Source organism: Electrona antarctica (assembly GCF_951216825.1).
Source record: "Electrona antarctica genome assembly, chromosome: 21".
Lineage (NCBI taxonomy): Eukaryota > Metazoa > Chordata > Actinopteri > Myctophiformes > Myctophidae > Electrona > Electrona antarctica.
The window spans coordinates 11,219,548-11,341,443 of NC_136802.1; the positions used below are offsets into that span (position 1 = coordinate 11,219,548).

The 121,896-nt window shown below is 44.0% G+C and overlaps 3 protein-coding genes across 6 annotated transcripts in view; 1 reads left to right on the forward strand and 2 right to left on the reverse strand.

The window, feature by feature from the left end:
• Positions 1-8,063, forward strand: part of LOC306913608 (uncharacterized protein) — an 8,065-nt gene extending 2 nt beyond the window's left edge. Inside the window, exons 1-3 of one of the 2 annotated variants that reach the window (XM_079490381.1) lie at positions 1-1,078; positions 2,027-2,231; positions 4,225-8,063. The exon at positions 1-1,078 is cut by the window's left edge and continues 2 nt beyond it. In XM_079490381.1, the coding sequence (XP_079346507.1) occupies positions 936-1,078; positions 2,027-2,231; positions 4,225-4,668 (792 nt within the window). In that variant the 5' untranslated portion in view covers positions 1-935 and the 3' untranslated portion in view covers positions 4,669-8,063. Of the gene's footprint in view, positions 2,232-4,166 lie in introns of both variants that reach the window. The other variant, XR_013788578.1, reaches the window with a different exon arrangement.
• Positions 8,064-33,020: 24,957 nt separating this feature from the next.
• Positions 33,021-106,550, reverse strand: LOC306914190 (mitogen-activated protein kinase kinase kinase 11). Of its 3 annotated transcripts, XR_013788664.1 has the most exons (12): positions 104,352-106,550; positions 75,831-76,011; positions 71,151-71,299; positions 64,950-65,128; positions 63,969-64,221; positions 54,285-54,401; positions 49,438-49,612; positions 49,096-49,211; positions 47,456-48,163; positions 39,610-41,983; positions 38,071-39,547; positions 33,021-37,999 (listed from the first exon to the last, which is right to left on the reverse strand). XR_013788664.1 is itself a non-coding variant. In XM_079491165.1 (10 exons), the coding sequence occupies exons 1-10, from the start codon at positions 105,136-105,138 to the stop codon at positions 41,331-41,333; spliced, it is 3,318 nt and encodes a 1,105-aa protein (XP_079347291.1). In that variant the 5' UTR covers positions 105,139-106,550; the 3' UTR covers positions 33,021-41,330. The 3 variants fall into 3 exon arrangements, 1 of the variants encoding a protein (XP_079347291.1); XR_013788665.1 differs by having other exon boundaries at positions 38,071-41,983; XM_079491165.1 differs by having other exon boundaries at positions 33,021-41,983.
• Positions 106,551-112,333: 5,783 nt separating this feature from the next.
• drap1 (DR1-associated protein 1 (negative cofactor 2 alpha)) lies at positions 112,334-119,280 on the reverse strand. The gene is made up of 7 exons (XM_079491099.1): positions 119,028-119,280; positions 118,363-118,435; positions 117,465-117,558; positions 116,677-116,805; positions 115,679-115,769; positions 115,247-115,332; positions 112,334-114,226 (listed from the first exon to the last, which is right to left on the reverse strand). The coding sequence occupies exons 1-7, from the start codon at positions 119,067-119,069 to the stop codon at positions 113,998-114,000; spliced, it is 744 nt and encodes a 247-aa protein (XP_079347225.1). The 5' UTR covers positions 119,070-119,280; the 3' UTR covers positions 112,334-113,997.
• Between the last annotated feature and the right edge of the window lie 2,616 nt (positions 119,281-121,896).

Sequence of the window (121,896 nt, forward strand, 5' to 3'; positions counted from 1 at the left end):
TTTTATTACTGACAAACAGCCAATCTACGATCCCACTTGGTAACAATTGGTGGCAGTGGTGGAATTGTAAAGCCTCCCAGGAGGAATTGTCAGTAGAAAACCTAAAATGGCTGGACGAGGGTGCAGTAGCAAACAATTAAGACCTACCCGGAAAAACCCAGGGCTGATGGCAGAAGAGCCTGAGGAGCCTGAGGAGGAGCTAGAGGAGGAGCTGGTGGTTGAGGCGAGTGGGGGAGGGCCCACGGCATCAGATGGATCCCAATTAGCGGCGGACCAGCAGCTGGTGCCACACCCAGGTCCTTCAGTAAAGCCAAAGGGGCCACCTGAGAAAAACCTTCCAACTAAGTTAAGTACTCCTACTTCACAAGAGGGCCTTCCTTTTGGGCAACAATTTATGAATGAAATGAGAGAATTCATGTATAAGCAACAAAGAAATGAGAAAAAGTTGTTTGATGGGCTTGAGATCTGAAATTTGTTGTTTATCAACCCACTATGCAAATTGCTAGGCCCAAATCTATATATGCAACCTCAGTTCTTGTTAATGGGCAGGTTGCTAATGCACTGTTGGATACCGGTAGCTCCCAGACACTGGTGAAGGCAAAGTTTGTAAATAATGAGTCTTTAAACTTTGATAACCTAGTAGGTTTGGGGTGTGTTCATGGGGAAGAACAAATGTATCCTACTGCTGTTGTGAATATTGGGGTGGAGGGCCAAGCATACATGATGCTGGTGGGGGTGGTTGATCAACTGGCTTATGATGTCATTTTGGGGGAGGATCTACCAATTCTAACTAACCTTGTTCAGGCTGTGTCAAAGTCATGTGCTGTGGTTACTAGGTCTCAGGCCAAGGGTTTGCAACCCCTTCCTGATATACATCAAAGTATGTTTGAGGGTGGTACAAAGGTTAGGAAGGATAAAAAGCAGCGCCGCCAAGCATGTGGGGAAGGCCAGGGTGCAGGATCCAGTCCCGGTTGCGCCAGATCCTGACACCACTCTGCTGGACCCACAGTGGCAAGTCCCTGACAACTTTAAAGAGCTACAGAGAGCAGATCCTTTGCTTCAACCTTTGTTTGATAAGGTATGTGAAGTAGATGGTGAACCTGTTAAAGCAGCTAATCTCATTGGTGATAAATACATTCTCAAAAATGACCTGTTGTACAATGCAAACAGTGAGGTACCTAGGTTGGTTGTTCCTAAATTGTTCCATCAGTTAATTCTAAATTTGGGACACCACGTTCCATGGGCGGGACATCTAGGCCAACAGAAAAGCTATGACAGAATCAGTCGCAGGTTCTATTGGCCTAGACTTTACCAGGATGTTCAGGAGTACTGTAGGACATGTGCAGAGTGTCAAAAAGTAGCTCCAATCCGGAAATCAGATCGAGGACCGTTGCAGCCTTTACCAATAATTGGCACACCATTTGAGCGTATTGGTATGGACATAATTGGTCCACTGGTGAAAAGCAGTTCTGGGCATCGATTCGCTCTCGTAATCTGTGATTATGCAACAAGATACCCAGAAGTTTATCCATTACGCTCTATCCAAGTCAAACACATAGTCCGGTGTCTAATTGATCTGATTTCCAGAGTGGGTGTTCCGGTGGAAATTTTAAGTGATCAGGGTGCCAACTTCATGTCAAAGCTGATGAAAACATTGTACAAGCAGCTGGGCATCAAGGGCATTAGAACTACACCTTATCATCCTGAAACTGATGGGCTGGTTGAACGCTTTAATGGTACACTCAAAAGCATGCTGAAAAGGTTTGTGGATGAGACGGGTAGGGATTGGGATAAATGGATTCCATTCCTGCTTTTTGCATACAGAGAGGTTCCACAAGCCTCAACTGGTTTTTCCCCTTTTGAGTTGGTTTATGGCAGGCAGGTTAGGGGGCCCCTGGAAACCTGGGCAGAAGGTATTGTTACTGCTCCCATCCGGTACATCTAAGTTACTTGCTAAATGGCAGGGCCCTTATGTTGTGTCTAGAAAAGTTGGACCAGTAACTTATGAAATCCTGTGCCCTGAAAGGAGACGCCAGAAGCAGATTCTGCATGTCAACCTGCTGAGAGAATTCAAGGAGAGGGCTGTGGCCCCAGCTGCAAAACCAGTGATGATGGTGCAGGTAGCAGAGGATGGAGATGATGAGAGTGACATGGAACCAGTTGGACCACAAGGGGGTGCCATCGAGCCTCCTGAACATCTGAGTGAGGAGCAAAAACAACAACTGGCCCAGGTACAGAAGTCATGTTGAACAACATTACTCTGACAGAGGCTGCTCTGTCACATTATGTCATTTTTATGGTTTTATTACTGACAAACAGCCGATCTACGATCCCACTTGGTAACACACTGTTACACGCACTATCAATTATTACTGTCACAATCACTTTGTAATGCTACTGATGTTTGTGTGCAACATTTGAGCTGACAGGCCTTTTTTATGTCAATCAATAAAGTCACCTTAATTCAAGTGATAGATTATATACAGGGGCATGCCATGTGGTCTACCTGCACAGCCTTTGTGATCTACTGGTAGATCACGATGTACCTTTTGGGCTAGCCGCAATTTGCAACTCTAGATTTGTTTACAATGGGATGAATCTAGAGTTGCAATACCCTCCATTGACTCCCCACTCATCCAATTTGGTTTGTGATCTGCTTGTCTGTGAGTTAACTCACAAAAATTGCAGCTGTAGTCCAAGCTTGAATTATCCTCTTTCAATCTGCCGAGCTTGGTTTTCATAAATATCCCCTGTATACATGTTATGAGCTACTTTCTGTCAAGAAATTATGTGCAGGTGATTCTTTTTCTAAGTGCTAGAGTTTGGAAGCACTCGTCATAAGTCACTGAACGGCCCAACATACCACCTGTTTCGAATTTGCACATAATGCAGGAGGCAGCAGCGCGACCCGTTAACAAAAACGAGTGGATGGATTCTATTAGTATTGGGTATGCTAAATAACATATTAAAATGTGGGTGAAAATAACTTCTGGAAAGGCATCATTTTCAAGATGGTGTCCACGGTGGCCTCGGTGAGCTTAAAATGCCTATAAACTGGGATTTAATACATAAAGAAATCATAACAATTATGCACTTGGTGACAAGTTTTTGTTTTTTGGCATGGTGTTAGGTATGGGCATAAGGTTTTCAAAAACCATCGCAAGCGAGTTGGGCTCGCCCCCTAGTGGTCCGTTTGCAATGAATCCAATGTTAAATAGGCCAGCATTGGATTCATTGCAAACAGACCACTATGGGGCGAGCCCAACTAGTTTGCAATGGTTTTTTAAAACATTATGCCCATACCTAACATCGTGCCAAATATCTAAAACCTGTCACCAAGTGCATAATTGTTATGATTTGTTATGTATTAAATCCCAGTTTATAGGCATTTTAGGCTCACTGAGGCCACCGTGGACGCAATCTTGAAAATGATGCCTTTCCAGAAGTTTTTTTTCCCCTACATTTTTAATGTTATTTAGCATAGCCAATACTAATAGAATCCATTGAATATTTTCTTTTATCCATATTATGGTTTTTAACCATATACTGGCCCATTTAATATTAGATTCATTGCAAACGGACCACTAGGGGACGAGCCCAACTCGTTGGCGATGGTTTTTCAAAACCTTATGCCCATCCTTAACACCATGCCAAAATTCAAGAACTTGTCATCAAGTGCACGATTATAACGAATTGGGACCCAGCTATGAAGGTCATTTACTAGTCTTATGAAGGTCATCTATACTGGGCAAGGTCATTTATACTGGTGAAGGTCATTTATACTGGTGACGGTCATTTACTAGTCTTATGAAGGTAATTTATACTGGTCAAGGTCATTTAAACTGGTGAAGGTAATTTACTAGTCTTATGAAGGTCATTTTTCTGTTCAAGGTCATTGAGGGGCGCGCGTTAGTGCGTGATTCTTCATCATTCTTGAGGATTTGAAAGAAAGGTGAAAATCTAAAGGCTATATAGTCCATTGCCTCGGAGGGCATACTATAGTATGTAGTTTTTCACCATTTCGGAGGATTTGTAAGAAAGGTGAAAATCTAAAGGCTATAGTCCATGGTCTCGGAGGGCATACAATAGTGTGCCACTTTTTGCATGATTTTTGAGGATTTGAAGATTGAGATCTGAAATTTGTTGTTTATCACAAACCCAAACAGGAACGGGGGACTGATGACCCAGCTGGTCACCAGAGTCCCTATGATCTGCCCACTGCAGCTCAACAACACCAGCAGCCCAGCCGATGGACAACGCCGACACATGCTCAACCGGAGCAGCAGCCCATCCGCCGGTACGACGGGGCCCGGATTCCAGAATTCAGTGAAGGAGAAGACGTGGAAAGCTTCTTCATCCGCTTCGAGCGCATCGCCCGGACACGGGGGTGGAATCATGACGAGTGGGCTGCTCGTGTGGTCACCCTTCTCACCGGTAAAGCGTTGGAGGCCTATGCCAGCATGGACGAGCAGCGTTCTCACCTATTCCGACATCAAAGCTGCTGTCCTTGCCAAGTACAATGTGACCGAAGAGACCTACCGCCAACGTTTCAGATCTACTAGTACACCAGCAGGAGAGTCGACCAGGGAAGGTCATCTATACTGGGCAAGGACATTTATACTGGTGAAGGTCATTTATACTGGTGAAGGTCATTTACTAGTCTTATGAAGGTAATTTATACTGGTCAAGGTCATTTAAACTGGTGAAGGTAATTTACTAGTCTTATGAAGGTAATTTTTACTGGTCAAGGTCATTGAGGGGCGCGCTTTAGTGCGCGATTCTTCATCATTCTTGAGGATTTGAAAGAAAGGTGAAAATCACTGAAAATCTAAAGGCTATATAGTCCATTGCCTCGGAGGGCATACTATAGTATGTAGTTTTTCACCATTTCGGAGGATTTGAAAGAAAGGTGAAAATCTAAAGGCTATAGTCCATGGTCTCGGAGGGCATACAAGTGTGCCACTTTTTGCATGATTTTTGAGGATTTGAAAAAGGTGAAAAGCGAAAGGCTGTAGTCCATGGTCTCGGAGGGCTTACTATAGTATGTCGTGTTTCACCATTTCGAAGGTCATTTATACTGGTGATAGCTTGGTCCCAATTCGTCCAAAAGCAACAAGATCGTGCACTTAATGACAAGTGTTTGATTTTTCGTATGGTGTTATATGGTTATATACCATAATGCCCATCCCTAACACCATGCCAAAATTGAAGAACTTGTCATGAAGTGCACGATTATAACTAATTGGGACCCACGAATTGGGACCCAGCTATGAAGGTCATTTACTAGTCTTACTAGTCTTACTGTATGTCGTGTTTCACCATTTCGAAGGTCATTTATACTGGTGATAGCTTGGTCCCAATTCGTCCAAAAGCAACAAGATCGTGCACTTAATGACAAGTGTTTGATTTTTCGTATGGTGTTATATGGTTATATACCATAATGCCCATCCCTAACACCATGCCAAAATTGAACTTGTCATGAAGTGCACGATTATAACTAATTGGGACCCACGAATTGGGACCCAGCTATGAAGGTCATTTACTAGTCTTACTGTATGTCGTGTTTCACCATTTCGAAGGTCATTTATACTGGTGATAGCTTGGTCCCAATTCGTCCAAAAGCAACAAGATCGTGCACTTAATGACAAGTGTTTGATTTTCATACTGGATGTTATATGGTTATATACCATAATGCCCATCCCTAACTCCATGCCAAAATTGAAGAACTTGTCATGAAGTGCACGATTATAACTAATTGGGACCCACGAATTGGGACCCAGCTATGAAGGTCATTTACTAGTCTTACTGTATGTCGTGTTTCACCATTTCGAAGGTCATTTATACTGGTGATAGCTTGGTCCCAATTCGTCCAAAAGCAACAAGATCGTGCACTTAATGACAAGTGTTTGATTTTCATACTGGATGTTATATGGTTATATACCATAATGCCCATCCCTAACTCCATGCCAAAATTGAAGAACTTGTCATGAAGTGCACGATTATAACTAATTGGGACCCACGAATTGGGACCCAGCTATGAAGGTCATTTACTAGTCTTACTGTATGTCGTGTTTCTCCATTTCGAAGGTCATTTATACTGGTGATAGCTTGGTCCCAATTCGTCCAAAAGCAACAAGATCGTGCACTTAATGACAAGTGTTTGATTTTCATACTGGATGTTATATGGTTATATACCATAATGCCCATCCCTAACTCCATGCCAAAATTGAAGAACTTGTCATGAAGTGCACGATTATAACTAATTGGGACCCACGAATTGGGACCCAGCTATGAAGGTCATTTACTAGTCTTACTGTATGTCGTGTTTCACCATTTCGAAGGTCATTTATACTGGTGATAGCTTGGTCCCAATTCGTCCAAAAGCAACAAGATCGTGCACTTAATGACAAGTGTTTGATTTTCATACTGGATGTTATATGGTTATATACCATAATGCCCATCCCTAACTCCATGCCAAAATTGAAGAACTTGTCATGAAGTGCACGATTATAACTAATTGGGACCCACGAATTGGGACCCAGCTATGAAGGTCATTTACTAGTCTTACTGTATGTCGTGTTTCACCATTTCGAAGGTCATTTATACTGGTGATAGCTTGGTCCCAATTCGTCCAAAAGCAACAAGATCGTGCACTTAATGACAAGTGTTTGATTTTCATACTGGATGTTATATGGTTATATACCATAATGCCCATCCCTAACTCCATGCCAAAATTGAAGAACTTGTCATGAAGTGCACGATTATAACTAATTGGGACCCACGAATTGGGACCCAGCTATGAAGGTCATTTACTAGTCTTACTGTATGTCGTGTTTCACCATTTCGAAGGTCATTTATACTGGTGATAGCTTGGTCCCAATTCGTCCAAAAGCAACAAGATCGTGCACTTAATGACAAGTGTTTGATTTTCATACTGGATGTTATATGGTTATATACCATAATGCCCATCCCTAACTCCATGCCAAAATTGAAGAACTTGTCATGAAGTGCACGATTATAACTAATTGGGACCCACGAATTGGGACCCAGCTATGAAGGTCATTTACTAGTCTTACTGTATGTCGTGTTTCACCATTTCGAAGGTCATTTATACTGGTGATAGCTTGGTCCCAATTCGTCCAAAAGCAACAAGATCGTGCACTTAATGACAAGTGTTTGATTTTCATACTGGATGTTATATACCATAATGCCCATCCCTAACTCCATGCCAAAATTGAAGAACTTGTCATGAAGTGCACGATTATAACTAATTGGGACCCACGAATTGGGACCCAGCTATGAAGGTCATTTACTAGTCTTACTGTATGTCGTGTTTCACCATTTCGAAGGTCATTTATACTGGTGATAGCTTGGTCCCAATTCGTCCAAAAGCAACAAGATCGTGCACTTAATGACAAGTGTTTGATTTTCATACTGGATGTTATATGGTTATATACCATAATGCCCATCCCTAACTCCATGCCAAAATTGAAGAACTTGTCATGAAGTGCACGATTATAACTAATTGGGACCCACGAATTGGGACCCAGCTATGAAGGTCATTTACTAGTCTTACTGTATGTCGTGTTTCACCATTTCGAAGGTCATTTATACTGGTGATAGCTTGGTCCCAATTCGTCCAAAAGCAACAAGATCGTGCACTTAATGACAAGTGTTTGATTTTCATACTGGATGTTATATGGTTATATACCATAATGCCCATCCCTAACTCCATGCCAAAATTGAAGAACTTGTCATGAAGTGCACGATTATAACTAATTGGGACCCACGAATTGGGACCCAGCTATGAAGGTCATTTACTAGTCTTACTGTATGTCGTGTTTCACCATTTCGAAGGTCATTTATACTGGTGATAGCTTGGTCCCAATTCGTCCAAAAGCAACAAGATCGTGCACTTAATGACAAGTGTTTGATTTTCATACTGGATGTTATATGGTTATATACCATAATGCCCATCCCTAACTCCATGCCAAAATTGAAGAACTTGTCATGAAGTGCACGATTATAACTAATTGGGACCCACGAATTGGGACCCAGCTATGAAGGTCATTTACTAGTCTTATGAACGTTTTAAATAAATACTTTCTGAAGTCTATGAGGAAAATGAACAGGATTCCATTTTAAGTATAATCTCAAACACTACTTTAACAATTTCTGATATACAAATAAAAGCCTTTTGTACCATTTGTATAAATAAAACTTGTTATGCTCGTACCATACTTCTGTATCCTGTCCAATTTTTTTTTTTAGTGGGGGTTACAATAAACTGGTGGATTTATTTTTTTGTTGCATGTCATAGATCACTTTGACATTCCAAAGGAAACGTTTTAATGCTTTGTCTGTCTTGGTGAATATAGTGGATTTGTTTTTAGATCAATCAGGGATTTGTTAATGCTGTACTGGGCTGACTGTTACTGTACATGGGGCTGAAAGCTGCATAGCAACAGACGACTAATGACTCATAGTGTTTACTATAGACCCTACCAATGTGATTTTATATGTATTTGACTGAGTTTAAATGTCTGAAAATAGCTGATCAACAATTGCTCGTAGATTGGCTAGTTTCAAATAGCCGATGACCCCAGTCTGAGACTCGCTGTGCTATTGTTACTATAGGTCAGTCAGTAAACCCTGAAGTTGGTGCTTTCATGAAAGTAAGGATAGCTCTCAATCCATTGATTCACAATACCAGAATGCACTTTTAATTATATTACATGAAGCAGACAGCCCTGTGATTAAACCTTTAATTATATTACATGAAGTAGACAGCCCTGTGATTAAACCTTGAATTATAATAATGCATGAAGCAGACAGCCCTGTGATTACACCTTTAATTATAACGCATGAAGCAGAAAGCCCTGTGATTAAACCTTTAATTATAATACATGAAGCAGACAGCCCTGTGATTAAACCTTTAATTATAATACATGAAGCAGACAGCCCTGTGATTAAACCTTTAATTATAATACATGAAGCAGACAGCCCTGTGATTAAACCTTTAATTATATTACATGAAGCAGACAGCCCTGTGATTAAACCTTTAATTATAATACATGAAGCAGACAGCCCTGTGATTAAACCTTTAATACATGAAGCAGACAGCCCTGTGATTAAACCTTTAATACATGAAGCAGACAGCCCTGTGATTAAACCTTTAATACATGAAGCAGACAGCCCTGTGATTAAACCTTTAATTATAATACATGAAGCAGACAGCCCTGTGATTAAACCTTTAATTATAATACATGAAGCAGACAGCCCTGTGATTAAACCTTGAATTATAATACATGAAGCAGACAGCCCTGTGATTAAACCTTTAATTATATTACATGAAGCAGACAGCCCTGTGATTAAACCTTGAATTATAATACATGAAGCAGACAGCCCTGTGAATAAACCTTTAATACATGAAGCAGACAGCCCTGTGATTAAACCTTTAATTATAATACATGAAGCAGACAGCCCTGTGAATAAACCTTTAATACATGAAGCAGACAGCCCTGTGATTAAACCTTCAGCATTACACTGCAACCACACTGTGGCTACCTTTTTATTCACAATGCAAAGTATATCAATGCAAATATATCATGGTGTAGTCTAGCTCTGGTCCATAGCTCTAATATATCATGGTGTAGTCTAGCTCTGGGGCGGACGTAGAATACGCACATCAACAGGCTGGGTGCTGGGCTAAAGAAACTTCAGTAGGTATTGGATGGAGCCCGCACACCATGGGTATGATCTTCATCAGGTCATGTGAACATACACAAAAGTTTGTACTTTTATACTCAGGGAGTGCCCCCATTAACCAATCAGAACACCACATTTTGGTGCCCCTAGCTCTGGTCCATAGCTCTAATACATCATGGTGTAGTCTAGCTCTGGTCCATAGCTCTAATATATCATGGTGTAGTCTAGCTCTGGTCCATAGCTCTAATATATCATGGTGTAGTCTAGCTCTGGTCCATAGCTCTAATGCCCATTAGAGCTATGGACAAAAATACCTTTTTCATGAATTGAAATTTAGCGGTTAGAGGTTGGGACAGCCACCTTCCAATAGGAAGTGACATATGGATGTTTTTTAATTTTATATTATCGCAATAGAGCACCGAAGTCCTGACGTCACTGTCAGTAGAGGGCGCCAGTCCACAGGTTCGTGTACTTTTTATTTGCATTGAAATAGCCATAGGGGGATTTTAGATCTCTTCATATAAGAACCGTGTTGGAAGTTATGATCTGAATTGTATATATATTTTATTATTGATGGACTCTTATTGTGAAGTAACAAACCCCAGACCGGAAGTGCTTGTTAACTGATCTGTATATAACCAGGTGTGAATAAACTTGCTCAGTGACGTGTGTCGTACTGAGATCCAGCAACACTACGCTGATGCCTCCTGGTGTATTGTTTATTTACTTGAGTATTATTCCGCCGTCTATTTCTTCACTTCTTATATTTCTGGTACAACACGCTAAGACAGCTGTGAAACTCAACATGAATCCCTTTTCACTCATAGAAGCATCGACTGAAGGTGTACAAATATACCCAAAGAGTAACACAATAATTAGAAACGAGTCAAACAACCCATAGACTACATTTCCGGGTAGGCGGTGGTTGCAGCTGCCCGTCGCACAACAGAAACTGACATGTTAATTAAGTTTTTTTTTTTTTTAAATTGTATTGATATGTAATGTTTCGTGGTTAGTACGAGTCGAGTCACCGCCAGCTGAGCTTACGTCAACGAGGAATCTCAGCAACGCAATGTGTTGACAGCTGGGCGTGACGTATATTAGCAGCGACATTGCTTTCATATGTAGTTTCAAGGCTTTTGCGGCCAAAGTAATTCCATTTTCTCCAGAAACTGGCTGTATCAAATATGAATGGACATCATTAACGACGCACAGCCACCCCCCTGACAGAAAGGCCGGGATGATCGGTTTATTTTTCAAACACCGTTCTTATATGAAGAGATCTATATATATATATATATATATATATATATATATATATATATATATATATATATATATATATATATATAAAATTCCCTTTTCTTTTAGTGTGTGTGTGTGTGTGTGTGTGTGTGTGTGTGTGTGTGTGTGTGTGAGCATCTTACTAGTGTGTGTGTGTGTGTGTGTGTCTTATAGTTTTATTTTTCAAATGGCCGAAATGTATGAAGTGGTTATAATGTATGTTTTTTAATCAAAGCAACTAAAGTTTTCGAAACTGGAAATACTCAAGTATAAATACGTCAACATTGTACTTAAGTACAGTACTTAAGTAAATGTACTTAGTTACTTTACACCACTGGACGCATGCATGCACAAGTGTATACAGAACACCTTCCAGGTTTTTTTTCTTTCTTTTTCCTTTTCTTTTTAAACAAACCTGCGCCATCCGACCAAACTATTTTTTGCCCAGTTGCTATGGTAACCCGCTTCTCGTCATCACCACTTGTAGGCTATGTGGTGTGGTGTCTATGCGCATGTGGCCATGCATGTGCCTGTGTGTGCCTGTGTGTGTGTGTGTGCGTGTGTGCGCGTGGTGAAGTCGATGTCAAGGCTTGCAGAGAACTGCATTGTCTGGACCACAAAGCCCTTCCCCGCGGCCCGTGGCTCTCGCTCTGAAAGCAGTGAATGACTCCCAGACAGAAAAAGGAAAATGTAGCTGCTCCGCAGCAATGGGGCAGGGAAGGGCATTTTGAGGAGGCAAAAAGGGGGGAGGAGGAGGAGGAGGAAGAAGAAAAATAGCAATAGGAAGACGACAATATAGCTGCAAGCAGCGATAAGGCGGGACCAAGCAGGAAGGCAATAAGCAATAACAACAATAAGTCATAGAAACATTGCCAGTTTCAATTGCGGGGTTGCAGCCTTGCAGGGTTCTTGAAGACTCATACACTGAGTTGGCAGTGCCCAGATTTTTTAACCCACAAACTTGTGGTAACGGGGACACGGGGAGAACATGCAAACTCCACACAGAAAGGCCCTTTCGCCAAAGTTTTAAACTTTGAACTACTGCTGTAGCACCACCACCATCAGGACAATTAGCCCACAACGCTAGTTGATTGAGTTGACCGTTTTTATTTTATTTTCATGCATAGATTTCCTGATTAGATAAAAGAAGACGAAGAATCACAAACACAATGGGGACTGGCTCGCAGCAGCGTGGCTGCAATGACGTGAGAGAAGGCAATGATGTACGTGTTCCTTTCCTCATGTCATTAGTTACTCACAACTCAAGCTTTTCCACCGCCTCAGTTATGTGGAACAAATTAAGGACTCGGAAACATTAGTTGCTCATTAAGGTTGTGCGGGTGGCGTTTGGGGGGGGGGGGGCCTTAGGCCTCCATTATATGGCATTCTAATTAAACCGCCCAGCCAACTTCACTGCCTTGCACCTCTTGCCCAAACAACATGTTCAGCTCTGCGGCTGAGCTAATGAGGGTCTTTCTTTCTTGCATGAATGTGTGTATTTCTTCCATGTTTGTGTGTGACTTCTTCTCACTATGCAGTCCTATCTATTCCTAATGCGTGTCTTCTTCTCACTATGCAGTCCTATCTATTCCTAATGCGTGTCTTCTCCTCACTATGCAGTCCTATCTATATTCCTAATGCGTGTCGGGATAATTGCTTTTCTTGCTGGAAACCAGTAGGGGTGGGACGATTCACTTTACAGTTGGGTGCCACCGATATTGTCCCTTATCATTTGACCCATTTAGGCCTGACCTCAAAATTTTAAAAAATCCTTCTAAATCCTCCAGTTTTCTGAAATAAATATTTTCACGATTTTTCAAAAATAGCAGACCTACAGCGCGCTATGAGCTTGTAGATCTGCTATTTTTCAATAGCTAAATTATAACATGTTTAAAACACCAAGAGGGGTTCCCGCCCAAAATGGGTTAACTGTCCTTTTGCGCAGATCACGCAAACCTCAGCAAAAAGAAAAGGACAATATCGATGGGCTCCAACTGTATGTTACAATTCAATACGATCGATACCTACCCTAGTTCAAAAATCCTATAGGATTTTAAAAAATCCTATTAGAATCCTTTTTTGACTATAGGGTAGGGTGCTCCGGTGCTGATTCGATTTACATTGCAATTCTTCGATTCAACCATTGTTTCGATATTATGAAGTGACTTTGATTTATATATTTTAAAACAATTATAAACAATATAAACCTTCCACATGACGTCACTGCTTAAAGCAAACATTCAAAGTCCATATAGCCTTGGCTGCAACATGATGGCATATTGCACATCCTTGTACACTGCTCATTTGTGGTGTCGATTCGTGGTAGCCATTATGTTTGTAAGAGTCGGGGCACCAACTTGCCCTGAAGTCTTAAGAAACCTGATGTATACATTTATGTGTAGAGCAACTGAGTCAGATAATGACATAATTACTGCTTTGACAAACCCTGTATACAGCTTGTATAGATTCTCTTCCAAACTGTGGAAGCATTGGCGGACTTGTCTGCATGTTTTTATTTTCTGTGTTTTATACTGTGATGTATGTATTTTATCTGTGATATGGATCTCCCTGGGTCTGAAATAAAGTATTGATTGATTGATTGACATGACGTCATTTCTGAAAGCCAGACATTGGAGGGGCTGCGCCCCTCAAAAATCACACCCAGTGTGAAGTGAGCAGTGCCTTGGAGTCAAGCACATGTTGTTGCTTTAAGCACCGGGGTTGTAATTATGGTAACGGGTCAGGTGGGCACAAAACCATCTGGGCACTAAGAACAGTGGGTTAACTATCACTTATCAACAATTATGGTAACAGGTCAGGGGGGCACAAAACCATCTGGGCACTAAGAACAGTGGGTTAACTATCACTTATCAACAATTATGGTAACAGGTCAGGTGGGCACAAAACCATCTGGGCACTAAGAACAGTGGGTTAACTATCACTTATCAACAATTATGGTAACAGGTCAGGGGGGCACAAAACCATCTGGGCACTAAGAACAGTGGGTTAACTATCACTTATCAACAATTATGGTAACAGGTCAGGGGGGCACAAAACCATCTGGGCACTAAGAACAGTGGGTTAACTATCACTTATCAACAATTATGGTAACAGGTCAGGGGGGCACAAAACCATCTGGGCACTAAGAACAGTGGGTTAACTATCACTTATCAACAACAAAGCAGCTTGCCATGTGAAGTTAAAAATCACACCCGTGTGAAGTAAGTGGTGCAACTCTGTGTGACGGTCCCCGGGGGGTCCCCGGAACTTCCAGACCCACAGGAACGTGCCCAGGGTGCCGGCCCGGTTCCAGCGAGCCGTCCTGCGTCCGAAACGGTTGAAAAATGACAGAGTTACCATGTGGGGGTCCCCAGGGGGGTCCCTCTACTGTACTGACTGTACTGTACTGTCACACCCAAAATCATATACAGTTTATATAAATAAATAAATAAATGTGTGTGTGTGTGTGTGTGTGTGTGTGTGTGTGTCTATTTTCGTGCTCGGACCCAGCCAGGGACGCAGCCAGGGACCCAGCCAGGGACAGACACACATAGCTCCGTAATGAAGTGTCACACTCGTGTGAAGTGAGGGGCATTCTTATCGGGGACTGCAGACCTCCCGTTAGTCTGACCAGTGCTGCGGGTTACAAATCACCCGTGCTGCGGGTTACAAATCACCCTTCCTGTGAGGTTATAGGGTTTGGGATAATGGTCGAACCAACGTACACTATAGTGGAGTTCTGTCTTCATGTTTCATTTAAATAGGAAATAAAGGAAAATTAGATTATTAAAACAAAAAAGAAGCGTCCAAAAATAATTTTCATAATCCTTAATTTATATTTATGTTCGAAAAAGGAGTAGGAAGAAGTTTATTGAAAAACGTATCGAGTCCTACCCCTTGAATTAAATGTCATTATCAACTCATTATATGATCTGTCAACAAGATATGTTGTGTGGGAAAAGCCTCGGCACTTGGAAAGGGCTGTAATGGTGTAAAAATGTAATTACGTTTGAAAATAGTGGACTCCAGAAGAAGCTTGTCTTCGATGTGATCTTTGCCAAATAAATAACACTTTTGGCTCTTATTATGATTATTTGTGGTGTGTGAGTTCTTTATAAATAACAAAAACTATCTGTGGGTGGCATTGCTGACACAGACGACAAAATATTAGAGGTTTAAGTTTAGTTTTTTTTGTTAGGCTGATGAATACTAAAACACATACACACACACAATGTCTTCACTTGGTAAATAAAGGAAATTAATTTGAATTGCAGCAGTTTCAGTCAAGAGCCTTCTTCGGGACAATTTAGGCATTTAGCATTTAGCAGACGGGAGTAAGATGTAATAAGATGCCAGAAGAAGGTAGCCTACTTGAAACACCACTTAAGCCCCATATAATGTTCCTTTTTCTTTGACAAGCTGACTAGTTCTGTAAAGTAACTTTACGTACATTTACTCAGGGACGTCACTGACAATTTGGTTGCCTTACACCTAGAGATGTCCCGATACTGTATCGGTATCGGCCCTTATTTGTCATATCAGGTCATATCGGTATCGGCGAATATGCCAGTCTAACCACCGACCCAACACAGGGTTAAGGGGTTGACACTATGGCAGGTAAATAAAAATGTTGGGGCATGTGGAGTTTGCTTTCGAGTTGCACAATATGAGCGAGGAGTCTGCTATAAACACAACACAAGATATATAGCTAGATAACTAAAAACACAACACGAGATCACAACACTGGTATCGGTATTCAGTATCGGTATTGGCTAACACAGAATTTATGGTATCGGGATCGGGAACGAAAAAAGTGTATCGGGCCATCCCTACAAAGTTACACCTCATCCACACTGCCAGCGATGCGAGCGAGAATACATGATTCTCATTAGAATACATGTTTTTCAATGAGGCTGTGCTGACCTAACGCGAGCGACAACATGCCGTGCAGCGATGTCGCCCACTGTCTCCTCCTATATTCACTCACAGAGTCTCTATTTGAGCGTGGTTTCACCACGCCCCCAAACACTTTTATTGGTTGAGATCTGAACGCTACTATTTATTGGTTATTTGATTGGTTCAGGCTACGTCACAACGCAATGGCCGACGTTCCATATCAGGACAGTTATTCGCTCTATGTTGCCGTCGGAACGGATCGCTCCTTGCCTGTGTAGATGCGGTGCTACTCGCATATTATTTGTGGTGCCTCCCTCGGCGTGTTGCCCTTCTCGCAGTGCGTATTGATATAAATATTTGGATGACCCTATAAGGATCATAAAAAACCTTGAACGATTACTATTGCAATTTATTTTGGGTCATGCCCCCTTTTTGAGTGGTGCAAACCACTCCAATAACCAGCTTTGACTGTATACGTGTTAGGCTTGGGCAATATACCGATATTACCGTTTACCGCGATATTTTAAATCAATACCGGTAATATCGCAGAGTATATAAATAATACCGAATACCGGTAATATCGCGGAGTATATAAAACAGCACTCAATAATACCGAATACCGTCATAATACTAATATCGTGGGGAAATTTTGACTGGAGAGGAGAGGAGAGGGGAGGGGAGGGGAGGGGAAATTTTGACTGGAGAGGAGAGGAGAGGAGAGGGGAGGGGAGTGGAGGGGAGGGGACATTTTGACTGGAGAGGAGAGGAGAGGAGAGGGGATATCTCAGTGTGATATATTAATGTTTTATTAATAAAACCGATAATACCGATTATCGCGATATTATTCACGTTATCAATATCGCCCAAGCCTAATACGTGTTTGTATACGTGTTTGTGTCTGTGTATGTGTGTACCTGTACGTGGGGCCCAAAAGAATGAGCATGGTTACTATGGTCACTGACATTACATCAGACCACAGCTGATCAGGCTATATAAGACCTTGCACCACTCAGTTCACACGGGTGTGATTGTTTTTGCTTAGATTGACTGGCCTATAGTACCTTCTGCTACTCTTTACACCCATGTCCATCCTCCAAAACCTAGCTGCCCTTTTTCACCCATGTCTATCCTCCAAAACCTAGCTGCCCTTTTTTATTTCCTGAAAAACAAACAAATGATGGATCTTGCACACAAAAACAAATTTCACCCACTTCTTTACACCTGTTAGGGACCATGAAATAGATTCTGATTTTCGCAGACATCGCTCTTGTAACCTTGAAGATCATCTATTTTTGGCGCGCGATGGCATCATATATACAAGAACGTATAAATCAGGCTATTTGTAAGAGCAGCAATGAAAATAAACCAACCGGTTAAATGGCATTAGAATCTATAATGCCATTTAACTGTTGGTGGGTTCAGTTTACAAAATCTAATGATTAGATGGTGGCGGGTCAGCTGCAGAAGTCAACCACGGATAAGCCAGCAACTCAGCCAATGTATCTGTCTGTTAACCACAAAAGCTGTGAGCTTGTAGATCTGCTATTTCTAGCGAAGACATTTGGTGTATATAGGCCTAGAGGGCAAAAAGAACAGCTGCAAGTCGGTTCCGTTTCTCTAAGAATCGAGGATTTGAATGGTTAATCAATGGCGCTCCTGGACGGTACTCAGTCAGTCATTTGGATAAGAAATGAGGCACGGCGAAGAAAACCAATCTGTCATCATTTCCCAGCACCTGCGACAGACAGGGAGCTATGAATGGCTCTTAACTCTTAAGAAGGCCATTTATTAAGGCTGTAAGGATAACAGCTCATCATGCAGCCCACTGTATGCCCTCAGTCCCTCTTAAGGCTGTATAAGGGAATCATTTTCAACCAGTGGTCCGGGGACCACCAGTGGTACCAGTACCACGTCATTACTGCATGGAATAGTGGACATATTCTTTAGTTTTGGGTCTGCAAGGCTAAAATGTCATCAAATGGTGCATGGTCCGTGGCTCAAATGCAGAATAAATAATGGGCCTTGGTGTGAAGAGGGTCGGAAACCACTGCTGTATAAGGATAACGGCTCAGCCTACTGTATATATGCGCTCAGTCCCTCATAAAAGCGCTCAATTGCACTGGCGGTGATCATGAATCAAGACACACAGTGTCTTGTTGAGTCCCATGGGGGTGGCGGTGGGGGGGGGGTGCTATGTACGCTGGCCCCTCCACAACAGCTGGCGCAGTCAGTGCTGCATGGAATGGAGGATGATATCTCAATGTTCCTGCAGTCATTTAGGTTTATATTTCCCTTCTTTATTGTATAGCAGAGACACAGAGGAGTTATTTGGACTTGGATCTTTATTATTTCGTGCACTCGATCGGCCACTGCACGGGAAGATTCATTTTCATCTAATCTCTTTTGCTGCATCCTCCCTGCCCTGCCGTCCTCGGCCGTTCCATCTGCCTTGTGCGATTTAATTTGGGTCGGCCCGCTCCAATTTGACTTGACTACGTTTTTAATGAAACTTGACTCTGCTACCTTGGTCTCTTTTGTTAACTGTCAAGGCACAAGCAATTCTTTTCGTTGCATTTGCATGTTTCATTTCCTGTGCCTTTAGGCCTATACCCGGTGTCGTCTTTTCCAATTTGGTGTAGAGTTCCGTCTCGCTGTGAGTTAACTTTGTTTTTTTATTTCACATTCTAATTGCAAGCGGCTGTTGTCCTTTTTGTGTGGTCTCTCGCTCTGTGCCAAAGGCAGTACGTGTACTAGCTAGTATATTGGTTGACATTTCCAACGGAAATTATCCCATTGTGTTCAGGACATCACAAGCTAAATAAAAGGAGAGGTAAACATATAGCTGCTGCATAAACCCATTTTGGTTTGTTTGTCTGGTTGGCTGGTTGTTTGTTTCAACAAAGCACAGGGGAAAACAGCGCCCCCTGAAGTCACAGATAACAGAACTGAATGCTTTGAAGCCCATTTTCTCTGCTTGCTCTTTTTTCCACTACTCTTGCAAGACATTTTTCTATAAGCCATATCTCCAAAACCGGTGGGTCAAACTGAACAACCAATATGTCAATTTGAAGTTATGATTCCCTGCTTTCACACGACATGAAAAAACGAAAATGTAAAAATAAAATCAACGACTTGGCCTCGGTCAGAAATGGTCACATATGGTTGCCCCACGCATGATATGTTTGTTGCTGCCCCACCCCATCGTTATTTGATAACTATAATGTTGGCAGTGCCGAATCAACCCTTCCGAGGGCACTGGCCCTATATTCGGCAGCTTGAAGGCCTGGTTTTGGAAACTGCAGTATCAAAAACAACATGTTATGCATTGCTGTATCGCCTTCTGCAACGCTGTCAATAAAGACGATGCATGCTCTCTTATCTGCTTCCTGTAGTTGACGATCAGCTCCTTGGTCTTCTTGACCATAGATATTAAAAAATAGATGCCGTTCGTTGGAGCGATGTGTGTTGACGGAGGGGCGGAAGAATTTACACAGGGAGAGGAAGTACGCCGGAAGTGTGGAAGGCACGTTACGTCACGCTGCCACTCAAGTGATTACTGGCCAATCACAGCGCATCTTTTCCGGGACTTACAGACCCGAACATGCGCTCTGTGGCGCACGCTCATGCTTCCGCGGGGCTTCGCAAGGAATCTCGGGAAAGTTTTGCCCTCCCTTGAGCACATACGCGTCCAGAGCCGGAAAGGGCGTCTATGTTCCCGACTACCACTACCAGTGATCTGACCTCGTCTCGGCCGGGCAGTGGCATGTATACGTTGGATCCGTATCGTATCACAAAAGGCAGCTGGGGTCGATCTTTTTTTGTGACCAAAGTCATTTAGTTTCAATGCAATGCATTTCATACACAAGGCAATTCACAGAGCTCTGCATGCATAATGCATAAAGACAAAACCATTTAAATGCATTTTAAAATAAACAACATTGATACAAAAATAAGGTAACACTACTACAACAAATCATTTTTTTTAATATATTCATTATGTTAATGATAAGGAGCAAGGAGCAAAGACTTATTTGGCATAGTATTAGGCCTACTATAATTCTGCCTAGATTTCCATAATGGCCTTTTGCCTGCAATTTCCATGTTCACAGTCTGTCAGTGAAACACCATGGCTGTGTGTGTGTGTGTGTGTGTGTGTGTGTGTGTGTGTGTGTGTGTGTGTGTGTGTGTGTGTGTGTGTGTGTGTGTGTGTGTGTGTGTGTGTGCAGCTTTCTATAGTGATTTTCTCTCTTTAAAAAAATCATTAGGCTACACTGACGTGCCATTTCAGATATAGCAAAATTGGCTTGTAGGCTGTTTAGCAAAAAGAGCAAATAACACAAGCTTGAAATGAGCATGTCGTCTGTTGATACAGTATGTTCTTGATATGCGAGATCTGGTGTACTGTACACACATGAACGTCTCTCAATAAGAACATGTCATGCAGAAAAGTCTCATGTGATACTGAGGCTGCATGCCCAGGGAACAGCAGCTGACACACTGCCCTCTGGTGGCCTTATCATATCAAACAGCTTGTGTAGATCTAATCTAAGGAATGGCCTACCCGCCTACAGTGTTGATTTTGTCGACTAATACTATATATGACGGATAAAAATGCCGACTACCTTTTTTCACTGACAAACTAAATGAAAACTGACTGAAAAAGGACTAAAACTAAGACTAAATAATAATATTGACAATTTCGTCAACAAATAAAAACTAGACAAAAATGTTAGGAAGGGACTATAGTGGACAAGATATCCAGTATAAGTAAAAGACACAAGTCATTAAGGCCAAAATACATTCACCTAGACCAGGGGTTCTCAACGTTTTTGGCCGGGGACCCCCGGAAATGCTTTGGCAATGTCTCGGGACCCCCGCCCCGCCCCCTCCCGCCCCCCAATATAAATTGACTGCTACAATAACCTTAAACCATTTTGGGCGGGAACCCCTTTTGGTGTTTTAAGCATTGTTATAATTTAGCTATTGAAAAATAGCAGATCTACAAGCTCATAGCGCGCCACCGAGTGGCGCGCTACGAGCTTGTAGGTCTGCTATTTTTGAAAAATCGTGAAAATAAAATTTAAAAAAAAATCTTTTTTTAAAAAAAATAATTTGGGGACCCCCTAAAATAATTTGGCGACCCCCCGAGGGGTCGCGACCCACGGGTTGAGAACCCCTGACCTAGACCAGTGGTTCTCAAACATTTTGAAGTCAATTATATTTGTTTGGCTGCCGACCCCTGCATGGTTCAATAGCCTATGTGTTGAACCATGCAAGCAACGATTTGAGTAAAAATGTTCAAAAGTATGTGTCATCTATCTACAGTAAACAACAAGCCCTGCATGGATTAATAATGAAGTCACATTGCTACACATAGGAAGAAAGATTGTGTTGACAAAGAGGAGCAGTACAAAATTCATACTGTGAAAAAAGGAAGGGCTGCCCAGAGTTAAGCTAGGAAATCCAGTGCAGAGATAGTTCACAAGGAGCCACAGAAGTCAGGAGGCTATACTAATTATCTCTCCCCGGACCCCCCCCCATTCATTCATTCATTCATTCATTCATTCATTCGCTAATAGTTAATTTTTCTATAATAGTCTGTTTCTCGTTTTCTTATAAAATAATTTTGACGCCACAAAGCAGAATCAAACAGGCATGTGTACACCCAGACACACGCGCCAAGAAAGAGCCTACGTTCCCAAAGTGGGGTCCGGGGACCCCCAGGGGTCCTTGAGGGAGTTCCAGGGGGTCCCCAGCTAAATGATAGTTTGGAACCAAATGGACCCTTATATGGGTCTGTAACTCTGAGAGCGTACAAACGCTCTCAGAGTTAAATTAACATTGATTTTACACCATAAATTGGGGTCCCAGAGATCATAGAGATGCCATTAAATGGGGGGTCCGTAACCTATTGCATGTCAAACTCGGGGTCCTTGAAATGAAATGGGTTGAGAATCATCATGCTAGAGCCATAACAATCTTCTCTTATGGGGGTCCCTGGGATATCTCTTCAAATGGGGGTCTAATGAGCTTTTGGGGGAGAATTTGGGGGTCCTTGACATGAAAAAGTTTGGGAACCACTGGCCTAGCGCTGCTTTTTAAACAGCTGGTGGATGGAAATGATGCTCTCGCGCGGCTGCAACTTGACGCGTCGGCAAAGCGTTGCAGCGACATTTCCATCCACCAGCTGTTTAAAAACCAGTAGACGCCTGCTTTTTTTTAGGCGCTTTCTTGCCGCGTATATGTCTGGGTATACACTCACTGTAAGTGATGCAATCTCAGGTGTGTTTATACTGTGCGACGTGGATTGGCTGAGACCAGGAACGCAGGTGTAGTTGATAAGCCGAGTGATCGAGAGAAGCAGAGGGTGGTCTCTCTCTACTCCTGAACCTACGTTGAACACATGTGCTACATTTAACCCAGATCTCACAGACAGCTTTAACTCCCCTGTAGCCAGGTACCATAGGGGGCGGTATAGGCGCTGGGTGCCAGACAAATTAAAGAAAAAGTCAAAGACGGACAAGCTCTTTTTGTTTCCGTTTGCACCGGAAGTAGAAGTCGGCCATTTCTGATTCCAACACTGATCTGGAGTCAGATTGATCGTGCGATCATATTTTTTGTCATAACTAAGTCAAATTAAGTTCTAATCAAGCCCCGAATGTCACATTTTGAGAAGATTATGAGCCATAATGCAAATACAGACGACGTGCGTGCGTGCACTTGGGGATTTTGGTCGTTTTGACGTGGTTGCATTCGTTCACTAGCAAAAAAAATGCCCTTTTTAACGCAGATTAAACTAAACTCGGCCATACGTTTTAGGCACCGCGGACAAAGGTAAGTTTAAGCCATCTTAAACGGCTATGGCACTCAACCTGTATTGGCCACTAACTAACATCATCAACTGTGCCGGCTTGTTTCAGTTGTTGTTGCAATCCAAGAGCAAAGAAAATAATATCTGTATTAACCTCTATATCATTTTGAATTAACCCTACATAATTTTCTGTACGAAGAATAGAAAAAAATAGCAGTTCTAAAGCTCCCAACGCACTAACTAACGCACTACATCACGGGGTTGAATTGTGATCTTGTAGAACTGCTCATTTAGAATTTTTCTTTTGAAGAGAAAAACAAGTTTCTTTCTTAATTCCTATGGGATAAAATCCATCGTTTATTGTATACTAGACCATGAAGTAACAAACAAAAGGTAAGACTGATTAAAAGTCAGCGCCCAGCTTCAGTTAGTAATGTACAAACTGTGGCGGAAAGTAACTACCGTAAGTACATTGACTTAAGTAGCCTACTGTTTTGAGGTATTTGCACTTTACTTGAGTATGTCAAATTTTCAGTACTTTTACTTCTACTCCACTACATTTCAGAGGCAAATATTGTTATTCCACTACAATTATTTGAAATCTTTAGTTAATATAGTTACTTTGTAGATTTTGATTATTAATACAAAACATACATTAACCACTTCCCTATACATTTTGGCCATTTCAAAATAGACAACGCATTGTTAGTTTGTAGATCTTCTATTTTCAATAGATTTTTTATGCATTTGACAACTTGAATTGGGACATTCTGCATAATGAGTAGCCTACTTTTACATTTTGGTACTTTAAGTACATTTTGATTCCAATACTTTTGTACTTTTACTCGAGTACATTTTGAATTCCGGACTTTTACTTGTAACAAAGTATTGCTATATTGCAGTATTGATACTTTTACTTGCAGTATTGATACTTTTTTCCACCACTGTATAACAAAACCACAAGCCAAGCTAAAACATCTGTAGTGCATAGTTATGGACACAGACCTGAATTTGAACAGCCACATTAAACACAATTACAAAGTCAGCCTACTATCACCTTAATCAGGACTTGTGTCTCAACAGGACTTAGAAAGATTTACGGTGTCTTTACAGGTTTGCCTTAAAAAAACAGATCAGACGACTGCTGTTTATTCAGAATGCTGTTGCTCGTCCTTTCTGATAGAAAAACGTGGAGCAGTTCTTAGATCTTGCACCCTGTATGTCAAATAATTGATTTCAAAATACTACTGTTGGTCTATGAAGCAGCATTGCAAAAAAATAATTCTGATACTGCGCGATATCATGAACAATCCATTCCAAACCCCTCATGTCAGTGGTTCTCAAAGTGGGTTTACATGTTTACTGTATAGAATATACAGTACCATTTGTTTTCCCCACCCTAAATACAAAGGGAAGACATCATTGCACATAACAACCACACTAATGGGTCTAATGAAGTAGTCACCTCATAAACACAATGAAAAACTGGAAAAAAGACAAAAATAATGGCACTAACGGGTGGAGTACTTAGTTCAGACTATAGTCATTGGTCCGACAAACGACAACCTAATGCTCAGTCATTACATGTGGTCCCCCATCATAATATCATCCCCTCCCCTAATCCCTCCCCCTTTATCATACGACAGCTGTGGGTGCGGCTTCAGTTCAGGTGGAACACCACCCATCATCACCCACCAGGCAAACCAGGCATACTTAATGAACTGGTGGGTGTGTCCACAAAAAAAACATCATTTTAACAAATACTGTACACTTTTTTGAGAAACGTCTTCCTCCTTATATAATAATACCTATAATGATCATGTTTTAGGGTGGGGGGAAAAATCACGGCACTCCATCTTTAAGTATGTTAGTTAGATATCATATTGTTTAGACATGTGCTATGTCCTGTCCCTGTCTCTGTATAAGGATGAGCTGTGCACGGCTATATCTGAAAGATGGTATGCCAGCAGTCTCAGGAAAGTGAGTCACCCGTGTGTGTGCGCGCGCGTGCGTGCGTGCGTGTGTGTGTGTGTGTGTGTGTGACAATCTGCATGAGATGGAGGGAAAGAGGAAAAGAGACTGGTATCTCAACCCATACACACATGACATGACCATCGCCCATAACATGTCATTGTCAAAACCAGCAATAGATGCTGTAGGCTAGTGACTGAATCTTTCACTCTTGGAAGTTCTACATATTTGTATACTTTGGCGGGTTTTGGGGTATGTTGTCACATTTATAAATGTATATTTTGAGGTTAATTTAATGTCAAATGAAACCGAAAACAGTTAATAATAATATGCATATACTTCTGGATAGAAAGTACACCATTTGCTTACATCAAACTGTTACAGCAATTGCTTGGAAACACACACACACACACTGATAGATAAATTCTGACATGTTGTTTACACGTCATGTCAAGTTGGCCATTCCATCATATTATGTTGGTCAACACAGATAGAACTTGGGCCCAGACCGTGTTCCATATAGGTCATATTTGGTCATCCTGTCCTTTTATCATCATTTTACTCATAGCCTACTGCCTGTTTACACAGGGTGGTTCATCTTATCCTTTATATTATTTTATCATACTTATATTATGGATTTCCTGACGCCACATTCAGATTTAATATCTTGTTGACTCCTTATTCGGTCTCCATACTGTCTGTCCCCAGGCAAGTTAACTAGCATACTGAGAGGTCTATTTTGATTTGAGACTACATGCATTTGACCTTGATGCCTAGTGAGAAAGTAGATAGCCAGGCATTTCTCTGTCGAAGAGTTCACGGCAGGGAAAGAATGTTATCTTCAGGTTGCCATAGCAACGCCAGCCTCTGTGCTTTCCCGGTCTATGGCTATCAATGACGGAACCAAGGAAGATGTCACGATACCAGTCTCATCATCCATGTGCTGGTCCAATGAGTGCTCGACAACGAGCACCACCGTGGGACATTGCGGAAATGAACTATTTACCAGCCAATGAACATTTTATCAACAACTGACGTCAGATGCACTATTAATGCCTGGGACATACTGTGAAGAGGGGTTCAGGTTCAGTTCGGATCCATATTGGAACAATTGAATACTCTAAATTATAGTGATGTATTGTACTATTATTATTATTATCTGAACCATGTAGCACATTCTCTATGTAAATTGACTTTATTACCTACTAAAAATTACAGTTAAAACCTTAAACTTCCTCTCAGAACTTTATTTCGTCTGTCTCCAATTCGTTTTTAAGGTATCCTTCTATTTTTTATGGTAGAGTGACTGTCATTCAAGATTTAAAGGGCTACTCACTCATTTTTAAGGTAAATACAGCACGGTATTTGGTCTCCCTGCTGGGTTATTGAAGATATATATATTTACAGTCCTTTCTAATTAGCATTACAGAATAGATATAATTTATTTTTATCCATTAATACGATCCTTGGGGTCGCCGGAATTTTATTTCCATCACACACACACACACACACACACACACACACACACACACGCTCAGCTTGGGTGTGGTCAACCAAATCCCCTTCCATTGGGTGAAAAACACAGCAAAGTCCAACTCACAGTTCAGCGCCATGCAGTGCCGACGAGGCACAGCAGCGTGTGATCTCAGAGACGAACCAGATGGCAGTGCAGTGGACGAGGACGGATGGACACTTAAGGCTCTTCCACATGACTAGATCTCTGACTTTTTCTGAGCACAAATGCACTTGCACACCAGACACCACATTCCTGCTAATCAGCATTGATTATAATCAGGCGTGGTGTCAGTGTCCACTAGTGGTAGTGTTCATCAGGCAGCTCTCTCATTATACCCAGGTGTTCTTTCAGCACTCTCTCCCTTTCTCCTCTCCCCACTTGACCATTCTTCAAATCAGAAAGCAATGTTCCCAGTAAAAGATGGAGTGCCGTGATGTTCGTACCTTTTCTGTTTTATATGTGTCTATGGATTACAGACCCCCAGGTGTGGTTAAGCGTTATTCATAGTCTAATATTTTCGGTGGTGAGGTGACCACCGAACTACAACATGACGTCACTGAGCCGCGGTGAAGAGCAAACCACCGCTCTCCCCAACCCTTCTCTCTGTTTTTACTCACCACCGCTCCACGTTATTACAGCTCCGGTGGTCACCTCACCACCGAAAATCCAGACTATGAATAGGCCTTTAGAATATCGAAATATGTCTTCCCTGTGTATTTTTGGATTCTCAAAAGGCCCAGCCGAGGCCCAGGTCAAAAGGCCCAATCGAAATGACAGCGATAGTGACACAATATCATCCCCTCCCCTAACCCCTACCCCTTTATCATGCAACAACAGCTGTGAGTGCGGCTTCAGTTCAGGTGGATAAAAAAAACATCACTAGCCGATCTACAAGCTCACAACACTGTGTTGTGATCACGATAGTTGTTATCTGTGGAACCGAGTCCACTCCAACTAAAATGTTAAGCCTATTCAAGTCCAAGTAAGTGCAGGTTGGGGGGCTCCCCACCTTAACAGTTTACACCCTTGGTGTAGACTAGACTAGAGCATTGCGTTTCAGATACTGAAAATAGTAATGGACTCCATGTTATACTGCATTTATATAGCGCTTTTATCCAAGGTGCTTTTTACATTACAATGTACTTCACATTCTCACCCATGCATACACCGATCGCAGAGGAAACCATGCAAGGCACCAACCTGCACATCGGGAGCAATTAGGTGTTCAGAGTCTTGCTCAAGGACACTTCGACACTTTAGTCAGGAGGAGTCAGGTAATCAAACCTGGAACCTTCGGATTCCAAGGATGGACGCTCTCACTCTCACTATGTGAATATTTGTGAATATATCCACGTATTGTGAATTAATTATGTCAGATCCTCTGTCCTGCCATATTTGGGCAAGGCATCAATATGACGTTATCAACCATGGATCCACTGGGAGCCACGCCATTATTAAGATGTTTATTTCATGATGGGTTAATGCAGACTCTGCTTGCAGGGATTCATTAATGGCTACCATGAAATAACAGACCTTAAACAACAAGATTAATCACAATAAACATGCAAAACATTCCCTAACTCCAATAACACGCATAATTAATACAACAATAAAATAAGAACGGGTGCATATTCATTCCGAGTCCTGCTGGGAAGCAAGGCCTTCAAAGCTACAGTATTACTTCTTAAAGCTACTCCCCCCCCACTTTAAGTGAAGAACGGTGCCAAAGCTCTTTAGAAAGATACAGAATAACAGTTTAATTGAATCCTAATATCAAAGAGAACTCAGTTTTTGTCTTCTTTTTACTTTCCTTATTCCCCCCCACCCCAAATAGAGATCGTTTCACTTCAAAGGCGAAATCACCATGAGTTAATAAGAGCGAGAGACTAGAGAATGTGCAGCGACAAAGAGAAATTAAATTATTAATGGTGATAGTGTTGGTGGATTCTCTTCTGGGAGAAGGACTCAGACAGACAAGTTGGATGGCAGAGATGTGTGATGCGACTCAAAATATATCGTGTTCAGCTCTAAACGATTCTGAAAATGATCCATTTTTGAGTGTCACACTCAGGACTGGAGGAACACGTTTGGTTTAGGGGAGATCTTTGTACTGGTTCTGTTTTGTGTGTCTATGGAGTTAACATTACTAATAGACCCCCAGGTGTGGTTAATTGTTGATAATAATGTCTTCCCTGTGCATTTTTGGTTTCTTCCTGAAAGCTGAAAGCCTTTGAGTCAAAGGGCCCAAAACAAATCTTCCTCCTAGTATAATCAATAATTTCAATGTTTGACCAAATTAACTTGTTATATTTGTGTTGCTTTGATGTTGTTATACTATGCTATTTGTGTTGCTTGTATCTTTGTAGCCTACGCTTGTTTTTTATGATCTTGTACAGCACTTTGGTTGACCTTCTGGTCTTTGTAAATGTGCTCTAGAAATAAAGTTTGATTTGATTTAGTATAATCAATCATAGTACCTGCTTTTATCACAGCACTCCATCTTTAAGTTAATTAGGGTTAAAATGGCCCAACCCTCTGGGCCCCCACCCCCTTATATGCTCGACCAATTGTCATACTAATGTGTGGGCGTGAAGTCTGCGCACGTGCATGGTGTGTGTGTGTGTGTGTGCATTAGTGGGGCATCTGCTAACGATGTAAAAAAAGATAAAAGATGTCCAGCTCGGAATCATTAGTGTGTCTTGGAAGGGGCTCTCTCTGTCCGTAGCAACGGAGTCTTTAGAGACTCGGGTACGTTACGTACAGGGCGGCAGATCGAGGTCACAGCTAGACGGAGCTCTCTCTCTCCCTCCCTCTCTTGGTCACGTCCTCGCTGCATCCCCCATTCTCTGTGTAGTTCACTTTGACTGACAGGCCTGATGAGAAGGCAGAGTTGTAAAAGTGCTGCGGCTTCGATTCCTCATTCTGAAAAAAGTATATACACTCGTTAGAGAGATCATGTGCAGCTACACCTCCAAATATCATCTCTGTTGTTGGGCGGAAAACCTCAACACTGACTTTTCAGGATTCAAATTTAAAAAAAAGTGGCAAAAGTAGCAGATCTACAAGCTGGGAACGTGCATGGCACTGCTACTTTTGATGCCTGCGAGTGCCGTTGTATGATCAATTAGTTGTAAAACACGAAACGTTAAAATATGGAGACTTCTGAGTTTCTGTTCATTGTGTCCAACAGAAGTGGAGTTTTAGTATAGGCCACTTCGTCCACCACTGCAGCCGGGTTTTCCATGCGGCCGTGCGTGCCCACATTTTCATATGCGTGACATCTTCATCTCCAGGGTTGGCACTTTGAAGGAATTTCCTGTAATTTAGTCACTTAATCCCTTGGATTAAAACTTTTTTTTTAATCCAATCTTTAATACATTTGGATTACTGCAAAATAAGAATCCCAATAACATGCAGTCAGTTGCAACCCAACCTCCACAATCTCGGCACACATTCGGTAAAAAAATATATTTAGTTTTCCTTGTGCTTCAGTGATTTGGAAAAATACCCGGTCCACCCGGTAACAAGATGTGCACATGCACACGCTCTACAGTGGGGGAAGTACAACAATCCAACAGCATGTGCACCAAGGCCCGCCCCACTCGATCATGATTGGAGGAAGGCCCCTCTCATCCTGATTGGATGAAGGCTTTGCCACCCAAAGCCCAAAACGAAACTAGGGTTTTTTGACCCCAGTGGCTCACTGGGGACAGGGAGGAACTCCTTATATGGTCAGCACACTTTATAGTAGGGAGGATTATCCGAAAAATAAGTGATATTTGAATTAAGTGAAATCACTGAATATACCTTTAAGGCACCATCACGTCCTTTTTTGTGTAGAAACAGGAACTTCCTCCCGGGTGCTTCTGTGTTCATTCCTTTCCTACAAACAACACTACACGTGGTGGTACCAAGAAATTAGTTAAAAATGCAACCCTGAAGGACATAGGCTAATAGGACGTGACATGACATACTGTACCTGTTCAGAACTTGTCAATGGTGGCTAAAAGAAAAGCCATCACGAGGAGATGGTTGAAAACACATCCTCCTAGAGAGGAATTAACACTGGATGGAAATTATTGAAGAAATATATCTAATGGGAAATAAAAATGACCTATAATTTGAGGACCAAGGCGGATTAATTTGGAAAAACGTAGGGGGGGGAATGGCATTTGTACAAGAGAAAATAGTGTACAGTACGTCCCCCTTTTAGTGCTTTGTTTCTTTGTTGATTTCTTTTCTGTAATGTTGTCTTTTAAATAAAAAATTAAACAGTTAAAATAAAATCGCGCAACAACAAGCAGCACAAACCCCCCCGGTGATGTAGAATGTCACGCCGCATGGCGAGGCCGCCTGTCATTTGAATGTGCTCATTATGTAGCTAAATGTCTTCACCTGGTGATAGACAGCTATTCTTGTCAGGGTCTGCGTCATAAAGGTGATGATTCAGGCGTACTGAAGAAGCACTCACTTTGACAGATTAGTGTGTGCGCGTGCGTGTGTGACGTGTGTCAGGCAGACTTTCTGCATGAACCTGTCATGCATCCGTCTCGCAGACCTCAGAACAACGAACTAGTCAGGAAAAAAGACACGAAAGCACGATGGGATGGGCCATGCTAATAACTGTTTGTTGCTGCGCTAGTTCCTCTGTCAAATATATTTCATTGAAGAGGGGGAAAAAATATATGAAAAGGTGTTTTATATCAAGCAGTGGTGGGAAAAAGTACTATATTTCTTTACTTAAGTATAGGTATACCAATAGTCGGAGCAGCAGGGGCGGTATTGCAGTCGCTGTATCGCACTGTTGTGACGAAACGAGAGCTGAGCCAGAAGGCAAAGCTCTCTGTCTACCGAGCAATCTTCGTTCCTACTCTCACCTATGGTCATTCCGTTCATTTGATTTTGAGCATCTGTCGATTTTTCCCGATCCGATATTTATATTTTATAGAACACGTTTGAAAATGACGTGATCGGCCCCGATTTCCGATTAACCGATCCGATCGGGACAACCCTAGTCATGACCCAAAGAATAAGGTTGCGAATACAAGAGGACAAAATGAGTTTTCTTCAACGTGTGGCTGGCAATCTCCCTTAGACATAGGGTGAGAAGTTCAGTCACGCGAGAGAGACTCAGAGTAGTCGCTGCTTCTTCGCCTGGAAAGGAGCCAGCTTAGGTGTTTCGGGCATCTGGTTAGGATGCCTCTCGGGCGCCTCCCTAGGGAGGTCCTCGACGCACGTCCCACTGGTAGGAGACCCCGGGGCAGACCAAGGCGCAGTTGGAGGGATTACATCGACTCACTGGCCTTGGAACGCCTCGGGATCCACCAGGAGGAAGTCACTAATGTTGCTCTGTAGAGGGAAGTCTGGACTGGAGCTCCCTGGTGGAGCTGTTGCCCCCACGACCCGACTATGGATAAGTGGTTGAAGATGAATGAATGGAAAAACACTGTTACAAGTAAAAGTCTGGTCATCATAATGTACATAAAACAGCCTATACAAAAAGTACTCATTATGCAGAATTATTGTTTAAAGAGTTATAATGTATAAAATGTATTAAAAGCTTTCGAAAATAGCAGATCTACAAGCTCACATGGCGTCACTTTGCAGTCAAATTATTGAAAATAGTTAAAGGACCACTTCACCACTTTTCAACCTATCTTCATATAATAGGTCCTCACTAATAATCATGATAAAACGGCACAATTATTTTCCTACTCAGTCTGTGTCTCATAGGAGGGCTGTGGGCAGTTCAGAAATCCGTCCACCACCATCAATGAGGAATCCAAGCTAATAGAAATTGCATGCTTTCTAGTCCTGAAAAGTTGCAATGCAAAAATGGAAGCAGTCGTTCTCACGATAATACAAATCTAAACATTTTTTTAAAAATCTTGTTTAAAAAAAAATATGCCCAACGATGTCACTGGTGGACAGGTTTCTGAACTGCCCACAGCCCTCCTATGAGACACAGACTGAGTCGAAAGCAATTGTGCCATTTTATCATGATTATTAGTGAGGACCTATTATATGAAGATAGGTTGAAAAGTGGTGAAGTGGTCCTTTAATACTCCAGTGAAGTAAAAGTAACTCAAAATGTGAGTACAAGTACAGTACTTAAGTAAATGTGGTTGGTTGCTTTCCTCCACTGATATCACGTAATCATAATAAAAAATATGTTCCCTTTCAAGAATCATGAAATAGGACTCAAGTGGTGGGTAGAACCAGGGCCCAGGGGAGTACAGTCTGTATGGTTATCAATATAATAAGGTCACAAATCAATGTTGGCTGCTGAAGGGGAAAGAGAGAGAGAAAAAAAAGAAATACACATTCCCATACGTCAGTACAACGTGTTATATTTTTATTTGGTCTCATCTCTTTCTTTTTATTTATTCATTTTTTTTTGTTTTTGCTTTTTCCTTTATATATATATTTTTTTCTCCACAGGTTAAAACCCATTATAATAGTCAAGAAGAAAAAAAACAAAACAACAAACACATATTCACATACTGTATGGAGACTGACATTAATGCTCTTCGACACACACACGCACGCACGCACACACGCACGCACGCACGCACGCACGCACGCACGCACAATAGAAACAATTGATTAGGCCCAGCCCAGTGCGAGATTTCACAAAGAACGACGACGGCAAAGGGGATTTTTTTTTGAAAGCCTGACGAAACTGGCAAACCCCAAACCTCTCACGAGCAGAGGCAAATCTGAGGAGCTCTGTAAAAAAAGCGGGCGCCAGGGGAATGCAACAATGAACGCAGCATTACATAACCTAGCTTGTAATACAACAAAATACACACAAAGACACAAAGAAATCTGGCACTCTTTTTTTTTTTCTTTTTTTTTAAAAGCAAATATTCTACAGAGACAGCGAGGAGGTCAGCCGTGTCCTCTGTCTGTCTTCAAGCGACAACAAAGACCTCGTCGTCGCTGAGCTGCAGATAGCAGTTTTTATGCACGTGAAAAATAAAATAAGTATGGGTGCCCCTTAAGGGACCATGAATCTGTTTTGGGATTTTTGCTCCAATGCACGCACAAAGAGAACAATCTTTCAAGCTCCACCAGGCAATTGTCTTTTATATGTTCTGCTACACACAAAATACTGGGGTTAGTTTAAGAATAGACGTCGCTTTTGATCTTTCTGGAATTTGTCAAAATTTGAGCGTTGGAATGTAAAAAAAAATAATATTAATAATCCTCCAGTGAAGCACCCATACTTTTCATCTTTAAATACTCCAGTGAAGACCTAAAAAATAAAATAAAAACAAGCATTTTCTTTTTTTTTTGCTGAAAACTATACAGAGCAACCAATACATCATCTTAAAGTAGACTGTGTCTGTGGCGGCCATCCTTAAAATAAATGCTTCTGGTCCAGTGTGTCAAAAAAAGAAAAGATGGCCATTTATAAATAGAGTCTCATCCACACATTATGTTCCCCGTATAGGAATGTCCATAGGTGGTTGCGGTAGAGGAGGCAGTCACAGAAAGAAGCCTTTTCTTTTTTCTTTTTTTACAGTACTGCGATGATGCTGTGATTCGAAAAGATTTATATACCACTAAAAAGTGCATGGTTGGATCACTGGATCATTTGGAAGTCGAGTCGAGTCCCCTGAAATATTGATAAATCCAAAACGTAAAAAAAACATCATGCACTTTGGACTCGGAACAGTCTCATTGCCTTATAGAACCAGGATGGAGATGTTCTTCATAGGCCTTGAAGCATGAATGTAAACGTGTCTAACCGTTTGATTGTTTCTGCAAACACCGTTGACCTTGTACTAGATGACAGCTCTATACATGTCATTTTGAAAGCATTACGTTCGACCCTCATCGACTCAACATGGCTATTGGCTCAAGTCAATACACGCCTCCTCCCAGCCAGGGGCACACGTACTTCCTCACCTCGTTGGAAACAATATAGACAGAATGGACCCCCTATATTCCAAAGAAGATCACAAAGTAAATTGACAGTCGATATAGCCAGATGGAACGACAACAGTAGTGGGCGGCAGGCGGTTTGTTTTTGTGCTGTGGAGTGGAGCGGAGCGGGGAGCATTTTCGACCGCGGGACTTAATAACCACATAGATAAAAATCAACGCTTATTTGTGTGCAGCAGCGTGCGCCGGGCCATCTCCGAGAGCCCCGGCGCCGTTGTCTTGGAAACCAATCGTCCCTCCATTCACGGTTCTAATTCATTCAATTTGAGCTGTAAACGTTATCATAGGAGGGACAACAGCAGATGGTGACCTTGGATACACAGAGTAAAATGAATGAAGAATAATAATCGCACTCGGCAAACCCACACGGCCCTTTTAGCCTATGGTGGCTTAATTCTATCCCGTTTCTCTTCAGTGGGCCCAATTCAAATCAAAGGACAGGAAAAGTGTGTATTTTAACATGGTCAAAGAAGAAATAGTGTTGTGTACTGTCTGTGTGGGCTGACTGTGGCTGGCTGCGAGTGGACCAGTGTTGATTCCGTCAACTAATACTATGACGAAAAATGTCCGTCGACTACCTTTTTTTTCACTGACGAAAACTAAATGAAAACTAAGCTATGACGACTAAAACTAACTATTGACAATTTCGTCAACAAATACAAACTAGACTAAAAGGTTAGGAAGGGTCTAGTGGACAAGAGATCCAGAATATGATATTTTACACTTGGTTTGCATGCTGAAATGCATGTTGAATCTACAAGCTCACAACGCGTCGCAGCGTAAGTGTAAAATCAGCCATTACGACGGCATCAAGGCCCACCAAAATACATTTTAGTCAGCAGAAGACAAGCGAGGAGTGCAGGAGATGACAAAGGTTAGATGCTGAGATCCCAAGCCGTCAATGAGATGTATAAATTCGACTGTGTCTAAAGCTATTCTGCCTATCCTTGTTGAAATCCTCGCTGATTCCGTCAGTAACCGTGAAGGAGAGCGAGAGTGCGCCTCGACTTTACTGAAGGCTGCAGCAATTTTCGGGGAATAAAGTTGAAACTATTAAGTAGCAACAGAAATGCTAGCAGTGCTTGACCTCCAGGTGCTGCTTGAAGTCTCGGCACACAGCGCTGTGACCAAAGTCTTAACGGATGTCTTTGCACAGGTTTTAACCTGGAAAAGTGCGACGTCTGGCACTATATCCACACAGGAGCCTCCTTGCCTCACACACAAAGGCTGCATAATACCCAGCGGGACACCACTAGTCCCTTTCTCTTCTTCCCATCCGTTTTAATGACTGTCTCCACCACCATCATCATCACTGCCCAGATCCTCGTCTAATCGCTTCCAGGTTTGCATAATGTTACGGGAAAGGAGATGTGCAGAGGGCTTCCTAACCATAGCTCTGTTAGATCCCTGGATCTAACGGGGCGACACGGTTCAATAGCACACCGTTCTCTGTGTACCAACCAGCCCCATTAGTATTTCATGAATGTAACGTATTGATCTTCGCAAGGTAATCCTCTCTAACCCTTCTCAAGCTCTCCGAAAAATCTAATCGTTTCTTGCTTCTCATCATTTCCTACAAAGCCCCTCTCTCTCCCCGGGTAGCACCTGAGAGAATAGGCAGCGCTGGCAAAATATTGTCTCTAACTGGCAACCGCAGCCAGCTCGTGGTCGGGACAATGATGGGCATTGGCAATGATGGGCCGGAGAGGTTGCTGTCCACAAACGACTTGCAGCAAAATGAGAAAATATAGCACGCTGCTTCAACACAAAGCAACAACTTCAGCCTGATTTGTGTCACACATCACACAGCATCTCTCGACTTTTCCCCACAGAAACTATGTGGTACCGTGCGAGAGAAGGACAGCGAGCACTCTAAGGTCACGGTGATATTTCTTAGATTAAATACCACTGCTTTGGCAAGGGGATCGAGCTATGAGATGCGCTGCATGAGCATTACGTGTAGTGATAAGAAGAAAACTATACCAGAATATAAGAGAGACGTCTCCACTTGGCCGACACCTGACACAGTCAGTCGGCTCTGACAGCGACGGTCTGTCACAGAGAGCCTTCAATCACAGAGCTTCCACTTCCGCAGACATAATAACAGCTATTCGAGCCAAATGCCGATCAGGAGGAGGAGGATGGCTTTTCTTGTGGCTTTCTCTCCGTTGACACCGAGGGGAAGATGCAATAACTCACTCGTCTCCGCCGCGGCCCACACCGCGGGCCAGCGCTGACGGGAAGTGGGTGAAATGAGAGAGCATTACAACAAACACAGAGAGAGATGGATTCAATGTCACCTCCTGGTTTTTTTTTACATCCCGGTAAAAAACAAACACACGCACAGTGCTAAGATCCAGAAGAAGAGAAGAGTGCAGGATGGCTGGCCCCACTGCCCAATATTAAAAAAAACAAATCACACCTGTGTGAACTGAGCGGTGCAACTATTGTTATAGTTACTGTACTGTACTGTTACCGTGTGGGGGTCCCCGGAACATCCAGACACCCCCCAGGAACGTGCCATGGGGGCGGCCCGGTTCCAGCAAGCCTTCCCGTGTCCGAAACGGTCGAGAAATGACAGAGTTGCCGTGTTGCAGCTTTCCGTGCTCGGACAGACACGTACAGGGACACGTACGGTCGGGGACCCACATAGCTGCGTAATGGAAAAATAATACTTAAAACATAATAGTCTGTGGGCTTTAGAAATATTTAACCGATGAAAAGTATTAACAAGAGCGTGTGACTAATGACAAATACCAAGTTGGAATACAGGTTGTTTTTTTCCCCCATTTCTTGAAAAGTAATAGCTTTCGTTTCGACATACCAGGTTTCTGCCCTACAGCGACGACAACATATAGACAACATATGGTGTTTCTATGAGCATCAAACACATGGCCTATTCCTCTGCTTCCTCGCCCAATGAGCATCAAACACATGGCCTATTCCTCTGCTTCCTCGCCCAATGAGCATCAAACACATGGCCTATTCCCCTGCTTCCTCGCCCAATGAGCATCAAACACATGGCCTATTCCCCTGCTTCCTCGCCCAATGAGCATCAAACACATGGCCTATTCCCCTGCTTCCTCGCCCAATGAGCATCAAACACATGGCCTATTCCCCTGCTTCCTCGCCCAATGAGCATCAAACACATGGCCTATTCCCCTGCTTCCTCGCCCAATGAGCATCAAACACATGGCCTATTCCCCTGCTTCCTCGCCCAATGAGCATCAAACACATGGCCTATTCCCCTGCTTCCTCGCCCAATGAGCATCAAACACATGGCCTATTCCCCTGCTTCCTCGCCCAATGAGCATCAAACACATGGCCTATTCCCCTGCTTCCTCGCCCAATGAGCATCAAACACATGGCCTATTCCCCTGCTTCCTCGCCCAAATGAGCATCAAACACATGGCCTATTCCCCTGCTTCCTCGCCCAATGAGCATCAAACACATGGCCTATTCCCCTGCTTCCTCGCCCAATGAGCATCAAACACATGGCCTATTCCCCTGCTTCCTCGCCCAATGAGCATCAAACACATGGGCTATTCTCCTGCTTCCTCGCCCAATGAGCATCAAACACACGGCCTATTCCCCTGCTTCCTCGCCCCCAGTCGCCCACCAACAGTGAATAGACACGTTCAAGCATACCTCGTTCTGACACACTTCCCGCCTGGACCACCACAAGGTCAATAACACGACACAAGTTCAAAGAGAAACCAACTTGGATGCATCTGGAAAAAAAAACACCCTTAACCCATTTAGGCCTGACGTCGAAATAAAAAAAAGTCTCCTGAAAGAATATATATATTTTCAAATATTTGTGCCGCATTTTCACGATTTTTCAAAAATAGCAGACCTACAAGCTCGTAGCGCGCCACTCGGTGGCGCGCTATGAGCTTGTAGATCTGCTATTTTTAAATAGCTAAAGTATAACATAATGCTTAGTTAAAACGCCAAAAGGGGTTCCCGTCCAGAACGGGTTAAGGTAAATCGAATATGTACTGTAGTTCAAAAGAACTTCGTTTTTCTATAATATTTGTTATTATTATTCAGGGAGAAGCCAAATGGAACACTCAGCAGTGTCAAGGGCAGATTTGCACTTTGCAAACTTTGAAATTGTGCGAGGGAAAGGAAGGGTGAAATGAAAAGCGAAACCTCTCTCTGAACAGTGGCGCGCGTGTGTGTGAGTCCGTGCGTGCGTGTGCATGTGTGTGTGCGTGTGTGTGCGTGTGTCTCCACCCGAGGGGGAGAGGCAGAGAAATCTTACTGGTGGAGATTTTGTTTGGTCAGCAGCACAGTCGAGTAGCCGTTAGGCGAGGCACAGAAAAGAAAAAGGACCTCGTCTCTTTGGCTTGAGAAAAGAAAAGGAGAGCAAAAAGAAACAGTACTGAAACATTTATAGGAATGGAGGGTATTTTATGCACCAGGAGAGGACTTACTGTATTTGCTAAAGAAAAATCCACAGCTATAATTGGACATGTTAAAAACACAAGATTGCATGATGTGAATACCTGATGTGAAATACAGGGTTAAGGCTTTTCTTTTTTTTTTCCTGTGATGTGATGTGATGTGATGTCGGGGGTGAAATAATTAGCCAAATATCTGGATCGTTCAGTAATGCACTGCGCTCTTATCACACGGTTTATTATCATTATCGGGAGCCTGTGCCATTCCGTCTGTAGGATTATTAGGCTAATCAGAAAGCTCGTCCCTCCTTGGAGAGGTTTACGCCATTCATCGGAACAAAGCTCTCATTGTCTTCCAAATGACATGGCTTTCACGAAGGAGCCCAATCAGTAATTGAACCTTCGCTCCTAGCATGCTAATAAGAGAGACGCCGCAAATGCGCGAGGAGGGAGCCAGCAGCACTGGCGTCTGGCTGCCTCTTCTATCGGTGTCCTCTTCGATGCCCGAGCGCTTGACCCGAACCAATCGGTTCATTAATGGATAAACTAGCGTGGCGCTGACCAGAGAGAGACAACCGCCGGGCCGCCTTGAATGATGGTCAGAGTGGGAGAGTGGAGGAGGTTAAGGAGCCCTTCAGCAGTGACCAGCGAGCTCTCACACAGCGTGTGGGGTCTACTTCACGGAGACAGTTCAAATTTAGTGTCATAGAACATAACATACATGGGCCACTGGCGGCCCCCACCGTCACTTAATGCGGCCCTCAGGTTGATATCGGAATGCTGACATATTATTGATTTCAGTTGTTACAATTCCAAACATGCATGACTTGCTGTAATTACTATTATTATTTATATAAATTAGTAGCTTATTGACTAGTATTATAATTTGATTTTTTTTATGTCCAATGTACTTGTATTTAGTTCAGAAAGTTAGCATAACTACAATTAAAGGCATTTGAAAGGATTTCAATTAAATAATTATAGCAAAAATAGCTGATCTACAAGCTCAAAACGCGTCGCAGTGCGACACGTTTTGAGCTTGTAGACCAGCACATTTTTGCTACGACAGTAATATGCAATTCCAATGTGGCCCACTGGAGTGAGTGTGGAAATATAGTGGCCCTCTCCATCGTCAAAGTTGCCCAACCCTGTGATAGAACACAATAGCGTGTGGGGTCTACTTCATCATTACATGGGGACAGATCAGATTTAGTGTCATAGAAAAGCAAAACTAAGATTTTGAATGCTAATTTCCTGTGTGACAACCCGCCGCCCATTTGGTGCTGTGGCCCGCGAGCAGGTAAAAATAAATACCAAGAATGATTTACAAATGCTAATTAATTGACACGGGCCTGTTAAGTGTTAACTCTCTAAAAAAGGGCCTCTCTTTGGCACACAAGGGGAACGAACGTACAGGGCCGCCCGCCCGCCCCCTCTCACTTCCTGGCTGCTGGTGACTCCAGCCAATTGAATCAGCCCAGCAGCGCATGGAATGTGTCCCCAGGAATGTGTTTGGAATGTTATCTGGTCCCAAGCAGGAATGTCCTGGGTCACTGTTCGTAGTTGAGATTCTGCACGCAGTGTGGAATTCCAGAGGAAATGATAATGGTCTAAATAACTGTTCTGTTACAGGGAAGTGTTTCTCCCACATTGCGACATGGAAGCAACCGTTTAAAAAAAGCGAGACAAAGTAGTACGCCCTCCTAGCAGTCGAGTCAGTCAGGTCAACAGAACACAGCCACGCACACACACACACACATATTTGTCTTGCACAGCAATGTTAAGCTCCTTTTGCACATTTAAGCCAATTTCATAGCATCATCCCTGCGCACCAGGTCAACCGTTTAAGGAAAATAACCTTTAAAAAAAAGGAGAAGGAAAAAAGATTAAAAACACTTCACAAAATAAGGCACTCCAAATCTCCATTTGCCCCCCGGGTGGCTTTCAGAGTCTGCATAGAAACGGGAGAGGCAGATAAAGCCGTGCAAGTCGCCATATCCACCTCTGCATTGTCCCCATGCTTCAAAGGTACGGGGGAGATGAAAGAGGCTGATTTAAGCACTGTGATAGAGAGTCTGAGGAGATGGGTCTATGCTGATCTGAATCTTTAGAGAGAAAAATCAAACGGGTGCCAGACAGACACTCCACTTCTCAGGCAACCTATCTATCCCACAATCCGATGAATGAACCACCGATGGATGGCCTTTGAGTGGCTTGCTTGCTTCCCACGAGGCAAAAAACATCCCTCGGCGGGGGAAATCAGTGGCTGTGCTGCATACGGCATTGTAGTTTGTTTTGATCGATTTAAAAAAATGGATTCCAAGTGCTTTTGTTTCAAGACATTGGACAGAGTAGTACATGACAGTTTCCTGGACTGCATTGGTGTGGTTAAGAAAGGGGGGCCGAGTCACACCGAGTCCGTTTGATTAGAACTGTCACCGAATACGGTTGCCTGGTCCCCTTTGGCCGTGACTCACATGGGCCTTGATTCTTCTGCACCCGAGTACACATCATTCAACTTTATTCAATGCTTTCACATTGCATCGATCCGTATCCGAGTACACTTCAATCGGTCCCGAGACTATACCTCCATGTGGTCCCGGGAACGGTTGGGGTGATCCGCTCCGGGGAACGGTACGCAGCATTCACACTGGCCACAACATCTGCCAAGTGGTCCCGAGTGCGCATCCGGGACCATAGTGTGTGAATCCCCCCCAAAGCCTTCCTGACGAAGAGACCAGAGCCATACGTCCATATGCGCCCGGCCCGGGGCAGGGGGGGTGGGTCATCAGAACCGGTCGTCTCGGAGTTGCGTCGGGGACTTGAAAGGCTTGAGCCCCAGTGTCCTGCGCGGGCGCACCTTCTCTTTGGTGCCGCCGCCGTCCGCCACAAGGGGCTTATTGGCACCGCAGGCCAACGCCGCCCACCCCAGGTCGATGAGGGGCGAGTCGGCCGGGTTGAGGGGCTTCACGCGGAGCGTGGGCAGCGTGGGCGAGCCGTTGGCGGAGGCTGGCGCCGAGCGCGACGACGTGATCGGGAACGGCGCAAAGAACGGGTCGAAGGGCGAGGGAGGGTCCTCCGGGGCATGGCCGCCGCCCGCCGTCGAGGAGGGGGGGTCGGCCCGCAGGGAGAACGGGTCGCAGTCGGGCGAGGGGAACGGGTCACAGTTGGTGAAGGGGTTGGTGGGCGAGGGCTGGTAGCCCAGCGGGTGGCTCTCGGGGTGGCGCCGGGGGCTCCGGTTCCCTCCCCCCGCCGTCGAGATGAAGCTCCAGGGGTCGATGCGGTGGCGGACGGGGGAGGGGCGCGGCCGGGGGATGACGTTGACCTCCAGACGGCGGGTTTTGGGGCTCCAGAGCCGAGGGTCCGGGTAGAGGGAGAAGGAGGGCGTCGGAGGCTTGTCATCCGCGTCCAACGTGTCCTGGCACAAAGGCAGGTCCAGAACTAGAAAGAGGAACAATAGACAAAACAAAAGGAAATTAATTTAAAAGGCAATCTTCACTACTTGTTTTCAACCTCATACACGTGTATATCCAATAATACTCTCACTATAGAACCTTTCCGTCTAGTAGTTGCTCTACATCAGAATACCCTGACACCAAAATAAATGCACGTACCAGACAGTGGCCTTGTGGTTAGAATGTCCGCCCTGAAACTGGGAGGTCGGGGATAGATCCACGGCCGGGTCATACCAAAGACTGTAAAAATGGGACCCAATGCATCCCTGCTTGGCTCTCAGCATCAATGGGCAGCACAGCTGCGGCTCATCGCTCCAAGAGAGGTGTCAAAATGACAAATCGTACGACTTTGACTTTGTACGTTGTTTACTATGGCTGTAGACTAGACGTGTCAAAAGTTTGTTGATGCGACGTCTTTCAGAGCGTGCTACTATTTTGGAGCAATGTAACAACACTGCACAGCTAGTATTGTAACTGCAGTCTTTTTGTCTAAATAGTATATAACCCATTTTGGGCGGGAACCCCTTTTGGTGTTAGCATTATGTTATGCTTTAGCTATTTAAAAATAGCAGATCTACAAAGTTAGCAAAGCAAAGTTACTATATTTACCCAGGGTAACTGGACTAAGCATCAGATACTTGTTTACAGCTAGGCCCTGCTCATAGAACATTTCATGATAGTGGTTCAATGCCTTGCTCAAGGGCACTTCAGCGGTGGTAATTTGAACGTGCCGGTCCGGGGATACGAACTGGCGACCTTCCGGTATCAAGACCGCTCCGCAAACCGTTCGGCCACCGCTGCCACATAAAGCTCATAGCTTTGAAAAATCAAAGAACGACTGACATAGAAACATAGCTTTTTCAGAAAACTGTCAGGATGTGGAAGACATTTTTTGAATCTGATCTCAGGTCAAAATGGGTTAAATACAATGCCCAAATTGTAGACATTGGTGCTTGAATTTAGAAACAACAGAAATCTAGTTCTTCTGATATTGGCACAAAATCTGCAAGCAGAGAGATTTGTTGTTGTTGTCGTTGCTTATATATCATGCTGTATGCGTGCATACTGCACACTCAAAAACAAGCACAATGTCCTTTGTAGCTCATTTGGCACAAAAGTGCTTTTTGGATTTCATTTAACTCAATGTCATGGCCATCATCAGGAAGTGTATGGGTCACAGGAGTTTACCCAAACAACACAATTAACCAGAATATATCCCAATGGCGTGTTGGATAAAAACTTACCTGAGGAGCCAGAAAGTGATCTTTTTTGGTTAAAACAAAAAGTATTTGGTTAAAAGGTTAGTAATCATTGCTGTTGAAAAGTGTTTGTTCAGTAACAGTCTCCCTGTCTCTCCAGCTCTTTAACAGGGGAAAAAAACAGAACAAAGAAAAAGAAAAACATTTTCAGGTACTGTAGGTGACAAAATGTCAGCCAATCAGGAGAAAGTAACCATACCGTATATCAGCTTAATTCTTATAGTGTTCCAGTTCCAATTTTTGTCTGCTCATTTCTTTGTGTCATCATTTCATTTACAATTCCACTTGTTTAATCTGTATCCTGACTGCGTTATCTATCCTGATTGGATACAAATGATATCCCAGTTTCAGTTCCAGTTTCAGTTTCAGAAAATGCATTTTCTGTTTCATAAAAAGCTGGAGAGACATGGAGACTCCTATTAATGCAACAGACACTCTAGCAATGAGTACTAGCACAATATCGAGCTTCATAACACTTAATTTAACTAAAGAAAATCACTTACACTACCTTTAACCTAAAAAAAAAGTACACAACGAGTTGATATAGTCATACGAAAACACAGTTTCAAAAGGGGAGATGGTTACACTGCACTATTACAATCCTGAAAACTCCTCAAGACCGCTAAAAAACATTCAGCTACCACCAGTGACCAGTCACACGAGAGAAGTCTATAAAACCCAACAATGTTACCCATCAAATCCTCTTCCAAATCACTGGCAACCTCGTGGCAGCTTTTTCTATCGATGCCTATGGAGTACATCATTACAATCATAAAGGAGCTAACATGATACGATGTTTAGCAAATAACGCTGTTTTTATGTCTAGCTTCCTGCGTAATCGTAAGTAATGAATGCATGCTGTTTGCCAGATTCAGATTGCTGTCGCCCGAAAAGTCAAAATGAGTTCCATTTAGTAACTGGAGGTGGATGGGGGGAGGGGGGGCAGCCTCTGTGGAGAATCCGAGGCTTTGTGACTCAAAAGGACAAGATATGGAGTGTGAAATGGAACCATAGGGCATTTTTATAGCACTCTTTAAGTCCGCCCACTCTTTAACAGCCACTTCGCAGTCATTACAATCTCTGAACTGTGTCACTGTCGCCTTAAAGGCAAGTAAAAAAAAAAAAGAAGCATATTGTGAGGTGGGTGTCAAACGCTATGTGGAAAATAAAATGACACCACTGAGTGTGTGCACATGTTATTCTGGTATAGAACTGTATAGTGATTAGATTAATATAAACAAAAGTGTAAAGCTGTATCCACGGGGATAGAACAAACATTTCTTAAGCCAGCCACAGGTGTGTAGGAGCAGGCAAAACAAAATGCTATGGAAGTCATTCTTGAGACATCCTGTTATGCTGTTTTTTTGTGGGTTCTTTTTTTCTTGTTGTTTATTTATCCTTATAGAGCACCGAAGTCTGACGTGGGCACCAACACACGGGTTCATGTATTTTTTTACTTGCATTGAAATCTCCATAGGGCGATTTTAGGTCGCTTCATATAAGAACTGTGTTTGAAAAATAAACCGATCATCCCAGCCTTTCTGTCAGGGGAGTGGCTGTGTGTCGTTAATGACGTCCATTCATATTTGATACAGCCAGTTTCTGGAGAAAATGGAATTAATGTGGCCGCAAAAGCCTTGAAACTACATGAAGGCAATGTCGCTGCTAATAAACGTCACGCCCAGCTGTCAACACATTGCGTTCCTGAGATTCCTCGTTGACGTAAGCTCAGCTGGTGGTGACTCGACTCGTACTAACCACGAAACATTAAATATCAATAAAATAAAAATAAAAATAAACGTAATTAACATCCAGTTTCTGTTGTGCGACGGGCAGATGCAGCCACCCCCCCTACCCGGAAATGTAGTCTCTGGGTTGTTTGACTCGTTTCTAACGCTTATTTTGTTACTCTTTGGGTATATTTGTACATTTCCACCTTCAGTCGATGCTTCATATCCATATGAGTGAAAAGGCCGGGGTGATCGGTTTATTTTTCAAACACAGTCCTTATATGAGGCGATCTAAAATCCCCCTATGGAGATTACAATGCAAATAAAAAGTACATGAACCTGTGGACTGACACCCTCTACTGACAGTGACGTCAGGACTTCGGTGCTCTATTACACAGCTTGGTTGAATGCTTGATTCTGATTGGTCATTTGCTGAATTCAGCGGTGTGTTATTTCTTGATAATGACCGCGTGGCTCTATACTAGCGGACTGCTGTAAATGGTGCATTTATATAGCGAATTTATCCAAGGCGCTTTACATAGATTGTGCATTACATTCACCCATTCACACACACACATTCATACACCGATGACCATGCATGGCACCAACCTGCACATAGGGAGCAATTAGGGGTTCAGAGTCTTGCTCAAGGACACTGACACAAACTCAGGGGGAGCCCGGGTTCGAACTGGGAACCCATCCGGCCGCTCTACCCCTGAGCCACAGCCACCGTTGTTCAAAAGATTGGAAAGTGAAAGTGGATAACTGTGGGGTTTTTTTATCAATATTTAACCAATATAAAGTATTTACAAGAGCTTGTGACTAAATAATAAATACACTGGATCCAGTCGGAGCAAAAGGTTATTTTTTCATTTACTGAAAAAGTAACGATTTTTGGAACATTCAAGGTTTCTTTCCTTCTTTTTCTTCATGTTTTTATACATTTTATCTCATGATTTTGTAACCCAATTTTTCACCCAGTGTCAATTATATAACGTAATCCCGGGGCGCTACATTCCCGCCAACCTGGGGAGAGCAACGGACTGAACTCATGCTTCCTTCTATGCATGAGGAGTCCAAGCCGCTTCTTATTCCCTGACAAGGGGGAGTTTCCCCGGAAGGACGTAGCGCGTTATTGCAACCAGTTCCTTTCTCCTCCATCAGGCGCCACGGCTGGCCAGGGGGAGACCAGGATTACTGGAACATACAAGGTTTCTGACCTTGTACATCTGCTATTCACAACATTTATCTGTGGAACCATTCTGTTGCTTGTCTGGGTGGGGGGGTCCCCACTTCAAATATGATTACTTTGGGGGGGGTCACAGCCTGAAAAGGCTCCTAAAAATGCTAACCTTATATTAAACACACATAGATACGGAAGCTGCTGGTTATTATTCATAATGAATTATGTCTTGTTTTCTCTCTCACACTTGCATCACTCCATCCCTTGGCTCTACCTTCTGCCGTGCAATCCAATCCAATCTGCCAGGGACAAACGCTATGCTGCTGGAGCACGCTTTTGCAATGCAAATATAGCGTAATATGAATTTCATTGCGGAGGGGCGATGACTCATGCTCGTGCTCTGTTGCAAGTAATGTCGCGGATAGAATCCCAGAGAATAAATCTAACCGATGAATGAAATATGGATGCAGACAACAAAGATTATAGAGGTAGTGTTTAGTACCTCTACAGCCTCTTACAGGCTAGTAAGATCATTGGAGACAAACAATTGCAACTTCAGGGACATACATGCAGTATACAACCGCTCCATAACCAAAAACTAGGCAATTCAGATTTACAATGATTCCACCCACCATCTTCGCCCTGAATTTGACCTGTTACCATCAGGCAGGAGGCAAAGAAAGAAGGGTTATAAATTATAACTAAGACATCGTTTGTGCCTACAGTATACTGCAGTGGACATTTTAAATAAGATGTTTAAATAGTTCCACCACCTAATCCTTCCTAATGCATTTTATATTGTGTCAGGGAATAGAGGCGAGCCGAGTGCTGCTGAGATTTCAAAAGAAGTGTGAAAACTCCAGTCTTTGATAGCGAGGTGCTCGAAGTTAGAACATCTTGTATATGGAGAAGGGAGGTCCCAACGGCACAAGCTTCAAGCACACTCTCGCAATAATACATTTAAAAAGCCTTTATTGCTTGACAGGGCTATACATTTGAAAACAATTAAAAGCCACCAAACGCCGACCGGTTTCAACAGTCACGTCTTCTTCATGATGATGATAGCCACACCCTGAAGAAGACGTGACTGTCGAAACCAGTCGGCGTTTGGTGGCTTTTAATTGTTTTATAAATATCCGTATTTTATATTATATTTGAATGCATTGTGTATTTTATGTAATGTTTTTAACTGTTGTAAACTGACTGCCAGTGTGCCAAAGACACAGTTCCATTTCATGTCAAATGTAATGGACAATAAAGCTTTCTCTGTCTTTATCTTTACCCACCTAGCTGAGAGGGGTGCAGGCCCTGGGACGATGACCTCCTCCGCTTGTCGGCGCCGTGGTCCCACGAGGCCTCGCACCTGCCCAGCTCCCCGTTGGCGGGCTGGGGGGACGCAGCAGGGGCCACGGCCCAGACCCCCGGGCTGACCGGCTGCTCCGGAGGCCGCCTGGGGCTCTGGGGACTGTGTGACGTCGTCCGTCGGCCTCCGCTCCTCTCTCGGGGGTTGGGGGGAGGCGGCGTCAGGGGCAGAGGCTTCACCTCCGGAGGTCGCTGGAGGAGGAGGCTCGAGTCCGACGATGGCGGCAGCGACTCCGACACGGACGACAGGACGATGAGGTCGTCCACCACCGCCGGGTCCGAGGAGGCCAGGCGGCGGGGAGACCCGCAGGGCGGCGTTGGCGGTGTGACCTCCGGTTCCGAGTGGGTGCACATACTGCACGGTGCGTGGTGGTGGTCGTCGTGGGAGGGCGGCGGGGGGTTAGTCCGAGGCGGCACCCTGGGGGGGTAGTCCAGGCCGCGGCCCAGCACGATGGAGGCCAGCAGCGAGGCGCTGCCCAGCAGAGCCCGGTGGGTGCCTTTGATAATCAGCCCACCGCCCCTCCTCTCCGGCCTGGGGGAGCTGGCCGGCGATGAGTATAAGCCGCCTCCCCCCTCCTCACTGCCCGAGTCTCTCTCGTGAGGTAGAGGCAGGCTGTCTTTCACCGAGGAGCCTGCGGAGGAAAAAACAAAACATGATGCGCTTAGGGTGACCAGATCCAAACGGGACTGGGTTAGTAACTTATTACTTAAGTTGCTATTAATGCGTTTGGAGAGCAAATCCATGCCTTTGCTTTTGACATCCCCCCTCAGGGTCCTTCAGTTTTATTCTTGCTTCTGGTCAGAATAACTACGAAACACATTTGGAACCCCCTCTTTTCTTTTTAAACTATAGGAATCGCTAAAGGGGAACCGTTAAAGGATCGGACCGTTGAGAGGGAATCATTAAGGAACTGGGATCGTTAAACTCCTATAAGATCCCACACCTACGTAGCTACAGACCCGTACACAGATTTGATACAAAATAAATCAGTCAAATGATCACTTAGGATTTTGCTGTGTATATACATATATTCCAGGCTGGCACTGAATACCATTCTGGGCAGGCAGAGGAGGGGCTGGCTCTCCCTACAAACCCTCAGCTCAGATCAGCCGACGAAGGGAGGCTGGAAGTACCTTTGCTAAAAACGCTGGGGCAACGCTCCACACGTCCCAAACTCTTCTCCCTTCTGGCTCCAGAACTATGGAATGCACTTCCCACTGCAGTCAGAACTGCAGACTCACTCCCAATCTTCCGCCATAGTCTGAAAACCCACCTCATCAGACTCCATCTTAGCCCATAGCACTCGACGACCTTACAGGCGTATGCAAAGGCTCAACTTATGTAACTTAAATAGCACTTTATGTAGACATAGCCCTCTATAGTGTATACGCATAGTTTAATTATAGAGATATTCCAGTGTTACGTTCTTAGCTTACGTATGATTCATGATGCCTATTTTTATGTATTTGATGTATTACTATGTTTTTGTTCTTGCTTACTATAAATCGCTCTGGATTGAAAGCGTCTGCTAGATGCCTAAATTGTTGGCGCGGAGGGTCATACCATTCTGGCCAGGCGTAGGAGGGGTCGGCGTGGAGGGTCTGTACTCCTCAAAGTCGTCCTTGGATTCTCCGTTCTCGTTGCTGTCCATCCCCAGGAGCTTGGCTCTCATCGACAAGCTGAGAACAACAACATGCATGCAGTGACAACGTTTCATCTCCTCTTTCAGTAGACACAAGTAGATTTATTATAACATATATAATATATATAACATACCATACCGGTAATATAATTATACATTATTTCCCTGTCCTAGATCAAAGGTTGGTAATTCCATAATTATGTCATGCACTTGGAAGACTGGAATGATCCACTTGGGAAGGCTGGCTGGCTGGGGTCTCCTACCTGTTTTCCTGGGGGCTGAGGCGCAGGACTTTGGGGCTCTTTGGGCTCTTGGGACTCTGGGGCCTCCAGTGAGGGCCCAGCCTCATGTCTCCGTTGCTCTGCTTCAGAGAGGGGGACTCCGGTGGGGGCCACACCGAGCTGAGACCAAACGCCCGGCTGTTTTCACTGGGACTGACTGCAACAGACAGAGAGAGAGACAGAGAGAAAGGTGGCTTTGATGACTTGAGGCAGGTGCTTTGTTTGCTTCGTTTCCTCCGCCGTCCATGTGTGAATGAAATGTAAATGTAAAGGACATTGTAAAGCGCCCATGGATAAAGGCGCTTATATAAATGCAACCATTTACCATTTAAAGCAGTGGTTTTCAACCCTCTTCATATCATATCAAGGACCATTATTTATTCTGCCATTTGAGCCACGGACCACCATTTGACGAGACTGAGGGCCCTATCTTTCCCCACCCCTTACCCCTTATGCCTAAACTTGTTATTTGCCATTTTTTACTATTTTGAAAATCATTTAAAAATAACATAACAAAATAAACAATAATTGTTATTGGGTTAATGAACTGTTTAGAGCATGAATTGAAACCAAATGGACCTTATGATAGATCTATAAGGGTCCATTTGGTTACCAACTCTCCGTCATTAAGTTGGGGGCCACCTGGAACCTCCTCAGGGACCACGGGTTGAGAGAACCACTGATTTAAAGGAATGAACATCTAAACACATACTGTCTGCTTTCACCAACACAATTAAATTCAAAATAAAAAATATCAAACCCCTACGCACCAACCCCAACCCTACAGAGTAAACAGTTGTTTCATGACTTTGACCTCTTAAGACATTCCTAGGGGGGTTCATTTGGTGTTTGTTTTGCTGATTCTGTCTCAGGCTTCCTTGCACTGACCATTGGACACTTTGTTTGGTTTTGCACCTCATGTGTTTACCCTTGTGTGCTCTGTAGTATTATTATTGTTTATTGATGCATCTTGTTTTTCCTTTTGTACTTTACAGTACTTTTATTCTTTCCTTATACTTACATGTAAGTTGTAACCTTTACTGCTGTGCCGCCTCTGGGTCACTGAATAAAGGTATCTAATCTAACCAATTAACTCTCAAAGAATGTCCTGGAAACTTGGCTGAGAACCCTTCAGACCTTTACTTCATACCTGAACTGACAATTCCTCACAAAACCCACTAGTCTCCCTCATGAGGATCTGGCGTTATCCTCCAGGCTAAAACCCAGATGTGCGTTCCCAGAAAGGAAGGGTCCCAAACGCGACGAGTGCTTAAGTGCTCGAAGCAAAAACATTCACGTGTCTTTGGCAACGTCTCGTGTGCGCAACACACACACACACACACACACACACACACACACACACACACACACACACACACACACACACACACACACACACACACACACACACACACACACACACACACACACACACACACACACACACACACACACACACACACACACACACACACACACGCCCTTCAACTAAAACGAAAGGGAACTAATTTCAGAAGGTCATAATATGCTAGGAGGGGAAGATAATAAAGGCTAAAAGCTACAATTTACTGCTTTTTAAAACGTACTGTATTTACGTGGCGTTATGCTGGTTTCTATACACTTAGAGGGTCATGTGTGTGACATGCTCAATCATCGTTGCTAATCTAATGCAAAGCCATCTGTTGTTTGAAATGGACGTTGCGTGTGCCTTCATTTTTACCCCATTATTGACCTCGCCGCACTTTGATAAATAATCATTGCACGCTAGCCGCTGCTGCCCGAGAGGCCGAGGGAGGGGAAAACATGTCCACTCAAGACCTTGTGTAATGACAGACACACGCCGAGCGTTGTGACTGCCATTATGATGATGCATCATTAGCCGCAGGGCGTGAGGAACACAAACCAGCCTCTCCTCTTGGATTTTAATCCATCTGGGACGGGAACGCACATCTGTGTCGCCTTTATAGCGTTTAACCACTTATTTTAACATTTATTTTAAACTTTAGCAGGTCTACAAGCTCGTAGCGCAGCACCGTGGAACAACATATACTTTGAGATGGGGTTCAAGTACAGATAATTCTGGGGGTCCTTCACATGAAATAGTTTGAGAACCACTGATATAGAAATGATATCGTTTTTTCAGAAAACTGTTTTAGAAGACATTTGTAGAATCCGGTCTCGGTCCTAAATGGATTAATGGACACATGTTTTGGATTCAGCCGTAAAAAAACGCTTTTATAAAAAACGCTTTTATACGGAGAAATATCTCGACCGCAATTTGCGCCTCTTTTATTTTTATGTCAACTGTGCTAAATTGCACGCCTCTGCCCATTAAATCCCCGCCACCACACCGCAAATTTCCTTCTGGGGGTGTGTGTGTGTTGTGAAGAGCCGTATATATATGATGATCTGTTGGCTCCAGCCTTCTCCCTTCAAAGGGAAAACGATCTATTGGGCGGTTCGTCTGAGAGGCTGACGAGCAGAAGACTATTGTAAATCACCAGCATACAACCCCCCCCCCCCCCCCCCCCCCCCCCCCCACACACACACCCCTACTCTACTAGAGCAATGAATTTCTCCTCGCCAATTTCTAATTCACTGAAACCGCACTGTGGCTGTGTGTTGTATGCATGTATGAAAACCCCCCTGTGTGTGTGTGTCTGTTTTTTTTTACTAGCAAGGCACAACAGCTCCCCCCGCTGGGTCCAGTGGGTACTGTACGTAGTGGAGGGCGAGAGAGGTGTAGGTAGTGAAGGGAGAGAGAGGTGCAGTCAGAGTGTGGGAAGCTGCTTTATCGCTGCTGAGCCACGGAGAGGAAGTGGGATAATATTTGGACTGGAACGCTCTATTGTTGGAGAGAGGATGTAGAGCGAGAGACTACCAGTAAACCATGGGGGAGAGAGGGAGAGAGAGTACCAGTAAAGTAAACTATGAGGGAGAGGGGGGGGGGGGGGGGGGGAGAGAGAGAGAGAGAGAGAGAGAGAGAGAGAGAGAGAGAGAGAGAGAGCGAGAGCGAGAGCGAGAGCGAGAGGAGATGGCCTGCAGGGACAGATGAGGGGAACAAAAAAAGGGTGGAGGGGATGAGAGAAGATGAAAAGAGAAAAAACAGAATTTGGAAATAGTGTGTGGTTGAAAAGGTGTAAATGGAGCAAAGTGAGAGCGAGCGAGAGAGAAAGACAGACAAACAGACAGAGAGAGTGTGTATGTGCGTGCGTGCGTGCGTGCGTGCGTGCGTGCGTATACGAGCGAGCGCAGTGGTGCCGGAAGGGGAGGAAAACCCTGAATGATTCAGAGGGCCGAGACCTAGACGGCGACCTTCAAACACTCCCTAGACACCAGACTACAGTATACCTGGAGCCTGGATGAAGATCCCTAGACACCAGACTAACCTGGCCTGGATGAAGCTCTAGACACCAGACTAACCTGGCCTGGATGAAGCTCTAGACACCAGACTACAGTATACCTGGAGCCTGGATGAAGCTCTAGACACCAGACTAACCTGGCCTGGATGAAGCTCTAGACACCAGACTAACCTGGCCTGGATGAAGCTCTAGACACCAGACTAACCTGGCCTGGATGAAGCTCTAGACACCAGACTACAGTATACCTGGAGCCTGGATGAAGCTCTAGACACCAGACTAACCTGGCCTGGATGAAGCTCTAGACACCAGACTAACCTGGCCTGGATGAAGCTCTAGACACCAGACTAACCTGGCCTGGATGAAGCTCTAGACACCAGACTACAGTATACCTGGAGCCTGGATGAAGCTCTAGACACCAGACTAACCTGGCCTGGATGAAGCTCTAGACACCAGACTAACCTGGCCTGGATGAAGCTCCCTAGACACCAGACTAACCTGGCCTGGATGAAGCTCTAGACACCAGACTAACCTGGCCTGGATGAAGCTCTAGACACCAGACTAACCTGGCCTGGATGAAGCTCCCTAGACACCAGACTAACCTGGCCAGGATGAAGCTCTAGACACCAGACTACAGTATACCTGGAGCCTGGATGAAGCTCTAGACACCAGACTAACCTGGCCTGGATGAAGCTCCCTAGACACCAGACTAACCTGGCCTGGATGAAGCTCTAGACACCAGACTAACCTGGCCTGGATGAAGCTCTAGACACCAGAGTAACCTGGCCTGGATGAAGCTCTAGACACCAGACTAACCTGGCCTGGATGAAGATCTCCCCAACACAAGGACGGGTATGCTCGTCCAATTTATTAATTACGCAATGTGCTCATGACGAGTAGGCTCGTCTTAAGGCGTTTAATATTGATATAAGAATGCCTCGCTATTTTCCACTTTTTGGAAGTGCTCCGGTTGGTAGAGACGCTTGCTATAGGGGCCTCGTCTGCACTGCGTCTGCGCGACCAACCACATTAGCTTCCGTTTTAGCCGTGGAAAATCAACTTGCTAAAGAGCTGCGTTTACAATTGACAGGCTGCATGTTTCTATAAGGCAAGCAACATCGATCCCATAGCCAGGAGGGACATGGCAGCTGTTTGAATCCCATAGCCCAGAGGCAGACACATTGTAATTGGCAATTTGGTTGTTAAACAACTGCTAGGCCGTTAGTGATGATTAAGTAGCACCATTTTAGGGCGGCAAATCCTACAAAGTATATATTTATGACAACATGCTTTTTTGGGGGGTTTTTCCTTCTTTATAAAGAAGTTGCATTTTAAAAACAGCTCGTACTATTGTTGGCGATAACTGTGTGTCTGTGGAGTGTGTGTGTGTGTGTGTGTGTGTGTGTGTGTGTGTCTATCCATCTGCGTGTCTGCATGTCCAAAAGGGGGAGTAGAGGGGCCTCCACTCACGCTGGATGGCGCGGAAGCGTGGGCCGAACGACGGCGACGATCCCGATCCCAAATCTGGAGAGTTCCTCCTCTTCTCCAGGCCGGGAGACGCCTGCACCGTGATCTTATGGATGAAGTCTGAAACACACACATTTACAATTTAGCCATTTAGCAGCCGCTCTTAATCCAGAGCGATTTACACAGTAAGCAAGAACATGAACATGGTAATACATCAAACATGGCCAAAGCATTTCCGGGTGTCTCCAGCCAAACCCTTATCTAAGTTACATAAGTTGATCCTATGCATACGCCTGTAAGGTCGTCGAGGCTTGGGCAAGTACTACGGCAAGTGCTAACATGGAGTCTGAAGAGGTGGGTTTTCAGACTACGGTGGCAGATTAGGAGTGAGTCTGCAGTTCTGATTGCAATGGGAAGTGCATTGCATAGTTTTGGAGAAGAGTTTGTTTGGGACATGTGGAGCGTTTTTAGTGAAGGCACACACACACAGACACAGTTAGACCACCCAGATGGTCAAAGGGATAAACTAGACTTATGGTTTGAAATGAACGGCTCATGAAGCAGACGAGCAGACAGACACTTGTGTCTGCCAGGCTAGATTTATTTACCTAGCCTTCTCTCTCTGCAATAATATATTCAACTTTGATGTTGTGGGTTGCGGCCGCAAGGGGGATTCAGTTTTCAATTGGGCACAATTGTGTGTGTGTGTGTGTGTGTATGTATGTGTGTGTGTATGTGTACGTGCATGCGTGCACGCATGTGTTTGTGTGTGTGTGTGTGTGTGTGTGTGTGTGCGTGCTTCTATTTATACTCGCAAGGGCCAAATGTTCCCACAATTACAGTAGAATTTGGAGAAAATAAACCATCATTGTGAGCACAATTACTGTTCCGGTCGTCACAAGAGAAAGGGTTGTTTTGTGGTTAAAAATGGTATGGTGTGTTAGAATTGGGAAAGAATTCAGGTTGTTGGGGTGAGGTTTAGGATTAGACGTTTTAAGCTTAGGTTTAAGGGCTGGGGTTAGTTATTTCCCGAACAATCAGATACACTAACGAACTGATAAGAACCAGAGCGAAACTGGGCAAAAGAAACCACTAGCCCCCACCCACCCACACACACACACACACCCCCTCCTGTCGCACTATTATGCAACACACATTCACACACCGATGCCGGAGGAAACCATACAAGGCACCAACCTGCACATCGGGAGCAATTAGGGGTTCAGAGTTCTTGCTCAAGGACACTTCGACACTAACTCTGGGGGAGCCCGGTTCAAACTGGGAACCCTGAGCCACTGCTGCCCCAAACTGCACCTTTCTAAACTAAATGTGTTGTATATATGCCTCGATTTGCACCTTTCTAAACTATTGTTTGCTGTATATGGAACTCTTGTTACTCTTGTTTTTTTACCAGCTGCTGTGTGAAGCACAGCGGAGCTGGTTTATGAACGATCGCTTTCTGGACTAGCAAGCTATCTCTCTCATTGGCTGCCGCAGTGGCCGTACTAGCAAGCTATCATTCTCATTGGCTGCCGCAGTGGCCGTACTAGCAAGCTATCATTCTCATTGGCTGCCGCGTCTCTAGCCTACCAGCCACTTTTGTGTGTGCGTGTGTATGTGCGCACTGCTAATATGTCGGAAAACCAAAAACTCAGAACACAATAGTTCCACCTTAGATAATTTTGGTTCCTACCTAAACTACTGTGCTGAAACTGACACGGAGGCAGTTATTACCCCAGCTGGTAATTAACTGATTTAATCAATTATTTTCTACTCGTTTGCTCTTTCTTGCACTCTTTATTCTATGCCTTTGTTTGCTGTGCTTGCTGTGATTGATGCTATCTATGCTGCTGCATTTGTCGGTAAGGAAGCCAAACAAAAATAAGTTTTCCTCTTATGTACCCGCACACAAGATGTAACAATTAACCCATTTTGGGCGGGAACCCCTTTTGGTGTTAGCATTATGTTATGCTTTAGCTATTGAAAAATAGCAGATCTACAAGCTCATAGCGCGCCACCGAGTGGCGCGCTACGAGCTTGTAGGTCTGCTATTTTTTTTTAAATCGAAGAACGACTGACATAGAAACATAGCTTTTTCAGAAAACTGTCAGGATGTAGAAGACATTTTTAGAATCTGATCTCAGGTCAAAAATGGGTTAATACAAGTACAACCTTGACCATGACCTTGCCTGATTTATACTTGGGTGTCGAACTCCGAAAATAGCACCTCTACAGATTTGATGTCCTGTCATTGGCAATTCAGTAGATTGTCATTTGCATTGTCAGAGACAGAACATCGTCAGTGAGAAAGTGGGACATTTACCAAGGTGTTATATCATGTTAACTCTATTCAGATTCCCTGAATACTAGATAATAGAGTTCTCTTCTTTTCAGTAGCAAAAGCAGTAGAATTAGCAGTGAATAAAACCTGCAGGGAAATAACATGCATGTTCAGAAAACATTCAGGAAAACATCAGGAACGTGTGAAGAATAAAGCTTGTGTGCTATTTTCGGCTTAAAACAAAAACTAACTTCCGTTACATTCATCAAATCGCCGCCCTAAAACATGAATGTCCTCACAAGTATAGTCATAGAAATGTGCGTGCATGAGCGTGTGTGTGTGTGCGTGCGTGCGTGAGCGTGTGTGTGTGCGTGTTTTGAGGAGCAAGACAGACAAGATTTGAGTCGCATGGAGGTGAAGGAGGACAACCCACTGAGACTAGATTCTACAAATAGCTTCTAAATCATGACAGTTTTGTGAGAAAGCTATGTTTCTATATCTGTAGTTCTCAACCATTTTAAGTCAAGGAGGACCCCTAAAAAGTATATAGTAATTGGCCACCGACCCCCATCTGAAAATATGTTGTTCCAGGGACACCCAGAAGCAAAGATACAAGTTAAAAAATGTTTGCTGTGAAAGAATATATATATATTCAAAGATTTGCACGCGTTTTCACAAAAAATAAAATGGAAAAAATAGCAAATCTACAAGCGTATAGTGTGGCACTCAGACTCCAGGTCTTATCGGGTTAAAGCGTGTCTACCCCCCCCCCCCCCCCCCCCCCCATCCCCCCCATCCCCCCCGGCTGAGGCTTATCGGCCGGATAGCAGTGGCACTGTAACACAGCGGCAATGGAGAGACCACTATATATATATAACATAGTGCACAGTCAGTGGGGATGAGGGCCAAGGGAGAATGCTAAGCAGGGGGTGGATGCTGGTGTGTGTGTGTGTAGGGAAGGAATCATAGGGGGTGGGCTGGGCAGGGGGGGGGGGGGGGGGGGGCAGTGGAGAGACTGATGGGGGGGGAAAGCAAGGTGGTGAAAAATGACTGGATGATAGGAGAGAGAGAGAGAGAGAGAGAGAGAGAGAGAGAGAGAGAGAGTATGATAGGAATGAAGAGAGTGAGGGAAAGGGAGAGGCACCACACAGAAGCGGAGAGATAAGAGAGAGAAAGGGACAGGGGAAAGAAAAGAGATGAAAAAAACAGAGGGAGGGAGAGAGAAAAGTGAGAGAGAGAGAGAGAGAGAGAGGCCAGCCAGCAGTCAGTGCATGGACAGGAAGCAAGCATGGAGGCGTGGTTGGCTCTCTCTCCCTCTCATCAACCCCCCTCACACACACACACACAACACACCCTGCTGTTGCTGGGAAAAGCCTGACCACAGCGCGTGCGTGCATGCACACACACACACAAGGCCACATGTATTGCTGCACATACAGACAGTCACACACACAAAGACCATAGAAACGATACGATCCCCACACACACACACACACACACACACACACACACACACACACACACACACACACACACACACACACACACACACACACACACACACACACACACACACACACACACACACACACACACACACACACACACACACACACACACACACACACACACAGTATATACCCTCACGCGCTTTGGTCACACTTCCATGGAAACTTATCTATAAGCGACACACTGGCCGTATGGTATGTTTGTGTGTGTGTGTGTGTGTGTGTGTGTGTGCGGGAGGGAGGAACAGAGTCGTCTCATGACAAACGAGCAGCGACTGTTTTTTCTGTTTTCCTCTCTCAGATGAGCCCACGCAACAGTGGGACCAACACAGGAAGGGCCGGCGAGCACTGCAGGTAATACACTGACACCACGCTAGACAGGAACACCCAAAAACGTCACATCCGGTTTTAGCCTGGGGTAAGAATTTTCTATGGCTGCCAATGCAACTTGGTCCAATCCTTAATCACATACGGACAAACATCTATGCTGATGCTATCTAACTTGCGGAGGTAGCGTGCCTTGTCCACGGGCAACAGATCTTTCAACATATGGCATTGCAAATACGTTTGATAATCGCTACTCTGCTCAATATTGTTTTGAAAATGCCGCAAATTGCATTGCAGTGAACGAGCGCAAATCACAATTTCCCCCGTTTGTGGGCGGAGTCACAGTTTGAGGCGCTGTTTACGCGCCGTGGTGTCAGTGTATGGTACAATATAATGCTGTCACATTTTAGCCCACTCACTCTAAGCCAGTGGTTTTCAACCCTTTATCATATCAAGGTCCATTATTTATTCGCCATTAAATTGAGCTACGGTCCACCATTTGATGACGTTTAGCCTCTAAGATCGAAAACCTGTCTTAGAGTTCATGCTCTATTGATGTGGTACCATCCATAGGAGAGATAACAGGCGTTGACCAGAATAACAATTCTTCCACATTCTCTAATGTAGAATTCTTGGAAAGTAAGTAATGCAGATGTTTAACACTTTCAGCGCCCCCTGCTGTTCATTTGAAATGACCACAGGCAGCCAGCTTATATCCCCTATATAGGCGCCATTCTATTACCGTCAACACAGCCCAATACAACGAGAGGAGGCACAAAAACCTTTTCGAGCAGCAGCCGACATGCGTTAGGTTTCACAACAAGCGGTAACATGGCTGGCGCTATGCGATCAGAAATCACTGTTTACATCTGAACGCCGGGCGGTTTGGACTAAAACAACAACTTGAGTATTTTTCGGAGAAAACAAGCAACAAAGAAACGGGAGGCGCGCGCATTGTTCCTCACGATGGGAAGAACGTAGGCGCTGTCTAGCAGCCTGGGCAGCACGGAAGGTTAGTGTTGAGCTTCGGCTGCATGGTATTGATATAACCCTTACTACACGCCATTTGACGGGTATGGTGACCTCCGGGGTTAAATCTTAACCCGTCATCTGACGGGTTGTGAGGCGTTTTGGCGTGCATCGTGTTAACAAATAATTTAACTCTTGAGAGCGTAGAATGAAAACATTTTACGCTCTCAAGAGTATAAGGGTCCATTTTGTTACCTACTCTCCATCATTTCAGTCTGACTGGGGACCACCTGGAACCTACTCAAGGAGCACTCGTGGTCCCTGGACCACTGATTTAAACTAATCTAAATGTGTGTTACAGAGATATATATGTATACAAATAATGAATGAAAATATAACCTTAAAGGACCACTTCACCACTTTTCAACATCTCTTCATATAATTGGTCCTCACTAATGATAATGATAAAACACCACCACTCTTTCCTACTCAGTCTGTGTCCCATAGGAGGGCTTTGGGCAGTTCGGACACCCGTCCACCAGTGACCACCAGTGACCACCAGTCCACCAGGAAGAGAAGTTGAAAAGTGGTCCTTTAACAATTGGAAGATAAAAAAATAAATACATGGAAAGATCAAATAAATTCGGAGTCACTGTGTCATTATTATTTCTGACACCTGCGGCTGACATAACAGCTGTTTTGTTACAACTGTCTCCATCCCCCATTTCCTCTTATTCTTTTGCAGTTGTTTGTCGTTATTGTTATTGCTGTTTATGTGGAACAGAGTGAATGAGGAACAATTGAAGTCTCCTTCCTGGCTCGCTTTACAGAACGCCTGCATGGTGAGACAGCCCTGTAGCCTCTTCTTTTGATTCTCCTGGATCGCTGCTTTGATAGCCGAGACAAACAATGTGTCGCATTGCGACGTGTTGATAGCTTGAAATTAGCTTTTTTTTCCTCTTCTTTTCCAGTAGAAATTACGGTAAGCATTTCTCTGATTCTGACCATAATAACCCAAACTAGGTCTGTCAAAATAGACCATGAAATGACGTTCGATAAAGAACATACGTTAGAACAGGGGTGGGAAAAAAAAAATCGAATGAGAAACAGAAAATTTTGTGGAGGGCCGGGCCTTACATATGAATTTTATTCTCATAAAAAGCAGTGAATGGCTTTGTTTTGACAAGCTGGTAAGAGTACAGTATATGTTGTATAATTACCTCTGACTTCAGTCAATAAATAATACTTAGTCGTCCATATTTTGTTGACACCTCTGTATTCGGCATCCAGCTTTCTTTTTTTGGCATGACGGACATTTTTGAGAGGTGACAAGGTAACAAGTTCAGCTGTCAATCACACGCAATTCATGGCAGGAAACAGATTGCGTGTACGTGAATGAACAGGCTTCCAAAAAAGCTATTCAGTTTAAGGTAAAATGTGAAAGTATGTTTTATTTTCTAATTTCCAAGTAACCTTTCACCTTTAACCCATTTTGACCTGAGATCAGATTCTAAAAATGTCTTCTACATCCTGACAGTTTTCTGAAAAAGCTATGTTTCTATGTCAGTCGTTCTTCAATTTTTCAAAAATAGCAGACCTACAAGCTCGTAGCACGCCACTCGGTGGCGCGCTATGAGCTTGTAGATCTGCTATTTTTCAATAGCTAAAGCATAACATAATGCTAACACCAAAAGGGGTTCCCGCCCAAAATGGGTTAATGCCCAGGTCTGCGATAGATTAAATATTGTAAAACCTCATTTAAATGCCGCAGACCTCTCTTTTTCTCTCTGGGCCCATGGCTGGTGCTGAGAAACCACATTGATTTAGTGAGATCAAATAAATAATTCATACCGGTATGATAATAATCCTGTTCTATTGCCTCATCTTTAATAAGGTTAGGCATTATAATGGTTGAAATGAAAGCCTGGGCTATTAATTAAAGGTTTACAATGAACGGACATAATGTTGCCATATAAGCAACGTGCTGTGATATATATATGAAACAATCAATTCCTTCAGATGAAACCAGAGCATATACATAATTATACGAGTGGAGCTGGTCGGAAAAGGCCACTCCGCGCTCTAGGGGACTGTTGCCAAGCACGCTCGCTATCCGTTCATGTTGCAAACTTGCACCCCCACCCCCTGATTTGACTCCATATGTGTGCTTTTGACTTGATATATGTGCATTTGACTTCATATTATGTGCATTTCGGCAGGGGGGGTGGAGAACCGGAAGAAAACATTTTCACAGGACTGGAGTGAAAACTCCACGCAGTCCAATGGAAAACTGCTAGCGGAGCGAGGTATCTCTCAATAACAGCTTGTAACATTCCAGCGGATTGTCGCGTGTAGACCATGATTTTGAATATGAATATCGGATCAGGAAAAATCGGTATTGGCAGATACTCAAAATCAAATGATCGGAATCGGATCAGGAGCAAAAATAAACTTGATCGGGACATCCCAAATATTGCGCACGCACGCACGCACGCACGCACGCACGCACGCACGCACGCACGCACGCACGCACGCACGCACGCACGCACGCACACACACACACACGCACACACACACGTTATAAATTACAATTATCTCAGGTACTATGTGTACATGTATTCGTGGAAAAGAGACCCTTCAGTTGTACGGCTGTACAGCCCGTAAATAAGATAAGAGAAACCGTTTGTGAAACAAGCTTCTAAGTTCTAAATAAAACCCTTTACTTGTACTTTCTGTGGTAAAGCGCTCAAACTTTCTTCTTCCCTGCCTTGATCTCATTACCCTCCCCCCCTCCCCCCCCCTCTCTTCTTCTCTTTCTTGTATTTCTTGGGGAAAAAACAACACGATGGGAACCACTGTATGCACTGAAAGGAATTTCACCCACTTTTTTTACTTGTGAAACTGTGACGTGACAACAAAGTCGATTCAGATTCTGACCTTGAGGTAGGGTGACCAGATGTCCCCCCCTTTGCGTGGGACAGTCCCTCATTTCACAAGACTTTTCAGGCGTCACAAAATTGAGACCCTGTCTGTCCCACACTGTGACTGACAGGCATCAGTGTTCGAATGCCCTAATAGTACGTTAGTCCCTTAATAGTTGGCGTTCTGTTGTAAAGCTCAGTAATTCTCTCTTTCTATTTTAAGCCTGTTTAAAATAACATGAGAAACATCTCCTAGGCTACAGTAAAGTAAGTAGCCTTGCCGAGCCATGAGGCCCATAGGGCAGGAGCCTATCTCCTGTTTCTGTAGCGTGAGGCAGCTTGATGTACAAGTACACCCCCTGGACATGACGCTAGTATGTCGCAGGGACCTACCCCCAATCCAACCCTTGATGCTGAGTGTCAAGCAGGGAGGCACTGGGTCCCATTTTTTACAGTCTTTGGTATGACCCGGCCGGGGATTGAACCCCGACCTCCCAGTCTCATGGCGGACACTCTAAGTCTAACCACAAGGCCACTGAGCTAGGTTACAGTACCAAGACCAATAACAAAACCATCAGGCAATATTAGGCATATGGTTGAATATGACATTAAGGCATTTAAACCATTTAGACCTGATGACACCTCATAGCTTTTCAACACTTTAACCATTATTTTAAACATTATCTGTTGTAAAATAGCAGATCTACAAGCTCATAGCGCTGCACAACATATTTTGAGATGGGGGTCCGCGACCAAATACAGATAATTCTGTGGTTCCTTGACATGGAAAAAGTTTGAGCACCAGTGCAGAAACTGATAAGTTTTTTTTAGAAAACTGTCAAGACATTTTGTAGAATAAGACCAGGTCTTAACCCATTTTGGGCAGGAACCCCTTTTGTTGTTAGCATTATGTTATGCTTTAGCTATTGAAAAATAGCAGACCTACAAGCTCGTAGCGTGCCACTTGTAGGTCTGCTATTTTTGAACGACTGACATAGAAACATAGCTTTTTCAGACATTTTCAAACAGACATTTTTAGAATCTGATCTCAGGTCAAAATGGGTTAAGTAATAAGTTGCTAACCCCGTCCCCGTCCCACACAAGCGATACTTCTGTCCCTCAAATAAACGAACTGTTTGGATCAGGGTCCACCCTAGCCTGAGGTCCACCTATGCTTTATATGGCATAGGCAGATCCCGGCAGGATCCGCCAGGAGAATCTAGACGCAGCTGCGCGACATGAGACTAATTAATTAGAGCGACAGAGAGAGAGAGGAGTATGTGTGTGTGTGTACGGGTGTGCATCAATTTAACAAAGGTGCAGACGATCAGAAATCAGCAGAGAGTGATCGATGTTTGCGCTACTCTATGCCGAATTGAAGTGGACTCGGTCCCAGACTTTATATTTTTTCTCCCTGGAAATAAAAACGTCTGGGTTTCCGATTCCGAGGCTATAGTCCACCCTTGAAAAAGGAAGGGATGTCCGCACACTGAATTGTAGCTCCCAGGAAGATGTATTTATTTGTTACAACGTTTCGACCTCTGTGGGTCTTCGTCAGGTATGTCATACCTGACGAAGACCCACAGAGGTCGAAATTGTACGTATATTTTTGACTAGCACCTGCAGAATGTCTTGAGATGTGCGTGCTTCCTGTCGGATCCTATCTATAGTCCACCCTTACCTTGAGGCATGCTGATCTTCTCTCCGTTCTTGCTCTTGGCCAGCTTGTGCTTCTTGAAGGTGCCCTTCCTCTTCTTGACGTTGGGCTTCTTCTCCTGGTTCTGGTTCATGTGCAGGATGAGCAGGCTGAGCTCGCGCTCGAACACGTCCTGCTCCCACTGGACCAGCTGCTGCTCGCGCTGACGCAGCAGCTCCTCCTGGGACTTCTGCTCCAGCGCCGCGCGCGTCAGCTCCTCCTCGCGCGACCGCAGCTCCTGGAACAGAGTCATCGGAATCATCTTTATTATTGTCACATCACTCATTGTGGGTGAAATTCATTTTTGTGCAGTTCCCACTGTTATTTTTCCAAGAAAGTAAAGAAAGAAAAGAAGTGGAGGGGAGGGTAAGGAGATAGAGGCAGGAAAGAAGAAAGTTTCAGTGCTTTTTCACAAAAAAGTACAAGTAAAAGGTTTGATATAATATATGAAGATTGTTTCACATACCTGAAACATTTTACTTGTACTTCTGTGTGTGTGTGTGTGTGTGTGTGTGTGTGTGTGTGTGTGTGTGTGTGTGTGTGTGTGTGTGTGTGTGTGTGTGTGTGGAGAGATATTGGGGAGGTTCCAGGTGGTCCCCAACTAAATGATGGAGAGTTGGTAACCAAATGGACCCTTATAGATCTATTAACTCTTGAGAGCGGAATCGGATCGGGAGGGTCCAAATGACCCTACGCTCTCAAGAGTTACATTATTGTTAAACATATGCATTACTTAATTTACAAGAAATCTACACAAACAATTACAGAATGTAGAAGAATCGTTATATTGATCACTGTTTGCCTGTTATCTCTACTAATGGTACCAACATCAATACAGCATGATATGGTACCATAAAATAAAATAAAACGATAACCGGAAGGTGACCCTGAGCCATTGCTGACATATAAAGTGACACAGATGCAGTTTCCCAGTTTTAATGGGGTAATACCGCCGGTGTCTCTCACCTTTTCCTTGGCCCGGAGCTTGTCGAACACGTCCTGGATCTCCAGCCTCCAGTCCTCCTGCAGGGAGTGGAAGCTCTCCTGGGGCATCATCTCCTCACGGACCTGCTCCTCCAGAGCCGTCAGCTGGGCCATGATGGAGCTGAAGCTGGGCCGGTGGTGGGGGTCCTGGTCCCAGCAGTCTGCACACACACGACGACACGACACACATTGTCATTTAGTTTAAGTCATAGTGAAGCTGGGCTTGTGGTCATAGTCGTTTGAATCAAGGTTATTATAGAATAGTGGCATTCAACCATTTTCATACAGTATCAAGGTCCATTATTTATTCTGCATTTGAAACACGGACCACCATTTCACTCTCTTGTTGTTGGATAAGATTTTGTCCACAATTCCATATGGATGTTGGTACCATAGGAGAGATAACAGGCAAACATGACCAAGATAGGCTACCAATCATTTTACACTCTAAATATGTAGACTCCTTGGAAATTAACCCATCTGCTGCCACCTGGTGGACGCAGAGCCAACCGCAGACTGCCGAGCCGTTTGTAGTGCGACACACGTTGGATTCACATCCTGTTTGGGCGGCCATCTTAGATGCTAAATAAATAGCGTCAATGCTAGTGAGCTAAAATGAAGCCATCCTTGCTCTAGAAAGCACCAATGTTCCCCATCTAGATCACCGGATAATCAGCAAAGACCTCTGAACATCGCACGTTTTATCCAAACCATGGAGAGCTCCGTAGATTTCGAGTTATTCAGCTTTTTAGTCAGCCTGTATAATGGGAGGTGAACGGCAGCGCGGTTGCGCAATCCAGTCTAGGATCACTGAAGAAGGAAAGGCCAAGCAAAAAAAAAAAAAAAAAGAAAAAAGAAAAAATCAGCGATCCGGTTTGATCTCAATAATATAGCTTATCAGACGGAACGTTATGCCAGAAGCAGTTGCTGGTTGGATTCCAACTGGCGGAACCTTCCGTCAGGAGCAGTACATTTGTTAAGTAATGCAGATGTTTAACAGAGTGAAAAATTAAACCAAATGGACCCCGAACAATTTGAAGAATAATTGTTATTTTGATCAACATTTGCCTGTGGTACCACATCAATCAATACTAGAGAGAATTAAATTGGTGATCCGTGGCTCAAATGCAGCATAAATAATGGGCCTTGATGTGGAAAAAAGGGTTGAAAACCACTGCTCTGGATTATCCAGAGGGGAAACCCTCCTTGTGTTACGGTTTCACTGATGGGCCCCCCAACGCCTCCAGAGGGTTCAGCATCCAGGGCATCCCTGCGTCCTGGGCTCACCCTCTGGATGCCATATCTTTTGAGGAATCCTTCCTCTTCTATCCATAGCCATTTGGCTGCCCTTTTCAGCAGCTCTGGACATAAGGTCGTTGACTGCGTGCCAGTGGGTCTTTCCCTCATACTCCCATCTCCTGGAGTTTATAAAATTGTCAAATAATGTAAGAAAGAGGCCAAAAATACCCGACAAAAATACCCGTCAAAACCCAACAACCCACAATATTTATCTGTGGAACCGTGAGGCAAACAAAATGTAATGCCTCAACTCCTACAATTACAATTCCTTGTCAGGGTAGAGGGTGGGGGTTCCCCAGTTCAAATATGATAATTTTTGAGGGCCTGAAAAGGTTGAGAACTAGCTACAAGCCCCCTGTAGCACGCACGCACGCACACATAGCACACGTAGCAGCACTTGGCTCAGAGCCTCTGCCTGATGACCAAGCCTAATATCTCTCCCCGGCCAAGTGGGAATTCCCCTTTAGGCTAGCGATTAAGATGTTGGCTTAGTTTCCACGCGGCAGACAGACCTGGGTTCAAAGCCAGTGAGTTACATAAGCACTTTAAAACTAATCTCTATCAAGGCAGAATCAGAGCTCCGCACCTACAACGTGTTGGAGTTGTGTCGTTAGTAGGAATGAAAACAAAGATCCACCAGCGGAAGTGGAGGGCTGAAGGAGACAGGCCGACGGCAGGGGGTGGCCCCATGAGGCAAATTCAAAGGAAACATCTATTGTATTTTATAGATTATAAGAAAGATGTTCTGTTGTGAACTTGTAGATAAGCTGTTTTTTTGCGTGACGATGGTATGAAGGTATAAAATAAATGAAATAGGGCATAAGTGGTTAACACATTCCCTGTGGTTCCCGCTATTCACAACTTCTTTTCCATTGTCATTCATGAAATGGAGGCACAATTGCGACGAGGTGATTCTTCAAACGTTAGTGAAACAGTGTGGCAGGGAAACAATGTTTAATATCGATTGATTGATTTAGTCAATTACAAAAAACATATATTGCCAAGAAAATAATCATTAGCTGCTTTGGATCTATCCACTGTTTAGAGCCACTGCAGCTCTCTCTCTCTCTCTTTCTCTCTCTCTCTCTCTCACATGAGATCAAATCACAGTCACCAGGTCTGTGCTCTTTTAATTTCCCTGAACGTGGAGTTCAGGGAAAACTTTGGTTGAAAAACAAGGCTTCACATTATAGTCCAACGATGCGGTCTCAGACTGTCTCACAGAGGAGGTGTTGTGATGCGTTCCGTTTGTCTCTCGATGCGGTCTCACAGAGGAGGTGTTGTGATGCCTTCTGTTTGTCTCTCTGTTGCTCAGGTTTATGTACATTATAGTCCAACGATGCGGTCTCACAGAGGAGGTGTTGTGATGCGTTCCGTTTGTCTCTCGATGCGGTCTCACAGAGGAGGTGTTGTGATGCCTTCTGTTTGTCTCTCGATGCGGTCTCACAGAGGAGGTGTTGTGATGCCTTCTGTTTGTCTCTCGATGCGGTCTCACAGAGGAGGTGTTGTGATGCCTTCTGTTTGTCTCTCGATGCGGTCTCACAGAGGAGGTGTTGTGATGCCTTCTGTTTGTCTCTCGATGCGGTCTCACAGAGGAGGTGTTGTGATGCCTTCTGTTTGTCTCTCGATGCGGTCTCACAGAGGAGGTGTTGTGATGCCTTCTGTTTGTCTCTCGATGCGGTCTCACAGAGGAGGTGTTGTGATGCCTTCTGTTTGTCTCTCGATGCGGTCTCACAGAGGAGGTGTTGTGATGCCTTCTGTTTGTCTCTCGATGCGGTCTCACAGAGGAGGTGTTGTGATGCCTTCTGTTTGTCTCTCGATGCGGTCTCACAGAGGAGGTGTTGTGATGCCTTCTGTTTGTCTCTCGATGCGGTCTCACAGAGGAGGTGTTGTGATGCCTTCTGTTTGTCTCTCGATGCGGTCTCACAGAGGAGGTGTTGTGATGCCTTCTGTTTGTCTCTCGATGCGGTCTCACAGAGGAGGTGTTGTGATGCCTTCTGTTTGTCTCTCTGTTGCTCAGGTTTATGTTCACGCCACATAGGAACACCGCAATGCAGAGGCTCTGACCCGCTATACACCCATAGTGGTAGTTTGGGGTTCCCAAGGCTCTGACCCGCTATACACCCATAGTGGTAGTTTGGGGTTCCCAAGGCTGCTGTTACATAGAACAGCGGTTCTCAACCTGTTAAGGCTGAGGTGACCCTGTCATTTCTCCAAGAGTTTTTCCAAAAATAGTACCGTAAGAGCATTGTACACTACAACACCATACAGAGTATGGCTTTCACTTCTAGTGATTTTTACTAGTTGACTAGTTGCCTAGTTTACTAGTAAAAAAATATATATTTGTTCATTTAAAAACTGTGTACATGGTGACTGTCTATAATATAGCATCCTAGCTGATCTTGAGGCCTACAAAAACGGGGGAAAAAAACAATCTTATCAACTAGTCAACTAGTACCAACAAGGTTGACTAGTGGATTTACTAGTCGACTAGTTGAAATAGTCGACTAGTTGCTTAAAGCCCTAGTACAGAGCACAGTACAGTACAGCACAATACAGTACATAGCACTGTACAGTACCTATAACAATACATGTATAGTTGCACCGCTCAGTTCACACAGGTGTGATTTTACTATCTTTATAGGTGTGAGGTTGTAGATGGGTTCTTTTCACTGTCTTTATAATGACAGGCCCAAAATAGAAACTCCAGGTTGAATTAAGGGGCCGGGGGGTGACTGACAGATCGTTGACATCCAATCAGGGCGAGCGCACATCTCTGCCGCGACCCGCCCCTCTAGACCAGAAATCGAACACGTTAGCTCAGGCTAGGGGGTCCCCAGCTGAATGATAGTTTGGAACCAACTGGACCCTTATGGGTCTGTAACTCTGAGTGTACAAATGGAATCAAATAAATGGGGGTCTGCAGGCTAATTAATGTCAATTTGGGGGTCCTTGACATGAAAAAGTTTGGGAACCACTGGCCTACACCATGCTACAACAGACATTTCATCACTTCTTTTCATATCCCCTATACCTGAATCTCTGTCAACTTGTCTTTTTAATTGGTTTCCATAACACAGTACATTTTAACATGCGGTTGATCTTATAAAAGCACTATTGGTAATGCCCACAGGGGAATAAAATGTTATTGCGTTGTTGTTATTTTGGTCTTTGCCCAAAAGCTTTGTCTTGCTATTATGCAAAACATCTCATTGTAAGAATAATTGAATGTGTCATTTTGAATGGCTTCACTCGAGATGCGCACTCAGACAAGCTCTTGAAAAGTGTTCAAAGGAACAATAATAATATTAGGCCTGTGGTGAATAGTCAAGAGCAGGATTTAATGATATAGCCGTATAGTCATGCATGCATGTGTTATATATATTTTTTAGCACACCGCTTAATTTTTAATGGATGTTCCCCTGTTGCGTCTCATTATTTCTATGTTGACATGTTATGACATTGCTCCATATGTCTCTGTGTACTTTGAATGTAACCCCCCCTAGGGTAGGTACCCTCACAAAAACATGCAGTGATCCTGGTCTCTAAACTGCCTCCGCGTCATCAGTGCCCATAACCGAGGCGGGGTTGGCGAAAGGGCCTTTCTGTGTGGAGTTTGCATGTTCTCCCCGCGTAGGTACCCTCACAAAAAACATGCAGTAATCTCTAAACTGCCTCCCCCTGGCCAGCCGGGGCGCCTGATGGAGGGGAAAGGAACTGGTTGGAATAACGTGTTCCTTCCACGCGCTACGTCCAACCAGGGAAACTCCACCCTGTCAGGTGTAATAAGGAGTGACTTGGACACTCGTGCATGAAGGAAGCATATATGAGTTCAGTCCGTTGCTCTCGTCATACAGTCTGGACTCTCTGGAGCAACGGAAGCTCTATCATGAGTAAGCCTTAAAGCGGAAGTGGAGCCTCCTCCCTACTTCCGTTTCGTCGCGCAAATTTATCCTAATATATAAAAAGATCCCCTAAACATATGTAAGTGTGTTGCTTAGCAGAAATGGACATAAAAAATAAGCTCTAAAGATATTTTAAAATACATTTTTGACAAACAGATTACTCTGATTTCTGGATGTGTAGTTCCAGACTCTATATAGCATTCAGGAGGTGTAGTTCCAGACTCTATATAGCATTCAGGAGGTGTAGTTCCAGACTCTATATAGCATTCAGGAGGTGTAGTTCCAGACTCTATATAGCATTCAGGAGGTGTAGTTCCAGACTCTATATAGCATTCAGGAGGTGTAGTTCCAGACTCCATATAGCATTCGGAGATTGTGGAATAGTTGTGGGGCTACGCTCGACTATCTAGCCTTATACACAACAGAGTAACTACTGCACTCCTAGTTCTGATTGAGGTTTGTTTGTGAGCTAAAAAAAAACCCAACAACAACATGTTGTGCTATCTACTATCGTGACGTTTGACTATGGAGAAGGTAAAGAATGTGGGTGCTCCTGCAGCACATGTGGAGCTGAGAGTCTTACTTCCCTGTGGGAGGAATACATTTAGCTTTCAGAGTGTGTAGTACTGTACACCTAACACCGCCTAGCAGGAATAGAATCACAATCCCTGGCTGTGCAAGTTCCCCTACTCATTACACAGTGATATATAGACATCCACATTACTTATTCCAAATGTACTACTCTCTCTCTCTCTGACACACAAACATGCACACACGCACGCTTACACGCACGCTTACACACACACACACACACACACACACACACACACACACACACACACACACACACACACACACACACACACACACACACACACACACACACACACACACACACACACACACACACACACACACACACACACACACACACACACACACACACACACACACACACACAGAGTAGTGTGTGTCTCACCGTTCATGAGTTGGGCGAAGGGTTCGGGGCAGGTGGTGGGGATGTGCAGGGTGAGTTTGTTGACCGCTACTCCGTAGGCCACGGCCAGGCCGTCGATGCCTCGGTAGGGGGCCTCGCCCGTCAGCAGCTCCCACAGCAGGACACCGTAGCTGTGAGGGGGGAACACAACACGTCAGCAAAACTGTTCCTAGGTCATCTTGCTGCTCAATGATTTACTACAGTGATTTTCAACACTTTTCATTTCAAGGCCCATTATTTATTCAGCAATTGAGCCACAGACCACCATTATTTTGATGACATTTAGCCTCTCAGACCCAAAACTAAGGAGTATTTTGTTATTGTTGGATAAGGTTTGTCCACAATTCCATATTGATGTTGGTACTTGGTACCAGTCCAGAGGAGAGATACCATAGGTGGTACCATAGCAGAGATAACAGGCAAACATTGACCAAGATAACAATCATTTTACATTCTCTAAATGTGTAGACTTCTTGGAAATTAAGTAATGCAGATTGTTTAACAATAATTGAACTCTTGAGAGCGTAAAATTAAACCAAATGGACCAAGTGGGTCCATTTGGTTTCATTTTACACTCTCAAGAGTTAAAGATCTACAAGGGTCCATTTGGTTACCACCTGGAACCCCCTCTCAAGGACCACTGTTTGAGAACCACTGCTTTACAAGGTTTCAGCCCGACATAGCGAATGCATGGCGTGCCTGAGTGAATAATTCCCTGTGATTGTATTGTATTATTATTGTCTATTTTGTACAGTATGTGGTTTACTGATGGTTGCAAGACAAATTACCCCTCTGGGATAATATAACGAAGCAATAACCTTGCCGTTCATTGCAGATTTCAAGGGTATAAGTGACGGAAATAATGCTTAGTGAAGAACAACACGAGCGCACACATGCGCACACACACAGTCACACACACAGTCACACACACACACACACACACACACACCATAACAACTTACAAAATACCGAAGTGTGCGTGCGACTGGAAGGGCAAACTCATAAGAACTAGGCAAAGTATGACGCAGGAAATTTGCATACACGCATGCATGTATGTATGCACTGTACAGACAGAAAAAACACGCTGAGTTGCACGAGAAACTTGCATTGTGTAGAAACGGCCACACACACAGAGGCACAGCGGGCCATGTGGAGACAACAGACACACGATGCAGAGCAGCTGCCCTGGGTCTTCAACCTGGGGACCCCCCAAAAATCAAGAGGGGACCTCCCTGGGGGTCCTGACCCACAGGTTGAGAACCAGCACTGTTCTAAGCTGCGGAAGCGTGGCAGTTGTACAGCTTGGATGTTGCGCGCACACAGTCACACAGTCACACAGTCACACACACACACACACACACACACACACGAGAGCCCGAGTGAAAATGCGCCGTGGTGAGAGCATAAGTGGATGGCGCGGGCCACAGCCCTTTTCTTATATAGCTCTATAATTACACCTTCCTTCCGCCCGCTGTGACTATGCAGAAACGACGCTCGCTGCATGGACTCCCGCGGGCTCTACTCGCCGTCTTTGCGCGACGGCCTCGGAGACAAGCGGCTATAGGCCCTTGTCTTCAGAGCAAGGACAGACAGTCCCAAGTATACAGCTCTTTTGCCTCTTTGGAAGGCAATAGACCCTATCCAGTATCCATGGCAGCCATATTGTCGTGAAATTGGACTTATGTTATGTTGCTTCCTTCACAGGTGTTACAGGTGATAATGGTAATTATGGTCTGTGTTCCATTGAGGTGTTTTGTTGGCTCACTGGAAAGGCCCTTCTACACTAAATGGAACAGAGCCTTAATTAACACATTTTGACCTGAGATCAGATTCTAAAAATGTCTTCTACATCCTGACAGTTTTCTGAAAAAGCTATGTTTCTTTGTCAGTCGTTCTTCGATTTTTCAAAAATAGCAGACCTACAAGCTCGTAGCGCGCCACTCGGTGGCGCGCTATGAGCTTGTAGATCTGCTATTTTTCAATAGCTAAAGCATAACATAATGCTAACACCAAAATGGGTTAACATATTTCATGCCAATGTGGCTGCCATATTGCATAGGACCTTTTGTTGTATAAAATCTGTCGCCAGGGAGCGAGAGAGTAGTGCCCGATTTAGACTTGGTCCCGAAAATAGGGTTGGGAACCTTTACAGGCATGCAAACAGGCCCAGGGTGAAAAGTGTGCTGGCCCGACCGACGGTGTGCAAAACTTTGGAGCGTTTTTATCTGTACCAAACCCACTTTGGGGGGGGGGGGGGGGGGGGGGGGGGTCGTGGGGGACAGTAGGGTTATACTACACTTAAGAGTCATCAGTACAAATCTATTATCTTTCTCAGTATTGAGAAAGATATTCAAATTAATTCCCTGATGAGATCATAGAATATGTCTAACTCTGAGAGTGTATACAAATGAAACCAAGTGGACGCTTGAGGGTCCATTTGGTTCCATTTGTTACACTCTCAGAGTAAAATTAAAATGTTTGAGAACCACCGGAATTATAATTGCATAGCAGATGTCAAGTCCACATAACCAGCTCTGACTGACAGCGTGATAAAAAGCATATATATAAACATATATACATATATACATATACATACATATATAAACTAAAGGCTAGATAGCGCACTGCGTAGTTCACCGGCGGCCATCTTGCTGCAGTCCTACGTTCTGTGGTAGCTGGTGATCGGCTCAAACAAAAATACTCATAACTCGCTCAAATTTTGACGGATTTACAAACGCTTTGGTTTATTACAAACGTTATCAACGTGGCTATGATTCAGGATGCTTATTTGCTTAATGTTATTTTTCATATGAACGTCTTCTCCAATCTTGGAACCGGGTCTGAAAAAGAAGCGTTTCCGAGTCCCAACCCTAAGGGCTGATTCATACTCCTATTTTAGAGCCGAATAAAAGTCGGTTCGGCTCTGTAGAGCCTACAATGTGACGTAATTTGAGGTTCGGGGGGGGCGGGTACCGTCCTAAAGTCGGCAATTCGGTGCTACTGAAAATTTCTGACGAGCCGAAATCATTTCGGCACTACAGTGCCGAAACAGCGGCAAAATAGGAGTATGAATCGGCCCCAAGTGTGACGCACGGCGAGTTTGAGCGTGGTACAGTGTGGGATTCGGTCGGCTCCACGGCGGCGAGCTAGGGGAAATTGTTTGGACGACCGACCGTCACAGGGGGGGCGCAACCGCACGCGGACATGTGTGTGTGTATGTGTGTACACATAAAGACACACGTTGCACAGGAACATACACCAACGTGGAGGCGTACACATTTTAACACACCCCGTTCTCATTTAAAGAGCTGCATGTGGCTGGTGGCTGCAGTCAGTGTGTGGTCTGCCTCTCTCCCTCCAACGCTGGAGGAGACAATAGGACAGTGTGCAGCACACATGTCCCGCAACAAAGCACAGAGCCACCCTTTGAAGAGCACACATCACATGGGCTGCTGCTGCGGTGGCCCTCCTGCCATCTATCACTCTGTCCCTCCAGAGAGAGTCTCTCTCTCTCTCTCTCTCTCAAAGTGTAAAAATGTAACTGTAAGCATTAAGCAAGCATCGATTTTTTTTGCACCTTCAGGAGCTAAATTCAAGGCTCACACCGGCATCAATACATGTCGTTGTCTATATTTTAAAGCTTCCACTTCCGTTTGTTTATCTTTTCTATAAAGTGATTGAAATTTTACAGACCTGCAATAACTGGTTCAATTTCGGCTATATAGAATTGTCCCGGATGATTGTTAAGTTTCATTTTCTGCCGAGACAAATTTCTGCTAGACTTTTCAAATCAATGCACATTTGAAAACAAAAGGCATAAAAAGAAAATCAACTATAAAATAACTGACAAAACCCACACATTTCAACACTGTGTAATGTGTTGAAATACCCTGCAAGTCTCTGGGAGTTGACCTTCAAGTTGTACCGAAATGAACAGAATCCAATGGCTCCAAAAAGCAATTGTATATGCTTTGGAAAATGGTCGGCAGTAATGTCAAGTATATGAACGGATACGTCAGAGCGTCCGTCCATCAGTATGGTCCCAATTGAACCCTAGCGGTCCTATTATGTCACTATTCACTTCAATGGAAGTTGATCAGTGGCGTTTTGAAGCACCTGGAAGACTGACTGACTGACTGACTTTCGGGTAGTACCCCTCGAGTGTTGATATGATTGGTTGGCTCCTATCATAGTACCCCTCGTGCTGTTCTTGTGGTACCTCTACGTCACTACGAAGCCGCTGGCTTCAATGTTGCCCAGCAGTTATTGGGGCTTGGTTGCGACGCAATAATAAACTACTACTACTAATACTACTACGCCTACTACGCTGTCCTTGACAATTTGCTCATCAGTTAATTTCAACGTGGGCCAACTGGTTTCAATATTCAGCCACTTCTGCTTTGCTATGACAACAACACAACGCAAAATACATTTCTTTGGAACTCTCAGGGAAACATTTCTTTTTTATATCAACATGGTATTTTCCCCAACAATGAATGATGGCGTGTGTCAATGATGTGATCCTCTGTCCATGTGTCACTTTCGTGTAAAACTGTGATAAGAGTTAAGTCTGGAAAAACACGCACACACGCACACACACACGCACACACACACACACACACACACACACACACACACACACACACACACGGACTGACTGACCTCCACACGTCGCTGCCCTTGGAGAAGGTGGAGGCCTTGATGACCTCGGGGGCCATCCAGGCGTAGGTTCCGGCCGTGCTCATCTTGGTGGTCCTGTGCCACTCCCTGGCCAGGCCGAAGTCTGTGATCTTCAGGGTCACCCCCTCCATGTCGTTATCGTCCATGGGCAGGGCCAGCAGGACTGGACAGGACGGACGCACGGAACGCAGGGAGGGAGGGAGGGAGGGCGGGAGGTAGGGAGGGAGGAAGGGAAGAAGAAAAGGAAGAGACAAAGAGAAGAGTTACAGTTTACCCAGCTCAGTCAGATAACTCACAAATAGATTGAACATATATTTATGTGTGCATATAATATTTGATCTCCCTGCTCGGCACAATTATACAACCATCATTAACAATTAAAAGCAGGGATCAGATATACAATAACAACCCCCCCCCCCCCGCCCCCCCATGGGGAACAGAAATAACAGAGCCCACCGGTGGTGCTGGGGTGGCGGTGGGAGCAAACAGAACTAATAGCGAGCCAACCGGTGGTGCTGGGGTGGTGGTGGGAGCAAACAGAACTAATAGCGAGCCCACCGGTGGTGCTGGGAGCAAACAGAACCAATAGCAGAGCCCACCGGTGGTGCTGGGGTGGTGCTGGGAGCAAACAGAACTAATAGCGAGCCCACCGGTGGTGCTGGGGTGGCGGTGGGAGCAAACAGTGAACAACAACCAGGAACGCATATGCAGAGGAAGGAACGCAGGAAGAATGCAGTTGTAGGTGAGCCTAAATACACCGCCCGATTGGTCAGCTGATTGCCACGTCAGCGAATGACACGTGGGACCCCCCCCCCCCCCCCCCAATTGAAGACCCGAGGCAGATGCTACAAATGTCTTCTAAATCCTTAACAGTTTTCTGTTTCTATGTCAGTGGAGCTCAATTCTTTTCAAGTCAAGGATCCCCCAAAATGATATGTACCCTATTATGTAAGACTACTGAATATAAGACTATGTTTTCGTTTTTTTTTAAAGATTTGTTTTTGGCTTTTGTGCCTATATTGATAGATATAAGTGAAGATTGACAGGAAAGAGGGAGAGAGAGAGACAGGAGAGACACGCAGCAAAGGGCACCCCTATACTAGTGTATTTCTGTTATTGTGGGGAAAACTTTGTCTGGAAATAGCAGATCAACAGCTCACCATTTTCTGTGAACGCCTTTTTTTTTTAAGTGGTTAAATTGCCAATTAGCGATGCTAATTAAAATGCATCGCTGCGTTGGCCTTTTCTCACGCATAATAAAGAAACATTAAGACATATTGAGAAGACTTTAACACGAGACCTGCCTTTGCACTCTAGCATTTACACGCACGCACGCACATCGCGCGCACACGCACACACTCTCTCCCTCTTCCCCACATCCTCTTCCCCTTTTTTCTTTTAAATCACTACAATGTGAGTCTTAAATTTCCACATAAGCGATGACGCAGTAAATCACCACCGCAGCGCCGCGGCCCCGTTCCGCAGATGGACACGTTATCGAGCAATGAAATGGGATTTATTGCAAATATGGTGTAAGTTAACAAGCATTGCCTTGGATGGCGTGCTATAGTCTGGGTGGCGGCAAGAGTCCCAGTTAGTAGATGTGTCATATATAGTGTTGGGACGATGGGTCTGTTATGAACACATAAACAACATCATAAACAATATGATATGTCACACAACAGGTGCATCTGAGGCAAAGGTGCTCCAACATTAAGGGGTAAGACCATGTTGGTAGAGGTTGGGGTTGTGCTTTGCCATGATGTAAATCTAAAATAATTGATCCAGTGATTAGAAATTGATCATTTCAAAATATGCTCCTCTTTGACTTACATTGTACGCTGAAACAGCTCTCAAAGTCACTCTTTTAGGCCTGACTCACACCTTCACAACAGATTGATGTATAGCTGATGCATGAGACTTATTGACTGATGCAAGCTCACAATGCATTTCCAATGGGAGTCACATGGTTTGACACAACATTTGTGTTGTATGAGGGGGTGGGGGGCAGTTCCCCATATTTCTTCACCATATTGTCCGTGTCTAACAAAAACAAACCTTTCATTACCACCCACCCGTATTGCCTCTAGGATTAAATCGGACTTCCCACACCCCCGCACTTTCTGATATGAGCAATAAAGCCGTCACACGTTTAGCACTCACAGTATCAAATGACACCGATCATCCGTACATTGGCATCTAGAACTCGGGGGAGACAGAACTTTGAAATTGTTTTAGTAGGACTTGTGTCCCTTCAGCCACTGCAGCATTCATTAACCCATTCTGACCTGAGATCAGATTCTAAAAATGTCTTCTACATCCTGAGAGTTTTCTGAAAAAGCTCTGTCGTTCGATTTTTCAAAAATAGCAGACCTACAAGCTCGTAGCGCGCCACTCGGTGGCGCGCTATGAGCTTGTAGATCTGCTATTTTTCAATAGCTAAAGCATAACATAATGCTTACACCAAAAGGGGTTCCCGCCCCAAAATGGGTTAAATTGCCTCGCTGATATGGTGGTTCTGTGAATACTGGGGAGTGGGGACTTCATGTATTGTCTTGGTGTTATGTTGTTGTGTGCTGCTATGTTGTTTGGCCCTATGTGTGTCTTTCTGTTGGAACAGACTGTGAGATGAATATCTTCAATAAGGGGGACAAAAAACAAAGACAATTATTCTTATGAAGTCCTGACGTCACTCGCTCATCCCCTGGTTCACGGAAGTAATTTCTCTATGGAGAATAACCTGGGGTCATCTTAAAATCGTCTCATATAAGCATTGTGGTCCAAAAATAAACAAACTGTCTTGGCGAAATTGTCAGGGGGGTGTCTCTGTATTGTTTACAACAGTCAGTCAATCATATTTGATAGTCTGTTTCTAGCGAAAATGTAACTAATTCAGCAGCAGTAACATTAGCGTTTTCTCTCAGTCAGTTGATTCTTCATATCCAGACGAGTGAAACGACCTGGATGATTTGTTTATTTTTCAAACACAGTTCTTATATGAGGCGATCTAAAATTCCCATATGGGGATTACAATGTAAATAAAAAGTACATGAACCAGTGGACTTAGCACCCTCTACCGATATTGACGTCGGACTTCGGTGCTCTATTATGATGTGCCAAAACCAAGGTGATAAATAGTCTCATATACAATATTGAATATTGTTGCTGTCATAAAAGTATCTCAACAAAAACAATCGTCATTTAATGCCCTACTTCATCATACAAGCTAAAGTATAGTGAAAATATCTACATAGCTCCCAATATTCATCTATTTCCGCTAGTTCTGAAAATATCCTGAAAAGTAAGTTTTCCAGCCAACTCTGTTTGACCAGAATGGAACAGAGCCTTCATTAGTATCATCTGTAACACCTGTGAAGGAAGTAGTAGTTCTTTCCAAAACGGCGTGTATGCATATAGCCCATTGCATTTAGCCCCGATGAAGACCTTTGTAGGTGGAAAACATGTTGGTGACTGATTGCCTTTGTAATAACAAAGTCTGTTTCCTCCTTTCTATACCGAGTGCCCAGATGGATCTTGTGATTTTCATCACACGCCCCGAGAATTATTCAAACACACACGCCACGTTCACACGCAGCGTTTCCTACTACCCCACCTGAGTCATGAGTCACGCCGTGCGATTCTGTGCCCTCGCTGAACTTCACGGAGATGTTGCGCAAGCAGCTGATAAACACAGCCACTTATTGCATCATCCATTTAACCCGGGAACGATTCTACAAATGCCTTCTAAATCCTAAACAGTTTTCTGAAAAAGCTATGTTTCTATGTCAGTCGTTCTTCGATTTTTTTTAAAATAGCAGACCTACAAGCTCGCATATAAGCTTGTAGATCTGCTATTTTTCAATAGCTAAAGCATAACATAATGCTAACACCAAAAGGGGTTCCCGCCCAAAATGGGTTAAGACCTGCTGAGGAGGAGACGATTCTATACAAAATACATATTGATATTTGATAGGTTTCCCCAGCCCTACTTTCAGTGTGCTAGGCTCCTGCAGGGCGTTGGAAAAGCCATGGCAGGAACAAGCGATGGCACTGGCACGGAGCGTGGGAAGGCAGGGCGTGTCAACATAGCAAGAGGCGACCAGCAGCAACATCAGGGTCGCTCGCAGCGAGCAATGCAGATAACACATCTCGTACCTGCAGCACGCCATGCACCATCATAATGATGGCTGTGATATATGTTCAAAGCCTAACTGCAACAATCAACCTGCCCGCGGTCTTCCATGAGCTCTCAAAACACTCCCCAAAACGTCTTAGATGAGGATGGTGGTCACATGTGTATCTATACAATATAGATGCAAGAACCTGTAGGAAGGGGCCAAGTAGCAGCCAGGCTCCCAAAAACGGATGTGAGCCAAACAAAAGCTTGCATCATGGCAACCACGTAAACCCCAGCAGTGTCCCTACTCTGAGCAAAAATAGGCTAAAATTCAGTGAAAATAGCAGATCTACAAGCTCACATGCGACGCACTGTGAGCTTGCACAGTAGATCATGTGCTATTTGTATAAAAGATTTGGTATGAGGGGAAAAAGGAGGGGGTCTATGTACAGTACAGACCCCTGGGGGATCCCGGGGTCAACGATGTAGTTAAACAACCAAGCTAAAATATACAGTAATAAAATGTGGAGTGCTGATTTAAATAACTCTCGGGGAGTTCAAATGACCAATTTTCCAAAAGTGATACTGTATCAGTGTAAACACATGTTGGTTGCTGAAAGAAATAGATAGTGTATGTTCTACCACTGTAAACACATGTTGGTTGGTGAAATAAATAGATAGTGTATGTTCTATCACTGTAAACACATGTTGGTTGCTGAAAGAAATAGATAGTGTATGTTCTATCACTGTAAACACATGGTTGGTTGCTGAAAGAAATAGATAGTGTGTGTTCTATCACTGTAAACACATGGTTGGTGAAAGAAATAGATAGTGTGTGTTCTATCACTGTAAACACATGTTGGTTGCTGAAAGAAATAGATAGTGTGTGTTCTATCGCTGTAAACACATGTTGGTTGGTGAAAGAAATAGATAGTGTATGTTCTATCACTGTAAACACAACGTTGGTTGGTGAAAGAAATAGATAGTGTATGTTCTATCACTGTAAACACAACGTTGGTTGGTGAAAGAAATAGATAGTGTGTGTTCTATCACTGTAAACACATGTTGGTTGCTGAAAGAAATAGATAGTGTGTGTTCTATCACTGTAAACACATGTTGGTTGGTGAAAGATGGAATTAGAACACCGTGTTTCTCATCTCGCCAGAGTTTGTATCCGGTGTTCAGCCTTCTCTCTCTCCCTTCCTCTGACATTGGTCTCGTAAATAAATAAGCACTGCTTCCCTTATACGCAGCAAGTGACAAAAAAAGTGTTCTATCACTGTAAACACATGTTGGTTGCTGAAAGAAATAGATAGTGTGTGTTCTATCACTGTAAACACATGTTGGTTGGTGAAAGATGGAATTAGAACACCGTGTTTCTCATCTCGCCAGAGTTTGTATCCGGTGTTCAGCCTTCTCTCTCTCCCTTCCTCTGACATTGGTCTCGTAAATAAATAAGCACTGCTTCCCTTATACGCAGCAAGTGACAAAAAAAAACCCGACATATTTGTCTTAACTGCTGTAGTAGCTAGGTTGAGTAATACTTTCACAGCGGATGGCGTTCAGTGTAGACGGTCAGTGATTCATAGTCAGTGGTGGAAAAAATATTTTAAAAAAAATACTTAAGTAAAAGGATCAATGCTGCAACTGTGTTACTTACATAACATGCAGAAGTCTGGAATTCAAAATTTACTTGAGTAAAAAAAAAACGTACAAAAGTTATTGACATAAGGTATTGAAAGTAAAAAAGTACTACTCATTATGCATTTCACAAGTTTTCAAATTGCATAAAAATAAAACCTTTGGAAAGTAACAGATCTACAGCTTGTAGATCAGCTGTTTTCAAATGGCCGAAATGTATATACTTAGGGTTGAAGTGGTTACTGCATGAAATACCTCAAGAAGTACAGTACTTGAGTAAATGTACTTAGTTACTTCACACCAGTGCTTCATGGCAGGCCTGGACTGGTCACTAAACGTACCAGACATATGTCCAGTGGGCTGACGAACCCATAGTGGGCCGGTGGCTTGTGGTGGGCCGGTCTGGGCCAAATGTTAAATTAGTTGTCTGTTGGTTGTGTGTCATTTAATTATTTGTATTTATTTCTCTGTGTTTATCATTTATGTTGTTGTGTGGTGTGTGGTTAGGGTTAGACACATTCAGACCGTACGACGTGTGGAAACGTCGATCGTAATCATCTTAAGGTAAGCAAGCAACATTATGCCTCCCGGTTTTTGTACGGAACGGAAGCCCCCGGCTTTTAGAGTAAAAGCTGCCATATCTGCCCGGCACCCCAAGCTTCTATTTTGAAAGAAATCCTGGCGCTGATTGTGTTAAGGGGCTTATGTATTTCAAGTATTTGTATGTGCCTCAACCCGAAAGGTCGGTAGAGTATCTGCGCGCCGGTTGCGGGGGGCCTGTCTGGGCCAAATTACGGGAAATTGTCAGGGCCAAATTCTTTTGTCTCAGTCAGTCCGGCTTCACGGTGTGTGTGACTATGGATCATGTGTTGTGGCTTGGCACAAGTTGGCAGCCCTGCTGCTTCCCCTAGTACACACTGCCAGGCCGGCACTGGCCTGCCGGGCGAGGCTGGCACGCACCGAAAGGCTTGGGGCAGAAGTACCAAGGAATCTGAGCTATTATAGGGAAGTAAGGATCCTTGCTATTTGCAGTCACTTTCCGACTTCCTGGGCCAAGCACTGTTTTCTTTTTCCTCTATTTCAGTCTCTCTTGAGGCCGCACGCACGGTCGCACGTACGCGCACACAGACAGATACACACACACACACACACACACACACAGAGGGTGTATCGCGATGTCGCCGTCTCTCGACCTTTGCCTCTCATTGCACATTCCCGCAAATATGGATTCTCTCTCTCCCTGCCTGTATATCCCTCTCTCTGCAGACATCCTGTGCCATTCTTGCTGAGGCAGTGGTGTTTGACGTCACAAAGGAATGCAACAACAAGAGCTTGTGTTGTCTGCGTGTGTGTGTGTGTGTGTGTGTGTGTGTGTGTGTGTGTGTGTGTGTGTGTGTGTGTGTGTGTGTGTGTGTGTGTGTGAGACACAGAGGAGAGAGAGAGAGAGAGAGAGAGAGAGATGGAACGGCCCCCTCCCATAATGCACCTGTCCTGCTTCACTCTAACGTCAGGTACCAATACATGGCCAGAATATCATTTAGCCCAAATGATGAAGACCTCTGTTAGGTGGAACCATGTTGGTGATTGCATTGTAATAACAGTCTGTTTCCTCCTTTTCTACAGAGAGCGCCCGGATGGATATTGTGATTTTCATCACACGCCCCGAGAGAACTATTCAAACACACACACATGCCACGTTCACACGCAGCGTTTCCTACGACTTTTGCCGAAGTTCACGGAGACATTGCGCAAGCAGCAGATGAACACAGCTCCGCTTGCATCATCCATTTAACCCATTTAGACTAAAATGTATTTATTATTAAAAAAAAAATGTTTAGAACAACAGTTTTCTGAAAATGTTATGCTGCTATATTAGTGGCGCTCGAACTTCAAGGACCCCCAAAATGATTTGGATTTGAGTCTATGACTGTTGCCTTCTAATGAGAGAGAGAGAGAGAGAGAGAGAGAGAGAGAGAGAGAGGGGGGGGGGGGGGGGGGATTTGCACCACTCAGTTCACACGGGTGTGATTTTTTTTAAATAGCAGATCTACAAGCATATGTATCTGCTTACTTTTTGAATAACCAAAGTATAAAACATGTCTAAATCCTAAAGGTGACACTGATGCTTTCCTGGGGTTTTAACCTCCATGCAGAATTACATTAAGGCCCTCAAGGATCTGCAGCCAGGCAGCAACGCCAGGAAACCAAACCAGCCCCCCCAAAAAAACAGTCCAAACACAACCAGCACAATGTGGCGAAACCATTTACACTCATTTAACCTTCTGCGATGTGAATCGCTGCTGCTTCTTCTTAGGTTCGGCGCCTGAGTCATTGTTTGTGTCTGTTATCCGCCGGCCGGCCGGCCGGGAAAGATGATGGCGGGCCGCCGAGCTCAGTATTTACCGCAACGGGGCCCTGACCCCATTCAGTCTCTTTTGTAGTCTGCTTATAAAAACAACAAGCATGGGTCAGGAACCCCCGACCTCCCCCCCTCTACGACCAGGAAGTGATGTGTGCCTGCGTGTGCGCGTGTGTGTGTGTGTGTGTGTACGCCTTCCTCAGAACCAGACAACCCCATTCCCGCCACTGTGTGTGTGTGTGTGTGTGTGTGTGTGTGTGTGTGTGTGTGTGTGTGTGTGTGTGTGTGTGTGTGTGTGTGTGTGTGTGTGTGTGTGTGTGCCTTCCTCAGAACCAGACAACCCCATTCCCGCCACTCTGAACTAGTATATAGGGCAGTGGTTTTCAACCAGTGGTCCTTGAGGAGGTTCCAGGTGGTCCCCACGCAGCTAAATTAATGATGGAGAGTTGGTAACCAAATGAATAGTGTAAAATTAAACCAAATGGACCCATTTTACACTTTCCCAGAGGGTAACATCATGATTGCGTCCTCTCAATTTAGTGAGTCAAAGTCAAAGTTGTATGATTTGTCACACACGTTAGCGCAGTGAAATTTGTTCTCCGCATTTGACCCATCTCTTGGAGCGGTGAGCCGCAGCCAAGGAGCGGTGAGCTGCAGCCGTGCCGCGCTCGGGAATCATTTGATTAGTTGATTTGACCCCCCAATCCAACCCTTGATGCTGAGTGCCAAGCAGGGAGGCATTGGGTCTCATTTGTACAGTATGACCCGGCCGGGGATCGAACCCCCGACCTTCCAGTTTCAGCGTGGACACTTTAACCACACTGTCTAAGGATGCAGGCTATTTGCATCACTGTATGCGTGTCTGAAATAATGTGCTGTTGTTTTTTGATTGATTGATTGATTAGTCTATTAGGCAGAAATGTAAAAACAGCAACCAGTCTAAAAGGGACAGCACCAGTGTTGATTTCATCAACATCAAAAATGTTCGTCGACTGCCTTTTAGTCTTAGTAAAACTAAGACTAAATATATTGACAATTTCGTCAACAGATAACAACTAGACTTAAATGTTAGGAAGGGACTAGTGGACAAGAGATCCAGTAAAAGTAAAAGATAAGTCATTTTACACTTGGTTGCATGCTGAAAATAGCCGATCTACAAGCCGATCTACAAGCAAGTTGTGAGCTTGTAGATCGGCTATTTTCAGTGTAAAAACAGTCATTACGACGGCATCAAGGCCCGCCAAAATACATTTTAGTCGACTAAATCAACTGTAGATTTAGTTGACTAAAATCTCATATTTAGTCGACTAAAACTAGACTAACACTAAAACATCCCGAGTGACAAAAAATGTGACTGAACCAAATGCAAACTAGTCAAAAGACTATAACAAAACAATTTGAAGGCCTTGCGGTCTTGTTTCCATTTAGGCCCTATGCCTGAATATCTGCTATTTTCTGAATTTATTTCACATTAAATGAACTCTTATACCCCCTGGACTGACTGGAACATTTGACAGATTCCTACACACTGAAGGGTTAAATGTACACTGAGGATTGTGCTGTGCAGGAGAGCTATTTTGGGAAGCGAAGGTTTGAGAGGGTCATGTGCCTCCAGTCACTCAGACAGCGACACAGAGGGGAGGACTGAAAATGAAGGTGTCCACTAAGCAGCAAGGAGGGAGAGAGACAGGCAGGCAGAGAGAGGGTGAGACAGGCAGAGAGACAGAGAGAGGGTGAGACAGGCAGAGAGAGAGAGAGAGAGAGAGAGAGAGAGAGAGAGAGAGAGACTGATTGTTGATTGTTATCATCTGATTGACCAATAAGAGACCAGAGCCAGAAGTGTCTGACTGGGCCAGGCTAGCAGAATTATGGGTACTTGTGTGTGTATGTGTGTGTGAGAGTGCGTGCGTGCGTGCGTGCGTGCGTGCGTGCGTGCATGCATGCATCAAACATACCATCGAGCTATATAAACACAAAGACACGTTTTTAGCAACACACCGCAAGTTACGAGCATTATGGCAGTTTTATCGTGCGCACGCACGCACGCACGCACGCACGCACGCACGCACGCACGCACTTCTTCCTCTTCCTATACTGGAAGGGCTGTGGGTGCATCCACAGTTCAGCCTCTCCGTCTCCCCTCATCAGTAAATAACGCTGACTGCTGCCATATCGGTCAGCCAGCTATTGGACATGTGATTGCAGACTGAATCGAGTTCAGATACTGGGCCGGATTCATTCATTCAGTCGCTGCAACTTCGGGAGAAGAACAAAAAAAAGATAAACATTTATAACAAGTTGCCCCTCGACTTTGTGCATGTTGATCATGCAGACCTTGTGGCCTTGTGGTTAGAGTGTCCACCCTGAAACCAGGAGGCCGGTGTTCGATCCCTGGCCGGGTCATACCCAACGACTGTAAAAATGGGACCCAATGCCTCCCTGCTTGGCATCAAATGGTTGGATTGGGGGACTCGGACAAACTACAAATGATTCCCGAGCGCAGCACATGTGGGTCATGACTGAAAGAATAAGATTGTGGATACAAGTGGCGAAAATGAGTTTTCTCATACGGGTGGCTGGCATCTCCCTTAGAGATAGGGTGAGAAGTTCAGTCACGCGAGAGAGACTCTGAGTAGAGTCGTGCTTCTTTGCCTGGAAAGGAGCCAGCTTAAGGTGGTTCGAGCATCTTGTTAGGATGCCTCTCGACGTCTCCCTAGGGAGGTCCTTGAGGCACGTCCCACTGGGAGGAGACCCCGGGGCAAACCAAGTTTATTTATATCTCCAACATCTGTCGAACGCCTCAGGGTCTCCCAGGATGAATTAAGTTACTAGCGTTGCTCTGGAGAGGGAAGACTGGATCTCTCCGGTGGAGCCGTTTCCCCCGCAGACAGACTACGGATAAGCGGTTGAAAATGGACGGATGGAAATCAAAGAAAAGTGCAGATCAACAAGTCGTTGAGCTTGTACATCTGCTATTAGTTTTGGGTTCCCACCCAGGAGACAGTCTTTTTTGGGTCTCGAGCTACAAAGCATAATCCCCCCCAAGGAGTCAAGGACCACTGGTGGTCCCCAGACCACCGGTTGAACACCACTGTCACACATCATCACACATCACCTTCCGTGTTCAGCCAATCAAATCATCACTAGAATGTGGTACACACGAACACACAAAGCTGGGCATAGGAGCGGCTAGCGCCCCTCAAAAAGAAAAGGGGAGACAGAAAGGTTCAGGCTAGAGTTATAAGCTAAAACAGTAGTTCTCAACCAGTGGTCCGGGGACCACCAGTGGTCCTTGAGGGGGTTGCAGGTGGTCCCCAGCTAAATGATGGAAAGTTGGTAACCAAATGGACCCTTATATTATTGTTATAAATCTGCATTACTTAACCCATTTAGACCCGACGTCGAAATTAAAAAAAATGTCTTCTAAATCCTGACCGTTTTCTGAAATAGGCCTACCTATGTTTCTATGTCAGTGGTGCTCAATATTTCATGTCAAGGACCCCAAAAATTATATGGAATTGGCAGCCGACCCCCACGTAAAAATATGTTGTTTCAGGGACCCCCCCCCCCCCCGGAAGCAAAGATTTGAGTTAAAAACGTTGGCTCTGAAAGAATATATATTCAAAGATTTGCGCCACATTTTCACGATTTTTCAAAAATAGCAGACCTACAAGCTCGTAGCACGGCACTTGGTGCCGCGCAATGAGCTTGTAGATCTGCTATTTTTCAAAAAAGAATAACATAATACTTAAAACACCAAAAGGAGTTCCCGCCCATTAAGTTAATTTACAAGAAGTCTACGCAATTAAATAATGTAGCAGAATTGTTATTTTAATGAATTGCATTTTGGATATATGTGGACATATTCTTTAGTTTTGGGTCTGAGAGGCTAAGCCCTATATTTTCGTCCACGCTAAGCCCCTTATCCCTAAACTTCTGCCTTTTCTTTTTTTTTTACCATTTTGAAAAACATTTTTGAATAGTTCAACTAGCCGATCTACATCGACACGTTGTGAGCTTGTAGATTTAAAATATTTAAAAAAGTTTTTCAAAATAGTAAAAAAGGCAAAGATGTTTAGGGATAAGGGGTTTAGCATGAACCATAATCGAGCCCCAAATCTCATGAAATGGTGGTTACGTGGCTCAAACAAACAGAATAAACAATGGGCCTCGATATGGAAAGGGTTGAAAACAACCACAGAGCTAAAAACAAGGAGTATCCATTCCAACGTCAGACTGTCTTCCTGATATTATGGAGGACACACAAACCAAACCAAACCACCAACAATGGCTGGGCTACACGTCGGCAACACACCGTGACACGTCTCCACGGCAACCGGCCTCTGTTTGGCATTGTTGTTTGTTGTTCAGAAAACAAGAGTGTGTCAGTCTGCAGAAAATGACTCGCTTCAGATTATGAATTTGGAGCGAGCTGCCTGGAACTGACTCAAGGCCTCTCACAGCCCTAAACGGAGGGAGGGAGGGAGGGAGGGAGCAGCGGGCGAGGCGTTTCGCTCGCCGTGTGCTACGCCGTCATGTGGTGTCCCCCCCCCCCCCCCTGAAGAAATTAGAACAGTGGTTCTCAACCAGTGGTCCGGGGACCACCAGTGGTCCTTGAGGGGGTTCCGGCCAGGTAAATAAACTGATGGAAAGTTGGTAACCCTTATTATTAGATATTTAACCCTTATATCTTCAACTCTTGAGAGCGTTAAATGAAACCAAATGGACCCGTACGGGTCCATTTGGTCTCTCTCAAGAGTTTAATCATTGTTAAACGTCTGCATTACTTAATTTACAAGAAGTCTGCACAATTAGAGAATGTAGAATAATTGTTATTTTGATCAATGTTTGCCTGTTCTCTCCTAATGATACCCGCATCAATACAGCATGGAATGGTGGACAAAATCTTATCCAACGACAGAAAAACAAGTTTTGGGTCTGAGTGGTTCCGTGGCTCAAATGCTGAATAAATAATGGACCTTGTTATGAAAAGGGTTGAAAACCGCTGATGTAGAAGATCGATAAAGCGTGTCCTTGTATACGTCCTATAGGTAAACACTGGGCTTACAGTATATTTACATGTCCTGTCCGTCAACACTTCCTCAAACAAGGCCTGCCAGACCTCAGCCGCCACAACAATTGAAATTCCTTCGAAACTAAAGATTGAGAAATTGCAAAAAAAACCTGAAGCTAAGCAACTAATACGTGTTAGTGCGTCAATGCTATCAGTGTAATGGCCGTGTCGTGTCACTTCAGGGGAAGTCGAGCTGCCGAGTAAACACATGTTCGTGTGAACTGCCGTGCACGCACAATTCACTGCATATTATTAGACTTCAACAGTTCACAGTTGGGCTCGCATAGTTCTGCAGCCCCAATATGAGAACGGTTCACCTGTAATAGATGAGAGGAGCGCCCTCTTCACTCCACACCTGGCTTAATTTATGTTTTCTCTTTGCCCTTAATTTGTGCCGGTATACCTGCATCTCTCTCTCTCTCTCTCTCGCTCCAACCTTCGCTGCATATTTCACCCATCACTCTTCACCTGCCCCTCCTCTTTCTCCCTCTCTCTCGCTCTTTTAACTTCTCTATCTACCTTCCTCCCTCCCACCATCCCTCCTCCCCTCCCCTCCCCTATGTGGCTGGGCCGACCGGCACTCTGCTCGCTCTGCGCCCGTAGGCGAAGGGAGAATTCCGACGGGGTGGGGGCTTTCCCCAGGAAGAAGGGGAGCTTTGTCCCCCGAGGGACTAGGCCATAGGCTGACAGACAGTCTGGCAGCCTCTGGCCAGGGTAGGGAGAGAGAGAGACCTGTGTGTGAGACACACACAGAGAGAGAGAGAGAGAGAGAGAGAGAGAGAGAGAGAGAGAGAGAGAGAGAGGCGGAGAAAGGGAGGTATAATCTTACAGTGTGGAGACGCCAACTCCAAATTACAATGGGTTTTGACTTTGTTCGTTCGTGTGTAGTCTCCTCAAGAAGCGAGCGCCGGGGCGATGTCACTGAGTTCACACACAACCGAGTCTCTACGACCGCAAACATTCCCCATGTCGCGAAACCGGTCCATTGACCACCCTGCATGGTAAAAAGCAAAGCAACGGCCAGGCAGCAGGAGTCATGAGAAAGGTTATAGGTGGGGCTTGGCTTCCTTCCACCCGAAAAAAGCTATAGAGAGCATACATGCCTCTGCTCCAGGCAGCAACATTTCGGGGCAAACAAGTCCCCGAAGCTAATCGCCGTGAGAGAAACGCTTCCCTAACACATCCTGTATGTATGTATCACGCACACGCAGGCTAAAAATGGGCATCCACATCAAAGTTTGTGGAGTGGGGGGTGGGGTGGGGTGGGGGGGTCGATGTTATAAATGATTCTCTGTGTAAAGTAGCCAACATCAGCTAAAAAAAACTCAGAAGGGGTCTTTCTTGACTTTGTTCACTGATTAACCATCCCTAACGCCAACGTGTTGAAGTTTAACCTCCATTAGTGCCGTTTCCATGAAAACACAAACCAGGGAGATCGCTACCGGGGCTGTCCCCGGAGGGTCGCAGGTTAACAAGGTGGGACAGTACTAGGTACCCTCACAAAAAACATGCAGTAATCCTGGTCTCTAAACTGCCTCCCCCTGGCCAGCCGGGGCGCCTGATGGAGGGGAAAGGAACTGGTTGGAAATAATAACGTGTTCCTTCCACACGTCAAACGTCCAACCGGGGAAACTCTCTCCCGTCAGGTGAAAAGAAGCGGCTTGGACTCCTCATGCATAGAAGGAAGCATGAGGTCAGTCCGTTGCTCTCCCCAGGTTGGCAGAGATAGTCTAGCGCCCAGGATTACATTAGATAATTGACACTGGGTGAAAAAAAAATTATAGTAGGAAAAAAAAGAAGGGACAATGTCAGCTGAACATTCACAGTAAAAACAAAATCTATGAGGTTTTAGCCTAAAAGTTAGCCCGAAATTAACACTAAGGATTTTACTGTAATTTGTTTTGACAACTTCAAGGTGCAGATCCAGCTCTATAGCTGGAGCCAGAAATGTCTATAATTTGCATTGGATCTTGGCAGTGTGGTCGTCAGTCTGAAAGCCCTTATCGATTTACCTCGGGGGGGGGGGGGGGGGGGGGGAAGGGCTGACAGAAAGACGTTCCGGGTGTGTTTGGTGGAGCCTGTAGACAAGAACAGTGGAGCAGCACCAGTGAATCTCTCTCCTGCCTGCCAAATCCAATTAACTAAATGCTGGATTTGCAAAAGGACTCTATAAACTTCAATGAAGACCAAACTTTCTTTTCCGAACGACTGCGGACAGTCCATTGCACCGATGCGAAATAAATGACCCTAACCATTAACCCATTTTGGGCGGGAACCCCTTTTGGTGTTAGCATTATGTTATGCTTTAGCTATTGAAAAATAGCAGATCTACAAGCTCATAGCACGCCACCGAGTGGCGCGCTACGAGTTTGTAGGTCTGCTATTTTTTTTTAATCGAAGAACGACTGACATAGAAACATCGTTTTTTCAGAAAACTGTCAGGATGTAGAAGACATTTTTAGAATCTGATCAAAATGGTCAAAATGGGTTAAAGGCCTCTGCTCATTTTACTGTACTGTACGTCCCGTGTCTCAACCAAACTGTACAGGTTCTCAACGGGCAACGCTGCTGCTCTTCACACCGCGGGAGGGATAACCAACCGGAAATCAAGGTAATGAAAAGGGATTTCATGAAAGTGAAAGCGAGCGAGCACAGCAAGCACTAAGAAGCATGGTATTGGTGCCTTGGCAAATGCCAGGATGAAACTCATGGTCTCCTCTCCTATACATAGTAATAAAATCATTCCTCTAGCAACCAGGGACCCCCGGAGTCTCCTCTATACATGCATAGTAATAAAATCATTCCTCTAGCAGCCAGGGACCCCCGGAGTCTCCTCTATACATACATAGTAATAAAATCATTCCTCTAGCAACCAGGGACCCCCGGAGTCTCCTCTATACATGCATAGTAATAAAATCATTCCTCTAGCAGCCAGGGACCCCCGGAGTCTCCTCTATACATACATAGTAATAAAATCATTCCTCTAGCAACCAGGGACCCCCGGAGTCTCCTCTATACATGCATAGTAATAAAATCATTCCTCTAGCAGCCAGGGACCCCCGGAGTCTCCTCTATACATACATAGTAATAAAATCATTCCTCTAGCAGCCAGGGACCCCCGGAGTCTCCTCTATACATACATAGTAATAAAATCATTCCTCTAGCAACCAGGGACCCCCGGAGTCTCCTCTATACATACATAGTAATAAAATCATTCCTCTAGCAGCCAGGGACCCCCGGAGTCTCCTCTATACATACATAGTAATAAAATCATTCCTCTAGCAGCCAGGGACCCCCGGAGTCTCCTCTATACATACATAGTAATAAAATCATTCCTCTAGCAACCAGGGACCCCCGGAGTCTCCTCTATACATACATAGTAATAAAATCATTCCTCTAGCAACCAGGGACCCCCGGAGTCTCCTCTATACATGCATAGTAATAAAATCATTCCTCTAGCAACCAGGGACCCCCGGAGTCTCCTCTATACATACATAGTAATAAAATCATTCCTCTAGCAACCAGGGACCCCCGGAGTCTCCTCTATACATGCATAGTAATAAAATCATTCCTCTAGCAACCAGGGACCCCCGGAGTCTCCTCTATACATGCATAGTAATAAAATCATTCCTCTAGCAGCCAGGGACCCCCGGAGTCTCCTCTATACATACATAGTAATAAAATCATTCCTCTAGCAGCCAGGGAACCCCCGGAGTCTACATTTATGGAAGGATGATTGGTATTCCTCCTTAAATATGTAACATTATACATTTTGTGGGACATAATAATATGCTAAAAAGTTACATAGTGATGCCTTAAAATGTACTTTTACTGTGTAAAATGGTCAATAGTGGATCTGGAATCATTGTATGCACTGTGTACAGTGCATTCAAACTAGCCTGGCTAATAAGCCAGACTCAAATCACACTGTCGTGTGGTATTTGAGTCTGGAGATGCTGTGTATGGATCTTGTTTCCCGGGGGGCGGGTTCAAACATTTTCTCTTTGACGCAATTGGTCAGAGCTACTGTCAGTCAAAGGTCTCAAGCATTGAACGTCACTGTACCAAAGCCCGCCCATATTGCATCCCATGTCCCGATTGGCCACACCAGTTCTCTGGTGTAGGAAATGGGTGTACAATTGAGCCTCTCCAGACCGTAATCCGCCGGCAGGCAATTTCAACGGCAACGGCTGATTCGGTCTGGCTTATTAGCCAGGCTACATTCAAACCACATTGATCCCCAGCATCCCTATTCTATTCTGGGTATGTCATAATCGGCAAACATTCGTAGGTATTTGGCGACTAGGGATGGAGCACGTTCATTTGAGGGGCGCTAGCCCCTCCTATATACAGCTTTTGTCCCCACACGTCTCAATATGTGCCATTGACAATGAAAGGAGAAATTAGGTCAAATTTCCGCCAAAAATGACGTAAATTTAACCAACCAATCACATAAATTCAGTTGTTCATGCGATGATGTATGTATAATGATGAGAGCGCCCCTCACTTCACACGGGTGTGATTGTTATTGATAACGAGCACCTTATTGATCAGGCTTATCGAGCTGGGTTCTTATCGAGCCCACTATCGAGCATTTTCTATTATTTTGTGGAAAGATGGGAGACAATAAATTCTGAACAGAACCAGTATATTTTACTAGGGAATTCAAATACAGACGGAAGGCAATTCACCTTTTTACCAATACAATAATATTTTTGTAGATTGGAGATCCATCTGCATCTAAGGCAGGCGGTAAAATAAGTGGTTACTCAACAAAAATAAAGTTCTCGTATCGGTACTCGGTATCGGCGAGTATTAAAAAAATTAAGTACTTGTATTCGTACACGGTCTGAAAAAAATGGTATCGGGAAAACTACATTTTTGACCGATGTTTGTGCCAGCATGGATGATTACATTTATTTATTGATCGCCTCTTGTCTTGATTGTTTAAACATGACGTCATGGGCCGCTATAATGCTCAATAACAAACAGGATTGATAAACCATTGATAAGCCCAAATCTTATTGATAACGGGTACTCAATAAGCTTGTTATCAGATCTTTTTCAGGTATCGGTTATCGAGCTCCATCCCTATTGGCGACGCTTTAGTAAGCTTGTAGATCTGCTCTTTTCAGTGAGGAGATTTGGTGTTAGGGGGAAAAGTTAATATAGCATATCGTCTCTGTCAGGTTAGAAACCTCATCATGTCCAAAACTGTTACTTCAAAAGTAACAAGAAGCTTGCGATTCAGCAATTTTTTTAATGCTTTTGTGTGCATGATCAGCTAGTGAGAATTAGGCCTCTGGGCTGGAAAACAAGCTAGATCTCTCCCTGGACGACTTATGGAAACCTCTCCACTTCCTGCCCGCCCTGCCGTGACCTGCCAGTGCCTCCGTTTTCCTCTTCTCCTCCCCTGGAGTAATGTTCACACACACGCACGCACGCGCGCGCGCACGCACGCACGCACGCACGCACGCACGCACGCACCAAAGCATTTTCTGCAGCTTTAGAGGCTGTACGGGTGAGTCTGTGAGTGCAAAGTACATGTATTTGCATTCAAATATAAATTAGTCCATCTACCTATGCCTACAAGCAGTGATGCAAATAGCCTGCATCCTTAAAGCCCCAACAACACCAGAGGGTCGCCATGCTCCTTGCAACATGCAACTCCTTGCAACATGCAACTCCTTGTGACTACTTGCAACCATTATTCCCAATGGCATGTTGCAAGGAGTTGCATTGGTGTGATTTGTTTTGTTCAAAGAAGTTGCAAGGAGTTGCAGCGGTATAGTTTGGGCCTTAAGCCCTAACCACACCAAAGGGTCACCATGCAACTCCTGGGGTCCAAATGGTTGCAAGGAGTTAACGCTAAAACCGTCTCGACCCTTTGGTGTGGTTTGGGCCATTGAATTCCATGCGTTGAATCACTAGGGTAAATGTGGGTCAACGTGGGTCAATGTGCAACAAGACATATCACACCGCAGGGACAACGCTAAAACCGTCTTGACCCTTTGGTGTGGTTAGGGCTTAAGACTCACTAAAAATTGAGAAAGGACGCCATCACGTCACCCTCCGGGGGTCCTGGGATGCAATACTGTACTCTTAACGTCGTTGAAGTAGGACTCATAAAATGTCCCTGGCTGGGACCCATCGAAAAGACCACCCCTGCAGGGTCCCGGGACCCATTACATTGAAAACCTATTTACATCACTGCACAAGCACACGTTGCTATGCTGAGGCAATAGATCTCAGCAGGTCCGATGCCATGTGAGGGAGGGAGGGGGGAGGGAGGTGTACTGGGACTAAAAAACATTGTTTTTAAATGTTGAACTTTTCCCTTCTCTGATGTGGGACCTGAGGGTGCAGGAGGGAGGGCAGCTGAGCAGGTAGACTGCCAGGTGGGGAGCACCCCCAGCAGGCAGGCTGCCTAAACTGTCTGCTCAGCCAAGCTATCTTCTTATCACACAGTGACACATTGCCAACAGCAACGCACGCACGCACGCACGCACGCACGCACGCACGCACGCACGCACGCACGCACGCACACACGCACGCACGCACGCACAGCCAAACAGCAACACAGCTGAGCATAGCTCTGTTCCATAGCCCTAATGCCCTTTACTGCCATTGCATTTAGGCTATGGGACTGTTCTCTTCCTGCCCTCGCATGAGATGCAAACCAGCCTCTCCTCTGTAGTGAAAATACTAAGAACGTTTTACCTACTCACAAATACAACTCACCACTGTATATACTTTAGCTATTGATCTGAAATACCAGATCTACAAGCTCATAGTGTGGCATCGAGTGCCGCGCTACGAGCTTGTAGATCTGCTATTTTTTTTTTATCGTGAAAATGTGGCACAAATCTTTGAATATATATTCTTTCAGAGCAAACGTTTTCATCTCAAAGTTTTTCAGAAAACTTTTAAGATTTAGAAGACTTTTTTTTAGAATGGGCTAAACGGGTTAATGGCCGTTGGTTATGCCTGTCAGCAGAGCGGAGTGGTCATGCTCCCGTGTTTAGGAGATGGGTTCATTCCTGACAACGCAGCTTTTATAATTGCTGCTTTTTTTGTTTTTGCTAGAGTTCCTCTGAGGCTCAGCCCGTTGCCAAGTGTTTGGCAAGCTTTTTATGTTTGATCTCAGCGTTTGAGGTACGTATCAAAAGGATTTAGCTAGTCTTTAAATAGGTGATTTCAATAATTCAGTGAACTATGACAGTGAGTGTCTTCACTCTTCAACAAAAATAACTATAGTTTAGTTTTGTACCCTCGCAGCAGTACTAGAACTTTATTTGAAAACTGCAAAAAAAAGGGATGAATTCACTAACACGGATGACAAACTTGTCTGGAATAAGCATCAGTGATCATCTTCAGCACACAATCGATATTAGTATGATTTAGTTTCCACTTTGTCTCTCTAAAACAGTGGTTTTGAACCCCTTTCATATCAAGGTCCATTATTTATTCTGCATTTGAGCCACGGACCACCATGTGATGACATTTAGCTTCTCAGACCACAAACTAAAGAATATGTTGTTGTCATGGTTGGATAAGATTTTGGCCACAATTCCACACTGTATTGATGTTGGTACCATTAGGAGAGAGAACAGGCAAACGTTGATAAAAAATAACAATTCTTCTACATTCTCTACTTTGTGTAGACTTCTTGTAAATTAAGTAATTTAAGTAAATTAAGTAATGCAACAATTTAACTCTTGAGAGCGTAAAGTGAGTTAAAGATCTATAAGGGTCGATTTGGTTACCAACTCTCCAACATTTAGCTGGGGACCACATGGAACCTCCTCAAGGACCACTGGTGGTCCCCGGACCACTGGTTGATAACCACTGCTGTAAAAGACATTCTGATGATGTGAATAATTATAAACCAACATACAGTTACATATTACATAATCACCTACATAATAAAGATAAGGAAGCAAAACACACGAAAGATACAGGTGCCTTTCCACTAGAGTCATAAATACCATTAATTCCTATTGTAAATAAATAACTCCCAACAACACTCCCCATACCCTCAGCATGGGCAGAAAATAATAATTGTCCACATAATTCCTCTCACTGAACTGTCTGGGGAATGTTGATGCATGTGAGAAGTTGAGAACTAGAGAGTGCGTGTGCGTGTGCGTGCGTGCGTGCGTGCGTGCGTGCGTGCGTGCGTGCACAACGTAAGCAGGAGCTAACATGCGCACGGACACACACACACACACACACACACACACACACACACACACACACACACACACACACACACACACACACACACACACACACACACACACACACACACACACACACACACACACACACACACACACACACACACACACACACACACACACACACACACACACACACACACACACACACACACACACACACACACACACACACACACACACACACACAGAGGGGATGTTTTGAGTGCACTGCAGTGTGTGCGGGGCGCTGCCGCCCCTGAATCAAAACATGCTGGGTAGACTAGAGGTATGTATCAGATGTTTGCCCACTTGTGGGAAGGAGAGAGAAACATGTTGATCCACGATCTAACTGCGGCTTCTTGTCTGAGTCTATGAGCAGGCCAACGCTTAGCGTGGCATTTTCCCCGGGAGTTTCTATCTAAATAAAATATTTAAAATATTTCCCAACCAATGGTACTCCAGTTTCTCCAAAAAAGGAGAAAAAAAAGACAGAAGTATTTATATTAATGTAGTTCTTCTGACTCAAGCAATTGGTTGAAATAGGCTATCCAGCCGTGCTGAAATGAGCATGACGGCACAGTGAGCACACCTAGCCGTTAATAGAAGATTTGAGAACGGATTAATCACATTAGAAATATCATCAGTTGTGCTGATTAGTGATTAGACAGAGTTTTGTCAGAGCGGCAGCATTATTGGCTTAGGAATGGAACAAAAAAGGCAGGTATACGAACTAAATAAATAAATAATAAATGTAATTTATTATGGTGGAGCCAACTATTTTCTTATGGGTCTGTAACTCAGAGAGTAACAAATGGAACCAAATGGACACTAACGGGTCCATTTGGTTTCATTTATACACACTCAGAGTAAAATTAACATGGGTTTTTACTTTTTACAATATAAATTGGGGTGCCAGAGATAGAAATGCCATTAAATGGGGGGTCCATAGACTAATAAATGTCAAACTGTGGGTTTCCTTGAAATTAAAATAGTTGAGAAATCACTGCTAGAGCGGTGTATTGCCCACTGAGCCGCTTTGTACGCGAGCATGGAATTGTTTACTCATGTAAAGCCCTAACCACACCAAAGGGTCAAGACGGTTTTAGCGTTGTCCCTGCGGTGTGATATGTATATATGACCCACGTTGACCCTATAGTGATTCAACGCATGGAATTCAATGGCCCAAACTCCTTGCAACCGTTTGGACCCAAGGAGTTGCATGGTGACCCTTTGGTGTGGTTAGGGCTTAAAAAAAAAGGTATCAATACTGAAATGCTACAAGTAAAAAAAAAAGTCTAAACTTGATTTGACATAAAAAATATACTATATACCAAATGTAAAACATACAATCAAAAGTGAGCTGAGCTTGTTGGAGTTACACCGTGTCACACAGTCATGCATGCACATACACATACACGCATACATGCACATACACGTACAGCAGCACTGGTTGAGAACCACTGACATACAGTACATAAAACCTAGTAAAGAGAGAGAGAGATAAGGAGGGAGGCTACTCTCTCCTCTTGTGTACTCAGCTGTATTTACCTCCAGTGGAATTCCACTGATGGTCCCTGGCTCACGTTCAAGGTCTCCCCCCCCCCCCCCCCCCCTCTCTCTCTCCTTTCTTCAATGATCCTGTTTAATCAGCATCTTTCACACAACACTGCCAGCAACCACAGCAGTAACTTTGGCTTTTTGTTTCTAAGTGTATCTGGAGATAATGACTGTTCACCGGCTTAATCAATCAATTATATAACACAGCTTAGCTGCCTGGTTCCAAAGTTTTAGGTATTTACTGGTGGCGTGTGTGTGCGTGTGTGCGTGTGTGCGCGTGCGTGCGTGCGTGCGTGCGTGCGTGCGTATATGAATAATCACACCTGAGGGATTATTAAAGTGTATCTCATCTCATAAGGAAGACTTTTTAATTATTTAACCGAAAGTGGAGATATAAAAATATTATAACTTCATAATAATTCATCATTCATTACTATAACTTAATAATAGCAAAATACATTATGCATGAGTGTTAATCGTTCCATTCCTTTAGTTTAAGAGATCCTTCAAAAAATAAGAAAGCTAAATAAATCTCTATAAATTGAAGACTTATGCAAAAAATATACGAGACCTCTTTTCAATTTACAATGTAGGCATTTAGCAGACGCTCTTAATCCAGAGTGATTTACAGTAAGCCAGAACAAAAAACATGGTAATACATCATATACATAAAAGTAGTCATCATGAATCATACGTAAGCTAAGAACAGTGGAATATCTATATAGAGTGCTATGTCTACATAAAATACGGTAAGTTACATAAGTTGAGCCTATACATACGCCTGTAAGGTCATCGAGGCTAGGGCAAGTGCTACGGGCTAAGAAGGAGTCTGAAGAGGTGGGTTTTCAGACTACGGCAGAAGATTGGGAGTGAGTCTGCAGTTCTGATTGTAATGGGAAGTTTTGGAGCCAGAAGGGAGAAGAGTTTGGGACACGTGGAGTGTTGTCCCGGCGTTTTTAGCGAAGGTACTTTTCTGTACTTTTCAGCCTTCTTCCCAACCTGCCAGCACCGTAACCAACACACCGTTACTATGATTGATATTGATAGTGTATTTTAAAACAAAGGCCTCCCCTCTCTCTCTCTCTCCATATAGCCTCCTCTCTCTACCACAACAGGATACTGCAGCCATACCACACACACACAACAGGCCTGTTAGCTGCATGGAGAGACAAGTAGTGGCAGGCCAGAGACAAACAAAACAAGATGCAGGAGGAGGTGGAGGAGAAAGATTATCATCTCCCAGCAGCACAGAGAGCGGGATTGTGTTTGCTTAACCCTGCTCTGTGTACAAACGAACGGTGCATTAAAAAAAAAATATGCTTCTCCTCCTCCAAAGGTATTTTCCATTTCCCGGGGTGTGTGTGTGTGAAGTTGAACCCTGCACAGACAGAGGTGAAGAAGGGGTGGGGAAGTGAGGAAGGTTTTGAAGCTAAAGAAAGAAGACGTTTAGAAAGAAAGTCACTGAAATGGAACAGGAAAAAGAAGTTAGAAGGGAGGCCGTTATGAGTGAGATGGCAGGTCGACGAGAATAACAGGCAGTACCATTCATATTTCATCCTACCACAAACTCAGGAAACCAGAGATAAATTGGGGGGGTTCTTAGGTTATGCTGACCAAGGGATCATTCACCTTTTTTGCTGTACTGTATATATGGAACATAAGCTTTACCTAACTTTGCTACTACAGGGAAAACAATAAAACATGCACAATATGTTACTATTTCTTTTCACTTGTTGCTCTTTCTTGCACTCTTTAATCTATCCCTGCGTTTGCTGTGCTTTAGGTTTGATGTTATGTTATCTATGCTGCTGCATCGTCTGAAGGAAGCCAAACTAAAAATAAGTGTTACTCTTATGTACCTGTCCTGACCTGTACACAAGATGTAACAATAAAGTACAACCTTCAAAAGTGTGGAGTGTATTAGCTCCTATAGCTCTCGCATCGAGGACTTGTTCTCAGAAAGAAAGAAACCGATGGAATGTTTGTACTTTGTCATTTGTTGGTTCTCTCTGTGAAACTATAGAGCAACCTTGAACGTTTTCTATTTTCGAAACACGCATACTGGGGACATACTTGGTGATTATCCAAGGTGGCAGTGTTCTTTAGACCATTAGTCCATGGACCACCAGTGGTCCGGGGACCACCAGTGGTCCTTGAGGGGGTTCCAGGTGGTCCCCAGCTAAATGATGGAGAGTTGGTAACCAAATGGACCCTTACTAGATATTTAACTCTTGAGAGTATAACATTATTTCATTGGTTTCATTTTATGCTCTCGAGAGTTAAATTATTGTTAAACATCTGCATTACCGGTACTTAATTTAACCCATTCTGGGCGGGAACCCCTTTTGGTGTTAGCATTATGTTGTGCTTTAGCTATTGAAAAATAGCAGATCTACAAGCTCATAGCACGCCACCGAGTGGCGCGCTACGAGCTTGTAGGTCTGCTATTTTTGAAAAATCGAAGAACGACTGACATAGAAACATAGCTTTTTCAGAAAACTGTCAGGATGTAGAAGACATTTTTAGAATCTGATCTCAGGCCTGAATGGGTTAAAGAAGTCTACACAATTAAAAAATGTAGAAGAATTGTTATTTTGATCAACGTTTGCCTGTTATCTCTCCTAATGGTACCAACATCAATACAGCATGGAATTGTGGACACACTCTTATCCAACAAAATATTCTTTAGTTTTGGTCTGAGAGGCTAAATGTCATCAAATGGTGGTCCGTGGCTCAAATGCTAAGTAAATAATGGACCTTGATATGAAAAGGGTTGAAAACCACTGGTTTAGAGTTTAGACGATGAACGTCTGCAGGAGAGAGAGAGACTTATGAACAAGCAGGCCCCATCTCTGTTCCGTGCATAAAGTGTGATGTGATGCCTCTTGAAACTATGACTATGTCTTCTGTTGGCATTGTTTCTTTATTGTCAATGTACTGTGTGCTCTGTTTGTTTGTATACGTTTTCTGTATCCTGATGACTGCTTGGCACAAAACAAATTTCCGAAAGGACAAATAAAGTATCTATCCATCCATCTAGAGAGAGAGAGAGAGAGAGAGAGGTGTCAAAAAATAACAAACTGTGGACCGTGAGATTCGTCAACTCACAGGCCTTATCTGCTGCGTCACAGGAATGATAATAACAGATAGGAACTCTCCGAATTGAGGTGGCTCAGTGTCTAAGCTAACCAGGAGAGGTGCTGCTAATACGGCCGAGTGGGAACGTGTCATGGTTCAAAAAGGACAGAAGAGCCAACATTGTCAGCCTTGCACTATCTTGGCAACGCGACAATAATGACAAGGTTCTCCTGTCCACCGAGTACATGTATGTCTACACTAGCTAGCCCATTTAGGACTGAGACCAGATTCTACAAAATGTCTTCTAATTCTTGACGGTTTTCTGAAAAACCCTATGTTTCTATATCAGTGGTGCTCAAACGTTTTCATGTCAAGGACCCACCCTGTGAAAGCATATATTCAAAAGTTTTGAGCCACATTTTCTCGATAAAAAAAAAAAAAGCAGACAAAAGTACAAGCTCATAGCACGGCACCGAGTGCCGCGCTATGAGCTTGTACTTGTAGATCTGCCATTTTTCAACATCTAAAGTTTCAAATAATGGTCAAAGTGGTAAAAACGCTAAAGCGTGACGCGTTCCCTAACCTTCCTAAATGGGCTTAGGGCCCGAAGACTGACGCAAGTCTTCCCACAAACCCCCAGAGCGCATCATCAAAGTCCAAATGCACCAGTTGTGGAGGGTGTTGGGATAAAACGCTCCCACCAGAATTCCTGACCTTTACCATCAAAGTAACCAACCAACTTTTTTATGAACAAAACTCTTTCACAATCTTCAATTGGTGCAATATAAGCATCCGGTTATACACAGAACCTTGCTTAGATCAGTGGTTCTCAAAGTGGGGTCCGGGGACCCCCAGGGGTCCTTGAGGGAGTTCCAGGGGGTCCCCAGCTAGATGATAGTTAGGAAACAAAATGGACTCCAATGGGACTAACTCGTGAGTGTACAAATGGAACAAATGGTTCCATTTGTATACTGGGTTAAAATGGGTGAGAATCACCGCTAGAGCCATGAAGATATTCTCTTATGGGGGTCCCTGGAAAGTCTTTTCAAATGGGGGTCCGCAGGCTGATAAGTGTCACATAGGGGGTACTTGATATGAAAGACTTTTGAGAACCAAACCACTGGCTTAGATGGGCTCTCAAGCATAAGAATTATGAGTTACTAATAAATGTAATCCAACCTATACAATACAAAAATATCCAACAATCATCCGAACAAACTTGGATCTAGTCGATTATCTGCCCTGACAGTACAACATCTAAAAAATAAACAATTATTTATTCCACCGACCGTCATTCAAAAAAGAAAAACTAGTAATAGAATGTTCTGACATGTTTGAGTTTATGAAGATAGTGGAGCTATACACACGAGTGGGGAGATAAAGTTGCCTTTGTTTGGGGATAGCCTTGCCACCACCACAGTATAACTTTCACCACCAGTACACCATGTTCCCTCAATGCCACAGGGCCTTCGCTCCAAAGAAACCCCCAGCAAACATGTCAGCATTTTTCACTCTAATTAGCAGCAGAGAAGCTGGGCTGACTGGGAGCGGGGTCAAACTGATAGATGAATGACTCTCTACTTTGTACCATGTGGAGCCTGGGGAATTCCACTAGTTTATTGCACTGTAATATTGCTCAGTAGTGTTGCTGCTGTTAAATGTCTCTGAAGAGTGTTACAAAACACAAATAGCACCAAACGCTGGGGATCTGTAATGGGTCCATTTGGTGCCATTTGTACACGCTATGGTGTGTTAAATTATTTTCTTTCCGCGTAGGAGAAAAAAGCTAGGCTGTTGTTGACAACCATCTGCAGCTTAATGTTATTGGTCCACCATGTACTTTGTAGTTGCTTTACAGCAGTGGTTCTCAAAGTGGGGTCCAGGCAGGGACTTGAGTGGGTTCCAAACCAAATGGACCTTTACAGGGTCTGTAACTCCAGCAGTGAGAGTTTTGGGGGTCCTTGAAATTTAAAAATAAAAAGGTTTGACGTCTTTTCACGTCAATTTATATAGTCGGCATTTGAGCCAAGGTCGGACCACAATTTGATGACATTTAGCCTCTCAGACCCAAAACTAAAGAATATTTGGTTGTCGTTGAATACGATGATTTTGTCCACAATTCAACGCTGTATTGATGTTGGTACCATTACGAGAGATCAAAATAACAATTCTTCTACATTGTCTAATTGTGTAGACTTCTTGTAAATTAAGTAATGCAGATGTTTAACAATAATTTAACTCTTAAAAGTGTAAAATGAAAACATTCTATTTGGTTTCATTTTACGCTCTCAAGAGTTAAAGATCGGTTAAGATTTAAGAGTTAAGATTGGTTACCAACTGTCCCTCCATCATTTAGCTGCATGGGGACCACCTGGAACCCCCTCAAGGACCACTGGTTGAGAACTACTGTTTTAGAGGCTGCTGGTGCTATAGTGAAGGTGCAGGTCTGACTTACTGTTGTTGGACTTGAGGTCTCGGTGGATGACCGGCACGATGGCCTCGCTGTGCAGGTAGAGCATGCCGCGGGCGATCTGCACGGCCCAGTTGACCAGCACCTGGGGCGCGATGCGCCGGCCCGACAGCGCCCGGCTCAGGGCGCCACCCGACGCGTACTCCATGATCAGGCACAGGTTGGGCTCCTGCAGGCACACGCCCATGAGGGCGATGATGTTGGGGTGCGTGAGCATGGCGAAGAGGCGCGCCTCCTGCCGCACGTTCTGCGCCGTCACGGAGATGTCCTCGTCGGGGTCCTGGCGCGCCGCCTTCACCGCCACCAGGCCGCCGCGCCACGTGCCGCGGTACACCTTGCCGAAGCCGCCCACGCCGATCACCTCCTCCAGGCTCAGCTCGTGGAAGTCCACGGCCTCGGGCTCGAACCTGTTGTCGACCACCGCGTCCACCACGTGCACCACCGGGCAGCAGCTGCCGCCGTGCCCGCCCACGCCGGGCAGCTTCCCGTAGCCGTTGGGCGGCTTGAAGGAGCCATAGTTAGAGGGAAAGATGCCCACCTTGTTGTTGACCTTGCCCGCCCACCAGCCGTCGTCGCCAGAGATCTCCGTGTCCAGGGAGAGCACCTCCACCTGGTCGCCCTTGCGCAGCGTGAGCTCGTCTTTGCAGGACGCCTCATAGTCGAAGAGGGCCGTCCACACGGGGTTGGTGAAATTCCCTCCCTTCTGAGACTGTTCCAAGTTCTTCTTCAGTGATAGCGGACTGTGGCTGAATATCTTCTTCAGTGGCTCCATGGAGCCTCAACAATAAGCAGACGTTTTGACCGCGTTTGATACTTCTGTACCCCGAGGGTTTGAAAATAATAAAGTACAGAAGAGTACTCTATTATTGCGTCTCTCCCCCTTTCCTGTCTTTCTTGTTGTTGGTGCATCAGGGACCAGTGAAGTGTGTTCAAAACTTCAAATAAAGCTTGAACAACAAGTAGGCAGTAGTAAGTAGAGGCGATTAAATGACCACTGGATAACAAGTGTCTTTCATGCATCTCCACCTCGAGTGCACGGGTCTCCATGTGAAACAACAGCCATCGTCAGACAAACAGAGGTGATTTGTGTGATAGCCAGGCCGTCTGTCAGACCTCAGAAAGGCAGAATTGTCTTCTTGCTGAATAAGTTTCTATTCGTTTGATGTGGTGTGGTCTGTGGTGGTGTTTCCCCCATGAACACATGCTTTGAGAGCATTATCAATTGTGTTATTGGCCCATAGTACTACTACTGCTTGTGAGAAACAGCCACATCATTAATTCATATACACTCGTATATGGACCAGAGTCCGCTAATAAAGTTTGAATTGAAGTTACAGTGATTTAGATACGTATTCCCTAAATTTGAAAGATGCTGATATTTCAATTATATTAAAAAAATAAAAATGCTATAAAAACATTTTAAACAAAGTTTAAAATGTTTTAAATAAAATAAACCCAGGCCCTTAATTGCTGTGCAATGTTTAGTAGTAAACCCACTACAACTCCACAGCATGAAGGCTCCAACAACTGCATTTAACTGCTTTCCATTTGGAGAGGTCTATAGGCTATTTGTAGCCATAAGTGCAGTCGGTGACCACCAGAAGCAAAGCAGGAAGCAACTGAGAAGTGGAGAAGAATAGCAGGAAAAGGAGCATTGAGTCCTGCTCGATCCGATCCCGTGTTCTCTCTCTCTCTCTCTCTGCAAAGTTTACAACAACTAACTGACCAACTCAGAGCCGTCCGTCGTATTAACGGCTGGGTTTTTTTTAACACAAACTCTGTTGTTGTTGTTGTGTTCCTCGGGCCCAAAGAAGAAATAATCCTGCATCCATTTGCGTCAAAGTATCCACATTTATCCCGGTTTTCTTTTGTTGTTGGGAACTTTGTGTCACCAATAAAGACACTTTGTATCCCCCGAGTTAGACAGTTAACAGGAAGAGTAGTGTAGTTTTCAAACCTTCTTCTTGCAGTCTGTAGACTCTCTCCACAAACACACACAGACAGACAGCAACACCAAATAAATAAACGCTGTCGTTTCCCTCAGCCGTCAAACTTTTCGGACAACAAACTTGTTATTGCTGTGAATAAATCCCATCATAGGCCGATGTACTCCATCATAACCATCTTCCTAACTCTGGTGTTGTAATATTCACTCCGTCCGGATCTCTCTTCTCGCACCACTCTACGTCTATGCAGGGTTGCCAGATTGTGAAACAGGGTCTCTGATAACAAGCCCAAAAGAAAAGCCTGACTAGGCTATTTTCCAAAACTTCTTGGGAAAAAAGTGACTTTTCCGTTTGTTAAATTTGTTAATTAATATACAACTTCAATCAATCAAACAGGGTCTATGCACACAAGCCCAAAAGAAGCCTGGCTAGGATATTTGAAAATAGCTCTTGTAGATTGGCTATTTTCAAAACAGAAAAAGAAATATGACAAAATGTGGAATATTCTTTGAAACATTTTAGCACAAAATGTTTTTAGATGTAGGGTCCTTAGTTGGACAAAAGTATACACTAATCTGGAGGTCCTTGACTTGAAATGTGTGAGAATCACTGGTTTTAAATGACATTACGAAACAAACAAGCTCAAATAAACAACGACACTTTAGAAACAAGCCCAAATAAATAACTGCACTTTAGAAACAAGCCCAAATAAACAACTACACTTTAGAAACAAGCCCAAATAAACAACTACACTTTAGAAACAAGCCCAAATAAACAACTACACTTTAGAAACAAGTCCAAAAAACAGTAACCCGCAACTACAAGCAATTTTACAGAAAAACAAGCCCAAGGTCGCTTATAATAAGCAGACATGGCAACACTGTGTCTATGCTTACAGTCAGTGAAGAGGGTGGGGTTTGACAACTTTTCTTTTTTTTGTAGATACTAGATCCTATAGCCCAGAGGGACAGCCAGTCAATTACACTTGTAATTGGATGTTTGGTTGTCCAGGCAACGCGCTCAATTGACAGTGGTTCGGGGACCACCAGTGGTCCTTGAGGGGGTTCCAGGTGGTCCCCAGCTAAATGATGGGGACCACTCTTGAGAGTGTAAAATGAAACCAGATGGACCCTTATGGGTCCAATTCGATTTTACACTCTCAAGAAAGAGTTAAATTATTGTTAAACATGTGCCTAAATTAATTTACTAGAAGTCTACATAATGTAGAAGAATTGTTGTTTGATCAATGTTTGCTATCTTTGTTATCTCTCCTATTGGTACCAACATCATCCAAGACAACAAAATGTTCTTTAGTTTTTGGTCTGAGAGGCTAAATGTCATCAAACGGTGGTCCGAGGCTCAAATGCTGAATAAATAATGGACCTTTATATGAAAAAGGTTGAAAACCACTGGTGTAGCCCATTGAACATCAAAATGGGAGGCTATGTGAATGAACTATTTGATACAAAAAAAAGAATTGTGACGAATAAACTACAAACTAATTAAGAGACACCGTTGGCCAAATGTTGTTGGAAATATATTCTGTACACCATTGGTTCTCAAGGTGGAGTCCGGGGGCTTCCAGGGGTCCTTGAGGGAGTTCCAGGGGGTTCGCAGCTAAATGATAGTTATGAGACAAATCAACGTTTATGGATCTCTAACTGTGAAAGTGTACACACTCAGAGTTAAATCAACATTGATTTTACAAAATAAACTGGGTTCCCACTTCCCAGAGGGAAATCCCATTAAATAGGGGTCCGAAACCTAATACATGTCAAACTGAAAATGAAAATGGTTGGAAAATCACTGCTAGAGCATAGATAAATCTTATGGGGGTCCACTTGGCATATCTTATCAAATGGGGATCCGCAGGCTAATAAAGTGTAAATTTGGGGGTCCTTGACATGAAAAGGTTTGAGAACCACTGAAGTAGCCTACACAGCAGCAATATATTATGTTAACTTTAGACATAGCCTACTTGTTTTTCGAAAACACATTCTTATTCAGAATCATAGCCTATATCTATTCTCAACATATTCTCTACGAAACATTTGTTTGCAGATGTAGCTCTCAATCAACTCCAATGTTTAATAGCTTTATTAAAATTAAACAACGAAAATGTGATAAACTTAACAGCTAAAAAAGAAGAAGAAAAAAAACAGTGGGTTAACCTGTTAACCCAGTAGCCAATCACAGCGTGACCCTTCCGATCAATGGGATCTGTACTTTTCCCAACAGGAAAAGAAAAAAGAAAAAAAACAAATCAGATGTGGAGGTGGATGAGACAAGAGCCTGTCGTAAAGTAACTTAGTACATCTACTCAAGTACTGTATTTAATCTACTTAGCCTTAGGTACAATTTTGAACTATTTTTAAGTTTCTTCAGTATTGTTCAATAGTTCTACTACACTACATCAGAGGAGAATATTGCACTTTTACTTTACTACAATTGTATGAAAACTTTAAGTTTGGCTACTTGTTTCTTGAATTGGTTTATTACAAAACACACATTAATCACTTCTTCAGCCTTATATTTCGGCCATTTGAAAATAGACGATATATAACTTGCAATTTTAATATGGGACGTCTACTTGTATTAGAGTATATCATCTCATTCCAGCCTATCGCAATTTGCGTCCTCACCTTCGTCTTCAATGTTTTGTGTTTACGCAATGTTTGTGTTTACACAAACACTCAAAACTGGCCATTCATTGTCAATGGCATCCAATGTTGTTAATAGGACAATGTCAACCCTCAAAGCTGGACATAGAAGGGGCTAGCGCCCCTCAAAAAAAGGAGCGAGAGAGAGAAAGAAAGTGCAAGGGAGGGGTCCAGCACTTCATGGGGGGGGGGGGTCCACCTTTGGCCCGTGGCTGCTGTGTGGAAACAGTGTGCTTCCTTTCTGCCAGCACTTTGATGCACCCCTCCTTCCCCAAAAAATAGCCCATCATATTCGTTTGGTCAAACGCCCAGCTTCTACTCTAGAGTCAACCACCTCCACCCGAACCCACCCTCCTCCCACCCAGCCAGCACGCTGCTGAGTCATCGCTTGTGCAGGAAGGATGCAGTTGTTTTTGGTGGCCCCAGTTGGGGGGGGAGACTATAACAGAGCTCAGAGGCTGCTGCTGTTTTTAACGCTGCACAACCAACCGTAGACACACACACAGAGGAGAGGAGAGGAAGGGGGCTGGGTGTGTTTGTGCACTGAACACTCATGAGAGCAATGTCTGTGTGTTTACACTACAGCAGGGGTGGGCAACTTTGACGAGGACCACTATATTTCCACACTCGCTCCAGAGGGCCACTATATATTTCCACACTCACTCCAGAGGGCCACTATATATTTCCACACTCACTCCAGAGGGCCACTATATATTTCCACACTCACTCCAGAGGGCCACTATAGTTCCACACTCACTCCAGAGGGCCACTATATTTCCACATTCACTCCAGAGGGCCACTAGTTCCACACTCACTCCAGATGGCGACTATAGTTCCACACTAATTCCAGAGGGCCACTATATTTCCACACTCGCTCCAGAGGGCCACTATAGTTCCACACTCGCTCCAAAGGGCCACTATAGTTCCACACTCACTCCAGAGGGCCACTATAGTTCCACTCTCACTCCAGAGGGCCACTATAGTTCCACTCACTCCAGAGGGCCACTATATTTCCACTCACTCCAGAGGGCCACTATAGTTCCACACTCACTCCAGAGGGCCACAATATTTCCACATTGCATATTTCTGTTATAGCAAAAATAGCTGATCTGAACAAGCTCAAAACACGTCGCACATTTTGAGCTTGTAGATCAGCTATTTTAGCTAATATTTGAATTGAAATTCTGAATGTTTTTCTATTTTTGACAATGACATTGACAATGAAGGGAAAATGTATGTCATAATGTCCCTTTATTCTTAATGGCGTTTAATGTTAATACAGTTTGTTTTACATCAACATTACATCACCTAATCAACATGAGTTAGACTTTAACTGGTCTGACTGTGGTGTGTTTTCTTTATTGGAATCCTGAAAAGTTTCCTTTAAATTTAATTTCAATGCATTTAGTTAGTTAACTTTATGAACTAAATACAAATACAATGGACATAAAAAAGACAATTCTAATACTAGTCATTCAGCTAATATGGACTGAATAAAGAGGGTCATGTTTGGAATTGTAACAGCTGAAATAAAGAATATATCAGTATTCGGCTATTAACCTGCGGGCCGCATTAAAGGACCACTTCACCACTTTTCAACATCTCTTTGGGCTTTGGGCAGTTCGGACACCCGTCCACCAGTGACATCATCATTAGGCAGATTTTTTTTTAAACAAGATTTGTTTTAAAATATAGTTAGATTTTTATTATCGTGAGAACGATGGCTTCAACTTTTGCATTGCAACTTTTCAGGAAAAGAAAGCCTGCCGTTTCTATTAGCTTGGATTCACCACCGATGATGTCACTGGTGGACGGGTTTCTGAACTGCCCACAGCCTTCCTATGAGACACAGACTGAGTAGGAAAAAATGGTGGTATTTTATCATGAACATTAGTTAGGACCAATTATATGAAGAGAAGTTGAAAAGTGGTGAAGTGGTCCTTTAAGTGAAGGTGGGTGCTGCATGTGGCCCCCAGTTGCCCATGTATTTTTTTATAGGGCGGTTGTGTACTTCGGTCAGTGGGCTCATACAGGGCAATCTCTGGAACTGTTAACAGTCTACTTTCAACGTCAACGTCGTACGATTTGTCTCACACGTTACCACAGTGAAATTTGTTCTCCGCATTTGACTCATCTCTTGATGCTGTGAGCCGCAGCCAAGAAGCGGTGAGCTGCAGCTGTGCCGCGCTCGGGCATCATTTGATTTGTTGATTTGACCCCCCAATCTAACCCATTGATGCCGAGTGCCAAGCAGGGAGGCATTGGGTCCCATTTTTAGTCATTTTTAACCCGACATCCCAGTTTCAGGGGACACTCTAACCACAAGGCCACTGACTGGTGAGAGGGTTTTCCCAGACTTGTACCATCTTGTGCTTTATCTGATTTGCTTTATACCCAAATAACCGACTAGTGGCAGGTCTAGGACAGGTGAAAAGGCAGCCAGCATAACCAGGCCCTTGTGTGTGTGTGACGCATGAGGTTGTTATGAGTCAGGCAGTATATCTATCAACAGTATATTGTGTGTGCAACCTTCATAAACTTCCCCCAGAAGAACTGCAAAAAAAAGCAACATATAACATGAAACGTAGAAGGCAGTCAGGTGTAGCCGACGACAAACGATGCGTTTCACCCACTGCAGCGAAACCATCAGGTGAGGTCTTTCTTGCGCAATGTTACGTTCTTCCAATGCCACAGAATCTGGCTTGTTGCCAGTTTCACTATAGCCTCTGAAAACAAACAAATGTTAAGTGAAACGTGTGCATTACAGACCTGCGGGTGAGCTTTTTTTGTCATCCAAATCCACGTGTGCATATTTATAATCCGCCCGGATTCATTAATTATTCAAATTCATAAATCCTGATTGCGAGATTTTTCCGAGATTTTGTGCGTTTTAAAAGCTATAAGCCTATATAGGGTATGTACATGCTTAAAGTGAATGGCACATCGAGTGGCAAATAGAGTGGCAAAGCAACATGCAAAGTGAGTTTAACATTGTTTAACGTTGTTTAATGCAATCAGATATGACTTTTGTTTGTATGTATGGGCTGTCAAGGCCACTCAGTAGGCGTTCCTGCATAACTTCCTGGTTTGATGATGTAACGCGCATACTCTATAGATAGAGGGCATTCATTTATTTCCTGCATTATTTCACCCGCGGTTTATCCAATATTAATTTATAATATATTTGAATGACTCAAATCCACCCTAAACTGTGTTTAACCGCAGCAACCGCGGCTAAATCCGCCATCCGCAGGTCTCTAGTGTGCATTGTCACAGATCACGAATTAAGCACAGTGAGAAACATGTCAACACGCTCGTCTCGTCTACGAGAAGCAGAAACAATAACAGCGTCATGTTTTTTTGGACTGTCTTTTTTAATTGAAATCTGAACTTTATCTCACCCATACAAAATAAAAAGAATGTTAAAAGTTTTACAATACAGTGTCAATTTCAACTGCCCTACCTTGAAACATTTCATATCACAACAGACATTACATGTGGAGGGGGGGGGGGGGGGGGAATCTCTCTTGCTTTTCTTCAATGCATACATTTAAAACAATCTAAAGCCCAAACCACACCAAAGGGTCGGGTTACTTGGGACAAAACTGTTTTTAAGGTAGACCACACCAATGCAACTCATTGAAACTCAATGAGTTGCATTGGTGTTTTATACCGTATAAACGTTTTTTTCCCAACCTGACACTTTGGTGTGGTTTAGGCTTTAAAGAGAGAGGGGGAAAGAATAGAAAAATCATGAGACATTTATTCAAAATAGTGGGGTGGGGGGTGGCCTAAATAGGCCCAGAAGCTTACAAATTATAATGGACCGACCGGGGCAGATGCTTAGGGGTGGAGGTTACACAACTTTAAAAACAAAGTTCTGGTCCAAAGGTCACATTGTGTGTTCGGACAGGTATGGCCTTTTTTTAACAAAAGGGACTCACCTTGGCAATACAAATAACAGTTCTTCTAAATGTGAGTGAGAGCAGCTATGTGTTTTAACCGACAGCTTACAATGAACGAAAACATAATTACCTGGTTCATCTGCATGCTTGCTAATGTGGTTTGTCTTATGAGGATTCATTTGTAAAAAAAAAAAAATTAAATGGAAAGTAATTCACAAACGGTGCTGTTGCCTAACCTATAGTAAAAATATGATATAACACCTGCTTCCTTTACACATGTCACAGCCTATACAATTTATACCAGAAAGCTGCGACAAAGCCAGGAAGTAAGACTGATCGATAATCTGCACAACAGTACTTTGAAAGCAAAGATTCATACACTGATTTATTTTCCGGAGACGATGACGTACTGTTCCCTTCAGCTTCAAGTGACGACCACTTTCATATAAATACTTCATAAGCCATTGAAGCCGTGAAACTCATCTTGAGACGTTTTCCGTTGCATGATCGAAGAAGGCTATAAAAGGCTTAAACTATCATGAATTCTTTACCAACCTGAGGGTTTGAGTGTCGAGGTGTGTGATATGCATCTTTCAACAACCATGAATGTCCATTATTATACTGACAAAACGAGAGAGAGAGAGAGAAACCAATGTGCAAAGCAGAAACCTACAAGTTAAACACAAAAAAAACCCTATTCCTTTCTGGGGGTGTGTGGGTGGTGGCAACTTTGCGAGAAAAAACACTGACGAATCCCGTTTTGTTTGTAATCCAAATTGAATGACTGACATCTTTTAAAAAAACACCCCCGGTTGGATTCTTTCTTTGCTCTAGCATAAAATAAGGAGTTCTTTTTTTTTCTTTTTAAAAATAAAAAGGGAAAATTAAAACACATAACATGATACAACCAGTTCTAACATCATCATCATCATCATCCTCATCCGTGGCAGCATGTCGTCATACTGCCTGCCTGGTGTGTCTGTGGGGCTCCTCTGTCAACGTGGGCTGTTAATCAAAAGTCTTTCCCTATCCCCCAACGCAGAGCAGCAGCCCACCTTAAGAGCAACTTAAGAAAAAAGGAAAATAAAGGTAAAAGAGACGTGCTTGGTGGTGGTGGGAGCTAAGAGTCATAGTCCTCGTCGTCGTCATCCTCCTCGTCTTTGTGCGGTGCGGTGGTGGGAGGCGGCGGCTGGACGCCCATCATGGAGGGGTGAGGGGCGAAGGAGGTCAGAGGGGGCATGGCGGCGATGCCCCCGTCGTTCTGGGCCTGTGGCGGGGGGTCGCCATCGGGCACCATGTTGCCTATGTGTGGGTACGACGCCGGGTACTGGGAGGGCACCGTGTCCGGGCTGCGGGTGACAAGAGAGCAGAGAGAGGTGGATCATTCATCACACATTAGAACAGTTCCAAGTGTGTTTTGTGATGGATTCATGATCATTCTCCACCAGGCCGGGGCGGAGAATCTTGTACATAGACACACACACACACGGGGGGGAAGAAAGACATGTGTGCCATTTACAAAGCCATTCACTTCCTGATTTACAGTCGACAAATCTTGCCATTATCTCTGAATCTACGGCGCTGTCCATGGTTTTTGATCAAAACGGCGATGTTCTGTCCTAATTTCTTGACTTCGTCATGCATCTCGTTTGGAATAGTAATGCTTCAAAAGAGAGAACAGACTTATTAGTGCGAGGTAGTAATGGAACATTTTACCTCCCAGTTTTGGGGGGGAATGGAAGGCGGGGCTTTTCAGAGTAAAAGCTGCCTCATCTGTAAGGCACTCTCTAACGCCTTTATTCTGAAAAATTCCCGGGCAAAAGTGTTCAAAATGTACCCAAGTATATCATCAAGCAGGTCTCAGGTGGTTAGTTATGTGAAGTCTACATGCATTCCCACCGGTGTTGATTTCGTCGACTATGATGAAAAATGTTTGTCGACTACCTTTTTTCACTGACGAAAACTAAATGGAAACTACATGAAAACTAAGCTATGATGACTAAAACTAAGAGTACTTATATTGACAATTTCGTCAACAAATAAAAACTAGACTAAAATGTTAGGAAGGGACTAGTGGACAAAAGATCCAGTATAAGTTACAGACACAATTTTACACTTGGTTGCATGCTGAAAATAGTAGACCTACAAACAACGCGTCGCAGTGTAAAAATCTGTCATTACAACCAAAATACCTTTTAGTCGGCTAAATCAGCTGTAGATTTAGTCAAATAAAATCTTATATTTAGTCGACTAAAACGACTAACACTAAAACATTCCAGGTGATTCAAATGTGACTAAAACTAAATTAAAAATATTCAAAAGACTAAGTAAAATAAAAATGTTCTGTCAAAATCAACACCGATTCCCACCTGTGGAACCTGTTCGCTGCCTGCAGGTTTGTGCTCGACTGCGAGCCGTCCTCCTCCTCTTCTGTCTCACTGTCTTCGGAGTCGTCCTGTTTCCACGGCAACATGGACAACAGTGAGAAAAGAGAAACAAGTATCAGAGCTGTTGTGTCCACACACACTTTCTTCCCCGCTACCACGTCAATTTAATGACATTGTGCGCAACCACGCGTGCGCGGGACGAGCAAGCTACAAGCTCCCAACACGTGTTGAGAGCTTGCAGATTTGCTGTTTTCAAAAGTTTTGCAATACATTTTGATACCTGAAATGGGACTTTCTGCATAATGAGTGGTACTTTTTAAGTACAATTTGACGCCAATACTTTCATTCTATATTGTGGTATTGGTACGTTTTACTTAAGTTAAAAATGTTAAGTACTTCTTCCACCACACCCACCTCTTGCTCCGACTCTGTGCCCGATTGCTTCTTGTCCTTGCCTTTGGAGCCCGCTCCTCCGTTCTTGCGACCACTCCCTGGCTTTCTACCTCTGTGGACAAGAATATGACAACACAATAAGTCAGTGGTTCTCAACCAGTGGTCCTTGAGGGGGTTCCAGGTGGTCCCCATGCAGCTAAAGGATGGAGAGTTGGTAACCAAATGGACCCTTTATAGATCTTTAACTCTTGAGTTATATGATTGTTAAACATCTCCATTACATCATTTACAACAATTCTACAAAATTAGAAGAATTGTTATTTTTATCAGCGTTTGCCTGTTCTCTCTCCTAGGGCACCACATCAATCAATACAGCATGGAATTGTGGACAAAATCTTATCCAACGATAACAGAATATTCTTTAGTTTTGGGTCTGGGAGGCTAAATATCATCAAATGGTGGTTCCGTGGCTCAAATGCTGAATGAATAATGGGCCTTGATAAGAAAAGTGTTAAGCGAAATAAAAGCAATAAAAAAAAAACGAGCATTCCGACTGTGGCCGTGTTTTAGGGAAGTCTATACACACAGGGCCAACAGATGTCAAAACCACCGATCCGGCATGTCTTAAACGATAATGTTATTGCTCATTAGACGACTACTAGTGCCATATCTTTTCTGCTGAGCAGGCCTCGGTGGAGTCAGCTAAAGTTAAGTTTTCTTTTCCATTATAGCTGATGGTTTTGTCAAGGTAATTGGTTTATAATTACACTTTAACATTGTTTATGCGGTTTACGATTTCCTGGCTTAACCCATAAAATCCAGGAAAGCAATTGTGTAATTTTAACCACTTTAACCATTCAATTAAAACTTTAAAGCTATTCAAAAATAGCAGATATACATGAGCGTGTAGATCTGCTTACAAAGTAAACATTTTTTAACTAAAATCTGTGCTCCTGGGGGAGCTTTGAGATGGGGTTCCGCAACCAAATAAACGTGTGTTGTTCCTTGGCATTATGCACCTGCGTGGGACCTTCTCTGCTGCTCCTGCCTCTGCATGGTTCTCCTCTCCCTCTCCCTGCATGTCCGGCACCGTCGCTACCAACTCCTTCAGAAAGTCAAACTGCTGTTCCAGCTCTATACATTGTTTCCTGCAATGAAAGGTGTAAACACACACACATTACTGTGCCATATCTTTTTTTCTTTTTCTGGAGTTTGACACTTTCGTGTGTTTTAGTGTGCTAATTACTGTATATTCCTATTTCGCTGCACACAAAATCATGAAGTGCCCAAAACACTTACTTACTTACTACACTTTGGGCACACACACACTTACAAAGCACTAAACAACCTGACTCCCCCATACCTCTGCTCTCCTCAAACATCATGTCCCCTCCTGCCCCCCACCCCCCCCCCCCCCCCCCCCCGATGCCGAGTACCGATAAGAGTACTTTATTTTGGTTGAGTAACCACTTATGTTACCCCCTTTTTCTCATAGATGCAGATGGATCGCCGATCTACACTTGTCAGTTGTCTTGTCATTAGCCAAAACACTAACGGCGATCGACAACAACAATGATTAAATCTAACGCGATTTTCATATCAACAAACTTCGTCTTTTGGATAAAACTTCGTCCTGTGCGCTGGGTGTTACTAATAGAAAGGACGGTGAACTTCGTGCTGGGCGATTGGGGTGTTGAGACATGGCACTGTGTGTGCAATTTGGCAAGTGTGCAACTGTTTGAGCAAAAACTAAGGCTTATTAAAAGGTGATACACACGCACTCCAAAAGACAGACAGACAGACTTACAAGTGTGATGTTGTCATTGTCTTAGCATTCCGAGACTGTGTGACATGACAGGCCTTGGTGAGGAGAGAATCCAGGAAGAGTTCCAGGGCTCGTGCTTCAGTTTAAATTAAGGATAATAATGCTTTTTTTCTTCAAACTGCTAATACAAGTATTGATTCAATCAATCAATGCCTATGTTCAATTTACCCTGCTGCCCCACCTGTTCGGTTGTTCCCTGGAAAACGTTTGAAACCCGTAGGTCCGTAGTTCTCAATAAAATAAAGTGTTTTAATCCACTGTCTGAATATTTCTGCCATCTTGGATATTTTCTCGTCTCCCCAAATGAGTGCAACTGCGCAACCCTGACCGCCAGGGTGCTGTTGCGCAGTTGCACTCATTTGGGGAGACAAGGAGGACATATCCAAGCTGGCGGAAAGATTCCGAGACAGAATGGATTAAAACTACAGACCTACGGGTTTCAAACGCTTTGCGCAAAGTAATCAAACAGCTGGGGGAGAAGGGTAAGCTTACAGTATACAGGGAAAGGTTTTGCATATGTAAATGTTCAGAGCTATTCTGAGGCACAGGGTGCACTCACCACCATGGGGCAAGTACGCTTAGACTCTCATAGATGTCATAATAGATAAATAGATCTACGAGAGTCTAAATCTTAAGCTAGTACCACTGCACAAAAATAAAGAGAGACCTATCATCGAAAAGTGCAATAATAATAATAATAATAATAATACAAATAATAATAATTTCATACTCTACAATATTCTGTCCTGCTACTGGCCTAAAAACACAATAATACCAACGTTTTATCAGACACTGTTGCATCAGTGAAGATATGTATGAGAACAGTATCACAAACAAGACTCACTGGAGCTTTACAATCGTTTTAAGATGTGAAGGATACATATGATGACCGGTACAGCAGCAGCCACTTTTCCTATTTCTTCATCGGTCTGCATAATCTTCTTAATCCTTGCCTGTAATGAGAAACATTTTAGAGAGAGACAGACACAACCAACAATCTCTCTCTGTGTGTGTGTGTGTGTGTGTGTGTGTGTGTGTGTGTGTGTGTGTGTGTGTGTGTGTGTGTGTATATATAAAGTAAACAGGCCATAACTAACTGAGTGTATAGCTTATTGCCACGCATGCAACACAACTGGTTGCAATAAAAGTGTATCAGTGTGACTGTAGCACAACACTGACAAATTGCATTGCCACAAAAGGTCATGTTAGTCAGTGTACATGTCAATGCAACTGACAGCTCAGCACCAGGCTAACCAGCTAACGTGCACTTTCACTTAATAGCTCCAATTAACTTGCTTAAAACACAATATCGGCTAACCGTATCGGTTCACAAAATCCCGACACAAACTCATGTTTCATCACTGGTGTTGGCTGTCACACTGAAAGGCATCTGTCATCAATTTAACATGCATACTAAATAATACCTCTGGACCAGTTAGCATGCTAGGCTAACTCCCACTCATGGGAGAGAGCAGCAGCCAGCTAGCCCCATTAGCATGCTAGCATCAGTGATTGATGTGTGAGCAGCAAACTGTTAACACTCACCGGAGGGAACCTGGCGTTGTATTTCTTCTTCTTGCTGGGCATTGTTACGTCACCCCGGGCGGCTAACTTTAAAATAATAATAATAAACAAAGTCTCCTTCACAACAAGTCGCCTCCACCAGCACCACGCACACAACAACAGCACAGATATTAGCTGCAAATGCTAAGCTAAGCTAGCTCCTTAGCTTAGTGCCTGCGTCGTCAAACGTCACTCTTCTCGCGCCCCTCCCATCCTTCTCGGCGTTACGCGGACATCGGTGACCCGTCGATATCTGTGACGTTCGGGGTCGCTGTTTTTAATTGATTTAAAGACCGATTTAACGTATTTATTAACCATATGGCATCCTATTTTATCACTGGAAAGATTTGCCTCCAGGATAGAACCTACTAACCTAGGTAGGTAATTTCATCTTTTCCTGTGATATTGTCACCCACTTTAACTGTGAGGCCGTCTGGCCTTGCTGAGATTGCTATAAAGAGAATGGATTCAGTTTTACAGTTTTACAGTTTTACAGGCTAAGAAATAATGTTACTGCCATGATCAAATCCGCAAAAAGTCACTTTATTAATAATAAAGCTGAGGAAAACAAAAACAATCCTCGAGAGCTCTGGAAGCTACTCAACAACCAACTAGGCTATAGTCAGAAACTGAAAACCAGGTTTTCAAACATAAACATTAAAGCGAACAACACTCTCATCACTGACAAGCTTGATGTGGCCAACTACTTGAACATCTTCTTTACAAACATATCAACAACGCTGGTTAACAATCTGCCCTCCCACTCTGGGCTCTTTGGTGTAGAGAACATTAAAACCTTCTACAGAAACCTAGGTGTTTGTAAAGACGATTTTAAACTAGTTATGGTAACAACTGATGAGGTACTTAAGAAACTGAGTGCCCTCCAACCCCACAAGGCCACTGGCCATGACAATATTCCCTCCAAATTTCTCAGAGACTCAGCCATCTCTATAGCTCCAATCATCACCCACATAGTAAACCTCTCCATCAAACAGGGACAGGTCCCCCTAGATTTCAAACTGGCCAAAGTAACCCCCCTGCACAAGAAAGGGAGTAAATTAGACCCCGGCAACTACCGCCCTATTTCTATTCTAAGCTCCATCTCGAAAGTGATGGAAAAAATAGTCTATGAACAGGTTGAAAAGTATCTTGCCACTAATAAATTATTGTACGAGTTCCAATCTGGCTTCAGAACATCCCACTCCACTGACACATGCCTTCTCTATTTGAGCGACCACATCAAACAAGAGGTGGACGCTGGCAAATACTGCGGCATGGTCATGCTGGACCTCCAAAAGGCTTTTGACACCGTGAACCACTCCATACTGGTTAACAAGCTAAAAGCAATTGGTTTCGATAGCACATCAGCGAGCTGGATGCAATCCTACCTGGAGGGGAGAGAACAGATGGTGGAAGTGAACGGAACACTGTCCCCCCCCCTCCCAGTGAGCTGTGGCGTTCCACAAGGAAGCATACTAGGGCCTCTACTGTTCCTAATATATGTAAACGACATGACTTCAGCTTGTGACTGCAACTTGTTCCTGTTCGCAGATGACTCGGCACTGCTGGTCTCGGACAGGGACAAACTGCAGGTTGAAAATGCCCTCAGCTCTGAACTCGGTAGAATCTGCACCTGGCTCGCTGATAACAAACTATCTTTACACCTGGGAAAAACTGAATCCATTCTCTTTGGATCTAATAGTAATCTCAGCAAGGCAAATGGCTTCTTGGTTAGAGTGGGTGACAATGTTATCACACGTAAAGATGAAATTACCTACCTAGGTTCCATCCTGGAGGCTAATCTTTCCGGTGATAAAATGGCCACCAACGTAATCAAAAAAGTCAACCAAAGAACAAGATTCCTTTACAGGATCTCCTCACTGGTCGACAAAAACACCTTGAAGACCTTAACAGGAGCCCTTGTACAAGGCTTCTTTGACTATGCATGCACCTCCTGGTACCACAGCACCTCAAAGGCCCTTAAAACTAGGCTCCAGACCTCCCAAAACAAACTGGTCAGGCTCCTACTTGGCCTCACCCCCCGAACCCACCTCACCCCTGCCCACTTTGACAGACTGGCATGGCTTAGGGTCGGCGACAGAGTACAGCATCTTGCGATGGGTCTGGTCCACAAGATTCGATACTCCACCAAGATACCCATGTACCTGTGTAGATACTTCCTTAATGTTAACGAAGTCCACACCCACAACACCAGAGGGAGTGCAACGAACCATGTTCAACCCAGATTCGGCACAAACAAGGGACTAAATTATTTTCGCTCCTATGCCACCAAAATGTGGAACGCCCTACCAACAGTCATTAAGACATGCGAATCCCTTGACTCCTTCAAAACCGCTCTCAAAGGGCACCTACGGATGGCTGCAATTCGAAACTGGCCCCCGTAAAATCTGAATCCCCCCCCCCCACCAGCTCACTGATGTGCTATCAAAACCAATTACTTCAGCTTATTAATCAGTATTCACTATGGAGTGGTTTACGATGTCAAAAGCCTTTTGGAGGTCCAGCTTGACCATGCCGCAGTATTTGTCAGAATCCACCTCGTGTTTGATGTGGTCTCTCAAATAGAGCGTCACAGTCCCGCCCCCTTTCAATAAACACAATGTTTTTGGCCGATCAAATAATTTATAAGAAGAAAAACAAAACAAAGTGTTGTATCCTGCCTTTATTTTCTTCTTTCTAATTATTTGATCGGCCCAAAATATTGTGTTTGTTGTCATGATTTGTCACGAACCGAGTTGGCTTTGTCCGCGCCGCCTTTAAACGTCTTTAAAGATGGAGTGCCATGATTTTTTTCCACCCTAAAACATAATCATCAGGTCTTATTGTTATA

Excerpts from the sequence above, each read along its gene's own strand:
- LOC306914190 (XM_079491165.1), bottom strand. The coding sequence starts at position 105,138 with ATGGAGCCACTGAAGAAGATATTCAGCCACAGTCCGCTATCACTGAAG. Across the intron at positions 49,613-54,284 it reads ACGCTTCCGCGCCATCCAGC|TCAGTCCCAGTGAAAACAGC; the intron begins GTGAGTGGAGGC and ends TGTCTGTTGCAG. Across the intron at positions 48,164-49,095 it reads TCCTACGCCTGGCCAGAATG|GCTCCTCGGTGAAAGACAGC; the intron begins GTATGACCCTCC and ends TTTCCTCCGCAG.
- drap1 (XM_079491099.1), bottom strand. The coding sequence starts at position 119,069 with ATGCCCAGCAAGAAGAAGAAATACAACGCCAGGTTCCCTCCG. Across the intron at positions 117,559-118,362 it reads TGCTGTACCGGTCATCATAT|CACGAGCCCTGGAACTCTTC; the intron begins GTATCCTTCACA and ends TTTAAACTGAAG. Across the intron at positions 116,806-117,464 it reads ACAATGACAACATCACACTT|GAAACAATGTATAGAGCTGG; the intron begins GTAAGTCTGTCT and ends CTTTCATTGCAG.